At 40.0% G+C, this 125016-nt stretch overlaps 3 protein-coding genes, 1 long non-coding RNA gene and 1 pseudogene across 4 annotated transcripts; all 5 read left to right on the forward strand.

The window, feature by feature from the left end:
- The first annotated feature begins 5077 nt into the window (after positions 1-5077).
- On the forward strand, positions 5078-25763 carry LOC147573815 (uncharacterized). Its single transcript, XM_086690611.1, has 4 exons — positions 5078-5222; positions 9983-10109; positions 10609-10704; positions 22562-25763. Exons 1-4 carry the CDS (start codon positions 5208-5210, stop codon positions 24541-24543), a joined length of 2220 nt encoding a protein of 739 aa, XP_086546737.1. The 5' UTR covers positions 5078-5207; the 3' UTR covers positions 24544-25763.
- A 6872-nt stretch (positions 25764-32635) lies between these two features.
- On the forward strand, positions 32636-34834 carry LOC147573816 (uncharacterized; annotated as a pseudogene).
- A 1841-nt stretch (positions 34835-36675) lies between these two features.
- Positions 36676-74415, forward strand: LOC112850878 (uncharacterized). Its single transcript, XR_015245042.1, has 4 exons — positions 36676-36784; positions 42731-42857; positions 43316-43415; positions 73166-74415. It is a non-coding gene; the product is annotated as an uncharacterized LOC112850878 (long non-coding RNA).
- Positions 48782-50886, forward strand: LOC112850877 (uncharacterized). Its single transcript, XM_025914396.2, is given in 2 exon segments — positions 48782-49530; positions 49533-50886. Coding segments are annotated over 2 exon segments (1224 nt in total). The 5' UTR covers positions 48782-49004; the 3' UTR covers positions 50231-50886.
- Positions 74416-88476: 14061 nt separating the features above from the next.
- On the forward strand, positions 88477-118471 carry LOC112850879 (uncharacterized). Its single transcript, XM_086690612.1, has 4 exons — positions 88477-88620; positions 93691-93817; positions 94313-94408; positions 115774-118471. The coding sequence occupies exons 1-4, from the start codon at positions 88606-88608 to the stop codon at positions 117396-117398; spliced, it is 1863 nt and encodes a 620-aa protein (XP_086546738.1). The 5' UTR covers positions 88477-88605; the 3' UTR covers positions 117399-118471.
- Positions 118472-125016: the final 6545 nt, after the last annotated feature.

Here is a 125016-nt window from a genome sequence, read left to right on the forward strand (position 1 = left end):
TGAAGCCCTTTGAACCTGAAGGTATATAATGAGTTACCTGTCACAATGCCAGTGTAACTATTCTGCCCATGGGTGCTGTCCCCATGCTTTAATAAAATCACCTTTTTGCACCAAAGACATCTTCAAGAATTCTTTCTTGGTCATCGGCTCTGGACCACCCCACCATCACCCCAAAACTTCATCACTACTCACTACATCAGTGAGTAGAAATTGGTATTTAAGACATGGGAAATACCATTTTATGTCACTCAATGTTTAGAACTGCCATTAATCTACAGAAATGATGCTACCTTAAGGAAGGAGAAGCAAAAGCTGAAAAGGAAACGCTAGGAAGAATTTTCTCTCTACACACAAATAAGTAACTTTGCCCTTACTGCAAGGATATGAATTCCACTCTCATAAAAAGGAATCTTCCAAGAAACTGTCTTCAAAGAAAGGAACAAAACCCTTGAGTGGTGTTTGGGAAGTCTGGAAGGAGTTATGCTCGCCCAAGAGGAGGTGTCCATAGTTCTCTGACATCACATCCCTGTACAGTTCCTGCTGACTGTGGTTCAGGCATTCCCACTCCTCCTGAGAGAATTCTGTGGCCACATCCCTGAATATCAGTGGTCCCTGCAATAAATAACACAGTTACCAAGTGGACATAGGCAGAGGTCATAATGGTACCTAAGATGAAAGAGGTGTAATAGGTCAACTTACAAGATATCAGAAAGCTTATTGTATATAAGTTCGGCTTAAACTCACCTTTCATGAATAATTGAGATAAAAGCTTATGCAGTTCCCTTTTAGGGTTATCAAAAATTACTAACCGCCCTATCTTGCTTCTGTGACCTCGCCTGCTTGCTAAATAGATAACTTAGGTTGCAAAACGCTCCCCTACACCTTCTACCAAGATCTGGCCTAGGCAAGATCAACATGTAAAAAGTCACGAACTCACTGCCCCACGGTATCTTAGGTGTCTAACTATGACTGGTCATTTTAAACCCTCTTAGGACAAAGAACTTTAAATTGATAGGTTCCCGCCAAAACTAACGTCTGTGTGTCACAATATAATTGGCTACCATGAAATGCTGTAAATTGTAATTGGTTAACCAAATAATGATGTATTCTGACTTGCTAAAATCCATATAAGCACACTGCTACCTTTGTTCGGGGCCATTCTCTGCACTTTTCTCTTTAAGATCAGGAGATCAGGTTTGCCCGGCCATGAATAAAATCTTGCCTCACTTCTACTCAGTGTCTGGTGTTTTTTTTCGACAACCTCTGTTTCAGAGGGAGTTAATGTCACCAGCTGGAACCCAAGACCAGACCTTCATTGCTTACCTTCTTGTGCCCACAGACCTTAGTCCCTCATTTTACTTACCCTCTTCTTTCCACCTTATCTTTTACTTGAGGCAAAACACCCCATGGGCATAGCATCCTGTGGTAGAAACAGAAAGCATTCAACAAAAGGTAATGACTGCCCTGAGGAAGAGTTTGAGCCTGCTCAATTTGAGCTTAACCCCTGACTCCTACCTCTCCAGATGACCCAAGGAAAACCAGAGTGACCACCAGTTACTTTTACCTCATTATAATACTAAAACCGCCAGCTCAATTTACCAAACATACAAGTTATGTATAGAACTGTTCTCTTAAGGTGTACGTGTGACCTTAAGCCCAAATCTACCTAAGACAACAGACCTCAGAGCACCTGGGTGGCTCAGTCAGTGAGGATCTGACTCTTGATTTCTGCTTTGGCCATGATCTCAGGGTTCCCAGGATCCAGTTCCCTGTGGGGCTCTGAGCTGACAGAATGGAGCCTTGTTGGGTTTCTCCCTCTCCCTTTCTCTGCCTGTCCTCTGCTCATGTGTACACTTGCTCTATCAAAATAAATAAAACTCTGAAACAAAGATGACAATGCCTGTCTTTCTAAATTTCCACCCCAGCCCTAAATAAAAGGAAACCATTTCCCCTGCCTCTGTGGGTCTCTGCTTTGGAAGTTATTCCCTGTGATCTCCTTATTGGCTGCAAATCTAATTTTCTTTGAGTGACAATCTCACCTGGGGTAGTTTCTAGTTATGACTCTGTTTCAGGGTTTTAAGGCCCCCAAACACGTCATTATGTGATTCTTGTTTGCATTTTCTGAAAATATAAAGAAGTAAATAGAAGGGTATTTCTGTGACCTGATGTGGAGTGAATTAAAAACATCCTGGGTGGAGGTGTGATTTAGAATCTCTATTCCCACAAGTCAATATCCTTACAACAGAAAGGTGAGTCCTTCCTTGTCCAGTGGACACTGATGTGATGTGGGCTGGGAACCAAGAGTCAAGAAGTATTCTTGAGATGTTTTTGGTGCCAAAAACTGGTTTTACTAAAGCATGTGGACTTCTGGGTAGACTCATTTTGAGAGGGCATTGATTATATACTTTTAATTTGGGGAGTAAAGATAAAGTTAGTTTCCAAAGGGATTTTCATATGTTAACAAAGACCAAGTTAGATCTTGGCAGGTCTGACTATTGTGAAGGTAAAGCCACCCTTTGCCTCTAACAAAGCATTAAATTAAGGCACTTGGGAATTCCTAGAGGAATGTTATACTCTGCCAGTCTCAAGTATTTATCAAGGTGCTGCAAATTGAGGGAAAGTTAATGTTATCTACAGTTCTTTTGCCTTTGTTTTTCTCACCAAAAACTATGGCAAGAGAAACTCACAAGTTTCCAGTTTCTGCAGATCATTTAGTTAATTCCCCTAAAAGTCTTACAAATGAGGAGAGGCAAAATATGAACTTTATACTAGGGAAGAAATCTGGCAAAGATAGCAAGCCAAATACTAGAAGTTAACATCAGCTGTAAGGAAACAAATGGATATCAGTACCTAAATCACACCAAAACACCTGTATTACTGGTATGTTCTTGTGGTCCCAAAAGAAAAAATCAGATACAACTCTGATTATGAGGATAGAGTAGATTTATAGAAAGTTATATCACATATACTTTTCATGTCCTGTAGTATCTATGGTATTTATAAAAAAATTTTTTTAACACGTATTTACTTTTGAGAGAGTGAGAAAGAGAATGAGTGGGGTAGGGGCAGAGAGAGGGGGAGGACAAAGAATCCAAAGCAGGCTCCAGGCTCTGAGCTGTCAGCACAGAAATTGACACAGGGTTCAAACTCAACTAACTGCGAGATGATAACCTAAGCCAAAGTTAGACACTTAGCCGACTGAGCCACCCAAGAGCCCCCGTAGCTATCATTTTCAACTCTGCCTGTGTACCCATGAAAAAAGAAACATTTTGAATTCCTGGCATGTCTTCAAGGACAGTAAAGTTGTAAACAATATTCATAAAATCAACCATGGGAAACTCTAATAAAACTTGTATGAATGAAGCACCTTAAAAAAATAAATGTATTATGTTAATAAATCCCTATTACACAGAATTTAAGGGCTTAATCCATTCTTTAAGAAAACAAAAACCTTTCATTATTTTTTGTTTTGTTTTTAAGTTTATTTTGAGAGAGAGAGAGAGAGAGAGAGAGAGGAGGGGTAGAGAATTCCAAGCTGGCTCCACACTGTCAGTGTAGAGCGGGGCTGGAACTCATAAACCACGAGATGATGTCTTGAACTAAAATCAAGAGTCAGATGCTCAAACCTCTGACCCACCAAGGTGCTCCTAAACCTTTCATTTCTAATAAACAAACAGCATCAAAGTTGTAAAATATGCCAATAATCACTTTACCAAAAAGTCTTTTGGGTTAAATTCAGGTACATTTTCAGGAAAGTAGAAAAACTAATGATTCATTTTTCCAGAAGTTGAAGTTCTCTGATTTTAGTTTTGTGAATAAGAAATTTTAATTGCATTCATCTGATAGTAGAAAGTGGAATGATTTTACTTTTATTTGTTATCTTTCATCTTTATCTTCAAATGGCAGCCAGAGCCTCCTTCCAAAGATATGCATAGAAACTTCTTTCCAGAGTGTCAGTGGGTAGACATAACCATAGTGCCCTTGAGAATGTATACTTGATGATAGACTGGAATAGTGTTGGGGAGAGACAAGTGCATCAAAGATATCATGAAGGACATACCCAAAAGGTGACAACTGCCCATAATAGGAATCTCACTGCCCAAAATGCTGAAGGATATAAAACGTTTTGGAAAACTCCCCTTTCTACGTCCACTACTTCTGCAAAGTGGCATGTTTCTATAATCAAAGGCTCAAATCAAATGGTCAAACATACATATATGCAGAACAAAAGTTAGGAAATCTAGAAAGTGACCTGGTCCATGCTGAAAATACTTACTTATACCATTTTATCAGTAGAATTACATTGACCTTTCAAACATTTCTGAAAATCAGAAATTTTAAAATAAAAAAATAAGTAGTATCCCTTTGAGGGATCTTCACTGAGCAGTCAATCTTACAACATAACCACAGCATTTTTAATGAAAACAGAATTGCTCAGAACAGTGAATCTGAGAAAATATTTAACCAGGGTTCAAACATTAATAAACATCTGAGGACTCATTTGCCAGAGAACCATTATGACTGTAATAAATGTAGGGAAGTCTTTTATCAAAGTTCCAACCTTATCATATAGAAGAGTATTTGTCTTTAGTCAGATTCCTGAGGGGAACCTGAGAGGGAGTAGGTCGTGTCTGTTACATCCTTAAGAGCAACCTTACTCCTGAGGGGGTTTGCTGCAGTCAGACACTCCCTGCATTGTTCCAAAAAGTGTTTTTCCCCACCCAGGGACCTCAGGCCCTAATCTTTCCCTTTCTGCCTACTGAATCCTATCTTTTCCTATTATAATTCTAAGTGAGGCCCAGAGGTGAGCAGGAAGGTTTCCCATTAATTTATCAGAGTTGAGTGCAGGCTTTGGCTCAAGGGTCTTCTGTACAGGAGTTGGGGAGGGTCAAGTCCTGTAGCACACTGTTTCTATGCTCAAGCAGAATTTGTGGGCTTCTGTGGGAGGGGAGGCCCCCTGAAAGCAGAGAAGGGAAACTCAGTGATTGGTCTCCAAGTGGGAGCTGACAGTTTCTGAATAGCTCCTGACACAAAGGACTAGGAACTTGGGCCTTTTTTGCATTTCAAAGCCCTGCCTGCAGGCGATCAGGTTACAGGAGGTGAAGAGGCAGTGTGGTGTCTTTACCGACATTTTCTCCTACTTGTGCTGTGTTTTCTCCACAAAGATCTTCTGAGAAAGAAATCTTGAAGAGGAGGTGAAAGAAAAAATGGCCAGTTCTCAGGTAAGCCTTGCGCCCCAGGCCGGAGGGCCTGTGATCTTTTTCTCCTGAATTCTGGGCGTGTAGAAATTGCAGGGCACCTGGGTGTCTCAGCCATTTGAGCATCAGACTCTTGATTTGGGCTCAGGTCATGATCCCAGGGACCTGTGATCCAGCCCTGAGTTGGGGTTCCTGGCAAGCTTAGAGCCTACTTAAGATTTCCTCTCTCTCCCTGTGTCCCTGTTCCCCATTTGCATGCATGTTCTCTCTCTCTCTCCCTCTAAATAAAAATTTTTTTTAAATGCCAATGGTTTTTTTTTTATCAGTTCTGACGGTTTGCTTTGTGTTTTCACCGAATTACTAACCTTTCAGAAATGATACTCTAGGTTATGTCTTTAGAACACTCCTCCCCTATATCCCAGAGACCTCTCTCTCTTCTGTCCAACATGGCTATCAGTATGGCAACAGCAGTTGTCACTTTGAATTAAATTCCTGCAAGTATTGAAAATATTCCCTTTGTGACAGATCTAGAGGGGAAGATGTTGAGGCCAAATTTCCTGTTGCTGATGGGGTCTGGTCCTGGGATAGCAATCAAGGAAAACCATTCCCATGTAGGTCTTATCTGAATGCTTTCTCTGCCCCGGGTAGAGTAGGATTATGAAAATGCACAAATACACCAGACAGATATGAGGCACAGAATAACTGGAATGCTCCTGCTCTTTAGGATGTGGAAAAGTCACTTTAAGATATTCTAGATATTACAAGACCTGGAAACTATATGTAATTGAAGGCTGTATAAATCCACTGTATCCTCAAAGTTGTTTATATTGTGATTTACTGTTTGGGGTCACAAGAACACACTGGTGACCGTGTGTCCTGAGGTGTGCCTTAGGCACTGACATGAATGGTGTACTTGCAGCTGATGTTACCTTCTATTCCTTGGCTTTGGCTCTCTGCCAGATTTCCCCCCAATAACGTTCATATTTTCCTTCTTATCAGTTGTAATGATTTTAGGTAGAGTTCCCGAGCGATTTCCAGACACCGTCGCATTTAAACTGGAAACTTCTTTCTCCTAGTTTCTCTTTCCTTGCATATATATGTAGTTTTTTTCTTTTCTTTTTTAAGTTTATTTATTTTGAGAGCGATAGAGCGAGAGCAGGAGAGTTGTAGAGATTGCAAATCCCAAGGAGACACCACAGGGTCAGCACTGAGTGGGACATGGGGCTCGAGCTCAAAAACCAAGAGATCTTGACCTGAGCCAAATTCAAAAGTCAGAAGCTTAACTGATTGAGCCACCCAGGCACCCCTTCCTTCTAGTTTCTGATGAGCAGAACAAAGCCAAATGAAATGTAGATGAAATTAAATTTTCTTACAACTTAAAACCCACAGAGAAATACTTGAGACTGGCAGAGGGAGATATTCCTCCAGGAATTCACAACTGCTTTAATGTTAATGCTTTCCTAGAGGCAAAAAGCTAGCTTAACTTTACAATAGTCAGACTTCCAGTATCCTGTGAGTCTTCTTTAACATATGAAAATCGCTTTAGAAATGTCTTTTATTTCTACTCCCCCCCCCAACTTAAAGTCATGACACATACTCTATTTACTTCTATGTATTTTCAGAAAAAGAAGAATCACATAATTAACAGGTCGGCATATCTTAAAATCCCGAAATAAAACAGAGCACAAATGATGAATGAAACAAAAGCTTTCAATGAGGGCCACCTGTGTGGCTCAGTCGATTAAGCATCTGACTTGAGCTCAGGTCATAATCTCACCGATCCTGAGCTGGAGCCCTGCATGAGGTGAACAGGAGTCAGGTCTCTCCATATTTCTCTCTCTCTCTCTCTCTCTCTCTCTCTCTCTCTCTCTCTCTCCCTCCTCCCCCCCCCCCCCCGCCCCTCCTGGTATTCTCTCTCTTCTTCTCTCTCCACCCTCTCTCTCTCTCAATAAAAAATAAAAAAAAGCTTTGAAAGAAATACTATGTTAAGAGATCATGGAGTACTACGGTCAAGACAATTCTTGAGATACTCTGTGGTGCCAGATAGATTATTGAAGTAGCACAGGGCAGGACCCGGGGGCAGAAAGAACTGTAGTTTGGCTGCATGAAGCTTCTATGTTCAAGGGGAGGGTAGGTGCACAGAGTGTTCAATCACAAATGTTTCTTTAAATTTCTACTTGTAAAACTGCTTCTGCAAGATTTCTCTGGTGCTCATCATTCAGTTCCATATTAAGCAGTGGTGAGATGTACTGGCAGTCATGAGACCCTGTAAAAATGTAGCAACCAGTGGTACCTGGGTTGTTCAGTCACAGCCTGGAGTCACAGCTTGGGTTCTCTCCCTCTCTCTGCCTCTCCCCCTTTCACACTTTGCTTACCCACACTTTCTCTCACAATATAAATAAACATAAAAAAAAAAAAAAAGAATGTAGGCACCAGCATTTATTTGATGCATATCAAAATTATAGAATTATATGTTAGCTTTATGTGCAAAAGGTGGAAATTTTTCTGATTGTATCCCTCATCATACTAGAATCAGAAATAATAACATTATATATATCATAATGTGTGTTTGTGTTGATAGTGTGAGTAAAAGACCTAAGCATCATCATCTACAACTAGTTTTATGAGTTTTATGTCATTGAAAAAATTTTTTTCTTTTTTTTTTCTTTTTTTTTTTTTTGAGAGAGAGAATCCCAAGCAGGCTCCACACTGTCAACACAGAGCCTGAGGTGGAGGCTGGAACTCAGGAACCATGAAATCATGACCTGAGCCAGAATCAACTGAGCCACCCAGGCGTCCCTCATTGAAAATGTTTCTTAGTCACCATTACACTTTCTTACTTTATCATATTTAATGCCTATACAAGAATTTAATGCCTTAATATTTATGGATGTGAGCATGGAATGTATAAAGATAGATCAATTTTGTGTGCATACCTTATTTCCATCATTCTTCTCAGGTTTGACACCTGTTATGAACATTGCTTTAGGGTCCCTTCTCCATATTGACCAGTGTGTTATTTTGGGTCAACTCTAGGTCAGATGACCTGTGTTAAAATATGATCCCTACCAGGTACTGGATGACTGACAAAACATTTGCTAAAAATAGAAGAATAATGTGTTTCTTCTCTTAGATTGTTATTATTTATTTTCCATGAATTTATGAAACTGTTCGATGCTATCTACTAACCAGGAAATGCCTTGAAAGGCTTGCTGTCACGTTTCTTGCTATTCTAGAAGAACCTGTAATTGCTATAAATCCCATTCAGTTCCAAGTCCTCCAAGAGTTCTTGTCTTTGAGTTCTACTTCCTCGTTATTGAAATATGTATCTCCTGGCCCATAGACTAATGCTTTGTAGAAATGCAGACAACTACCTCATCCTAGAACGCCTGAACAGTATCTGCATTTTAACAAGATCCCCAAGGTCCTGTTGTGAAATTGTAATTCACATTACAATATGCTAAATACATTTGTCACTCCCCAAAACTTTCCATTTAAGAAATAGATAGCACATGTCCTGTATGATGTAAATACAATATTCAAAATGTATATGCCTGTGTTGATGCTTTCATTTTACAAATTCTCTTGAATAAACACAGTATTTATAAAGGTTCTTACCTCCAAGGTAAAGAATATACTAGAGCATAATATTGGGTGACAAATAATCTTACCTCATCAAGCAGGAACCTCACCTAAGCCAGAACCAGTTCTCCTGATATAACTGAACTAACAGAAGTTCAGTCATTGGTGGATCACAAAAAAACTGTACCAGGTGAGGATGTGAGCAAAGCAAAAATGATTTACAAGAAACAAGGAAATCACAGGGAGGAACTTGCAAATCAGATACTCATGGAGGAAGGGGGAATGGTGTCCTTTCATTTAGGGTTAGCGTGGATATTCAGAAAGGGGAGGCCATCATCTTATGTCAAGTGGAGTATAAGGTTGCACATAAGCCTTAAGAGAACAGTTGTGTACATACTCTGCATATTTCATAGTAAATGAAGTTTGTGCTCCTCCTTGGGTGAGATTTTAGTATTATAATGAGGTAAAAGGGAGCTCCTGGGTGGCTGAGTCTGTTGAACGTCCTACTCTTAATTTAGGGTCAGGTCATGATCTCAAAGTCCTGAGATCAGGCCCCAAGTCAGGCTCCACTCTGAGCATGGACCCTGGTTGGAATTGTGTCTCTCTCACTTTCTGTCCCACTCCCTCTTGTGTGTGCTCTCCCTCTCAAAGACATAACATTAAAAAAAAAAAAAGTTTATATATACACATATACGTATATATATGTATATATATATGTATATGTATATGTATATGTATATGTATATGTATATGTATATGTATAAATGAGGTGAAGGTAACTGTACATATATGTATATATATGTATACATATATGTATACGTATATATGTATATGTATAAATGAGGTGAAGGTAACTGTGTACTCACTGCCGTGGTTTACTCTATTATCCATGTACTTAGGTGTGAGTCAGGGGGTAATCTCAAACTGAGCCAATCCAAACTCTTCCTCAGGGCAGTCATTACCTTTTGTTGGATACTTTCTGTTTCCACCACAGGACAGTATGCACATGGGGTGTTTTGCCTGAAGTAAAAGGTAATGTGGAAAGAAGAGGTTAAAATGGGACTAAGGTGAGTGGGTACAAGCACATAAGCAGTAAAGGTCAGGTCTTATGGTCCAGTTGCTGACATTAACTCCCTCTTTCATTTGACTTAGCAGTATGAAATCTGCCTATGGCCACTTGGTAACTGTGTTATTTATTTCAGGGACTGCTGACATTCGAGGATGTGGCCATAGAATTCTCTCAGGAAGAGTTAATATACCTGAACTACAGTCAACGCGAACTATACAGGGATGTGATGTTAGAGAACTACGGACACCTCCTTTTCTTAGGTGAGGATAACTCCTTCCAGATTTCCCAAATCACACTCAGGGGTTTGTTCCTTCCTTTGAAGACTGAATCTTGAAATTTTCCTCTATTGCATGACTGGGATTCAGATCCCTGCAGTCAGGGAAGGAAGTAGCGGTTTGTAGATATAGAGAAAAATCTTCATGATGTTTCCTTTTCAGCTTTATCTTTCCCTTCCTTAGGATAACATTATCATTTCTGTAGATTAATGGCAATTCTAAGCACTGAGTGGCATAAAATGGTATTTCTGACATCTTAAATACCAATTTCTACTCATTACTGTCGTGGTAGTACTCAGAAGTAGAGGTCAAGATCTGAACATGGAAAGTTCATCCTGTGTGCTCTAAAGGGGGTGTTGGGCCACAGCATTTGGGAAATCATTTTCTAGCATTCTACTCTGTCCTCTCTGCTCTACTAAGCACAATAGTGGATCAGAACTTAGAATCTCCAACCACACTCATATTCTTTTTTTCTAATAAACAGGTCTTGTTGTGTCAAAGCCAGACCTGGTCATCTTTTTGGAACACAAGAAGGGTGTCTGGGCCGTGGAGAGAAAGGAGACAGTAGCTATACACCCAGGTAGGTGGGAATGAAGTGGATGACAGAGGTGAGGTCCAGTCGTGAAGGAGGAATTGGACCTCAGAATATGGTTGAGCAGCTCTCCTTGAATGGAAATTAGGTTGAAAAGGCCAGTTTCAGGGCTCTTCCTCTCACATGGGACATCTGCTTTCCAACATACCATGCTTTCCATTCTCTAAGGATTCTCCTTCAGTTTCACTGAAGGTTCTTCACATCCACAGTGAGGTCCTCCATAATCTGATTGGTTCTCCCTTTGCTTTGAGGTCTTGGGGAAATGTCTGCCTTTCTGAGGAACTGTACGCTAATCCATTTCTGAGTTCTGTTTTGCTTCTTGTGTGAAGTGTGTCAGGGTAGTGGTGGGCATCTTGGGATTTGGTGCAGAAATCCCAGGAAGGCTGGAGTGAGACATTACAAGTTTTCTGGTTTATCCTTTCAGTATTACAGAGGCTTTAAACTTAATCATACAAAATAGAGATCCAGTGATTTCATCAGGTAACAAAGCAACTCACTAAAGTGAGAAAATCTCGTCCTTTGTTTCACCTCAAAAGTTCATTTCTTGGGTTGCCTGGTTGGCTCAGTTGGTTAAGCGTCTGGGTTGAGCTCAAGCCATGATCTCAGTTTGTGAGTTTGAGCCCTGCATCAGGCTCTCTGCTGTCAGTGAAGAGCCCATTTGGGATCCTCTGACTCTTCCCCTCTCCCGCGTGCTTTCTTTTCCTCAAAGGCAAAATATTAAAAAAAAAAAAAAGTTCAGGATGCCTGCATGGCTCAGTTGGTTAAGAATTTGACTCTTGGGGCGCCTGGGTGGCGCAGTCGGTTAAGCGTCCGGCTTCAGCCAGGTCACGATCTCACGGTCCGTGAGTTCGAGCCCCGCGTCGGGCTCTGGGCTGATGGCTCAGAGCCTGGAGCCTGTTTCCGATTCTATGTCTCCCTCTCTCTGCCCCTCCCCTGTTCATGCTCTGTCTCTCTCTGTCCCAAAAATAAATAAACGTTGAAAAAAAAAAAAAAAAAAAAGAATTTGACTCTTGATTTTGGTTTAACTCATATCTCAGGGTTTCTTAGTTCAAGCCTCTCATAGGGCTCTGGGTTGACAGCATAGAAACCATTTGGTTTCTATCTCCCTCTTTCCCTCCCTCCATCCCTCTGTCTCTCTCTCTGTCTCTCTGCCGTCCCTTACTTGCTCTTTGCCCTTCCTTCAAATAAATAAATAAAAGTTTTAAGGTTCATTTTCTTTGTATTAACTAAACTAAGAAATTTCCACTCAATGTGTTGCATCCTCAATGTGAAATAATTTAAAGCATCTATTATTTTCCTAGAAGTCTACGTAAATTAATGCCATAGGGGAGCTAGAATATTTAAAAATTAAAACTCAGAGCCTAAAATAAAGTCTCAATTGTTACCGTATTTCTTAATAATTGAATATTCTTATGATTTTGTCTTGTACAGTATGAAGTTCCTGTGACCTTGGCATATGTTTTCACTTTCTGATTACTTACATATCAGATTCCTTTATGTTTTTTTTTAAAGTTCTGATATAACATGGGCATGTGCTTTATAAGAAGGTATATAACTAGTAAAATTCCTATATTTAGAAAAAATTTTTAATTATAAATATAATTTTACTCCAGGAAAAATGAATCATTGGTTTTTCTATTTTCCTCAGAATATCTGAATTTAATACCAAAGATTTTTATAATAAAGTGATTGTTGGCATATTTTACAATTTTTACGATGTTTATTCAGAAATGAAAGCTTTTGGGGCACTTGGGTCGCTCAGAAGGTTGAGCTTCTGACTCTTGGTTTCAGCTCAGGTTATGATCTCATTGTTTGTGAGTTCAAGCCCTAAGTCCAGTTCTGCACCCACACTGTGGATCCTCCTTGGGATTCTCTCCCTCTCTCTCTGCCCCTCTTCCTCCTCTCTTTTTCTCTTTCTCAAAATAAACTTTAAAAAAAACATAAAAAGAAATGAAAGTTTTTGTTTGCTTGATTCTAAAGAATGGATTATAGGGGCACCTGGGTGGCTCACTGTTTAAGCTTCAGACTTTAGCTTAGGTAATGATCTTGTGGTTCATGAGTTTGAGCATCCCCCATCGGGCTCTATGATGACAGCTCAGAGCCTGGAGCCTGCTTCGAATTCTGCATCTCCTTCTCTTTCTGCCTCTTCCCTGCTTGCGCTCTGTCTCTCTCAAAGGTAAATAAACATTAAAAAAAATTAAAAAATAAAGAATGGATTATGCCCTTAAATTATTAACTATTATTAATATGTTAGGGATCTATTAACAGAATACATTTTTTTTTAATTTTTTTTTTTAACATTTATTTTTGAGACAGAGAGAGACAGAGCATGAACGGGGGAAGGGCAGGGAAAGAGGGAGACACAGAATCGGAAGCAGGCTCCAGGCTTTGAGCCATCAGCCCAGAGCCCGTCGTGGGGCTCGAACTCACGGACCGCGAGATCATGACCCGGGTGAAGTCGGACACTTAACCAACTGAGCCACCCAGGCGCCCCAGAATACATTTTTTAATGTCTTAAGTGCTTAATGCATAAAAGTTTTCATTAGAGCTTTCCATGGTTGATTTTATTAAAAATTTTTTTCAACGTTTTTTATTTATTTTTGGGACAGAGAGAGACAGAGCATGAACGGGGGAGGGGCAGAGAGAGAGGGAGACACAGAATCGGAAACAGGCTCCAGGCTCCGAGCCATCAGCCCAGAGCCTGACGCGGGGCTCGAACTCACGGACCGCGAGATCGTGACCTGGCTGAAGTCGGACGCTTAACCGACTGCGCCACCCAGGCGCCCCTAATTTTAATGAATATTCTTTACAGTTTTACTCCCCATGAAGACATGCCAACAACTCAACATGTTTCTTTTTCATGGGTACACAGTCACAGTTGAAAATTATAGCTACATAGGGATGCCTAGATTCTGGTCATGATCTCGCGGTCTGGGAGTCTGAGGCCTGCATTGGGCTCTGTGCTGACACTGTGGAGCCTTCTTGGGATTCTTTCTTTCTCCCTCTTTCTCTGTTCCTCCTTTGCTTTAGCTTTCTCTCTCTCAAAGTAAAGGAGGTTGAAAAAATACATATATACATATATATGCCTCTATATCTCTATATATAGGCTTCCTTTAAATAATTCATCTTTTATTTATGTAGAATTTTTTGAGTTATATTTTGTCTTACTCTGGTTTGGCAATTCATAAACCATGAGATCATGACTTGAAGAGAAGTTGGACGCTTAACCAACCAAGCCACCTAGGTACCCCTAGAAGAACTTTAACATTTCCTATAGGACAGGTCTGCTGATAAACTTAGACAGGTTTTTCCTTGGCAAAGTGTGCATTTCTACATTCATGGAAAACAGTTGTGCCAAGTAGGGTATTCTTGGTGGATTTTTTTAAATATAATTTTTTGTTCTTAATTTACATCCAAATTAGTTACCATATAGTGCAACAATGATTTCAGGAGTAGATCCCTTAGTGCCCCTTACCCATTTAGCCCATCCCCCCTCCCAAAACCCCTCCGGTAACCTTCAGTTTGTTCTCCATATTTATGAGTCTCTTCTGTTTTGTCCCCCTCCCTGTTTTTATATTATTTTTGTTTCCCTTCTTCTATGTTCATCTGTTTTGTCTCTTAAAGTCCTCATAGGAGTGAAGTCATATGATTTTTGTCTTTCTCTAATTTCACTTAGCATAATACCCTCCAGTTCCATCCACGTAGTTGCAAATGGCAAGATATCTTTCTTTTTGATTGCCAAGGAATACTCTATTGTATATGTATACCACATCTTTATCCATCCATCCATCAGTGGACATTTGGGTTCTTTCCATACTTTGGTTATTGTTGATAGCACTGCTATAAACATGGGGGTGCATGTACCCCTTTGGAACAGCACAGCTGTATCCCATGGATAAATGCCTAGTAGTGCAAATGCTGGGTGGTAGGGTAGTTCTATTTTTAACTTTTTGAGGAACCTCCATACTGTTTTCCAGAGTAGCTGCACCAGCTTGCATTCCCACTTGGTGGATATTTTTTGATCTTTCAGTATTTGAATACATTGTTCCATGCTTTTCTTTCTATAAGGTCTACTGAAAATCCCAGTAACAGTCTTGTAGGAGCTCTTATACAAGATGAGTTGCTTTTGTCATGCTTTTCAAAATTCTTCCACTGGTCATTTTTGATAGGTTAATTACAACGTGTCACTGTGTTCATGTCTTGTCTTTTTTTTCTTGAATTTTTTATTTAAATAATAGTTAACATACAGTGCAATATTGATTTCAGTATAATTCAGCAGTTCATCAATTACATATAACACAGTGTTCATCATAACAAATGCTTTCCTTAATACCCATCTCCCACCATTGATATTTATCCTACTGTGAATTTGCCGAGCTTGTTAATTTGTCTCCTTTCCACATACATGGGACCTACAAGTCTTTAGTTCTTTATGGAAACTCTCTGCCCCCTTTCAGTCTCCTTTCCTTATGGGGTCCCCTTAATGTGTATGTGGTTCACTTGTAGGTGTCCCATGTGTCCCTAGACTTTGTCATTTTCCACATTTTTTTTTTTTTGGTCCTCTTAGATAATTTAAAACAAGGGGTCTTTAGATTGTCCGATTCTCTCTTCTGCTTCATAAAGTCTGTTGCTGTCCCCTTCGTGTATGTTTAAATTCAGTGGTTCTACACTTCAGGTCCTAATTTCTCAGTGATTTTTACAGTTTGTCTCTTTGGGCTTACATTTTGGTCATGGATAGTTTTTCTGCTATCATTTAATTACCTATCTGCTTTCTCTTTTTCCTACATGGACATTTAAAAAAAAAATTTTTTTAAACGTTTATTTATTTTTGAGACAGAGACAGAGGATGAACGGGGCAGGGTCAGAGAGAGAGAGGGAGACACAGAATCGGAAACAGGCTCCAGGCTCGGAGCTGTCAGCACAGAGCCTGACGCAGGGCTTGAACTCAGGAACCACGAAATCATGACCTGAGCCGAAGCCGGACGCTTAACCGACCAAGCCACCCAGGCGCCCCATCCTACGTGGACATTTTTATGACTTTTTTTTCTTTAATTCTTTGTCTCACCATTAACACTACCTTATTAATTTAGGGTCAGTTTCGGAGATACATTTCATTCCTGTGATTGGAACTAGTTCTATTTCTTTATGACCTTGTGATCTTTTGTTGAGATTGGTGAATTTAAGAAAACAGCCTCGGGGTTCAGGATTATGAACTTGTTTGTACAGGAGAACACAAATAACCAATTTGTAATGTCTGAATTTTTGTAATTTCCTAGTTTATGAAAGTATAGTTACTTCTTTAGAGCCCATGATGCCTTCCTCTGTTGTCCTCAGCTCTGGAGTCTCTCCAGTGTGTAAACAAAAGCTCACCTGTTGTCTGAGCAGCCATCATAGTGCATCCAGAGGGTGCCCTCATTCCCTCTGCTTCCATGTCTTTCATGACAGAAATAAGCCCCTCAGGCACCTGCAAAGAACCCAGATCACTGAACATAGAGGTCACTCCTGTGTTTGTCTCCTGATGAGAGGTAACTGTTTTCACACAGTGTTGGCAAGGAGTGTCAGGAACAGTGAGTAACTGTTGTGGGCCAGTGTCACAAACTTTGTCTCTTTGATGTTTCTCTTCTTTTCTACTTGCCTGCTTGGGCTGGTTTCTCCTAATTGCCTTCTGGAGCACTCACAAAGTAATTTAGTCCATTTTTGTCTCCGTGGGGGAGCCACCGTCCTGATGCTCCCTCTTTCTTCACTGCTGATATCCTGTGATGGGTATTAATTTTGCATATTAGCATTTAACATATATGCATGTGAGGATAGTAAGTGAGAGAACTGATCGTGTATCTTTTACTCGTGTCTTTCCATAACACCATAGGCCTATTGGCAAAGTCAGGTAAAGAATATTCTTTTTAAAGAGTGATGTAGGAACCAATGGAAGCTGTGGCTCTTAGTATTTACCCTCAGTGATGACTTGGATGAAGATGGAGGGTAGAGAAGGGCAGAAATGAGGTTACGATGGATATCGCCAAAGCGGGACAATTGCCCTTAATGGAACCCGTACTGCCAGAAGAGATCGAGGGTATAAAATACTTGGGGGGAAAACCCCACCTTAAGTCAGTTATATTTGAACCCAAAGACCAAAATCCATTTTTGTAAATTTTTAAAAATATTTTACTCATTTTTGAGAGATAGAGTGCAAGCAGGGGAGAAGTAGAGACAGAGAGATGGAGACACATAATCAGTAGCAGGCTCAAGGCTCTGAGCTGTCAGCACAGAGCCTGATATGGGGCTTGAACTCATGAAGCATGAGCTAGTGACGTGGGTTGAGGTCAGATATCCAACCTACTGAGCGATCCAGGTGCCCCTCCAAAATTCATTTTTAATCCTACATGATCTCTGGAAGGACTTTTGGAAATTCTGGAAAATAAACCAATGCATGCCAAAACTACTCATTGGAATTATTTTAGATATAAGATTGGACTAATCATTCAGTGATTCACTGAAATACTTCTAAATTTCGACATTGAAAAAGGAAGATAAAAACTCGAAATGTGATTGTGTTGAGATGTCTTTTCAGAGGGTTCATTATTCTTCCACCAGGTATAATCCCTCTTTTTCCAAAGTCTCTAAATTTGATAAAAACCAGACAGTCTGTATGCAAACATCACTGTTCAATGTTATCACATAGTACCTAATATGGAACTAGTTTTTATGTGTGGTGAACTTCAGAAGGCCTTTAATGAGAACTCTATCTTCCATAATTACCAAGGTGTTTAGTATGGAATTACAACTTACCAATGTAAAGAATCTGGGAAGAAACATGAAGCAAGGGTCAAATCATCAATTTCAGAGAACTCCGTTTCCAGATATCCAGTATAAAAGTAATAAATGTGGGAATGTGTCTTATGAAACCTCAAATCCTATTGTACATCACTGTATCCTTACTGGAGAGAAGACTTAAAATGCAGCAACTCTAGTAAAGCTTTTAATTAGTCTTCGAAACTTGCTCAACAGCAGAGATTTCATAATGGGAAGAAACCTTACAAATATAACAATATGGCAAAGGTTTTCAGTACCACTGAAAACTTGTCAACATGAGGTGTGATATATACTGGGGAGAAGGCTGAAAAATGTTTTGGCAAAGGCTTTAGGCAGAACTTCAAACTTTGTGACCATCAGAGAGTGCATACTGAAAGAAATATTACCAATGTAAAAAAATTTGACAAAGCATTTAATCGTCATCAAAACCTTCAACATGAGATCGTCCTGAGGAGATACTTTACAGATGTCAAGAATGTTGACAACGTCTATGTAGAACTGAATTTATAAAACATCAGAAAAACTACACTGGATATAAACCCGAGAAATGTAATGAGTGATGAAAAATGTTTGCTTTCCATATATATTAAAAAAATTTCTTTATAAAGATAAAAAAAAATTACAGTTGTGAACAATTGGCAAGCTATGTAATGGAATGTGAAATCTAAATAAACTGAGAGAATTCTCAGCAGAAAGAAGTCAATACCACTTTTGAGACATGATTCTAAATCAGAGTATTTATTATAGAGAAAAATCCAAAATTAAAACACTCAGGTCGCTTATTTAGCCTTGAACAATGGAGGTGCTATGGGGTGCCAACCCCTCCACAAGTGAACATCTGCTTGTAACTTGTGAGCCCCCAAATTTAAAAACATAGGTACTTTCCCATGGAAATAGCCTATTGTTGACCAGAAGCCTCATCTAGAACATAGTCAATACCCCATTATTAATATGTGGTCTGTATTATAGGCAGTATTTTTATAATAAAGCAAGCATGAGGAAAGAACATTAAGGAAATCATAATGAAGAGAAAACACATTTACAGTATATATATAAATTTGTGTATAAGTGGACCCACACTATTAAAACCCATGTTCTTCAATGGTCAACTGTGTTTGTTAATATGCGTGAAAGAATCAAGGGAAGATGGATGTCTGTCTGGAGAGGAATAATTTTACTGTCTCCTTTTTCTTTTGACCATGATTGTGATTTGGGGGGGGGGGGGGTGTGGAAAATATTATAAGCTTGTGTGCATGCAAAAGGATTTGATTGTTTCTGTCTCTCAGACATACACGGCTGTTGTATGATGGGGAATTCTCTAATACCAGCTTTTCCATGGAAGATAAAGAACACTGTCATGTACAATGCACGAAGAAAGTCTACATTCACATGCTGTTTGTGGTTGACGTATAACTGTGATGTAAGTAACCATGAAGTGATCATTCAAGGCATCATTATTTGTATTAAAGTAAGATAGAGGAACATTCTGAATTTTAAATAGATATGACAGCTTTTTTGCAAGGAGATTATGGTGGCTGTTGATTTAAAATTTGCATGCATCTTCATAATAGCAATCGATAGAAGTCAAGAATATTAGGCAGTTGAAATAGAGATTTTCACATCGTAGGCAAGGATAGCTAACTCTTCCATAAAAGGGTGTAAAATTGTTATAAATCCACATTTATTCAATAATGAGCCTCAGTTTGAACAGAATGGAAAGCACAACTCACAGATCAGAGGAACAGAATGGTCCTTGAATGATTGAAAGGGGTGTTTTGAACAAGGATCATATAGTGGTTTTGCACTGGTTTGGTTAGAATGCATTTGAATTTAATATATTTTGAATAAGAACACTGAATGGATTTTAATGCGCTAACTCTGTGTTAATGAATGAACTGTTCCCCTACACCAACATTAGCCTGCCCCACCTTCATTAAGGTTGCAGGTAAACAATAACACAAAGTATAATCGACCATTGAACAACATGGGTTTGGACTATGTGGGTACATTTATAGTCAGGTTTGTTTATTGTACAGAAATATATTTTCTCTTCTGAGTTTCTTAACATTTTCCTTTCTTGAAATTCCTTTATTGTAGGAATGGCATATATAACACATATAACATAAAATATACATTTATTGATTGTTCTTGATCAAATTCCTTGTCAATAGTAGGCTATTAAAATGTAGTGTTGGGGAGTAAAAGTAATACACGGATTTTTAACAGCATGAGGGGCGAGCACACTGAAATTTCCCTACTTTGGCTAAGGAAACAGTAAGATCCAGAAGGCACAGAGAACTCCTGTCAAAATCAACAAAAGCAGGCCCACACCAACATATATTAGATTAAATTTACAAAATACGGTGATAAAGAAAAACTCTTCAAAGCAGGAAGACATCTTTCACTTATCAGGGAGAACCATAAGGTTACCTCGTGATTTTTCAACAGAAACTTGGCAAGCCAGAAGGGAGTGGCATGATCTATTCCACGTGCTGACTGGGAGAAATAGGCAGCCAGGAATTCTCTCTCCAGCAAGGCTATCATTCAGAAGGGAAGGAGAGACAGAGTTTCCCAGACAAGCAAAATCTCAAGGAATTCCTCACCACTGGACTAGCCCTGCAGGAAATGTCAAAGGGGAATCTTGAAGTGCAAAGAAGACACCAAAAGTGACAAAGAAAAAGGATCCAGAAAGTATATAGAAACAAGAAAACAATTAATAAAATGGCAATAAATATGTATCAATAAATACTTTCAATGAAAATGTACTATACCTTCCAATCAAAACACATAGGGTCTCTGGATGGAATAAAGCACAAACAAAAACAACAAAAAATAAACCCCAGGCCCATCTATATGCTGCCTACAAGAGACTCCATGTAGACCTGAAGACACTTAAAGATAGAAAGTGAGGGTGGTAGAGAAACCTTTCTCACACAGATGAAGGTCCAAAGAAAGCCAGAGTAGCAATACTTAGGATGGACAAACCAGATATTTTATTCTTGTGTGGTAATTATCCTGCTTTGGTACCAGGGTAATGCTGGCCTCCTAGGGTTATTTTGAATGGGTTCCTTCTATTCTATTTTTAAGATTTTGATGAAGCATGCCCTAAATTTGGTTTTCTTTTTAATGTTTGTTAGAATTGACCAATGAAGGCAAGAGGCTGTGGGCTTTCCTATGCTGGGAGGTTTTTTATTCCAAATTCAACTTGTATATTTGTGATGGTCTAAGAAGATTCCTTATTTCTTGAGCCCAAGATTCATTTTTCAATCTTGGTAAATTGTGCGTTGTTTAAAATTACATTTTTTTCAATTTTGTCTAACTTGTTAGTATATAATTGTTGATAGTGATCTGTTATCACACTATATATTTCTGTGGTTATCTGTTGTGAGGTTTCCGTTCCATTTCTCCATTTGGTGTTTGAGTTCTCTCTCATTTTTTCTTAGTTAATGTAGTTGAAGAATTTCCATTTCTGTTTGTTTTGAAAAACCTGGGCATTATTTTCCATGTTATTCTTTATTCTGGTCTCTTTTATTTGTAATTTTAATTTTTTGGGTTTATTTATTTATTTATTTATTTATTTTGAGACAGCGAGCATGCAAGCTGGGGCAAGGGGCAGAGTAAGAGAGACAGAATCTTAGACTCCTCACTGAGAGTGGAGCCCTACCTGGGACTTGATCCCACAACCCTGGGATCATGACCTGAGCTGAAATCAGGAGTTAGACGCTTAACGGACTGAGATACCCAGGTGCCCCAACTATTTTATTTATTTCTGATTTTTCCTTGGTATTTCCTTCTGCTCCTGTAGAACTGAATGTGGGGCTTGAACTTGCTAACCACGAGATCATGAACTGAGCCAGAGTCAGATGCTCAAACGACTGAACGACTCAGGCACCCCTGTTGTTGTTTTTAATATTTATTTGTTTTTGGAAAGGAGAGAATTCCAGGCAGGCCCTGCATGGACAGCATAGAGCCTGAGAATGGACTGGAGTCACAAACCATGAGATCATGAAAGCCAAAATCAAGAGTCTGATGCTAACCTACTGAGTCACTCAGGCGCTCCTTAAAGGCAAAGACCATTTTGTGTGTTTTAATAGGTCTATGTATGTCTGGTTCTTCAAAATCAGAGGCACAGTTGTTTTAACAATCATTTCTTGGGATGTGGAAAAGAGGAGAATGATCTTTCCTCTAAAATGTTGGGCAGGAGTTGCTTTCTGACCACAAGAGTACTGGTACAATTCTCAAGGCTGTAAGGGAGGGTGTCAAAATGCCATTGTGGTACATGCCTATGCTCTTGCTCTACTTTCCAAATGAACTTGAACAGTGTGCCAAAATGCACCTTTCTTTTCCCAGTTACCCAAAATCTGTATGGTGTGTTAAAGACCCCAGATTGATTGATAGGGAGATTCATACATAGATACATAGATGGATGGATGGATAGGTACATAGATGATAGATTTCTTCATGATGGAGTCCAGGTAAGTTTTAACTTTTTGAAATTCATAACCATTCTTTGGTATCGACTTCTTGCCATATAATTATCTATTGTGGGCCTATTTATTTCTATGGGATCAGTTGTACTGTGTCTGCCTTCACTTCATTACTTCTGATTTTAGTCAGCTTTCTCTGTCATTTTGATGATTAGATATAGCTCTGTTGATTTTGGGGGGTTTCTGAACACCACCTTTTCCTATTGTTGATTTTTCCTATTTTTGGTACATATTTTTCATTTTTGTTTTAGTTATCCTTTCTTCTGCTAATTTTGAGCACATATGGTACATTTCCTGAGTTTCTGAGATGTAAGAGAATGATTTCTGCTACATCAAGATGTGCTACACAATTCTCTATTAAGCTATGTGGTCAGTTCCTTGTGTGCAAGTTTATGTGTCCATGGAAGAATGAAGTCCTGGTGATTTCTTTCAGCTATATTCCTGATGTTCTCTGATTGATTTTAAGGTTCTATATTAGAAGTTGTGAGTACATTTATCCGAGAGTAGTACCTGGAATGATTTTACTTTTGTTATTTGATCTCTTTCAGCTGTATTTTCACCTGGCACGCAGACATTCCTGCCAAAGTCATGCATTGAAGCTTTTTCCCAGAAAGTGTCAATGAGTAGATATAAACATAGTTCACCCGAGAATGTACACTTATTGACAGACTGGAACAAGGGTAGGGAGAGTGAAGGGCACCAAAGATATCTGGGGACTCTTTTTCCAGAGAACGATGATGAATGTAATAAATATGGGGAAGCCTTTTATCAAAGCGCCAACCTTATTCCACACAGGAGTATCCCTAAGGGAGAGAATCTTTATAAATACATTGAATGTGAGAAAATTCTTAACCAGTCTTCCAATGTTGTTGATCAGAGGGTTCATGTGGGAAGAAACCATTACAGATGTAATAATCCTGGGAACATGTTTAGTCATTCATCAAGACTAAGCACACATAAGACAACTGGTACTGGAGAGGAAAGTTATATAGGTAACGAATTTGGAAAAGCCTTTGACCACCAACAAATACATACAGGACAGAAACCTTACAAATGTGAAGAATGTGGCAAGACCTTTAAATTCTGCTCAACCCTTACGCAACATAAGTTAACTCATATTGGAGAGAAACCTTTCCAATGTAAGGAATGTGGCCATGTCTTTAAACGGCTCTCAACCTTTACAGAACATCACAGAATTCATAGTGGAGTGAAACCTTACCAATGTAATGAATGTGGCAAAGCCTTTAACCGGCACTCATCCCTTACAAGACATCAAAGAATTCATACTCGAGAGACACCTTACAAGCGTAAGGAATGTGGTAAGGCCTTTATTCATTCACAACCGTCTGAACATCAAAAAATTCGTACTGAGGAGAAACCTTACAAATGCCAACAATGTGGCAAGTCCTTTAACAGGTCCTCAGACTTTATTCCACATCACAGAATTCATACTGGAGAGAAACCTTACCAATGCAAAGAATGTGGCAAGACCTTTAACTGGCCTGCATCCCTTAGGGTACATCACAGAATTCATACTGGAGAGAAACATTACAAATGTAAAGAGTGTGGCAAGGCCTTTACCCACCTCTCAAGCCTTACCAACCATCACAGAATTCATACTGGAGAGAAACTTTACCAATGTAATGAATGTGGCAAGGCCTTTAGGTACTTCTCAACCTTTACACAACATCGCGGAATTCATACTGGAGTGAAACCTTACAAATGTAAAGAATGTGGTAAAGCCTTTAACTGGCACTCAGCCCTTAAGACACATCAAAGAATTCATAGTGGAGAGAAACCTTACCAATGTAAAGAATGTGGCAAGGCCTTTTCCCGCCAGGCACATCTTAATGTACATCACAGAATTCATAGTGGACAGAAACCTTATGAATGTAAAGAATGTGGCAAGGCTTTTAGCTACATCTCAAACTATACACAACATCACAGAATTCATATTGGAGTGAAACCTTACAAATGTCAAGAATGTGGCAAGGCCTTTTACCGCCAGGCATATCTTAATGTACATCACAGAATGCATAGCGGAGAGAAACCTCACAAATGTCAAGAATGTGGCAAGACCTTTAACCAGCATTCAACCCTTAGAGAACATCAAGGAATTCATACTGGACAGAAACCTTACCAATGTAAAGAATGCGGCAAAGCCTTTAACTGGCAATCAGCCCTTAAAAGACATCACAGAATTCATAGTGGAGAGAAACCTTACCAATGTAAAGAATGTGGCAAGACCTTTAGCCAGCACTCATCCCTTAGAGAACATCAAGGAATTCATACTGGACAGAAACCTTACCCATGTACAGAATGTGGCAAAGCCTTTAACTGGCCATCAGCCCTTAAGAGACATCACAGAATTCATAGAGGAGAGAAACCTTACCAATGTAAAGAATGTGGCAAGACCTTTAACCACCACTCATCCCGTAGCAGACATTACAAAACTCATACTGGAGAGAAACCTTACCAATATGAACAATGTGGGAAAACGTTTTATCACTGTTCAACCTTGACTTATTAACACAGAATTCATACTAGAGCAAAGCTTCTAAATGTTAAGATTGTGACAGAATTTTAAGGACTCCTCAACTCTTATTCCATATCAGTAATTCATACTGAAGAGTAATGATACCCACTGGGAATGTGGCAAGATATTAAAGCAATGCTTAAACCTGGATTCTTCATCAGAGAATATATACTGGAAATGATTTTACCAATACAAAGAATTTTGCAAGCCTTTTAATCAGTACTCAAACCTCATTCAACATCACAGAATTCATACTCCAGAGAAAAATGATAACAAATGTGGTAAAAAAAGTGTTTCAGACTGCTCAAGCCTTACTCATCATCACAGTTCCTATTGTGGAGAGACGTTACAAATGTAATGAATGTGGGAAACCTCTAGCTGGAACTCACAACTACCTCAACATCACAGTTATTATACAGGAGTGAAACTGGAAAATGTAAAGAGAGTGGCTGATCTTTAGCTGGAATTCAATCATGACCCACTATCCCCAAATGCACACTCAGGGATAATGTATGAATAAGGAAAGTCTTTTTTGAATATACACTTTAGAAAACGAACCATACCGAGAGGAAAGTAACCTGAAAGATATAAATATTTAGTCATCTAATTACCTGAACATCAACTGTCAATAAACGTCACAGAATTCACACTAGAAAGGAGTACATTGGTCACTCTATTCAGACCTTATTCTCCACAAAAATACTTAACCATGTGGGATAAAACAAAGTTGAACACTTAGATAACGAATAGGCGGGTATGCCTGAAAATAGAGAAGGGGCTGTTTTTTGCATAGGAATAAGTAATTTCAATGTGCTTTTGTTTTACCTTGGCCCTTTTTAAGATGTTGACTACAAGTATTAATGTATTTGTGCTCTGAAATCACTTCACAAAATTCATTGATTCCTAGTGGGTGTTGAAAGTATGTGGCTGATTCTTCCTGCATCAAAGATATCAGATGCCCTTCCCTCTTAGGTGGGACTCCTGCATACCTGATTTTCCATGTAAGATGAAGGACAATATGATGTACAATCTATGAACAAACCTAACTGGAGAGGTCATTATGTTTCTAACACTGATGTAAGTTATTACGAAATGAGTGTTCAGAACATCATTCTTCAACATTTATTAAAACTAAAAACGTTTCTGAGTGTTATAAAAAAAGTGTTATAGTTATTGGTTTTGTGCAGTCCAGGCACATACTGAGACAACTTCTTACCAGCAATAGTCGAATACCAGTTGATGTGGTTGAAAGGAAGAAACCTTCACAGATATCAGAAACAGAGTAACTAACTCTTCCCTAACATGGCATAGGATTGTACATTGACATCTTTTAATTAACTCAGGTCTCAAAGAGTTTTAGTATGCAAAATTAAGGTGTTAACAAAATAGATTTTTATAAGATGTCTCCTTAAAGCCTCCTGGTAACCAAAAACCAAAACCTGTAGTAGATACACAAAACATAAAGAGAAAGGAATCAAAGTACACCACTAGAAAATCAACAAATCACAAAGAAAAAGACCAAATGGATAAGAAAGGGGCAAGTAATTCTACAACAGCTAAAAACATGGAAAACAATGACAAGAATAACTCCATCCATACCTATGTCAATACTTATTTTAAATATAAAGGGACTAAATTCTCCAACCAAAAGATATATTGGCTGAAAAGAAAGAAGTACACAAACTAAGGATATGTGCTGCCTTCAAGAGACTCACTTCAGCTGTAGGAACACACTCAGGCTGAAAGCTCAGGTGTGGAAAAAGATCTTCCATGCCAATGGAAAACAAAAGAATGTGGAGTAGCCATGCTTACATCAGACAAAATGGACTTTAAGCCCAAGACTGTAAGAAGTCACAGTGCATGTCCTTACAAAATAGAGGGGTCACCTCATGCAGCGTTTTTAGTTATGTGGTGTTTGGCAGAATGGCAATAAGGTGTTCACCCATTTTTCTTGGGGGAGGGGGGGAGGGACACCAACAAGAGTGTGTTCATGTAACTCATAGTGTTTAACACTTTGAAAACCCACACATTTTCCCACTACTCTTGGTGGTGTTTGTGTAGGTACCTGAACTGTAGGTTGTGTAATGTTTATGAACATCTGTATCTTAGGAGTCTCCTAAATGGCTAGTTGATATTCAAAATCCTATTCCTGAGATTTGATGGTTTGGGGGGAAAAAAGAACCCTGAATGACACTTTGAGAAACACCTATTGCTTCCAGGTTTTGATGAGTGTGGGGAAAATAACTGTTGCAATGAAAATCTGGGAATTTTACTGTAGCAAGTGGCCAATGGTTTCTCAAAACCAACTTGTAGAGGCTAATAAATCTTTTCCACAGTATTCCATTTGCTAACTTCTTGCTGTAATACACTGTATTTTTTTCCTCTTACATGTCAATGAATTTACATTGTTATCTGATGTTTTAAGCCCTCAAATAAGTTATTGGTCCTTTCAGGCAGGTTACCACAATATCACTCTAAAATTCCTAACATTCATCTCTGAGGATTTTTTCTTTGTATGAAATTGCCAATCATCACTTTTTATGGATCACCTTTGCAATACTTGTGATAGTGGATTTATTTCATGTTGGGTTCTTTCTGAAATGATAGACGAAAACCTGAGATTCTACTTTGCTCACACTTTGTAGAACTGCAGTACTTGTTACTAAAGGTTTTATACATTATATATGTATTCACCAAATAGAAAACATGAATCCTTTCATCCTCGCATGTATTTAGAATTTGTCCGTGTTACATTAAACCAATAGATTTGTATATTCATGTAGTGTCTGCATTGACAAGACATTTAATTGTGTTTATTGCCTGAGCTACTTAATAATCTTTTTGTGCATCAGATAGTTGTGTTGATGTGGTCAAAGTTTGATACATTAGAGTTATTTATTTTTAAAAACTAGTTTTGTTTGTTAAATATATATGTATATATATAAGGTGATATATATATCTTTTATAGTTTTTTTAAGCAATATAACAAGCTTTCCCTAAAAAAAGAATAAATAAAGGGGCACTTGGGTGGCTTAGTCAGGTAAGCTGCCTACTTCCGCTCAGGTCATGATCTCGTGGTCTGTGAGTTCGAGCCCCACATCGGGTTCTGTGCTGACAGCTCAGAGCCTGAAGCCTGCTGCAGATTCTGTGTCTCCCTGTCTCTCAGACCCTACCCACTCAAGCTTTGTCTCTCTTGTTCTCAAAAATAAACATAAAAAAATTTTTTTAAGAAAAGACATAATAGAAAATAAAAGTCAATTCAACACAAGGATAGAACTTTGGTAAATATTTGTCCGCCCCACATAAAAGCACCTAAATATAAAGCAACTATTAACAGACAAGAATAGAGAAAAAGACAAGATATATTAGCAGGGGACTTCAATAGTGAACCTTTCCATAATGAGTACATTGTCCAGACAGAAAATCAATAATATCAGACTTCAATGCCATTAAGTAGGTGTCTTACAACATTCCATCCAACAAGTGAAAGAAACACGTTCTTCTCATGTACATATGGAACATTCTCTAGTATATGTTATATGCTGGGTCACAAAATCAATCTTAATAAATTTAAGATTGAAATCCAATGAAGCAGGGTGCCTGGGTGGCTCAAAAGTGTCCAACTCTTGACTTTGGCTCTGGTCACAATCTCACAGTTCTTGGGTTTAAGTCCCCCATCAGACTCCACAATCACAGTGTGGAGCTTGCTTGGGATTCTCTCTCCCTCCCTCCCTTTCTGTCCCTCCCCTGCTCGTATGCTCACTCTTGTGCTGTTTATCTCCAAAGGAACAAAATTTTAAAAAAAAATCACGAAGTATCTTTTTCAAACACAATGACATAAAACTAGAAGCCAATTAGAAGTACAAAACAAAAATCTCAAGTGTGTAAAAACTCAACAAAATGTAACATTCATAAAAGCCAAGACTTGAAAAACATTTGTGGCCCCATCAGAAAAGTAGATAATGTGGTGCATATATAAGGTATATGCTGGCTTTAATTCACAATACTGTATTGCCTATTTGAAAGATGCTAAAGGGAGTAGCTCCTAAAACTTATCACACCCAAGAAATTTCTGTGAGGTGATGGATGTTAACTAGATTTATGGTATATACTTTGCAATATATACATGTATCAAATCGTTAAGTGACACATTATATTAGACTAAGGTGTACAACTTCTTTCTGAATAAAAGTAGGAAAAAAAACTTAAGCAGACTAGTGGTTGTGCATACATAAGGATAAGGGAATGAGGGTGGTGACCCAGAATATATTTGCCTCATGAAACCTTGACTTTTAACCTCACAAGACCCTGAACAGAAAGTAAAGCCAAGTCCACTGAAATTCCACACTTATTAACAACACAATTGTGTGAACATTTGCCCATAAAATCATGATGACTGGTTATGGTAGTGATAGAAAACAACTACATTAGGCATATCATGAATTATAATATGAAAATTATAAAGTATATGCTTATAAAATATTTAAATAAAAAGTAGCAGTAATTCCTGTCAATCAAAAATAGCTAGACCTTCAGAGATAACTATTTTTCAAGTAGAGGTGGATCCTCCCTCTTATGCAAATTCAGAGTGCATGTGAAATTGCACTTGAAATTGAGTAACACACAAGTGCTAAAATACCTTGTGCTTGGTTCAATGTTTATATAAATATTGTCACATCAAACTTATTCTCAACTTGCTTTTCTTAATGCTACATGAGGGTGGTATTTTCACACCAGTAGAAATCGATTTCACAAAAACAAAAATGCATCATATACCATGGTAATTGTAAAGAAAACATCCTTTTTCCAACAGTTTCTTGTTTATGTGCTTACATAGTTGAATGACTATCAACATCTCTTCTAGTGAAAGGCTGGCCAATACAACCCTCCCAAATATGGCTGCGAATCCTCCTGCTTCACCCTGGCCTCACCTGAGAATCACCTGGAGCTCATAGTTAAAGCAGCACCGATGCTCTCACCCTGACCAATAGACAGACTCTGGCAGGGGGCACAGGTGATGCTGGTTCTTAAAACTAGCCAAGGGATGTTTATTGTAAACCCAGGCTGATAAGCACTTCTGTGCTTCCAAGTTTTCATGTGCATATAAATCGTTTGGTGTCCCAGGTCCTACAGAAGAAAAACCTGTCAACCTTGCCTGGTTCCACTACAGTAAAGGAAAATGACGACATTAGAAATCCTGCAGGTTTCTGGGGCGCCTGGGTGTCTCAGTCGATCAAGTGTCCAACTTTGGCTCAGGTCAAGATCTCACGGTCTGTGAGTTCGAGCCCCATGTTGGACTCTGTGCTGACAGCTCAGAGCCTGGAGCCTGTTTCAGATTTTGTGTCTCCCTCTGTCTCTCTGACCCTCCCCCATTCATGCTCTGTCTCTCTCTGTCTCAAAAATAAACATTAAAAAAAAAAAAAAAAAAAAAAGAAATCCTGCAGGTTTCCAGTGAAAATCTGGACCAGGAAGATCATTTCCACTCTCAATACACAGCTGTCATTTTCCATGGTTCAATATTTATATTCAAAAACAGTGAAAACAGCAGGGAAACATAAGTTGTGGGCTATGCACTCCATGAAAAATGAAATCCAAACTACACTATTCACCAAAGTCTAAAGTCATTCTATAGCCCTTAAAATGTATGGTTCACTGTTATTAATGCTTTATTGTAAAGATTTTAACCCTTATGATTTTATGCACTTGGACAAATCTGATTGCTTTTCACTGATGTTAACAGTGATGATCTTTTTTTAGATGTTAACAGTGATCTTTTTTTTTTTTTTGAATGTTTATTTTTGAGAGAGAAAGAGCAAGTAGAAGCTGGAGAGGGGTGGAAAGACTAGGAGATAGAGGATCTGAAGCAGGCTCCATGCTCAGTGCAGAGCCTGATGAGGAGCATATACTCACAAACCACGAGATCATGACCTGAGCCGAAGTCGAACGCTTAACCAACTGAACCATTCAGGCACCACCATGGGATAATATTTTTATTGAAGATGACAACCATAAATATGCCCCCAGATGTTTATTCTCCAAGTAGGTTCTAAAACATGGCCCTTAGGCATCACCTGAGAACGTTTGAGAAAGGAAACTTGGGGAGTTACAGCGCAGAAGTATTGAAATGGTAACATGGGAAGAGACCTAGAAATCTGATATTTTATAAGTGCTTCAGGTAAATCTGATTCAAAATAAATTTGACAGTCTCTGCAGTAACTAAATCAAAGGTCATCCCTGAGTTATACACATTAAAGGTCACTCTTAGGGGCACCTGGGTGGCTCAGTCGGTTGGGCATCCGACTTTGGTTCAGTCATGATCTGACAGTCCGTGCGTTTGAGCCACACATCGGGCTCTGTGCTGTCAGTTCAGAGCCAGGAGCCTCCTTTGGATTCTGTGTCTCCCTCTCTCTCTCTGCCCCTCCCCCACTCATGCTCTGTCTCTCTCTATCAAAAAATGAATAAACGTTAAAAAAAATTTAAAGTCACTCTTAGAAACCTTCTGTGTTTGTGGTGATGTTAGTGGTGTGATACACACACACACACACACACACACACACACAACATACACATTTGCTTTATTCATAAATAAGTCTGACTCTAACATAGTCTGGTTCAGTTTTCACATCTTCCAGGTCTCATGTTCCTCATTGAGCATGCTGGAATCACCCAAAAATACACTTGTCCTCAGATTCTTTCATCAAATAATACAAATTTACATGAATTGGAATTTATTCAAATATTTCATCAAGTAAGATATGAAACACATATGGCCACACATTAATAGATGTTATATTTTATAATGGAGTTGAATATGGCAACATTCTTACTCTGAATCTGCATTTCATGACTTGTCCTATAACACAATAAATAATTACACTCTTGATTAGCTGTTTGTACTCAGGTAGAGAGAATTAGCACCCCATTTGCATACATGATAAATTCTTGTGAATCTGGGTAGGCATACTCTAAATTTCAGGGGATTTTTCATGACATCTGATTCCAGTGCAAGGCATGATGTCCTTAGTGTCAGATGTCTTGAAGCACTTCAGGTTACACTGGCCATTCCCAACCATCTCACCTATCCACCTGTGTTACAGATACGTTCTTAGTTAGAGTTGTGGTTTGCCAATGTTCAGGTCCATGAGATGAAGAGAGAGGGGCCTTGAAAAGGATGGCCTTCCCTGAATGAAACAGGAGTGGTTGCGAAATAAATTCTCGAAGTCCCATCTGATTTATACTCCCTCCTTGCTGCATGGAACACAGTCTGATAGCTGATGGCAGGGCACGCATCTGTGGCCATGAGAGAGCAACTGTGAACACATGGCTGCAGGTGGACAATAACACAGGGAAGAAACGGAGAAGCCAGAGTGCACCATAGGGTATATGAGCCATTTCATCCGACACGGGCATCTATATACTCACTGTATACATACTAGAAAATATACATCTTCCTTTCTACAAAGTACACATTGGCCTTTTCATGGTATAGCAGAACACAAAACAACAGCTACCCCAAAATGCATCGTTATCATCACTTGTTCCAGTGTTAAATGTGAGCACAGCCTGGTTCTTAACTTCATGGTGTCAGTCTCTATAATGGACAGACATCCTCTTTCTGCTCCCCACCAGATGGGGGAAAAAATGCTACGTGAGCTGTGCATAAAGAGGGGCATCTAGCCTTAAAACTAGGTGGACTGTATGAGGCAGAAATACTCACTGCCTATGACTGGTGAACTGCTCCTCAACTAATCAGTACTTTGCACAATCCTCAGAGTAGAACACATCATGGAGCTCAGGCAGGACTGAGTTTTCTGCCAGCTGTGGATCAGCTTCAGTGGAATGTCATCCAACTACAATGGCTCAGACTGACATGGGGCTAGTGACACATATAATAGTTGTTATACCTTTAAGATGTTTTAAGTAATCTCTAAGGGAACCACAATGAAAATACCTACTGATAATACATTCACCAATAAATAGATGATGTAATGGATTCTATTATTCTAACAATTCCCGTAGACATAATACAACATTCACTGACCAGTAACCAAGGGAAGAAATACCCAAGGTGAGTCACAAAGGACGCATGGGTAATATTTCTACAGACAAACACATAGATACTTTTAATGGCAAAGGGAACAAAACCAATTCATATTTGAGTTACACTCACATTGTCCAAAAATGTAACGAGTTGAAAATTGTCACTCTATAACAAAACATACAGGTAAAAACAAAACCACACCTAAATAATGCTGTGGAAATTTCTATACAAAAGGAAGCATATTATTATGGAATTGCAAACCAGAATAAGAGAAAATATAACCCAAAAAATTCTACATAAGAAAGATGAATTATTTAAAGGACACCTACTATAATTTTATTTTAAAGTTTACTGATTTTGAAAGAGACAGAGCACAAGGAGGGGAGGATCAGGGAGAGAAGGAGAGAGAGAGAATCCCAACCATGAGATCATGACCTGAGTTGAAATCAGGAGTTGGATGGTGAAGCAATTGAGACACCCACGTGACCCTGTGTATGTATAATTTTAAAGTGTGACTGTGTACCCATGAAGAAAGGAACATTTTGAATTATTGGCATGTGTTCATGGACAATAAAGGTGTAAAGAATATTCATTAAAATCTCCCATGGAAAGCTCTCATGAAAACTTTTATGAATTAAGCACTTAAAAGACCTTAAATGAATTATGTTAATAGTTCCGTCCTATTCCACAGAATTTAAGGGTATCACCCATCCTTTAGAATCCAGCAAACAAAAAGTTTTCATTTCATTGTTTTTAAGTTTGTATTAAAAGTGTATTTTGAGAGAGAGAGAGAGAGAGAGAGAGAGAGATAGAAAGCGGCAGAGGGGCAGAGAGAAAGGGAGGGAATCCCAAGCAGCCTCCACTCTGTCACTGCAGAGCCAGGCATGGGGCTTCAACTCACAAATCATGAGATGGCGACCTGAGGTGAAATCAAGAGTCTGATGCTCAATCCCCTAAGCATTTCATTTCTTAATAAACAAATACCATCAAAGTTGTAAAATGTGCCAACAATGACTATATATCAAAAAAACTAAAACAAAAACTGAGAGATGAAATTCAGATACACTCTGAGTGAAGTATAAAAACTAATGATTCATTTGTCCTTAAGTTGAAGCTCTCTGATTTTAGTTTTGTGTATCAGAAATTTTAACTGTATTCATCTGACAGTCGTGGATTGATTTTACTTTTATTCATTACCTTTCAGCTGTATCTTCAAATGGCACCCAGAGCCTTCTCCCAAAGATGTGCATAGATACTTCTTTCCAAAGACTGTCAGTAGGTAGACATAAACATAATGACCTTGAGAAGGTATGCTTAATGAGAGACTGGAACAGTGTTGGGGACGGTGAAGGGCATTAAAGCTATCATGAAGGACATATCCAAAGGGAGACAATTACCCATAATAAGAGTCTCACTGCACAAAATGGTGAAGGGTATAAACATTTTAGAACCCCCCTTTCTAACTACACTACTGCAAAGCGGTGTGTTCCTATAAGTAAAGGCTCAAATCAAAGGGTCAAACGTACATATTTGCAGAAAAAAATTTGGAAAATCTGGAAGGTGACCTAGTCTATGCTGAAAATATTATTTGTACCATTTTGACAATAGGATTGCATTCACCTTTCAATCAAATATTTCTGAAAATCAGAGGATTTAAAAATGAAAAAAAGGGGTAGGTGGTATCCCGTTGAGGGGTCTTCACTGAGCAGTCAACCTTACAACAAAACCACAACACTTTCAATGAAAACAGGATTGCTCAATGCAGTCAGTCTGAGAAAATATTTAAGCAGCGTTCAAACGTTAATAAACATCTGAGGACTCATCTTCCAGAGAACCATTATGACTGTAATAAATGTAGGGAAGTGTTTTATCAAAGCTCCAACCTTAGTATACAGAAGAGTATATATTTAGGAGAGAATCCTTACAAATATGACGAATGTGGGAAAATTCCTAACCCATCCTCCAATGATGGTGATCATCAGAGGATTCATGTGGGAAAAAAAAAAACCATACACATGTCATGAACCTGGGAACATGCTTAGTCAATCATCAAGACTGAAAATAGATAAGACAACCTACACTGGACAGAAAGGTCACATTTGTAACAATTTTATGAGGAGCCACTCATTCGTGTACAGGCTGGTCTACCTTGAAGCCATTGTATTGATTGTACTAGGCTACCATAAAGCAATTAGATTGTTGCGTATTCATTATCAGTGCATGAATCATGATACCTCTCAATAAATATGAATTTCTGGGGCGCTTTGGTGGCCCAGTCAGTTAAGTGTCTGACTTCGGCTCAGGTCATGGTTTCATGGTTTGGAGGGTTGGATCCATGTGTTGGGCTGGGTGCTGACAGCTCAGAGCCTGGAACCTGCTTCAGATTCCATGTCTCCCTCTCTCTCTGTGCCTCCCCTGCTCATGCTCTGTGCCTCTCTCTCAGAAATAAATATACATTAAAATATATATATTGCATTTGGAAAACTACCTGGCAGTGACTTAGGGAAATAAACTTTCCTCCTGAAGGACAGCAGCTCGTCAAGTCTAATTATGTCTCTTTGCCAGAAGGATTATTTGAAACAGACCAAGGAAAAGCTCTGAAACCCAGGACAGGTTTCCTTTGTAACAGACGTTTGCATGTATCAGGGTAAGTTCCATTTGGAAGGGTGTCTCCCTCTGTGTAGCAGAAAGAGGGAGAATGTGTAAATCTCCACAAACTCTGGTCAGTGGAGAAGGCATGGATTTTAATCTGGACAACATCCCTAGCCTGGGTGACTGTGCTTTGCTGATCTTCTCCCCAAATGCTTCCCAGTAGGATCACCTGTGGAGTTTCAAGAAGGATCATTGCTGCTGCCCTCCCCCTCACATTCCCTCAACCGGGTGGGTGGAAACCACAGTGTGGTTTCAGGGAAGTGCTCCAGGGGATTCAGGTGCAGGATTTTTGACCTCAACACCAGGGATTCCTGGTCTCCCCGCTTCAAAGAAAGAAGAGGTGGACACAAAATGAGCCACAGGCAGAGGTGAGTAGTGTCTAAGAGAGGGAGAGTGGTGGGAAAGCTCGCTGTACACAGAGGGGTGTCGGAGGGTGAAAACCCGAGACAATAGGCAAGGATCTTTGTTTTGTGAGGATTGGGTCTCTCCCACCTTCACTTTCCCCTATTTCCTTTTCACCACCTACTCATATTGGCTTGCTAACTCTAGGTGTTGGGTTTTCCATTCCTGATTGTCTCATTCCCATTGTACTCAGGATGGTGAGGCCCCACGGTTCCTTGTGGGTCATACGTTTTATGGTCTACCACTAAGTTGGGTCTTCTGTCAAATTCCTGAGGGAACCTGAAGGGAAGTCGGTGATATGTGTTACATCTTTAAGAGGAACCTTACACCTGAGGGGGTTTGCTGTGGTCAGACACTCCCAGCATTGTTCCAGTGTTTTGGAAAAAAAGTGTTTTTCCCCACCCAGGGACCTCAGGTCCTAATCTTTCCCTTTCTGCCTTCTGAATTCTATCTTTTCCTATTATAATTCTTTTTTTTTTTTTAATGTTTATTTTTGAGAGAGACAGAGACAGAATGCAAGTGGGTTGGGGCAGAGAGAGAGGGAGGCACAGAATCTGATGCAGGCTTCAGGCGCTGAGCTGTCAGCACAGCGGCCGACATGGGGCTCTAACGCACAGACCGTGAGATCATGACCTGAGCTGAGGTCGGACCCTGGACCTACTGAGCCACACAGGTGCCCCTCCTATTATAATTCTAAGTGAGGCCCAGGGTTGAGAAGGAAGGCTTCCCAATAATTTATGAGAGTTGAGTGCAGGCTTTTCCTCAAGGGGAGGTAATAGGGTCTCCTGTACAGGAGTTGGGGAGTGTCAGGACTGCGTAGGAACATTTTTCTATGCTCAAGCAGAATTTGTGGGCTCCTGTGGGAGGGGAGGGCCCCTGAAAGCAGAGAAGGGAAACTCAGTGATTGGTCTCCAAGTGGGAGCTGACAGTTCTGAATAGCTCCTGACACAAAGGACTAGGAACTTGGGCCTTTTTTGCATTTCAAAGCCCTGCCTGCAGGCGATCAGGTTACAGGAAGTGACGAGGCAGTCTGGTGTCTTTACCGACATTTTCTCCTACTTGTGCTGTGTTTTCTCCACAAAGATCTTCTGAGAAAGAAATCTTGAAGAGGAGGTGAAAGAAAAAATGGCCAGTTCTCAGGTAAGCCTTGCGCCCCAGGCCGGAGGACCTGTGATCTTTTTCTCCTGAATTCCGGGCGTGTAGAAATTGCAGGGCACCTGGGTGTCTCAGCCATTTGAGCATCAGACTCTTGATTTGGGCTCAGGTCATGATCCCAGGGACCTGTGATCCAGCCCTGAGTCGGGGTTCCTTCTGAGTTTCGAGCCTACTTAAGATTTCCTCTCTGTCCCTGTGTCCCTGTCTTCCATTTACATTGATCCTCTCTCTCTAAGAGAAAAAAAAAAAAAAAAAAAAAAAAAAAAAAAAAAAAAGGCAATGATTTTTTTTTTTTTTTAGTTCTGATGGTTCTACTTTAAGTTTTCACCTACGTTTTAAGCTTCTCAGAAATGATATTCTAGGGGCGCCTGGGTGGCTCAGTTCGTTAAGCGTCCGACTTCAGCTCAGGGCATGATCTCGCCGTCCGTGAGTTTGAGCCCTGCGTCGGGCTCTGTGCTGACTGCTCAGAGCCTGGAGCCTGTTTCAGATTCTGTGTCTCCCTCTCTCTCTGACCCTCCCCCGTTCATGCTCTGTCTCTCTCTGTCTCAAAAATAAATAAGAGTTAAAAAAAATGAAAAAAAAAATGATATTCTAGGTTATGTCTTTAGAACACTCCTCCCCTACATCCCAGAGACTTTGCTCCCTTCTCTCCAACCTGGTTTCCAGTAGGACATCAACAGTTGTCACTTTGAATTAAATTCCTGCAAGTAATGAAAATATTCCCTTTGTGACATATCCAGAGAGGAGAGTGTTGAGTCCAGGTTTCCTGTTGCTGATGGGGTCTGGTCCTGGGACAGCACTCAAGGAAAACCATTCCCATTTAGGTCTGATCTGGATGGTTTCTCTGCTCCGGGTAGAGTACGATTATGAAAATGCAAAATACATCAGATAGATATGAGGCACAGAATAATCTGGAATGTTCCTGGTCATTAGGATGTGGAAAACATACTGTAAAATAGTCTAGATATTACAGGACATGGAGACTATATGTGACTGAAGGCTGTATAAATCCATTTTACCTTCAAAATTGTTTATATTCTGATTTACTGTTTGGGGTCACAAGAACACACGGTGATCCTGTGTCCTGAGGTGTGCCTTAGGCACTGATAACAATTTGTTTCCTTCCAGCCATTATTACCTTCTTTTACTTGACTTTGTGCTCTGTGACAGATTTCCTCCCTATAACATTCATATTATTCCTTCTTATCAGTTGTAATGATTTTAGGCAGATTCCCTGAGTGACTTCCAGACACCATCATATTTAATTTTTTTTTAATGTTTATATATTTTTGAGAGAGACAGAGACAGAATGTGAGTGGGCGAGGGGCAGAGAGAGAGGAAGACACAGAACCTGAAGCAGGCTCCAGGCCCCGAGCCATCAGCACAGAGCCCAATGTGGGGCTCGAACTCACAGAGTTGTGAGATCATGACCTGAGCTGAAGTCAGAGGCTCAACCGAGTGAGCCCCCAGGTGCCCCAAGACACCATCACATTTAAAATGGAAACTTTCTTTTAGTTTCTCTTTCCTTGTTTTTTTTTTTGTTTTTTTTTTTTTTTTAAGTTTATATATTTTGAGAGACCCAGAGAGAGCAGGAGGATTGGAGTTGCAGAGAAACCATGAATCCCAAGCAGGCTCCACAGGGTCTGTGCAGAGCATGACTCAGGGCTCAAACTCACAAAACTATGAGTCCTTGACCTGAGCTGAAGAGTCAAATGTTTAACTGACTTAGGACCCATGCACCCCTCCCTTGCAGTTTCTGTGAGGAAAACAAAGGCAAAAGAAATGTAGGTAAAATTAAATTGTCTTACAACTTACAACCCACTGAGAAATACTTAAGACTGGAAGAGGAAGATATTCCTCAAGGAATTTACAACTGTTTTAATGTTAGTGCTTTTCTAGAGGGGAAAAGCAAGCTTCCCTTGACAATAGCCAGACTTCCAGGATCCCGTGAGTCCTCTTTAACCTATGAAATCCCTTCAGAATCTTTATTCCAACCCCCCCAACTTAAAGTATATAATGAATGTCTCCTCACAATCACACTGCAGCTCATTCTTCCCACATGTCCCGTCCCTGTGCTTTAATAAGATCAGCCTCGTTCACCAAAAAGGTCTCAAGAATAGTTTCTTGAGCATTTATTTACTCCTGGCCCACCTCACATCAGTTTCCACTGGGCAATGAAGGCCCTCACCTTGTGTAGTAGATGTAATTAATGACTTATGGGAGTAGAGGTTCTAAATCAGTCAGACCTTCATCCCGTAGGTTTTTATTTCACTGCATAGTCATGACACAGACATACTCTTCTATTTACTTGTCTGTGTTTTCAGAAAGAAAAGTGACATAATTAATATGTTTGGGTGTCTTAAAATCCTGAAATACCATAGAGCACAAGTGATGATTGAAACAAAAGCTTTCAATGAGGGGCGCCTGGGTGGCTCAGTCGATGAAGTCTCCACTCTTGATTTCGGTGCAGATCATGATCTCAGTGTTCGTGAGATAGAGCCCCATGTTAGGCCACATGCTGACAGCAGGAGCCCTCTTGGGATTCTCTGTGTCTGTCACTCCCCTGAGCCTGCACTCTTTCTTTCTCAAAATAAATAGACATTAAATTGAAAAAAAGCCTTTCGAGGTGCCTGGGTGGCTCACTTGATTAAGTACCTGATTCAACTCACAGTTCATGAGTTTGAGTCCCACAACTCTCTTTCTCTCTCCCCCTCTCTCTTTTCACCCTCCCTTACTTGTGCCCTCTCTCTCTTTCAATAAAGCATAAATAAATTAAAAATCTAAAACAAAATAAAATATAAAAAAAAGGTTTCCAAGGACTATTATATTACGAGATCATTGAGTACTATGGTCAAGATACTATTTTTGAGGTACTGTATGGTACAAGATGGGATTTACTGAAATAGGACAGGGGCAGGACCCATGGGCAGAAAAAAATGTACTTTGGCTGCGTGAAGCTTGTATTTTCATGGGGGAGGGTAAGTGCACAGTGTTCAATCACAAAACTTTCTTTAAATTTCTACTTGTAAAACTACTTCTGCACGATTTCTCTGATGCTTATCATTCAGTTCAATATTAACAATTGATGAGACACACTAGCACTCATGTGACCCTTTAAAAAATCCAGCACCCAGAGGCACCTGCGTGGCTCAGTCACAGCCAGGAGCAGGCTTAGAGTCTCTCCCTCTCTCTGACTCTCCCCTTTTTACACCATGTTTGCCCATGCTCTCTCTCACAATATAAATAAACATGGAAAAAGAAAAATTGAATGCAGGAACCAGTCTGTATTTGATGCTCATCCAAACTATGCAGGCTCTAGGTCAGCCTTCTATGGTGAAGGGGAACATGTTTCTGTTTGTATCCGTCATAGTAGACTCAGAAAGAAAAACTGTTATATCATTCTATGTGTTTGTGTTGATAGTGTGAGTAAAAGACTTAAGCATTATCACCTACGACTAGATTGAGAAGTTTCAGGTCATCGAAGTGTTTTTTGTTTGGCCTTTTTTTTTTTTTTTTTTTTTTTTAAGTTTTGAGAGAGACAAGGAGGGGCAGAGAAAGAGAGGGAGAGACAGAATTCCAGGCAAGCCACACTGTCAGCACAGAGCCTGAGGTGAGGCTTGAACTCAGGAACCCTGAGATCATGACATGAACTGAAATTAAGAGTTGGAAACCTAAGGTACTAAGCCATCCAGGTACTTCTCTTGAAAACTTTTTCAGTCACTCTGATAATATTCTATTCTACCATGTTTAATGTTATAACTACTTTCAAAATGTATGGATGTGTGCATGGAATATATAAAAATAGATGAATTTTGTGTGCATATCTTATTTCCATCAGTTTTCTCAGGGTTTAACACCTGTTATGAACATTGATTTAGGGTCCTTGTGTATATTGACCTGTGTGTCATTTTAGATCAACTCTAGGTCAGTTAACCTAGATTAAAATCTGATCCATACCATGTACTGGGTGCTTAACAAATATTCACCAAAAATAGAAGAATAAGGTGTTTCTTATCTTAGATTATTATTATTTATTTTCCATGAATTTATGAGAAACTGTTTAATGCTCTCTACTAACCAGGAAATGCTTGGAAAGCCTTGTCACCTTTCTTGCTATTCTAGTAGAACTTATAATTGCTGTAAAACCCACTCAATTCCAAGTCCTCCAAGAGTTCTTGAATTTGAGTTCTATTTCATTATTGGAATATGTATCCCTTGGCCCATAGACTAATGCCTTGTTAGGAATGCAGACACCTACCCCATGCTATAACTCCTGAACAGTACCCTCATTTTAACAAGATCTCAAATGCACTGTTGTGAAACTATAATTCACATTAGAAGATGCTAAGTACATTTGTAACTCCCCAAAACTTCCCATTAGGAAATAGACACCACATGTACTGTATGATGGAAATACAGGATTCCAAAATGTGTATGCCTGTGTTGATGCCTTCGTTTTACAAATTCTCTTGAATAAACACAATATTTATAACGGTTCATACCTCAAAGTTAAAGAATATATTAGAGCATAATACTGTGTTCCAAATTCTGTTACTGCAGAAAGCAAGAAACTCATCTAAGCAGGAACCAGTTCTCCTAATATAACTGAACAAACAGGAATACAGTCCTTGGTGAATCACAAAAAAACTATACCAAGTGGGGATGTCAGACAAAGGAAAATTGATTTACAGGAAATAAGGAGATCACAGGGAATAATTTCCAAAGCAGAGACACAGAGGAAAGGGGAATAATTTCCTTTTTTAAAAAAAAATTTTGTTGGGGTGCCTGGGTGGCTTGGTCGGTTAAGTGTCTGACTTCGGCTCAGGTCATGATCTCATGGTCTGTGAGTTTGAGCCCCGCGTCGGACTCTGCTGACGGCTCAGAGCCTGGAGCCTGTTTCAGATTCTGTGTCTCCGTCTCTCTCTGCCCCTCCCCTGTTCATGCTCTGTCTCTCTCTGTCTCAAAAAAAATAAATAAACGTTAAAAAAAAATTAAAAAAAATTTTGTTTAAATTTATTTATTTTCAGAGACAGACTGAGTGGAGGAGGGGCAGAGAGAGAGGGAGAGAGAGAGAATTCCAAGCAGGCTCCGTGCTGTCAACGCAGAGTCTGATGCAGGGTTTGAACTCAGAAACTGTTGAGATCATGACCTGAGCTGAAACCAATAGTCGGATGCTTCAGCAACAGAGCCACCCATGCACCCTGGAATGCTTTCCTTTTATTTAGGGTTAGGGTGGATATTTATCAAAGGAGACTGGGGATAAGGTTGCACATGAGCCTTAAGAAAACAGTTCTACACATTCACTGTATGATACATAGTAAATGAGGTTTATACTCCTCCTTGGGTGGAGATTTTAGTATTATAATGAGGTAAAAGGGAGCTCCTGGGTGTCCCAGTCCCTTGAGCTTCCGACTTTTGATTTAGGCTCAAGTCATGATCTCATAGTCTTAAGATCAAGCCCCAAGTCAAGCTCCATGCTGAGCATGGAGTCTGGTGGGATTTCTTCTCTCTGCCCCACCCATACTTGTGCTCTCTCTCTCTCAGGGAATAAACTTAATAATATATATAATGAGATATAGGTAACTGTTCTCACTTCATGCTTACTCTAATGTTCATCTGCACAGATGTGAGCCAGGGGTTAAGGTCAAATTGAGACAATGGAAGCTCTTCCTCAGGGCAGTCATTACCTTTGTTGGATACTTTCTGTTTCCACCACAGGACAGTATGCCCATGGGGTGTTTTGCCTGAAGTAAAAGGTAAGGTGGAAAGAAGAGGTTAAGTAAACTGAGGGATAAGGTCAGTAAGCAAATGCAGGCAAGCAGTGGAATGTCAGATCGTGGGTTGTGGCTTGTGACATGAACTCCCTCTTGCATCTTAGGGACCATTTGAACTCCTCATGTGTCCACTTGGTAACTGTGGTATTTATTGCAGGGACTGCTGACCTTCAGGGATGTGGCTGTAGTATTCTCTCTGGAGGAGTAGGGATGCCTGAACCAGAGTCAGCGAGAACTGTACAGGGATGTGATGTTAGAGACCTATGGACACCTCCTCTTCTTGGGTGAGGATAACACCCTCCAGATTTCCCAAACCACACTCAGGTTTTGTTCCTTCCTTTGAAGACTGTCTCTTGGAATCTTCCTCTTTGCATGACTGGGATTCAAATCCCTACATAAGGGAAATAATTATGAGTTTGTAGATGTAAAGAAATATCTTCATGATGTTTCTTTCAAAGTTAGTTTTCCCTTCCTTAGACTAACATCATCATTTTTTAGATTAATGACAATTCTAAATATTGAGTGCCATAAAATGGTATTTCCATCTTCAATACCAATCTCTACTCGTTATGGTAGTGTAATACTGGGAAGTAGAGATCAAGATGTGAACCTTGGAAACCATCCTGGGTGTTCTAAAGGGGCTATTGGGCATTTTCCAGAATTGCACAATGTCCTCTCTACTGAGTCCAATACTGGATTGAAAGGTAGAATCTCCAGCAATACTCCTATTCCTTTTTTCTAGCATCCAGGTCTTGTGACAAAGCCAGACCTGGTCCTCTTTTTAGAACTTAAAAAGGAGTTCTGGGAACGGAAGAGAAAGGAGATAGTAGCTACACACCCAGGTAGGTGGGAATGAATGAAGCAGATGACAAAGGTGAGGTCCAAATGTGAAGGATGAAGACTGACCTTAAAACGTGGTTTGAGGAGCCCTCCTTGAATTGAAATTAGTTTTAAAAGGCCGGTTTCATGTCTCTTCCTCTCACAGTGGACTTTTGCTTTCCAACACATCATGCTCTTACATTCTCTAAGGATTGTCCTTCAGTTCCACTGTAGGTCCTTCACGTCCACAGTGAGGGCCTCCGTAATCTGATTGATTGGTTGTCCAATGCTTTGAGGGGGGGTGGTGGGAATCTCTGTATTTCTGAGGAAGTCTATGTTAATACATTTCTGAGTATTTGCCTTGTGTGAGAAGTGTGTCAGGGTACTGATGGACATATTGGGGGTTGGTGCCGAAATCCCGGAAACAATGGGGACAGATATCACATGCTATCTGTTTTCTGATATTATGGATGCTTTAATCTTAATCGTACTAAATTGACACCCACTCATTTCATCAGATAATAAAGCACCTCCCTAAAATGAGAAAATCTAACCCTTTATTTTACTTCAAAAGTTCAGTTTTGAGGGCGCATGGTTGGATCAATTGGTTAAGCATCTGACTTCAGCTGCAGTCATGATCTCACAGACAGTGAGTTTGGGGCCAGCATAGGCCTCTGTGATGACAGCACAGAGCAAGCTTGGAATTCGGTCTCCCTCTCTCTCTCTGCTCTTCCCCTACTTGGTCTTTATCTCTCTCTCAAAAAAAAAAAAAAAAAAACAACCTTAAAAAAAGTTCAGTTATTTGGTATTAACTAAAATAAGAGATTTCTATTCTACGTGTTCCATTCCTTAATGGTGAAATCATTTCAAGCACCTATTATTTTCCTAGAAATCCTACATGAATTAATGCCATAGGGGAGATAGGACATTTAGAATTTAAAACTCACAACCTATAATAAATCTCAGTTGTTACATTATTTCTTAATAATTGAATCATTTCATAATTTTGTCTTGTATAATATGAAGTTCCTGTGACTTTGTCATATATGTTTTCACTTTCTGAGTAGTTATATTTGAGATTACTTTATGATTTATTGGATCAAAAAATTGTTTAATTTTTTTTAATGTTTATTTTTTAAAAAATTTTTTTAACGTTTATTTATTTTTGAGACAGAGAGAGACAGAGCATGAATAGGGGAGGGTCAGAGAGAGAGAGGGAGACACAGAATCCGAAACAGGCTCCAGGCTCTGAGTGGTCAGCACAGAGCCCTACGCGGGGCTCGAACTCTGGGACTGCGAGATCATGACCTGAGCTGAAGTTGGCCGCTTAACTGACTGAGCCACCCAGGCGTCCCTTTATTGTTTATTTTTGAAAGAGAGAGTGAGTAGGGGAGGGCAGAGAGAGAGGGAGACACAGAATCTGAAGCAGGCTCCAGGCTCTGAGCTGTCCACAGAGCCTGACATGGGGCTTGAACCCACAAATTGTGAGATCATGACCTAAGCTGAAGTCTTATGCTTAACTGACTGAGCCACCTAGGTACTCCTAGATTAAAAGTTCTGGTATGACATGGATGTGTGCTCCATAAGAAATGAGGTAGATGATTAGTGAATTTCTTATATTTAGAAAAAAAGTTTTGATTATAAATGTAATTTTGCTTCAGGAAACATGAATCAGTCTTTTCTACTTTCCTCAGAATGTATCTGAATTCAATATAAAAAGGTTGTTTTTTGTTTGTTTGTTTTTATTTTTTATTTTATTTTATTTATTTATTTATTTATTTATTTATTTATTTATTTTTTTTAACTTTTTTTTTCAACGTTTATTTATTTTTGGGACAGAGAGAGACAGAGCATGAACAGGGGAGGGGCAGAGAGAGAGGGAGACACAGAATCGGAAACAGGCTCCAGGCTCTGAGCCATCAGCCCAGAGCCCGACGCAGAGCTTGAACTCACGGACCGCGAGATCGTGACCTGGCTGAAGTCGGACGCTTAACCGACTGCGCCACCTAGGCGCCCCTATTTTTTTTTTATTTAAAAAAAAAATTTTTTTTTTTTAACGTTTAATTATTTTTGAGACAGAACATGAACGGGGGAAGGGTCAGAGAGAGGGAGACACAGAATCTGAAACAGGCTCCAGGCTCTGAGCTGTCAGCACAGAGCCCGACGTGGGTCTCGAACTCACGGACGGTGAGATCATGACGTGAGCCGAAGTCGGCCGCTTAACCGACTGAGCCACCCAGGCGCCCCTGTTTGTTTGTTTTTATTTTTTTATTTTATTTTATTTTTTTTTCAACGTTTATTTATTTTTGGGACAGAGAGAGACAGAGCATGGACGGGCAAGGGGCAGAGAGAGAGGGAGACACAGAATCGGAAACAGGCTCCAGGCTCTGAGCCATCAGCCCAGAGCCCGACGCGGGGCTCGAACTCCCGGACCGCGAGATCGTGATCTGGCTGAAGTCGGACGCTTAACCGACTGCGCCACCCAGGCGCCCCTGTTTGTTTTTAAATAAAGTGCTTGTTGGCCTATTTACAATGCTGATGGTGTTTGCTTATTTAGAAATGAAAGTTTTTGGGACACCTGTGTGGCTCAGAGGGTTGAGCATCTGACTCTTGATTTCAGTTCAGTTCATGACCACTTCATAGTTTGTGAGTTCTAGCCCTGTATCCAGCTCTGCCCTGACAGCATGGAGCCTGCTTGGGATTTTCTCCCTCTCTCTCTGTCCCTCCTACACTCTCTCTCTCTCTCTCTCTCTCTCTCAATATACTTAATAAAACTTAAAAGAAAGGAAAGGTTTTTGTATGCTTGATTCTATGGATGGATTATACCCTTAAATTCTGTGTAAATGGAGATATCTATTAACATAATACACTTTTTCATGCCTTTTAACTGCTTCATTCATAAGAATTTTCATTAGAGCTTTTGATTTTAGTGAATATACATTAAAATTTTACTGTCCATGAAGACATGCCAATAATTCAAAATGTTCCTTTTCTTTTATGAGTACACAGTCACAGTTTAATATTATAGCTACATAGGTGCATCAGGGTGGCTCAGTTGGTTACGTGTCTGGCCCTTGATTTTGGCTTATGTCATGGTCTCATAGTTTGTGAGTTCAAGCCCTGTGTCAAGCTCTCTGCCAGCAGCACATATAATGGTTTGTTATACCTTTAAGATATTTTAAGTAATCCCTAAGGAAACCACAATGAAAATATGTACACAATAAATATGTACACCAATAAATAGATAATGAAATTAATTCTATTATTATGACAACTCATGTAGACATGAAACAACATTCACTGACCACTAACCCAGGAAAGAAATACACAGGATGATTCACAAAGTAAGCATGTGTAATATTTCTACATGCAAATACTTAGATAATTTTGTTGGCAGAGGGCATAAAGCTGATTCATATTTGAGTTACACTGATATTTTCTGAAAATGTAATGAGTTGAAAATTGTCACCCCATAACAAAATACACAGGTAAAAAACAAAACCACACCTAAAGTTGAGGTTGAAAAATAAAGCTGTGGAAAGTCCCATACAAAAGGAAGCACATTATTATGGAATTGCAAAACCAGAATAAGACAAAATATAAGCCAAAAACTTCTACATAAAAAAAGGTGAATTATTTAAAGGAAATCTATAATTTTATTTTTTATTTGAAGAGAGAGCACAAGGAGGGGAGGAACAGAGAAACAGAGAGAGAGAGAGAGAGAGAGAGAGAGAATCCCAAGCATGCTCTCCCCTGTCACTGCAGAGCCCAATGCAGGATTTGACTCCTAAAATGTGAGATCATGACCTGAGCCGAAATCAATAGTTGGACTCTTAACCAATTAAGCCACCACCCAGGATCCCCTTTGTCACTATGATTATAAATTGTTTCCTTTCTTTAAAATTTTAATGTTTATTTATTTATTTTTGAGAGAGAGAGAGACAGAGTGCAAACATGGGAGGGGCAGAAAGAGAGGGAGACACTGAATCTGAAGCAGGCTCCAGGCTGTGAGCTCTCAGCACAGAGCCCGACAGGGGACTCCCACTCATGGACCATGAAACCATGTCCTGAGCTGAAGTTGGACACTGGACCTACTGAGCCACCTAGATGCCCCTGTAGCTATAATACTAAACTCTGATTGTGTACCCATGAAAAAAGCAAACATTTGGAATTATTGGCATGTCTTCATGGACAGTAAAACTGTAAAGTATATTAATATCAACCATGGAAAGTTCTAATGAAAACCCTTATGAATTAAGCACTTAAAAGACATTATTACACAGAATTTAAGGGTGTAATCATTTCTTTAGAATCAAGCAAGCAGAAAACTTTCATTTTCTTAAGTTTTTTTTTCATGTATTTTGAGAAACAGAGAGAGAGAGTGGAGGAAGGGAAAAGATAGACAAGAGAATTCCAAGCAGGCTCCACACTGTCAGTGCAGAGCGGGATGTGGGGCTGGAACTCATAAACGGTGAGACAATGACCTCAGCTGAAACCAAGAGTCAGATGTGCAACACTCTGAGCCACCCAGGCATGCCAAAACTTTTCATTTCTAAATAAAGAAACACCGTCAATGTTGTAAAATATGCCAACAGTAAGTTTATAAAAACATATTTGGGATTAAATTCAAATACAATCTGAGTATGGTAGAAAGACTAATGATTCATTTTTCTTGAAGTGAAAATTCTCTGATTTCAGTTTTGTGTATAAGAAATATTAATTGTATTTATCTGACAGCAGAAAGTGAGATGATTTTACTTTTATCCATTACCTATCAGCTGTATCTTCAAATGATACCCAGAGCCCCCTTCCAAAAATGTGCAGACAAACTTCTTTCCAAAGAGTGTTAGTGGATAGATGTAAACATTGTGCCCGTGAGAATGGATGCTTAGTGATAGACTGGAACAGTGTTGGGGAGAGACAAAGGAAACAAAGATCTCATGGAGCACATATGCAAACAGAGACAACTGCCCATTATACAAGTCTCACCGCCCAAAACGGTGAAGGATTTAAAACATTTTGGAAAACCACCCTTTCTAAGATGGCTACTTCTGCAAGGCAGTTTGCTTCTATAGTCAAAGGCTCAAATCAAGTGGTCAAACAGACATATTTGCAGAACAAAAATTTGGAGAATCTGGAAAGTGACCTAGTCCATGCTGAAAATACTTCTTTGCACCATTTTGACAATAGGATTGCATTAACCTTTCAGTCAAATATTTCTGAAAGTCAGATATTGAAAAAGGAAGAAAAAAATGGTAAGTGTTATCCATTTGAGGGGTCCTTCCCTGAGCAGTCGACCTTACAACAAAACCACAGCATTTTCAATGAAAACAATTGCTCATTGCAGTGAATATGAGAAAATATTGAACCAGGATTCAAATGTTAATAAATATCTACGGACTCCTTTGCCAGGGAACCATTGTGACTGTACTAAATGTAGGGAAGTCTTTTATCAAAGCTCAAACCTTATTAGACAGAAGAGAATACATTTGGGAGAGAATCCTTCTGAATATACTGAGTGTGGGAAAATTCTTAACCAGTCCTCCAATGTTGGTGATCATCTGAGGAGTCCTGTGGGAAAAAACCCGTACACATGCAATGAACCTGGGAACATGTTTAGTCAGTCATCAAGACTTAATATCAATAAGACAATCCATGCTGGACAGAAAGGTTACATTTGTAAGGAATGTGGCAAAGCCTTCAACTGGCACTCAACACTAATTCAAAATCACCTAGTGCATACTGGAGAGAGACCTTACAAATGTGAAGAATGTGGTAAAACTTTTAAGTATGGGTCATTGCTAAATGGACACAGGAAAATCCATACTGGAGAGAAACATTACAAACTTAAAAAAGGTGGGATGGCCTTTACCCAAGACTCACCTCTTACTAAACACCACAGAATTCATGCTGGAGACAAATCTTTGGAATGTCAACAATGTGGCAAATCCTTTAACTGGCCCTCAAGCCTTATTCAACATCACAGAATTCATACTAGAGGGAGACCTTACCAATGTAAAGAATGTGGCAAGACCTTTTTTTGGCCCTCAGGCTTTAATCGACATTCCAGAATCCATACCGGAGAGAAACCTTACCAATGTAAAGAATGTGGCAAAGCCTTTAAGTGGCACTCATACCTTAACATCACAGAATTCATACTGGAGAAAAACCTTACCAATGTAAAGAGTGTGGCAAGGCCTTTACCTGCACCTCAGATCTTACTGGACATCACAGAATCCATACTGGAGAGAAACCTTACAAATGTCAAGAATGTGGCAAGGCCTTTAGCCAGCAATCATCCCTTATTCAACATCACAGAATGCATACTGGAGAGAAGCCTTACAAATGTCAAGAATGTGGCAAGGCCTTTATCCATCACTCAAAGCTTACTGAACATCACAGAATCCATACTGGAGAGAAACCTTACCAATGTAAAGAATGTGGCAAGGCCTTTAACCAGCCCTCAGTCCTTACTAGACATCACAGAATCCATACTGGAGAGCAACCTTACCAATGTAAAGAATATGGCAAGGCCTTGAAACAGCTCTCACACCTTAACCAACATCACAGAATCCATACTGGAGAGAAACTTCACCAATGTAAAGAATGTGGCAAGGCCTCTAAATGGTCCTCATACCTTACTCAACATATCAGAATTCATACTGGAGAGAAACCTTACCAATGTAAAGAATGTGGCAAGGCCTTTAAGAACTATCCACAGCTTACTCGACATCACAGAATCCATACTGAAGAGAAATCTCACCAACGTAAAGAATGTAGCAAGGCCTTTAGCCAACAGTCACACCTTATTAAACATCACAGAATTCATACTGATTGAAACTTTACAAATGTAAAGAATGTGACCAGGTCTTTACCCGACCCTTACAACTTACTCAACATCACAGAATTCATACTTGACAGAAATATTAACAATGTAAAGAATGTAATAAGGTCTTTAATCACTCTTCAAACTTGAGTCATTATCACAGAATTCATACTGGAGTACATCTTCCAAATTTAAGGAATTTGAAAAATGTTTTGTGGACTGCTCACCCCCTACTTTACATTGGAAATTTTACACTGGAATATAACCATTGAATACTAAAGCATGTGGCCAGGTGTTTAAGCAATGCTAAACCCTGACTCCTGACCAGAGAAGGTATACTGGGGAGGATTTTGCAAATATAAGAATTTGGTAAGCTTACAAATAAGAGGTGAAGCTTTATTCTGTATCACAGAATTCATACTGGAGAGAAACTTTAAATGTGAAGAATGTGGTAAAACTTTTGTGACTACTGAACCCTTCTCAATATCTCAGACTTTATACTGAGGAGAAACATTACAGAGGTAAAGAATGTGTCCAACCAAAGCTGGAACTCACAACTTGTTCAAGATCATAGCTATCTTTCAGGAGAGAAACTAACATGTAGAGAAAGTTGCCATGCTTTTAAGTGGAATTGAATCCTTAATCAATATCCCAAAAAACACATGAGATTAAATCCTACAGACCTAATGAATGAGGAAAGGCCTTCATAGTAAAGAACACTTTAGCCAACACCAGACAGTGCATAAAAGAAGGTAACTTGAAAGTTATAAATATTTAGAGAAATATTTAATTGAGCATCCAATGTCAATAAATGTCACAGAATTCACAGGAGAAACTACTACATGGGTCTCTCTATTTAGACATACATCAAAATACTGATGATAAGGAATAATACAAAGTTAAACATAATGTATAGGCTGTTATGCCTCAAAAGATTAAATGGATCAATTATTTTTTTCAATATATGAAATTTATTGTCAAATTGGTTTCCATACAACACCCAGTGTTCAACCTAAAAGATGCCCTCTTCAATACCCATCACCCACCCTCCCCTCCCTCCCACCCCCCATCAACCCTCAGTTTGTTCTCAGTTTTTTTTTTTTTTTCAACGTTTATTTATTTTTGGGACAGAGAGAGACAGAGCATGAACGGGGGAGGGGCAGAGAGAGAGGGAGACACAGAATCGGAAACAGGCTCCAGGCTCTGAGCCATCAGCCCAGAGCCCGACGCGGGGCTCGAACTCCCGGACCGCGAGATCGTGACCTGACTGAAGTCGGACGCTTAACCGACTGCGCCACCCAGGCGCCCCTGTTCTCAGTTTTTAAGAGTTTCTTATGCTTTGGCTCTCTCCCACTCTAATCTCTCTTTTTTTTTTTTCTTCCCCTCCCCCATGGGTTTCTGTTAAGTTTCTCAGGATCCACATAAGAGTGAAAACATATGGTATCTGTCTTTCTCTGTGTGGCTTATTTCACTTAGCATCACACTCTCCAGTTCCATCCATGTTGCTACAAAGGGCCATATTTTATTCTTTCTCATTGCCACGTAGTACTCCATTGTGTATATAAACCACAATTTCTTTATCCATTCATCAGTTGATGGACATTTAGGCTCTTTCCAGAATTTGGCTATTGTTGAGAGTACCGCTATAAACATTAGGGTACAAGTGCCCCTATGCATCAGTACTCCTGTATCCCTTGGGTAAATTCCTAGCAGTGCTATTACTGGGTCATAGGGTAGGTCTATTTTTAATTTTTTGAGGAACCTCCACACTGTTTTCCAGAGTGGCTGCACCACTTTGCATTCCCACCAACAGTGCAAGAGGGTTCCCGTTTCTCCACATCCTCGCCAGCATCTATAGTCTCCTGATTTGTTCATTTTGGCCACTCTGGCGTGAGGTGATATCTGAGTGTGGTTTTGATTTGTATTTCCCTGATAAGGAGCGACGTTGAGCATATTTTCATGTGCCTGTTGGCCATCCGGATGTCTTTAGAGAAGTGTCTATTCATGTTTTCTGCCCATTTCTTCACTGGGTTATTTGTTTTTTGGGTGTGGAGTTTGGTGAGCTCTTTATAGATTTTGGATACTAGCCCTTTGTCCGATATGTCATTTGCAAATATCTTTTCCCATTCCGTTGGTTGCCTTTTACTTTTGTTGATTGTTTCCTTTGCTTTTTTTCTTCATGAGGTCCCAATAGTTCATTTTTGCTTTTAATTCCTTTGCCTTTGGGGATGTGTCAAGTAAGAAATTGCTACGGCTGAGGTCAGAGAGGTCTTTTCCTGCTTTCTCCTCTAGGGTTTTGATGGTTTCCTGTCTCACATTCAGGTCCTTTATCCATTTTGAGTTTATTTTTGTGAATGGTGTGAGAAAGTGGTCTAGTTTCAATCTTCTGCATGTTGCTGTCCAGTTCTTCCAGCACCATTTGTTAAAGAGACTGTCTTTTTTCCATTGGATATTCTTTCCTGCTTTGTCAAAGATTAGTTGGCCCACTTTTGTGGGTCTAGTTCTGGGGTTTCTATTCTATTCCATTGATCTTTGTGTCTGTTTTTGTGCCAATACCATGCTGTCTTGATGAATACAGCTTTGTAGTAGAGGCTAAAGTCTGGGATTGGGATGCCTCCTGCTTTGGTCTTCTTCAAAATTACTTTGGGTATTCGGGGCCTTTTGTGGTTCCATATGAATTTTAGGATTGCTTGTTCTAGCTTTGAGAAGAATGTTGGTGCAATTTTGGTTGGGATTGCATTGAATGTGTAGATAGCTTTGGGTAGTATTGACATTTTAACAATATTTATTCTTCCAACTCATGAGCACGGAATGTTTTTCCATTTCTTTATATCTTCTTTAATTTCCTTCATAAGCTTTCTATAGTTTTCAGCATACAGATCTTTTACATCTTCGGTTAGATTTATTCCTAGGGATTTTATGCTTGGTGCAATAGTGAATGGGATCAGTTTCTTTATTTGTCTTTCTGTTGCTTCATTATTGGTGTATAAGAATGCAACTGATTTCTGTACAATGATTTTGGATCCTGCGACTTTGTTGAATTCATGTATCAGTTATAGCAGACTTCTGGTGGAGTCTATCGGATTTTCTATGTATAATATGTCATCTGCAAAAAGTGAAAGCTTAACTTCATCTTTGCCAATTTTGATGCCTTTGATTTCCTTTTGTTGTCTGATTGCTGATGCTAGCACTTCCAACCCTATGTTAAATAACAGCAGTGAGAGTGGACATTCCGCTCGTGTTCCTGATCTCAGGGAAAAAGCTCTCAGTTTTTCCCCATTGAGGATGATGTTAGCTGTGGGCTTTTCATAAATGGCTTTTATGATGTTTAAGTATGTTCCTTCTATCCCGACTTTCTCAAGGGTTTTTATTAAGAAACGTTGCTGAATTTTGTCAAATGCTTTTTCTGCATCGATTGACAAAATCATTTGGTTCTTATCTTTTCTTTTATTAATGTGATGTATCACATTGATTGATTTGCAAATGCTGAACCAGCCCTGCTGCCCAGGAATGAATCCCACTTGATCATGGTGAATAATTCTTTCTATATGCTGTTGAATTCGATTTGCTAGTATCTTATTGAGAGTTTTTGCACCCGTATTCATCAGGGATATTGGCCTATAGTTGTCTTTTTTTACTGGGTCTCTGGTTTAGGAATCAAAGTAATACTGGCTTCATAGAATGAGTCTGGAAGTTTTGCTTCCCTTTCTAATTTTGGAATAGCTTGAGAAGGATAGGTACTATCTCTGCTTTAAATGTCTGGTAGAACTCCCCTGGGAAGCCATCTGGTCCTGGACTCTTATTTGTTGGGAGATTTTTGATGACTGATTCAATTTCTTCGCTGGTTATGGGTCTGTTTAAGCTTTCTGTTTCCTCCTGATTGAGTTCTGGAAGTGTGTGGGTGTTTAGGAATTTGTCCATTTCTTCCAGGTTGTCCAGTTTGTTGCATATAATTTTTCATAGTATTCCCTGACAATTGCTTGTATTTCTGAGGGATTAGTTGTAATAATTCCATTTTCTTTGGTGATTTTATCCATTTGGGTCCTTTCTCTTTTCTTTTTGAGAAACCTGGTTAGAGATTTATCAATTTTATTTATTTTTCAAAACACCAACTCTTGGTTTCATTGATCTGCTCTACTGTTTTTTTTTAGATTCTATATTGTTTATATCTGCTCTGGTCTTTATTATTTCTCTTCTTCTGCTGGGTTTGGGGTGTCTTTGCTGTTCTGCTCCTAGTTCCTTTAGGTGTGCTGTTAGATTTTGTATTTGGGATTTTTCTTGTTGCTTGAGATAGGCCTGGATTGCAATGTATTTCCTCTCAGGACTGCCTTCACTGCATCCCAAAGCGTTTGGATTGTTGTATTTTCATTTTCGTTTGTTTCCATATATTTTTAAATTTCTTCTCTAATTGCCTGGTTGGCCCATTCATTCTTTAGTAGGGTGTTCTTTAACCTCCATGCTTTTGGAGGTTTTCCAGACTTTTTCCTGTGGTTGATTTCAAGCTTCATAGCATTGTGGTCTGAAAGTATTCACGGTATGATCTCAATTCTTGTATCCTTACGAAGGGCTGTTTTGTGACCCAGTATGTGATCTATCTTGGAGAATATTCCATGTGCATTCGAGAAGAAAGTATATTCTGTTGCATTGGGATGCAGAGTTCTAAATATATCTGTCAAGTCCATCTGATCCAATGTATCATTCAGGGCCCTTGTTTCTTTATTGATCCTGTGTCTAGATGATCTATCCATTGTTGTAAGTGGAGTATTAAAGTCCCCTGAAATTACCACATTCTTATCAATAAGGTTGCTTATGTTTGTGAGTAATTGTTTTATATATTTGGGGGCTCCCATATTTGGCGCATAGACATTTATGCCTGTTAGCTCTTCCTGATGGACAGACCCTATAATTATTATATAATGCCCTTCTTCATCTCTTGTTACAGCCTTTAATTTAAAGTCTAGTTTGTCTGATATAAGTATGGCTACTCCAGCTTTCTTTTGACTTCCAGTGGCATGATAAATAGTTCTCCATCCCCTCACTTTCAATCTGAAGGTGTCCTCAGGTCTAAAATGAGTCTCTTGTAGACAGGAAATAGATGGGTCTTTTTTTTTTTTTTTTTTTTATCCATTCTGATACCCTATGTCTTTTGGTTGGCACATTTAGTCCATTTACGTTCAGTGTTATTATAGAAAGATATGGGTTTAGAGTCACTGTGATGTTTGTAGGTTTCATGCTTGTAGCGATGTCTCTGGTACTTTGTCTCACAGGATTCCCCTTAGGATCTCTTGTAGGGCTGGTTTAGTGGTGATGAATTCATTCATTTTTGTTTATTTGGGAAGACCATTATCTCTCCTTCTATTCTAAATGACAGACTTGCTGGATAAAGGATTGCCGGCTGCATATTTTTTCTGTTCATCACATTGAAGATATCCTGCCATTCCTTTCTGGCCTGCCAAGTTTCAGTAGAGAGATCCGTCATGAGTCTTCTTGGTTTCCCTTTATATGTTAGAGCACGTTTATCCCTTGCTGCTTTCAGAATTTTCTCTTTATCCTTGTATTTTGCCAGTTTCACTATGATATGTCTTGCAGAAGATTGATTCAGTTATGTCTGAAGGGAGTTCTTTGTGCCTCTTGGATTTCAATGCCTTTTTCCTTCCCCAGATCAGGGAAGTTCTCAGCTATTATTTCTTCAAGTACACCTTCAGCACTTTCCCTCTCTCTTCCTCCTCTGGAATACGAATTATGCATAGATTATTTCTCTTTAGTGCATCACTTAGTTCTCTAATTTTCCCCTCATAGTCCTGGATTTTTTTATCTCTCTTTTTCTCAGCTTCTTCTTTTTCCATAATTTTATCTTCTACTTCACCTATTCTCTCCTCTGTGTCTCCAATCTGAGCTGTGGTCATCTCCATTTTATTTTGCAGCTCATTAATAGCATTTTTTAGCTCCTTCTGGCTGTTCCTTAGTTCCTTGATCTCTGTAGCAATAGATTTTCTGCTGTCCTCTATACTGTTTTCAAGCCCAGCAATTAATTTTATGACTATTATTCTAAATTCACTTTCTGTTATATTGTTGAAATCCTTTTTGATCAGTTCATTAGTTGTCGCTATTTCCTGGAGATTCTTTTGAAGGGAATTCTTCGTTTTATCATTTTGGATAGTCCCTGGAGTGGTGCAGAACTGCAGGGCACTTCCCCTGTGCTGTCTTGAATAACTTGTTTTGGTGCGTGGGGCCGCAGTCAGACCTGATGTCTGCTCCCAGCCCACCGCTGGGGCCATAGTCAGACTAGTGTGTACTTTCTCTTCCCCTCTCCTAAAGTGGGATTCACTGTGGGGTGGTGTGGCCCATCTTGGCTACTTGCACACTGCCAGGCTTGTGGTGCTGGGGATCTGGTGTATTAGCTGGGTGGATCAGCAAGGTGCACAGGGGCAGGAGGGGTAGGCTCAGCTCGCTTTTCCTTAGGTGACCCGCTTTGGGAGGGGCCCTACGGCACCGGGAGGGAGTCAGACCTGTTGCCAGAGGGATAGATCCGCAGAAGCACAGCGTTGGGTGTTTGCTCGGTGCAAGAAAGTTCCCTGACAGGAACTGGTTCCCTTTGGGATTTTGGCTGGGGGATGGGAGAGGGAGATGGCACTGGTGAGCACCTTTCTTCCCCGCCAAGCTGAGCTCTGTCTGTCATCTGGGGCTCAACAACTCTCCCTCCTGTTGTCCCCAGCCCTCCTGCTCTCCGAGCAGAGCTGTTAACTTATAACCTTCCAGATGTTAAGTCCCGCTTGCTGTCAATACACACTCCGTTTGGCCCCTCCGCTTTTGCCAGCCAGACTCGGGGGCTCTGCTTTGCCAGTGGGCTGCCCCTCTGGCCTGGCTCCCTCCTGCCAGTCCGTGTAGCACACACCGCCTCTCCGCCCTTCCTACCCTCTTCTGTGGGCCTCTCATCTACGCTTGGCTCCATAGAATCCGTTCTGCTAGTCTTCTGGCGGTTTTCTGGGTTATTTGGGCGGGTGTGGGTGGAATCTAAGTGATCAGCAGGACGCGGTGAGCCCAGCGTCCTCCTACGCTGCCATCTTCCTCCAGCTAACTCTAAATGGATCAATTTTTGCATGGCATCATTAATATCAGTGTGTGCTTTGTTTTTTCCCCCACCTCAACCCTATCTGACCCTTGTGACTAGCAAATACTAATATATTTCTACTCTCAAATTACTTCCAAAATTCATTTATTGTGAGTGGTTTCAGAAAATTATGTGGCTGATGTTGATGCATCAAAGATACAACATGCCCTTCTTCATTTGGTGTGACTCGTGTGTCATTTCCCATGGAAGATGAAGGACAACACAATACACAATATATAAAGAAAATCTCCATGGAGATGCTGTTTTTGGTGAAGACATTGATGTCAGTTCTCATGACACAGGTGTTGAGAACATCATTCTTTTCCCCATATTAAAACTAAAAATCTTTAAAGAAATTTTTTTTATTGTTTATTTATTTATTTTTTTTTGAAAGAGAGAGAGACAGAGAGCAAGCAAGGAAGGGGCAGAGAGATAGGGAGACACAGAATCGGAAGTAGGTTCCAGGCTCTGAGCTCTCAGGACAGAGCCTGACACGGGGCTCGAACTCACCACGAGATTATGACCTGAGCTGTAATCAGTCGCCCAACTGACCGAGGCACCCAGGCGCCCCAAACTAAAAATCTTCTTGAATATTATGGAGAAAATAATTTCCCAACTGGTCTTTAAGGAAACAAGAGGTGGCACTGCAGTGAAGCACTGGTATATCTTCATCACAGCAATAGTTAGAGAATGTCAGTTGGTGTGGTTGAAATGATGAAATCTTCTGGGATATTAGAGCATAACCAACTCTACCACAATGCATACAATTACACATACACATGTTTAAAGAATGACCTCAGGCTGGGAAATTATGGAAGTGTCTATTCCCAGTCATTTTATCAACAAATACTTTCTGAAGGCTTGTATTCTAGACTTTGAACAATGGTTATAGAGTGGATTTGAAATGCATAACTTAGTCTATGTGTGAACTTAATACATTTTCATTACTAAAACATAATTGTCTTTAATGATGTGTACCAAGTGTTATCCCAATACCAACGTTAACCTATCTTATATTATTTAATGTTGTAGGAAAGGGATAGAAAGTAAGAAAATGTAAAGATCTCTTTCCAGTGTAAGGTGGGAACTCGAAGTGGCTCCCTTTTGAAACTCCGAAGTCACAGGCAGCTCTTGGTGGCATCATCTGATGAATAAATGTCATGGAAATAAGGAATTGGCAAATGTGGTGAGTTTCTGAGGATTCACGAAATGCTATTTAATCTTTATGACTTAATTGAATTTCCGTGTGTTACTGAGAAGCATGATAATGATTACCGTGACTCCCCACCCCTTGATCAGTGACAGTTATGGAGGCAGGCATATTGGATGATGTAATCATTGTGGGCATAACTTTAAAATGTCACATGTTACAGTAGATATTGGAGATGATCCTCAAAGGGCCTAGACGCACCAGAATACGTTCAGAGATAGGGACCTGATGAGATTTATTAGAAAGCCATAATATTTGAACTGTTTTAGTTCTTGGAAGCAGGAGTTGTAGAAAATCTAAAGTCTCATAGCAAGCAGGGAGTTTTAAGGGGGGAGTCACAGAACTACTCAGCATTGATAGGTAGGGGAAACAGTGCTACAGTCCTGAATGATTCTCGATATGATCCTAAGACTTGCTGGCATCAGAAAAGGCCACTATCTACCACAGTCAAGCATGATCTTCTAGTAACATCAGGTTCCTTCTTTCCCCAGCATCAGTGGTCTGTTGAAATCTCAAGGAAGCCACTATTAGTCAAGCCATAAGCTAGAGAACAGAGATCAGTGAGTTAGATGTATGTACCCATTACAGTATTTGGAACAGTTCTAGTCTGAGAAAGCCTGTATTTGGAACATAACATAGATACATCATTAAGGCAGTGTTTGCTGAGCTTTTACTCTGTGCACACACACAGGTCACATGGTGTTGTGGTGGGTACCTCAGGAACATGTATGTGAGTTAATCATCATACTTTAGTACTTGAAAATAGGTGTCCCATATTTCCCCCAGAATATAGATGCTGTGTCCTGCCTTTCTGTTTACTTTTCTTTCAAAACATGGATTGCATAAAAGAGCTAAATATGGTTTGGAAGAATATACAAAAGCATGAATTGGAACCTCATGGGAAGTTCTCACTGTTGACCAAGAGTCAAATAGCATGAGGTAAACAGGAGAAAATCAAATTTAATAGTATATGTATGGAGACTCCACAAACACAAGAAAATTGCAAAGAAAGGAAAAGGAAGGTATATATGTCTTGGAAGAGGAGACAAGAAGGAGAAGACAGTGGAGGAGGAGAAGAAGGAATAGGAGGAGGGAAGAATCAGAAGTCTAGGGCCTCCAAGGGAAAGAATGTAATTCACAGGAAGATGAAAAAGTAAATATTTGGTAAGCAATTATTTTCTGGGCCACTCTGAGACAATAGGACAGAAACCTTTGTTCACAAAATCCTTAGTGGGTTCCTCCCTGTCGACCATACCTAGCTTCTATCCTAATGTGGTCATGTATGGTGATTGCTCTCATCCTGGGCAGCTTTTCTATGTATATTATTTTTAGAGAGTGGGGAAAAGTAAACATTTTTCATGAAATCGCTTAATTTTGATTGCTTATTAACTCTAATCTTCCTGCCAAAGTGGTCCATCATAGAGAAGCCTGGGTGTAGCTCATAGAAACTGGAGGATATTTTGTTGAATTAAATAAGAATTGCACAGAAAAAAAAAATACTGTATGGAATCACATGGAGTCTGAACTAAGTCAAAATCAGGGCACCTGGGTGTCTCAATTGGCTAATTGCCAACTTTGGTTCAGGTCATGACCTTGTGGTTCATGAGTTCCAGCCCCGTTGGGCTCCCGGGCTTACATTGTGGACCTTGCTTGGTATTTTTCCTCTCTCCTCTCTCTCTGCTATTCCCCACTCATGCTTTCTCTAGTTAACTTTCCTTCAACTTGAAGCACAACTGTTACATTCTTGAGACTTGCAGAGAATGACATTCCTCTAGGAATTCCCAAGTGCCTTAATTTAATGCTTTTTTAGAGGTAAAGAGACCCTTTGCCTTGACAATAGCCAGACTTGCAAGATCCTATTCATTTTCTTTAATGTATGAAAATTTCTTTAGAAACTTTGTCTTTACTCCCTAGATTAAAAGTATATAATCAATGTCCTCTCAAAATGACTGCGTAGGTCTTCCTGCCCAGGAGACTACATGCTTTATTAAAAACTGCTTTTTGCACCCAAACATCTCAAGAATACTCCTTGGCCCCTCCAAGCCCATATCACATCTGTTTCCACCGGTTAAGGAAGGGCTCACCTTTCTGTTGTTAGGATATTGACTGGTGGGAGTGGAGATTCTATATCATCCTTCCACCCAGCATGTTTTAAATTTATTTCACATCAGAATTTCTATAGATCATGTCTTCTGTGAACAGAGATCATTTTGTTTTATCTTTTCCACTTACGATGCCTTTAATCTATTTTTTTCTTGCCCAGTTGTTCTGAACAGACTGTGCATTGCTGTGTTGAATTGAAATGGTGACGTGACTTCATTACCTTGTTTCTGTTCATATGGGAGAAGCTTTTAGTCTTTTATTATGGAATATGTGAGATTTATTTTATTATGGAATATGTGAGATTTCAGCTTTCCGTACATAAATGGCTTTTATCAGGTCGTGGTTGTTTCCTTCCATTCCTGCTTTATTGAGTATTTCTAACCATAAAATTATGCCCAATAAGCTCACGTCCTGTTTTGCATCACTTAATATCATGTCATTTTGATCTTCATTGTTTAATGTGCAGTTTTAAACAGATGGTTATCCATGTGCTGAAACACCCTTGAATTTCAGGAAGAATTCCCACTTGCTTATGGTTTAAAATACTATTTTTTAAATTATTTTCTTCATCTCTACTTACAATGTCTTCCTATGTTTTGATAACTTATTAATGCTGGTGTCACAGAGAGTGTGTTCTTAATCTCCCTTCTCTTACTCCTTGGAAATGTTTGAGGAGATTTGAATAATTTTCTCATTCAATGTTTGTATGGATTATCCAGTTCATTCATCTGGATAAATACTTTTCCTTTTGGGGAAGTTTTTTGTTTTTGTTTTTGATTTTAATTAATTTTTTATCATCTACCTAGTATATGTAGATCAGTGGAGATTTTTAAAAATATTTCTTCACAAGGGGGTCCAGATAGGTTCTATATTTCTGAAATTTATTCTCATTTTTCAATATCTATCTTGGCATGTAATTCTCTACTGTCACCTCTTGCAATATATTTATCTCAATGGTATCAGTTATACTGTGCCTGCCTTCAATTCTTCACTTTGATTGTAGTTGTCTTCTTTCTCCCTTTCCTTCCTGATTTAGTTAAAGGTTTGTCAGTTTTCTTCATTTGTTCTGAAAACCAAGTGTTTCTATTCTTTATATTTTCCTAGTTTTGCTGTATCCTACTTTGTTCATTTCTGCTTTATGTTTGAATTTCCTTCTTGCTGATAATTTTGGGTTCATATGGTATTTGACCTGAGTATTTGAGGTAGAAGAAAGTGATTTGTGCTATGGCAAAATACTATAGCATTATCTATTATGCTATGTGGTCAGTGCATCATGTGCAAGTTTATGTGTCTATGGAGGAATGATGTTCTCATGATTCCTTCTCAGCCACATTGCTGACATTCTCTGAGTGATTTTATGGATGTAGATTAGATGTCAGCACATTCTGTGAGAGTAATAAGTGGAATTTTACCTCTCTGTTATTTGATATCTTTCAGCTGTAACTTCCCATGGCACCCTGAGCTTTTTGACAATATCGTGCATAGAAGCTTCTTGTCAACACATGTCAATGAGTAGATATAAACCTAGTGCCCTTGAGAATTTACACTGAATGATAAACCAGGACAATGATGGGAAGAGTGAAGTTTATCAACAGTATCAGGAAGGCCATACCCAAATTGAGACAACTGTGTGTAATGAGAATCTCGCTGCCCAAACTGGTGAAGGATATAAACCATTTTGGAAAACCTTCCTTTTAAGTCCGGTACTTTACTAAAGCAGTATGTTTCTGTCAACAAAAGCTCAAATCAAATGGTGGAACATGCATACCTGTAGAACAACTATTTGGAAATCTGAAAGTGACCTAGTGCAATGTAAAATGTTGTTCTGAAGGATGGTGATGGTGGTCTTTGCTGGGAACCAATAGTAAACTCACAAAAGAAGAAAGTAAGTGGTAACCTCTTCCCTGGAAACTAAGCAAGAGTTGTTTGTGTTGAGTCAGATGGTGGCTATGGGGGGCTCAAGTGTGCTGTGTCTGCATTCGCTCTTGAGGTGCTACTAATTATGGGTCTCGGGGAACATCATCTGCACTAACAAGGAACTGGTGAAAGATTCCAGCTCATTCATGGACCCCATTCCAAACTTACAAAATCACGGTTTCTTTTATGGGCCCTGGAGACCACATGATTTATATGTACATGAAAACTTCAAAGCACAGAACTGCTTATCAGCCTAGGTTTACAATAAACATCCCTTGGTGAGTTTTAGGAACCAGCATCACCTCTGCCCTCTGCCAGAGTCTGTCTGTTGATCAGGGTGAGAGCACCGGTGCTGCTTTAACTATGAGCTCCAGGTGATTCTCAGATGAGACCAGGGTAAGGCATGAGGATTCGCAAACTACTTGGGAGGGTTGCATTCGCCTTTCAGTAGAAGAGATGATGATAAACTGTTTGGCGTGGACTTGGAAGGGGCAGGTCAGTGCAGCCCATGTTCCCTGAGCTATGGCATGATGTGTGGCTGTGAGAGGGGAGGACATCTGAAACCCGTTAGGAGAAACTCACAGGTAAATGTCCACACAGGAGCTCAGTTTTCCTGAATCTTTCCTGTGACAAAGTCAAGAAGAAGGGGGCGTTTTCTGAATTTCAAGATTCTTATGCTTTTGAGGTGATAAGAACAGGTGAAGAGGCTGTCTGAGGCCTTTAAAGTCCTACAGATGTGATTTCTTCATATAACATCACACCAGAAAGCACTCAAGAGGAGAAAGGAGAGGAAGAAATGGCTGTTTCTGAGGTAAATTTGGTCAGGACTTAGCTTAGAAGCTGTGTCCTCATTACTTAATGAAATGCCATGTTTTTAGAGTTTGCAAACGTTTACTTCTCTACCTGGGTCTGCCTAATAAATATGTTTGGACTAGTGTTTATCCCTTTCATGATAGTAAAATTCAGCTCCTTAGGACATTCCTGTGTTAGATCCTAGAGTCTTCTCTCCATTCTCTACAACCAGGCTTTCTATATAATATGAGGAATTCCTGCCATGAATTCATGACCTGCAGATTATTGAAAATAACATTTAGGTGACAGATCATTATCGGAATGTGTTGCTACCCAAGTTTCTCATGGGAGATATGTCAGGTTTGAGGACCCCAGTAAAGGACGAGATTATATATTCATGTTCTGTCTGTGTGTGGCACGAGTTCTATGTAAACTGATTAAGAACCTGAACAACCAGGGCGTCCAGGTGGCTCAGTCAAGCAATGCAATCTTGTTATCAGCTCAGGTCATTATCCCACGGTTTGACTGAGCCCTGTGTCAGGCTGCTCACTGTCAGAAGAGCCTGTCTGGCATATTCTCTCCCTTTCTCCCCTGCCCCCATTCACTCTTGCTCAAAATAAATAAACTTAAAAAACACACACACACACAAAGCATGAAAGGCAAATCAACTAGCTTTGGGGCCCAAATAAGTCGATGTTCTGAAAAAGAGCTTTGCTGTCTAGATTGTTTCAAAGACTTACTATTTAGAAGGCATTAAAAACTAGAGGACATGGGAAGAATCTGTGACTTGAAATTTGCAAAAATCTTCTATATTTTCATGATTCATATCCTCGTATGATTTCGTTGCTGTTTTTTCTTCCTTTGCAAACTCTATCAAATCAATGATGAGTCCGTCTACATGCATGAAGCCCCTGATATCAATTTGTCTCACTACAGCTGATGTTAACATTGTTCACATGGATCAGGGTCTCTGACAGATTCCCCCAGAAAATGAAGTCTCTTTCTTTTGTTTACTAGAGATCCTGGTCTTTGCAAATAAAGGTTTTATATTGGTCCTTGTTCCAGAATTCATGATCCCAAAGACCACCAGGGAGCCGAGTCCAATGCAAAAGCAAATAGCCTTTATTCAAGCTAGCTCCAGCTCAATCTCCTACCTGCACTGACACAGTGGTGAGATACCAGAGAGAGAGAGCGCGCAAGTTTCAAAAAGCACAAAGGTTTTATAGGGACCATGGCCTTAGCTGATTGGCTGGGGAAGGGTCATGGACTCAGCCGATTGGCTGCCAAAGTGTGGTCCCAGATCAGCAATTCTCAGCGTCACCTGGAACTTGTTAAAAATGCAAATGTTGGGCCTGGTGGTCACAGACCTACTAAATCAGAAACTCTGGGGGTGGGGCTCAGCAATCTGTGTTTGAACAAGTCTTCCAGGAGATTCTGATGCACCTGAAGTTTAAGAACCACTGTGTCTGAGGATCTCTAACATGTTTAGCCTCAGTGTATACAGAACATTTCTCACTGGTCACCTATTAACCATTGGCTGTCAGCCTTGCTGTGCTATATAAATACCTACCATCAAACACCATCCCCAGAGACTGGCACTGGGGCCAGAGAGGTCAATTTTGTGGTGGAACAGGTCCTTTTCGAGAGAACCTGAAGGGACAATTGTCTATCAGGCTCCCCAAGCACCATGTAGACAAGGACTATTCCAGATGCAAATCCTGGGACAGCTGAGCTCTTTGCCCAGAATTTTAGCCCCAAGGTATGAAACAGGAATCTGCCCATCACTCATTTAACCCATCCCCCCACCTACCTCCCTTCCAGAAACCCTCACTCCGTTTTATGTGTTAAAGAGTCTCTTGTAGTTTGCCTCCCTTCTGTTTTTATCTCCTTTTACCTTCCCTTCCCCTATTTTGATCTGTTGGGTTTCTCAAATTCCAAATGAGGGAAATCATGTGATCTCTCTTACTCTGACTGACTTGTTTCACTTAGCATAATCCTCTCTAGCTCCATCCATATTGTTGCATATAGCAAGATTTCATTCTTTTTATCACTGAGTAGTATTGCAGTGTGTGTGTGTGTGTGTGTGTGTGTGTGTGTGTGTGTGTGTACCATGGCTTCTTGATTCATCAGTTGATGGACATTTGGGCTTTTTCCATAAGTTGGCTATTGTTAATAGCACTGCTAGAAACATTGGGGTACATGTGCCCCTATGAATTAGTACTCCTGTATCTCTTGGATACATTCCTAGTAGTGCTATTGCTGGGCTGCAGGTAATTCCATTTTTCAGTTTTTGAGTAACCTCCACAGTGTTTTCCAGAATGGCTGCACCAATTTGCATTCCCACCAACACTGGAAAAGTGTCCTCCTTTCTCTGTATGCTGTTGTTAATTTTAGCCATTCTGACAAGTGTGAGGTGGCATCTCATTGTGAATTTGATTTGTATTTCCCTGATGATGAGGGACGTTGAGCCTTTTTTCATGTGTCTGTTACCCATCTGGATGTCTTCCTTGGCAAAATGTCTATTCATGTCTTCTGCCCATTTCTTCAGTGGGTAATTTGTTTGGTGTTCAGTTTGGTAAATTCTTCACAGATTTTGGATACTAACCCTTATCCCATATGTCATTTGCAAATATCTTCTATTCCCTCGGTTGCCTTTTGGTTTTGTTGATTGTTTCCTTTACTGTGCAGAAGCTTTTTATCTTGATGAGGTCCCAATAAATCATTTTTGTTTTTATTTGTTTTGTTTTTCTCCCTTGCCTCTGGAGAAATCTTCACTAGAAGTGGCTGTAGCCTAAGTCCGAGAAGTTGTGCCTATTTTCTCCTGTAGGATTTCGAGTTTCCTATCTCACATTTAGGTCTTTCTATAGCGGTAAACTTCGATCCTTTCCTCTTTCACATATCTAGAACACGAGTTTGATATGTGGTTACCATGAGGCTTATGACCTCATGACCTACTTATGACCCTGCATTTTAAGTTGTTAGTTCTTTAATTCTCCATACTAACACACTTTCAGGCCTCCGGTAATTCTTAAAAAAACGTGAATGTACAATCCCATGCCATTTGAGGGAAGACTTAGCTAGTATTTTATATCTATGAAGATTTCTTCATTTCTACCACATTAATTCATATTATCCACTTCTCTTTCTTTAATTTTTAAAGGGTGTCATGACTTTTATTTTTAATTTTTTTAATGTTTTTATTTATTTTTGAGGGAGAGAAAGAAACAGAGTGTGAGTGGGGGAGGAGCAGAGAAAGAGAGGAAGACACAGAAACAGAGCAGGCTCTAGGCTCCAAGCTGTCAGCACAGAGCCCAACGCAGGACTCAAACTCCCTAACCATGAGATCATGACCTGAGTCAAAGTCAGACACTTAACCGACTGAGCCACCTAGGCACCCCAAGAATCCTTAGTTTTTTTATCTTTGTTGTTACTGGTTTGTTTTGGTCATCACTTGTATTGCTTACTTCTGCTAATCTGATCTAGTAGACACTCTATTTTTGAATTTTTATACTACCAATGCTTGAATCAATTTGTTTGTTCCACCATTTTTTCTTTTGTTTCAGTGTTTCTTTTTGAGAGAGCGAGAGGTGGAGAGAAAGAGCAGTGGAGGGGCAGAGGGAGAGAGGGAGACAGAGAATCCCAGGAAGGCTCTGTACTGACAGCACAGAGCCTGAGTCAGGGCTTGAACTCATGAAGGATGAGATCATAACCTGAGCTGAAATCAACAGTTGGACAGTAAACTGACTGAACCACCTGGGTGCCCTAACTTTATGTTCTTGACATTAAGCCACAAGGAACTGGGGGGAAATACAGGTGAACTGGAAAGGAATACAGGTGAAACTTAGTAGAGGTAGTAAATTACAAGGAATAATCAGAAATAAATAAAATACAGACCAAATAATAAAATAGCATTGAAAATGGTGCTTTGGTTTTTTTTTAAATAAGCATTATAGACGCTGAGTTAACTACATGAATAAAAACAGGAGAGAAGACTCAAAATCCAAATGAGTTGGTTTTTGGAAGAGAAAATGGTTGGAAGAGAAAATGATAAAACAATACCCCAAATAGTATATAGTGTGATAACAGATTATTATGAATAATTATAAGCTAAGAAATCCCATAACGTAGGGAAAAAGGTAATTCCTAAAAATGCATAAGTTACCTAATGGAAATAAGAATCTTGAACCCAAGAAATAGGAAATCTTCTTAGACCACAAGAATGAAAGTTGAATTTGGAACAAAAAACCTCCCACACATGAAAGCCCAAGACCACATGCCTTCATTGGTCAATGCTAAGAAACCTTTTATTTTTTATTATTTTTTATTTTTTTAATATTTTTTTAACGTTTATTTTTGAGAGAGACAGAGACAGAATGTGAGTGGGTTAGGGGCAGAGAGAGAGGAAGACACAGAATCCAAAGCATGCTCCAGGCTCTGAGCTGTCAGCACCTGAATCTGACGCGGGGCTCAGACTCACATGCTGTGAGATCATGATCTGAGCCGAAGTCGGACACTCAAACAAATGAGCCACCCAGGTGCTCCAATGCCAAGAAACCTTTTTAAAAAATGATAAATGACAGTGTTCATCACAATCTAACAAATGGTGGAATAGAGGGAAAACATTGAAAATCCTTCTATGAGGTCAGCATTACCCTGATAGCAAAGGATGATAAGCCTAATACAGGAACAAGATATCTAGTTTGTCCAGTGTAAGTGTGGGTACTCTTTCTTTTGGCCTTCATTTGCATGAAACATGTCTCTCCACCCATTCACTTTTAGTCTGCTGGTATCTTCAGGTCTAATTTGAGTCTCTTGTAGGCAACATGTAAATGCGTCTGGGCTTTTTAATCCATTCAGACAGCCTATGTGTTTTGACGGGAGTGTAGAGCACCTTTTCTTCAAAGTATTATTGATATATAGGCATTTATTGCCATTTTATTACTTGTTTTGTCTATGTCTGGAGATTTTTTATGATCCTCTCAAGTCTTTGTCACTTTTGGTGTGTTCTTTGCATTCAAAGATTCCCTTTGAACGTTTCTCGTGGGGCTGTGTCAGCGGTGAGGAATTCCTTTAGTTTTTGCTTCTCTGGGAACCTCTTTATCTCTCCTGTTCTGAAGAATAGCTTTGCTGGATAGAGTTCTTGGCTGCAGATTTTTTTCATTCAGTACATGGAATATATCATGCCACGCACTTCCTGCTTCCCAAGTTTCTGTTGAGAAATCTCTAGGTTTATGTGTGTTCCTTTGCAAGTGAGGACTGCTTTTCTTTTGCCGCATTTAAGGTTTTTTGTCTTTATCACCGTAGTTTGCAAATTTAATTCAAACATGTCTCATTGTGGGCCTGCTTTTGCTTATTTTGATGCAAATACTATGTGCCTTCTGAATGTGGATGTCTGTTTCCTTCCCCAGAGTAGGAATGTTTTCTAGTATTTCTTGAAATAACTTTTCTTTCCCTTTTCCTCCTAGAGTTCCTAAAATTAAAATGTCATTCTTTTTGATGAAGTCAGAGTTCCCTAAGTCTCTTTTCATGTTGGAACACTTTTCTCTCTTTAGTTCAGGTTCACTAGTTTCTATTATTTTGTCTTGTAGGTCACTAATGCATCGCTCTGCTTCCTCCAGACTGCTGTTCATGGCAGGAAGCTGATTTCTAATCTTGTTTATTGCATTTTTCATCTCTGTTGGGCTGTTTTTTCACTCTTTTACCCCCGCGGAAAGGGTCTCCTTATGTTTCCTATTATTTTCTCAACCCAGTGAGTAGTTCTTATGATTATTGTCTTCCATTCTCTATCTGGCATGTTACTGACAACTGTTTTTGCATAAATCTCTGGCCGAGGCCATATGTTGTTTTTTCGTTATGGAAGCATTCTTCTATCGTGGCATTTTTTCTAAGTCTCTGCTTTCTTCTGTATGTTCAGAAAGCCAGTTCTGTCTCCTCACTGCAGGCCAGTGCTCTGCAGATGCTCTCCTTGCCTGCTGTAGACAGTGTTTCATACCTGGACTGAATGTGGTGAGTGTTCACTGGGTGTGCTGAGGTCAGTTTGCAAAATCATACCTCACACCGAATCCACTAGAACTATGGCCCTGCAAGACTGTCTAGTCCAGAGACATGGTGTGGCCAGGGGCTTGTGCAGGTCTCTGGAGAGGGGCTGACCTTGCTGGGCTTAAGGGAAGCTTGATTAAGAAGGATACTCCCACCACAACATGGGGGTGGTGGTGGGGGAGTGGGGCTCTGTGTAACCAACTTAGACAACCAGGGACCATGTTGAGATGCTTTGCTCAGGGGCCCTGTGTTTATGCTGGGGGTGGGGGGGAGGAAATGGTGCCACCCAACTCCTTTCTTTTCAGACAGGTATGTCTGTGAATGTTGCCTCTGAGGTAAGTCTCCTAGAATAGTGGATAATCTCACCCCAATGTGCCCCCCAGTGATCTTCAGATCTCTGTTTCTAACCTGTCTGCCCCACCCCACAGTTGTATGCCTGCCTTTCCCCAGGAACACTGCAATGCCCTCCTGTCTACAGCTGACCTTTAAAACTCTAGGCATTAAGCCATGCTGGTTGAAAGAACTCACAAAGTTCAACTCTCTTGTTTTCCAAGCCACTAGCTATGGGGAAACATTCTCCTTGGGCATACCTGTGTGGTCCTCTTTCTCTGCCCTTCTCCACAACCACAGCTTGCTGCCTTCTAAGTAATTAACTTTGTATTCTTCCCTACAATGAATATTTTGATGTAATGTCTGAATAGAATGTCTGACATAGTGCTTTCTACTCTGAATTCTGTGACAGTTACTGATATATGATGTTAAATTAAATACTTTTCCAGGTATTTATGGCTTTCAAGTTACTTTTATGCATCTCTGGTGTTTGTTAAAGTGTACTTTTAATACAAAGGCCTTTTCTCATTCAATATGTTTGCACGGTTTAAATCTAGTGTGCATGCTGGGATATTAAGGATCGAGTTCCAGTGAAAGGCACTGAAATTTTCTCTACATGTTTTGGTTTCTATCCTCTAAGAAAGCTATGATGTTGAGCGAGTTACGAATTCCAGTTACAGGCTGGACACATTCATGACCTTTATAATGTTGCTCCTCAGTGTAAACTATCTGATGCTGAGTAAGGGTTCAGCAGTCCTAGAAATTGTACCACACCTTGACATTTTTTTTTTTAATTTTTTTTTTCAACGTTTATTTATTTTTGGGACAGAGAGAGACAGAGCATGAACGGGGGAGGGGCAGAGAGACAGGGAGACACAGAATCGGAAACAGGCTCCAGGCTCTGAGCCATCAGCCCAGAGCCCGACGCGGGGCTCGAACTCACGGACCGCGAGATCGTGACCTGGCTGAAGTCGGATGCTTAACCGACTGCGCCACCCAGGCGCCCCACACCTTGACATTTTTAAGTTTTTTCTCCAGTATGGATTCTGTGTTGTAGAGTGAATCTTGACCTTTGATTAACAGGATCACCAAATTCTTTATATTTGCAAAATCCTCTCTCACTATACATTCTATGATCAGTAGTCGGGGTTTAGCACTGCTTACAGTCCTTGCCACACTCTTTTGTATTCAATTGTTATTCTCCAGTATAAATTCTCCAGTGTGAAGTAAGGGGTGAGCAGTGCACAAAGATTTTCTCACATTCCTTAAATTTGTAAGGTTTGTTCAAGTATGAATTCTGTGGTCATTGTGGTAAATGTCAAACAGTGATCAAACACTTTAGAAATTGCATTGGTAAGCTTTTTGTCAAGGACGAATTCTGTGATGTTGAATAAGGTGTGAAGGGTAGTTAAAGACCTGGCCACATTCTTTACATTTGTAAGATGTCTCTCCAGTGTGAATTGTCTGATGTTCAGGAAGGGTCTGAGTTCTGGTTCAAGGCCTGACCACATTCTTTACATTGGTAAGTGTTCTCTCCAGTATGAGTTCTGTGATGTTAAATAACGTTTGAGTGGTGGGTAAAGGCCTTGTCAAATTCTTTTTTTTTTTTTTTTTTAAATTTACTTCCAAATTAGTTAGCATAGAGTGCAACAATAATTTCAGGAGTAGATTTCTTAGTGCCCCTTACCCATTTAGCCCATTGCCCCTCCCACGACTCCTCTAGTAACCCTCAGTTTGTTCTCCATATTTATGAGTCTCTTCTGTTTTGTCCCCCTCCCTGTTTTTATAGTATTTTTGTTTCCGTTCCCTTATGTTCATCTGTTTTGTCTCTTAAAGTCCTCATATGAGTGAAGTCATATGATATTTGTCTTTCTCTCTCACTAATTTCACTTAGCATAATACCCTCCAGTTCCATCCATGTAGTTGCAAATGGTATGATTTCATTCTTTTTGATTGCCAAGTAATACTCCATCGTATATGTAGGCCACATCTTCTTTATCCATTCATCTGTCAATGGACATTTGGGCTCTTTCCATACTTGGGCTATTGTTGATAGTGCTGCTATAAACATGGGGGTACATATGTCCTTTCGAAACAGCACAACAGTATCCTGTGGATAAGTGCCTAGTAGTGCAATTGCTGGGTTGTAGGGTAGTTCTATTTTTAGTTTTTTGAGGAAACTCCATACTGTTTTCTTTTTTTTTTCTTTTTTTATTAAAAAAAATTTTTTTTATTAACGTTTATTTATTTTTGAGACAGAGAGAGACAGAGCATGAACGGGGGAGGGTCAGAGAGAGAGGGAGACACAGAATCCGAAACAGGCTTCAGGCTCTGAGCTGTCAGCATGGAGCCCGATGCGGGGATCAAACTCACAGACTATGAGATCATGACCTGAGCCGAAGTTGGATGCTTAACTGACTGAGCTACCCAGGCGCCCCGTCCATACTGTTTTCCAGAGTGGCTGCACCAGCTTGCATTCCCAGCCACATTTTTTACATTGGTAAAGATTCTCTCCAGTATGAATTCAGTGGTGATGAAAAAGAGTTGAGTGATGGACAAAGAGACATATGTGGGGGTGATAAAATGCCCCCCTTCAGTAGGGAATTGTTTACTTCCTTTTTTTTTATTTCTATTTTTTTTATTTTTTATTTATTTATATTTTATTATTATTTACAAAAAAATTTTAACGTTTACTTATTTTTGAGACAGATACAGAGCGTGAACGGGGGAGAGGCAGAGAGAGAGGCAGACACAGAATCAGAAGCAGGCTCCAGGCTCTGAGCCATCAGCCCAGAGCCTGACGTGGGGCTCGAACCCATGGACCGCGAGATCGTGACCTGAGCTGAAGTCGGACGCTTCACCCGACTGAGCTACCTAGGCGCCCCTCCTTTTTTTTTTTTTTTTGTTTTTAACGTTTTTATTTTTGAGAGAGAGAGACAGCACACGCAAGGGAGGTCACAGAGACAGGGTGACACAGAATCTGAAGCAGGCTCCAGGCTTTGAACTACCAGCACAGTCCCCAATGTGGGTTTTTTAACCAACACAGTGTGAGATCATGACCTGAGCCCAAATCAGATGCTTAAGTGACTGAACTGCCCAGGCACCCCGGAAATTTGTATTTTCAAAAGTAATTGCCACACGACTTTGCAAAGTAAAGGTACTTTTTACATTCCTCTCAGCAACATAGACGATTTCTAATTCCTTAACATTTTTTGGATATTTGGTGTTACCTTTTTTTATTTTAGTCATTCCAGAAAATATTGAGTGGCTTCTCATTGTAAAATATGAAATGGTGTTACTACAGTTATCCTGGTGACTCAAAATGAAACTACTTAAATGTGTAAAGTTGAACAAAAGTCAAAATGGATGCATTCAAACATCAGTTGGCTTGATATTGAAATAACCTTTTTCCTCTCTTCTGCAAAATTTCCCTCCTCCTTCTTAGCCTTTTTTTCAGGAAGCCAGCACCACCTTGAAAACATGATGAACAAGACCAGCAGTGATGTGGGGAACAAAGGCAAAAGAAAAATTAAATTTTCCTACTAGTTCCAGCCCATTGACAAGTCCATGAAACAGGCAGAAGGACCTTCCTCTGGGAGCTCAGCTGCCTAGATGATGACTCTTTGGTAAGAAGAATGGGCCACCTTAGGTTAACAGTATCCCAATCTCAAGGATCCTGTAAGTCTACATTAACATACAAAAATTCCTTTGGAAACTTCCTTTCTCTACCTCCCAAGATATATTTTGGCAGTCATACTCCAAACATCTGGCCCATGGATATACATTTGAAGGGTCTCATGACTGAGTTTTTTCTAAAAAGTAATGAATGACCTTCTCCTAGCAGTAGCTAGCCCCCTTAAGTTCCTGGAAACCTTGCTTCCAAAAATTCCTTAGAGACCTATGATGGGAGAAACAAAGGCAGATGGAAATGGTAGATAACATTAAACCTCCTTATAACTGGCAGCTCATTAGCAAGTAGTTGAGGCAGGCAGAGTCTACCATTTCTCCAGGAACTCCCTACTGTCTTCATGCTTTGCTAGAAGGAAAAACCATTTTAGTTTACAATAGCTAGGCCTCTAGTATCCTATGAATCTTTAGCATAGGACAATCCATTTGGGAACTTGCCCTTGACTTTACTTCCCTCAACTCCTAAGCATATAATCTGTCTCTCCTCAGGATCTGGGGAAACCCTTCTGCCCAGGGGTCCTGTCCTAGGGCTTTAATAAAACTACCCTTTTGCACCAAAGATTTCTCAGGAATTCTGTCTTGGCCTTTGGCTCTGGACCCCCACCTCCACTCCAAAACCCCATCAACTTACACTATCCCCAACTTGAAGTCCTATAATGAGTCATCTGTCACAACCGCAGTGCAGCTCTTTCTGCCCAAAGGACCTGTCCCCATGTTTTAATAAAACCATCTTTTGGCACTGAAGTTGTGTCAAGAATTCTTTTTTTGGCCATTGGCTCTGAAGGCCAAAGCTTCAAACTACTTCAGTAGCACAAACACAATTCCTCTTGAAACCAGCTAGACCCTGTATTTCCCTACATAACCCCCCAGCCCTTCCTTCTGGGTGGCTTGCAGTCCTGAAGGCCCTAATGTGCTCCAGTCTCCTTTGTTTGACAAAGCAAGAAAGCTGTTGTTCCTCTTTACTCCCCACTATTTTTCTAATTATGTTTTGGCTCTGAAGCACAGAGGTCAGTTTCCACAACAGAATGTGTAGGAGAGGAAAACTTTTTTCTTGCTCCCTTCTCTGTTCTTTGGCTGGTCTAGTAATTAAACTGACTTAAGACAGGGGCGCCTGGGTGGCGCAGTCGGTTAAGCGTCCGACTTCAGCCAGGTCACGATCTCGCGGTCTGGGAGTTCGAGCCCGGCGTCAGGCTCTGGGCTGATGGCTCAGAGCCTGGAGCCTGTTTCCGATTCTGTGTCTCCCTCTCTCTCTGCCCCTCCCCCGTTCATGCTCTGTCTCTCTCTGTCCCCAAAATAAATAAACGTTGAAAAAAAAAGTTAAAAAAAAAAAATAAATAAACTGACTTAAGACAGATTCGCAAGACAAAAAAATTATTTGTTAATTATGGGAACCTTAAAGATAGGAGTCTCAAAGATGATTGATGCTTATAACATGGGGACATTGAAGAAGGCAGTAGGAATTTAGAATTTCAGAGCAGGAGAAATATATTCAATACAGAAGAAAGCAAAGATCAACTGATTGTCACATACTGGTTTGCCACACCAGGCACCAACGTCTTATGATATAAACAGTTAATCTCTGGAATTAGCTCTCTTTCCGGTACAGTTGTCCCTCCTAATTTATTCTTGGTAACCATATCAGCCTCACAAAAGAAGGAACTGCTGGAGCACCTGGGTGGCTTCATAGGTTAAGCATCAGACTCTTGATTTTGGCTCAAGTCATGATCTCCTGGTTGTCTGTGAGTATGAGCCCCACATCATGCTCTGCACAGGTAGTCTGGAGCCTGTTTGAGATTCTTTCTCTCTGCTTTTCTCTCTGCGTCTCCCTGATTGAGCAGTCTCTGTCTCTCTCAAAATAAATACATAAATTTAAAACAGAAAAGGAAGTCCTTCATTTGCAGCAACAATAAACTTAGAGGTCCTTTTGTTTTTGTTTGTTTGTTTGTTTTTATGTTACATTGAAGCCATAATGCAGCCCCTCTAGCCAAGTAAGCAGTCTTTACGGTTTTTTTGTTTGTTTGTTTGTTTGTTTTTAAATTTAATACTGTTTTCATCTTGAGAGAGAAAGAGATTGCAAGTTGGGGAGGGATAGAGGGAGAGAGACAGAATCCTGAGCAGGCTGTTTTCTGCCAGCGTAGAGTCCAAGGTGGGGCTTAAGCTCTGGGAACTGTGAGATCATGACCTAAACCAAAACCATGAATCAGATGTATAACGGACTGTGCCACCCAGGTGCCCCAGGGATCATTAAGTTTTAGCATGCACCTGTGGCCTGCGTAATTGATTAACCAAATCTTTCTTTGTAGATGTGTATATCATGCATTGTTTCTTAGACTTTGGTCCCAAACCCTCTTGCCCAGCCTCCCCCTGTGGCACCAATACACAACATTCCAGCACCCAGTAATGTTTGTAGCTGCCTGAATTGGGTCTACACACAGTCAAGAGGTGTTACACATTACTGTCCTTCCCTTTTACTGCCTAACTGCCTTAAAGTGCCTTTAAAAAAATTTTGATCAGGCAGAAACCTTGAAGTTGGATTTTGGACAAGAGTCTGCCTGCTTCCCAAGTGGCCAGCTTCGTAAAAGGAGCTCCGATTCCTTTTCAATGAAGCTCCTGTTGAGTATTGGCTTTTCAAGTGACTGGCTACCAAATGGGTGGTTAGGTCACAAAATTGTTGTGGAATCATTGGTCAGGAAAGAATTCTTGAGATGTTTTATGGTGCAACTTAGTAAGTTCACTCAAGTAGCACAGGGACAGGATCTGTGGGCAGAAAGAGCTGCGCTTTGGCTGTATGAAGATGATGGTTATATACTTAGTGCTCAAGGGGGTGGGTCATGCAGGGAGTATTAGATCATAAATGTTGTTTTCAAATTTCCACTCCTGAAACTACTATTACAGGATTTCTCTGGTGCTTATCATTCAGTCCAATATTGATAATCAATCAGGTATAGATGCAGTCATGAGACACTTTAAGAATACAGCACCCAGGGGCAACTGGATGCCTCAGTCAGTTAAGCATACAACTTTGGATCAGGTCATCATGTTGCATTTCCTGAGTTTGAGCCTTGCTTTGGCCTCTGTGCTGACACCTCAGAGCCTAGAGCCTGCTTTGTATTCTGTGTCTCCCTCTCTGTCTACCCCATCCCACTCATGCTCTCTCTCTCTCAAATTAAAAACAAAAAACATTAAAAGAATTTCTTAAACCTCGGGCTCCTGGGTAGCTCAGTCGGTTAAGCTTAAGACTTTGGCCCAGGACATGATCTCATGGCCCAATGGTTTGAGCCCTGCTTAATGTTCTGTGCTGATAGCTCACGGCTTGGAGCTGGCTTTGAATTCTGTGTCTCCCTCTGTCTCTATTCCTCCCCCACTTGTGCATGCGCTCTCTCTCTGTCTCTCTCTCAAAAATAAATGATAATCATTAAAAGATTTTTTTTTTTTTTTAATGTCACATGGCAGACTCTATGTTGAAGGTGAAGAAGCCTCTTGGACAATGTTACAGGCAGGATCAGCAAGGTGTGTGCTGTGATTCCACAAAGCACAAGTATCCCAGGTACATAACCCCACCATAGGTTGGGTCCATTATAGATGGATGGGTCACTCCAGGGATTCTGATTCTAGCTGACAGGTACCTCCTTCCTGCCACTTAGCCCATGATTAGGGTAGTCACGTGCTCTGGGCTCTGTACCTGTTAGAAATTAGTGGGGTCACAATTCAGTAGTCAGAAACAGCAAGTACAACTGCTTCAAACAGTCCACCCAATATTTAGCCAGAAAGCCCATGGTTTTCACAACCGTTGCTCTTCTGGAACTGATGCTGCCTGGGATCTGAGAATCATTCTCAATATGATGAGAATTATATTAATCATGTTGATTAAGCACTGTAGCACCGCTTCTCCTACATATCAGTGCTCACTGGTTCTGTGTGCCTCCCCCTTCAATACTCCCTGCTTGGTAGGTGACTTTGTAGATAGTCTTTGGGCATAAGTCTACCTTATTCCTGTAATGCCAGCCTCCTGAACAAAGCAAATTTTTCCTTTCCAACGGTAAAAATTGGTAATAGGATACCTCACTAAAATGGAGTCAGGGGATATGGCAGGAGATCTTTCTGCATACCACTGGTAGTCATCTGCAGACCCAAAAGCAGGGGTTGGACTTGATCTTGCTCATGGATCCTACTTACCTATTCCAGCTGAAGGAACAGATGCCTTCCTGATGTTTAAAAAATACTTTGCTTCTGGGACATCTGCATGGTTCAGTCCGTTGAGTGTCTGACTTATGCTCAGGTCATGATCTCTTGATTCGTCAGTTCAAGCCACCTGTCAGTCTCTGCCCTGACACTGTGGAGCCTGCTTGGGATTCTCTTTCTCCCTTGCTCTCTGTCCCTCCCCTACAGGTGGCTGGTGTCTGTCTGTCTGTCTCTCTTTCTCAAAATAAATAATTTAAAATATATATATTTAAAAAAATACTTTCCTTCTGCCTGGATGTTTGTTCATAAATGAACTGACTTAGCTAGAAGTAATTTAGATCTTCTGTGGCCATTACTGGTTTCTTTGATCTTTCCCAAGTTATTGTTGTCAAAGATGACTTGCACGACGACCAAGGTACAAAGTTGACAAAACTGAATGGGATTCCTATCTTAATTGATGTTTTCCGGCTTCAAGCACTATCAGAAATGGAACATTGCCTCCTTCCTACATACAGTTTTCAAACAAAAAAGATAAGCAAACTATAATGACCAAAAAGAGCTTCTGTGACCTGTTCTTCCCCTTCCCCATCTACTTTGTCAACAGACACTCCAAAGCCACCTTGTGCTCAGGCCCCACCTCCAGTGCCATCTTCCTCTGTTCTCCCCTCACCTCCACTTTTTTTTTTCTTTTCCTCCACTTTCATTCTACCTTTTGCTGCACCTTCCTGTTCCCTTAAGTTCCATCTGCTTTCTTCTCTCCTGAACCTATTAAAACCTGCTCCTTTAAAGGTAAGTCCTTTGAGGAATTAGGTGGACCCATAGTTTCCTTTTTTATTATTTAATGTTAAAAAATTTTTTTCCGGGTTTATTGTGGAGTTTATTATTTTTTTCTTACAGAAAGAATTTAATTTACATTTTTAATTTACATCCAAGTTCACCTATACTGCAATAATGATGTCAGGAGTAGATTCCTTAATGCCCCTTACCCATTTATCCCATCTAACCACACAAAACCCCTCCAGTAACCCTCTGTTTGTTCTCCATATTTATGAGTCTCTTCTGTTTTGTCCCCATCCCTGTTTTTATATTATTTTTGCATCCTTTCCCTTATGTTCATCTGTTTTGTATATTAAATTCCTCATATGAGTGAATTCATATGGTACTTGTCTTTCTGTGACTGGCTCATCTCACTTAGCATAATACCCTCTAGTTCCATCCACATAGTTGCAAATGGCAAGATTTAATTCTTTTGATTGCCAACTAATATTCAATTGTATAGATATGCCACATCTTCTTTATCCATTCATCCATCGATGGACATTTGGGCTCTTTCCATACTTTGGCTATTGTTGATAGTGCTGCTATAAACATTGAGGCGCATGTGTCCCTTCGAAACAGCATACCTCAAAACAGCATACCTTGGCTACATACCTACTAGTGCAATTGCTGGGTGGTAGGGTAATTCTATTTTTAATCTTTTGAGGAACCTCCATACTGTTTTCCAGAGTGGCTACACCAGCTTCCATTCCTACCAACAGTGCAAAAGAGATCCTTTTTCTTGGTATCCTTGCCAATATCTCTTATGTACTGAGTTGTTAATGTTAGCCATTCTGACAAGTGTAAGGTGGTATGTTATTGTGGCTTTGATTTGTATTTCCCTGATGATGAGTGATGTTGAGCATTTTTTCATGTGTCGGTTGGCCATCTGGATGTCTTCTTTGGAGAAGTGTCTATTTATGTCTTTTGCCCCTTTCTATACTGGGTTATATGTTTTTTGGGTGTTGAGTTTGATAAGTTCTTTATAGATGTTAGATATTAACCCTTTATCTGATATGTCATTTGCAAATATCTTCTCCAAGTCCATTGGTTGCCTTTTAGCTTTGTTCATTGTTTCCTGCACTGTGCAGAAGCTTTTTATTTTATTTTTTTTTTAATTTTTTTTTTCAACGTTTATTTATTTTTGGGACAGAGAGAGACAGAGCATGAACGGGGGAGGGGCAGAGAGAGAGGGAGACACAGAATCGGAAACAGGCTCCAGGCTCTGAGCCATCCGCCCAGACCCTGACGCGGGGCTCGAACTCACGGACCGTGAGATCGTGACCTGGCTGAAGTCGGACGCTTAACCGACTGCGCCACCCAGGCGCCCCAGAAGCTTTTTATTTTGATGAGGTCCCGGGGCTCCTGGGTGGCTCAGTTGGTTAAGCGTCCGACTTCAGCTCAGGTCACGATCTCACCATCCGTGAATTCGAGCCCTGCGTTGGGCTCTGTGCTGATGGCTCAGAGCCTGGAGCCTGCTTCCAATTCTGCGTCTCCCTCTGTCTCTCTGCCCCTCTCCCATTCATGCTTTGTCTCTCTGTGTCTCAAAAATAAATAAACGTTAAAAAAAAAAAAAAAAGTATTTTGATGAGGTCCCAATAGTTCATTTTTGCTTTTGTTTCCCTTGCCTCCAGAAACGTGTTGAATAAGAAGTTGCAGCCAAGGTCAAAGGGGTTTTTGCCTGCTTTCTCCTCAAGGATGTTGATGGCTTCCCATGTTACATTTAGGTCTTTCATCCATTTTGAGTTTGTGTGTGTGGTGTAAAAAGTGATCCAGGTTCATTTTTCTGCATGTCACTGTCCAGTTCCCCCAGCACCATTTGCTGAAGAGACTGTCTTTATTCCATTAGATATTCTATACTGGTTTGTCAAAGATTAGTTGGTAATACGTTTGTGGGTCCTTTTCTGGGTTCTCAGTATTGGCTACTTCTTAGATTTTAATTTCCACTCCTTGTTATTGTATCAATAATAGTTGGAAGTGGAGGTTTTTTTTCTTCTTTCTTTTTAGTGGATGCTTTTTAATTTTTTTTTTTCAACGTTTATTTTTATTTTTGGGACAGAGAGAGACAGAGCATGAACGGGGGAGGAGCAGAGAGAGAGGGAGACACAGAATCGGAAACAGGCTCCAGGCTCTGAGCCATCAGCCCAGAGCCTGATGCGGGGCTCGAACTCACGGACCGCGAGATCTTGACCTGGCTGAAGTCGGACGCCCAACCGACTGCGCCACCCAGGCGCCCCTAGTGGATGCTTTTTAAATAAATATCGATGATTTATTCAGGATTGTGTTGGTTAACATTTCTTTTATTCTTGTTAGACAATTCTGTAACCATTCTTCATTTTGATCGGTTCCACAACATTAATTAATTTTGTTTTTGTTTTTTATCTACGTTTTCGGCTTGTGGATAACAACTTTAAATTTTTTTTTTTTTTTCAACGTTTATTTATTTTTGGGACAGAGAGAGACAGAGCATGAACGGGGGAGGGGCAGAGAGAGAGGGAGACACAGAATCAGAAACAGGCCCCAGGCTCTGAGCCATCAGCCCAGAGCCTGACGCGGGGCTCGAACTCAGGGACCGCGAGATCGTGACCTGGCTGAAGTCGGACGCTTAACCGACTGCGCCACCCAGGCGCCCCTATGGATAACAACTTTAAACTCAGTACATTTTACAACAGTTTAAGGTTTTTTTTTTTTTTAATTTTTTTTTTTAACGTTTATTTATTTTTGGGACAGAGAGAGACACAGCATGAACGGGGGAGGGGCAGAGAGAGAGGGAGACACAGAATCGGAAGAAGGCTCCAGGCTCTGAGCCATCAGCCCAGAGCCCGACGCGGGGCTCGAACTCGTGGACCGTGAGATCGTGACCTGAGCTGAAGTCGGACGCTCAACCGACTGAGCCACCCAGGCGCCCCACAACAGTTTAAGGTTTAATTCAAATAGGAATCAGCCATATGTCAATTGCCAATAAATTACTTGTATATTTGTCTATATTAATATTACCCATACATTTTTTTGCTTATGATTTACCTTGTTTCTTTTCTTGGTTAGTGATCAGTGGTTGTTTTATCCTGTTTTGGTGAATAGTTATAGTAGAATTAAGGTCATAATCTATTTCTGTATGGAAGTATATTCCCATTATATGAGAAATGCCGTCTTAAATAGAAGGTAATATTTTAAAACTCATAACTGTGTATCAACTTTAAGTTTTATATTGTACTCTTAATTGTGGTTGAAACATATGCTATAAAATTTACCATTCTGACTATTTAAAAAAAATTTTTTTTTCAACGTTTATTTATTTTTGGGACAGAGAGAGACAGAGCATGAACGGGGGAGGGGCAGAGAGAGAGGGAGACACAGAATCGGAAACAGGCTCCAGGCTCTGAGCCATCCGCCCAGAGCCTGACGCGGGGCTCGAACTCACGGACCGCAAGATCGTGACCTGGCTGAAGTCGGACGCTTAACCGACTGCGCCACCCAGGCGCCCCCCATTCTGACTATTTTAAACTGTAGCGTTAAGTATACTTATGTTGCTGCAAAATCAATCTCTGGAATTTTCTCATCTTGCAAAACTGCAACTCAGTGCCTCTTAAACAACCACTTCCACGTTTGTATCTATTCTCAGCCCCAACTACATTTTCTGTCTCCCTCCTTCTGTGTCTTTTTTCCTTCCTTTATTCATAAGGTTCACTACATTGCATTAGCCGGGTAAGTGAAATCAGTGTATCTGTCTCTGTGACTCCTTGATTTCACTGAGCATAATGTCATCCCATTTTAGCCACGTTGTATAATGTGATGAGATAGGTTCTTTCAAAGCTGAATATTCTTCCATTGTGTGTATATGGTGGTTTTTCTTTACCCATTCATGCACCTGTGAACATTCCTATTGCTTTCCTTATTATTGGGTTTTCTGAATAATGCTGCTAGCAATCTACTTGTGCACATGTCTTTGCAGAACCTACTTTGAATTCTTCTGATTTTATACCCACAAGTGGGATGCTGGATTTTATAATATTATTTAATTTTTTTTGACAAACCTTTATCTTGTTTTCCAGTGTAGTTGCACCATTTGTGTTTACTCTAGCAGTGTATAAGTGTTCCAGTCTGTCCACATCCTTTGCAACATATGTTTGTTTAATAGTCCAAAGTAAACTGGTGGAATGTGATAACTCACTATGGTCAGATTTATATTTTCCTAAGGAATAATGGTTTTGAGCATCTTTCATATGGTTGGCCACTTGTATATCTTCACTGGATGATGCTCATTCTATCCTTTCTCCAAATTTAAATCGTGTTATTTGCTTTCTGGTTGTTGATGCACGAGTTCTTTCTCTATTGTGGATATTACTTCCTTCTGCTCTAAGTGCTCTGCAAAAAATTTCCTTTCATTTCACAGGTTGTCTATTCATTCCTCTGTTTCCTTAGAATTACTTTGTCTGAATTCCGTATGTTTGAGTATATTGTGTGTCATTTCACTTGGCTCAAGAAATTTCCTGGTCGTTTTGTTCAATATCTGACTTTTCAAGAGCATATTGTTAAGCTTCCAAATGTTTGTGGAATTTACAATTCTCCATCTGCTCTTAAAACTTAGTTTCATTCCATGGTGGACAAGAAACATACTTGTATGATGTCAATCTTCCCAAATGTCTTAAGACTTGGTTTGTAGACTAGCACAGTATCTATACAGGATGATGATCAGTGTGTAATTGACAAGATTGTGTATTCTGCTCTTCCTTGGTGGAACTGTCTCTTGATGTTTATTATGTGTAATTGGTATGTAACGTTGCTTAAGTGTGCTTTTTACTGGAATGGTATGCGGTCTTTCTATCCAGTTAAACTGGAGTGTTGACCTCTGCTACTCTTATGATGCTGTTTACTTCTTGCTTCAATTCCGTCATGTGTGCTTCACATGTATGGGATCCTTGACGCTAGGTGCACACATAAATATAATTGTTATAGTGCCCTGGTAATTTCATGACTTTATATAATGTCCTTTTTCTATGGTTGACACTTTTTGACACTTAATGTGTATTTGTTTGATAACGGTATGGCCACGTATGCCTTCTTTTGGCTCCCATTTGCATGGAATGTCTGTTGACACACTTTTACGTGCATCCTATGTGTGTTCTTAAGTCTACTGTGAGTCTCTTATATACAGGAGACTGTAGGATTTTGTTGTTAACTCACTGAACCAGTCTATGCTTTTTGATTGGAGGACTTGAATCCCTTTACAATCAATGTATTACTGAAAGGGAACCACTACTGCTACCAATTTTTTATAGTTTTCTGTATTTGTTGTGGCTATTTTATGCCACTTCCTCACTGTTCCTGTGTCCCATTATGTTTTTGTGGTGTTTGTAATGACATGCTTTGATACCATTCTCCTATCCTTTCTATGTCTTCTATAGGCATTTTCTTTGTGGTTACCATGAGAATGACTGAAAACCTGTCACAACATATCATGTCCACCACTGCACCCCTTTTGTCTTACCGATATCCCAAATTCTGTCTTTTATTTTGCATACACTATGATATGGATTCGTGATTTTTATACTTTTAAATTTTTTAATACTCTGTCACAGAAATAAAAGTGATTTGTGGTACCTTATTACAAACGACGGATTTCTCTCTTTGTTTAAGTATTTCCATCAAGCGGAGAGTTTTATATGTTCCTTTTGGGTCAGTTACTTCTACACTCTTTGTACTTTAACCAGAATCTTCCTTGAATTTTTCCTGTAGACTTTCCTGGTAAACTTGTAAGGGTTTGTCTTCATTTCTGGGAAATGAAAGGGAATGTGTTCATTTCTCCATTTTTGAAGGACGGTGTTACCAGTTACAATATTGTTGGTTGATATTTTTTGGTATTTTAGTACTTGAGTGTATCATCCTATGCCTACTTCCTATAGGATGTGTTGAGAAACCACTACTAACTTGCAGTGGATCTGCTGCACAAGATGAGTTGTTTTTCTCCTAGTGTTTCAAAGTTTTGTGTTCACCTGTGATTTATGATAGGTTAATTACAGTGTGTCACTGTGTTTATGTCTCGGCACTTATCCTGGGTAATAATTCACTGAGCTTCTTGCATGTTTGTTTCTTTCCACCAATGTGGGAATTATGAGCCATTAGTTTTTCATGTAAGCTTTCTGTCCCCTTTGACTCTCCTCTCATATGGGGTGCCCTTAATGTGTATGTTGGTTCACTTCTTGGTGTCCCCTAAGTCCCTTGGACTCTGTCCTATTCCAGTGTTAATTTGTTCCCTCAGTGGGTAATTGAAAACAAGGGGCCTTTAAGTTGTCCGATTCCTTTTTCTGCGTGATCAAGTCTTTTCTTAACCCATTACTACTTTTTTTCTTCTTTAAAAAATTAAATACATATATGTACGTAATCTCTACACCCAACATGGGGCTCAAACCAAGAACCCTGAGATGAAGAGTTGCATGCTTTACCAACCAAGCCAGCCAAGCACTGCCACCCCTTCTGCCGGTTTTCAAAATACATTTACTGGACTGTTTAACTCCTAAATTTTGTTGCAATTTTTTGATGCTTGCTGTCAGTTTGAATTTTTATTTTGGCCATACATAGTTTTCCTGATATCATTTACTTCCCCATATGTTCTCTCTTCTTCCTCCATGAGCCTGGTTATGATGATTCATATATGTGATTTTATATATGTGATTTCCTACAGTGTGTATTTTGCTGTGTGGGGCTCATTTAACTTAAAATGTCCTCTAGGATTATTCTGTTGCTGCAAAGAGAAAGACTTACCTCTTTCTGAGGCTTTTAGACAAACCACAAATTAGATGAGGGACCTCTACCTGGAAAAGAGCTAACACCAGATGGGAACTTTTTATAAAGCATTACCTGCCTGGCATAGCAAACATTGGTTTGGCAAACATTTACTCTTTACTTTTTCCTCTGAATGCACTTCCCCCTTTTTGAAATTCTAAAGCCTATCCCCTCTCCTTAAGACCCAATGGAATGTAAGCATCACCTGCCTGACCTTGATCATCATATCATTGATGTTCCTCTAATTAAATAGTTTTCTCTTGTGGAACTGTCTCCTGTCAGTTTAATTATTGGAACCACCAAAGAATTGAGAAAAGATGAAGAAAAATGTTTTCCTCTCCTACACATTCATTCTCTTGTTGAAAACTGACGTGTGTACTTCAGAGCCAAAATATACTGTGAAGACAGAGTTTGGGATAAAGAGGAACAATAGTTTTCTTGCTCTGACAGGTGAAGGAGGCTGTAGCAGGTTAGGGTCTTGAGAACTACAAGCCCACCCAGAGGAAGGGGCTGGGGGGTTGTAGGGAAATAAAGGATTCATCCGGGTTCAACAGTTATTGTGTTTGCCCTGCCATCCTTGTTCATGTTTCAGTGTGGTCCTTGGTGTGTCATTAAAAAAAAAAAAAAAAAAGGGTAAGAGGGGCGCCTGGGTGGCTCAGTCTTTTAGGCATCCCACTTTGGCTCAGGTCACGATCTCACAACTTGTGAGTTCAAGCCCCACTCTGGGCTCTCTGCTGTGAGTGTGGAGCCTGTGTCAGATCCTCAGTCTCCCTCTATTCTTCCCCCACTCCTGTGCCTCTCTGTCTGTCTGTGTCTCTCTCTCTCCGTCCCTCCCTCTCCCTCCCTCTCTCTGTCTCTCAAAAATTAGAAAAAAAATTAAGGCTAAGAAGAGATGAGTGGAGGTTTACCCAAGGGAAGAAAAAGGTTACTTGGTTAAAAATCAAGCCTCCCTGATGGTTTAATGCTGCCAGATTTATTTTTGTTCAACTTTATACTTTTTTTTTTTTTCAACGTTTATTTATTTTTGGGACAGAGAGAGACAGAGCATGAACGGGCGAGGGGCAGAGAGAGAGGGAGACACAGAATCGGAAACAGACTCCAGGCTCTGAGCCATCAGCCCAGAGCCCGACACGGGGCTCGAACTCACGGACCGCGAGATCGTGACCTGGCTGAAGTCGGACGCTTAACCGACTGCGCCACCCAGGCGCCCCTCAACTTTATACTTTTAAGCGATTTCTGTTTCAGCCACCAGGGCAACAGTTTTAAGACCACTTGATATTTACTGTGAGAAACCACTCAATATTTTCTAGAATAGCTTAAAAAGAAAATAGTGTAACACCAAATGTCAATGAAAATAATGAACAATTCGAATTACCGCATGTGGCCAATGGGAGTTTGAAAAGTATGTCCTAGGGGCGCCTGGGTGGCGCAGTCGGTTAAGCGTCCGACTTCAGCCAGGTCACGATCTCGCGGTCCGGGAGTTCGAGCCCCGCGTCGGGCTCTGGGCTGATGGCTCAGAGCCTGGAACCTGTTTCCGATTCTGTGTCTCCCTCTCTCTCTGCCCCTCCCCCGTTCATGCTCTGTCTCTCTCTGTCCCAAAAATGAATAAACGTTGAAAAAAAAAAAAAAAATTAAAAAAAAAAAAAAAAAAAAAAAAAGAAAAGTATGTCCTATTTGGATAATTATTTGGGGGTTGATGTGGCAAACAAAGGCTGAAGGAAATGGCAGATAAAATTAAATTTCCTTATAACCTGCAGCCCATTGACAACTACTTGAGGCAAGCTGAGTAAAAGTTTCGCCAGGAATTCCTTACTGTCTTAATGCTAATGCTTTGCTAGAGGGAAAACAACTTTAGCTTGACAATAGCTAGGTCTCCATATCCTGTGAGTTTTCTTTCACATATGGAAATCTTTTTGGAAACTTCACCTTGACTTTGCCTCCCCTGATTCCCAAGTATATACTCAGGGTCTCTTCAGGGTCCTGGGACAGCTCTTCTTAACCTTGGGTCTTGTCCCATATTAAACAAATCCTCTGGGTGCACCAAAGATGTCTTCAAGAATTCTTTCTTGGCCATCAGCTCTGGACCACCCCCCTATTACCCCAAACTTCCTCATTCACATATATCAGGGAAAGCTCCATTTGTAAAGGTGTCTCCTTCTGTGAAGCAGAAAGAAAGAGAATGTGTAAATTTACAGAAACTGATCAGTGGAGAAGGCATGGATTGAAATCTGGACACTAACCATACATATTGTTACTGTGTTTTGCTTGCTCACTTCCCAAATGCTTCCCAATAGGATCCTGTGTGGAGTTTGCATTAATAATCATTGCTGCTACCCTCCCCCTCAGATTCCCTCAACTGGTGTGGGTGGAAACAACAGTGTTGTTTTAGTGAAGTGCTCCAGGGGATTCTGTTAGGGGATTTTTTACATCAATACCCAGGATTCAGGGACTTGTTTTCTCAGCGATTCAAAGAATAAAGAGGTGGACACAAAATGAGCAACAGGCAAAAGTTTATTAGAGTATAAGAGAAGAAGACTGGTAGGAAAGCTCTGTTTACAGAGGGGGGGGGCATTGGAATGTGAATACCAGTGACAATAAGCAAGGGCCTTTGTGGTATAAGGTTCTAGTCTCTCCCCCCTTCCCTTCCCCCTTGTTCCTTCTCAAGTCCTACACTTAACTGGATTAACAACTCCAGGTGCTGGGCTGTCCCTTCCTGATTGGCTCATTTCCGTTGCAGGAGGGGTGGTCTATGGCCATATTGCTCCTTGTGGGTTTTAAGTTTTATCATCTACTACTAGTTTTTAATTAGGTCTTTAGTCAAATTCCTGAGGGGGAGTAGGTGGTGTCTGTCACGTTCTTAAGAGGAACTTTACAGCTGAGGGGGTTTGCTGTAGTCAGACATTCCCAGCATTGTTCCAAAATGTGTTTTCCCCACCCAGGGGCCTCAGGTCCTAATGGTTCCCTTTCTCCCTACTGAATCCTATCTTTTCCTATCAAAATGTGAAGAGAAGCCAGAGTTAAGCAGAAAGGGTTCCTATTAATTTATCAGAGTTGAGTGCAGGCTTTAGCTCAAGGGTCTCCCGTACAGGAGGTGGGGAGGGTCAGGTCCATGTAACACACTGTTCCTATGCTCAAGCAGAATTTGTGGGCTTCTGGGGGAGGGGAGGCCCCCTGAAAGCAGAGACCGGAAACTGAGAGGCTGGTCTCCACGTGGGACACCATAATTTCTGAATAACTCCTGACACAAAGGATGAGGAACTTGGGTCTTTTTTGCATTTCAAAGCCCTGCCTGCAGGTGACCAGGTTACTGGTGAAGAGGTTGCATTGGTGGCTTTAAAGGCATTTGCTCCCACTTCAGCTGGGATTTCTCCACAAAAATCTTCTGAGAAAAATCTTGAAGAGGAGAGGAAAGGAGAAATGGCCAATTCTCAGGTAAGCCTTGAGTCCATTGCAAGAGGACCTGTCACCTTGTTCTCAGGATAATCCATGCATGTAGAAATTGCAGGGCACTTGGGTGGTTCATTCAGTTGAGAATATGACTCTTGATTTAGGCTCAGGTCTTGATCCCAGGGACCTGCTATCCAGCCCTGCATCAGGGTTCCTTCTGAGCTTGGAGCCTACTTAAGATTTTCTCTCTCTACCTGAGTCCCTGTCCTCCATTTGCATGCATTCTCTCTCTCTCTGTCTCTAAATGAAAAAATTGTAAATACCAATGGTTTTATGTGTTTAGTTCTTATGGTTCTGCTTTAGGTTTTCACCTCATTTAAAAAATTTTTTTTCAACGTTTACTTTGTTGAGACAGAGACAGAGAGCATGAACGGGGTAGGATCAGAGAGAGAGGGAGACACAGAATCCGGAACAGGCTCCAGGCTCTGAGCACAGAGCCCGATGCAGGGCTCGAACTCATAGACCACGAGACCATGACCTGAGCCGCAGTCGGACGCTCAACCTACTGAGCCACCCAGATGCCCCAGGTTTTCACCTAATTTTGAACATTTCAGAAATGATATTCTAGGTTATGTCTTCAGAACACTCCTCCCCTATATCCCAGAGACCTCTCTCCCTTTTCTCCAACCTGGCTTCCAGTAGGGCAACAGCAGTTGTCACTTTAAATTAAATTCCTACAAGTATTGAAAATATTCCCTTTGTGACAGATCCAGAGAGGAAGGTGTTGAGGCCAAGTGTCCTGTTGCTGATGGGGTCTGGTCCTGGGATAGCAATCAAGGAAAACCATTCCCATTTAGGTCTTATCTGAATGCTTTCTCTGCCCCGGGTAGAGGAGGATTATGAAAATGCACAAATACACAAGATGGATATGAGTCACAGAATAATTTAGAATGTTGCTGCTCTTGAGGATGTGGAAAAGCTATTTTAAGATACAAGAGATATTCCAGGACATTGCAAGTATATGCGATAAAGTCTGTATAAATCCACGGTGGCCTTAACTTGTTTATATTGTGATTTACTGTTTGGGGTCACAAGAGCACACCTGCGATCCGGTGTCCTGAGGTGTGTCTTAGGCACTGATATCCATTTGTTTCCTTACAGCTGATGTTACCTTCTATTACTTGGGTTTGTGCTCTCTGCCAGATTCCTCCCCTGTAATGTTCATATTTTCCTTATCAGTTGTGATGATTTTAGGCTGATTCCCTGAGCAATTTCCAGACACCATCACATTTAAACTAGAAACATCTTTCTCAGAGTTTCTCTTTTCTTGTATTTTTTTTTCCTTGTAGCTTTTTTCTCTTTTAAGTTTTTAAGTTTATTGTGAGAGAGATTGAGAGAGTGAGAGCAGGGGAGTGGCCAAGAGAGAGCCAAGTCCCAAGTAGGCGACACAGGGCCAGCACTGAGTGGGACAGGGGGCTCAAACTGACAAATCAAGAGGTGTTGACCTCAGTCTAATTCAAAAGTCAGAAGCCTGACTGAGCCATCCAGGCACCCCTTCCTTGTCATTTCTGAGGAGGAGGACAAATGTAAAACAAATGTGGATAAAATTAAAATTTCTCACAACTTACAACCACCGGAGAAATACTCGAGACTGGCAGAGGAAGATACTCCTCAAGGAATTCACAACTGCCTTAATGTTGATGCTTTTCTAGAGGCAAAAAGCAAGCTTAGCTTTACCATAGTCAGACTTCTGGGATCCTGGAAGTCTTCTTTAACATATGAAATCCCTGTAGACACTTATATTTCTCCCCCCCCCCAACTTAAAGTATATAATCAACAGCTCCTCTCAATCACCCTGCAGCTCATTCTTCCCACAGATCCTGTCCCTGTGCTTTTACACAAACAGCCTCATTTACCAAAAAGGCTCAAGACTACTTCCTTGAACATTGACCCCTGGCCCACCTCACATCAGTTCCCACCAGCCAATGAAGTCCCTCAGCGTTGTGTAGTAGATGTAATGACCTCTGGGGGTCGAGGTTCTCAATGAGTCAGACCTTCATCCTTTGTGTTTTTATTTTGCTGCATAGTCATGACACAGGCATACTCTATTTACTTCTGTGTGTTTCAGATAAAGAAAGAAGAATCACATAATTACCATCTTTGAGTGTCTTAAAATCCTGAAATAAAACAGCACAAATGACGAATGAAACAAAATCTTTCAATGAGGGGCACGTGCACGGCTCAGTTCATTAAGCGTGGGACATCCACTCAGGTCATGATCTCACCATTCCTGAGCTGGAGCCCAGCATCAGGTGAACAGGAGCCATGCCTCTCCATTTCTCTCTCCCTCTCTCTCTGCCCCTCCTGGTATTCTCTCTCTCCCTGTCCCTGCCTTCTCTCCCTTCCACCCTGTCTCTCTCTGTCTCTCTCTCTCTTTGTCAATCATAAGTAATAATTAATTAAAAAATAAAATTTAAAAAAGGTTTCAAATAAACACTATATTAGCAGATCATGGAGTACTACGGTCAAGACAACTCTTGAGATACTCTGTGGTGTCAGATAGTTTATTGAAGTAGCACAGGGCAGGACCCGTGGGCAGAAAGAACTGTCCTTTGGCTGCATGAAGCTTCTATGTTCAAGGGGAGGGTAGGTGCACAGAGTGTTCAATCACAAATGTTTCTGTAAATTTCTACGTGTAAAACTGCTTCTGCAAGTTTTCCCTGGTGCTTACCATTCAGTTCCATATGAAGCAGTGGTGACATGTACCCGTGGTCATGAGACCCTGTAAAAATGTAATAACCAGGGATTTCTAGGTGGCTCAGTCACAGCCTGGAGCCTGGAGTCACAGCTTGGGGTTCTCTCCCTGTCTCTGCCTCTCCACCTTTCATACTGTGCTTACCCACGCTCTCTTTCACAATATAAATAAACTTAAAGAAAAATGTAGGAACCAGCCTTTATTTGATGAATGTCCAAATAATACAACTGTATGTTAGCTTTCTGTGCTAAAGGTGAAAATTTTTTATTGTATCCCTCATCATACTAGAATCAGAAATAACTGTTTTATTTGTATCTTAATGTGTGTTTGTGTTGATAGTGTGAGTAAAAGACCTAAGCACCATTATCTACAATTAGTTTTATGAGTTTCATGTCACTGAAAATATTTTGTTTGTTTTTGAGGAAGAGAGAGGCAGGGGCAGAGAGAGAGAATCCCTAGCCGGTTCCACACTGTCAGCACAGAGCCTGAGGTGGGGTTTGTAACTGGTGAACTGTGAAATCATGACCTGAGCCAAAGTCACGAAGTGGACACTTAACCACCTGAGCCACCCAGGTGTCCTTCATTGAAAATGTTTCCTAGTCACCAGCATACTTTTCTACGTTTAATATCTATACAACTTCTTTGAATATTTATGGATGTGAGCATGGAATGTATAAAGGTGATCAATTTTGTGTGCATACCTTCTTTCCATCATTCTTCAGGTTTGACACCTGCTATGATCATTTGGTTAGGGGCCCCTCCGTATATTTTAGGTGTCATTTTAGGTCAACTCCAGGTCAGATGACCTGAGTTAAAACTTGATCCCTACCACGTACTGGATGCTTGAAAAAATATTCACATGGAAATAGAAGAATAATGTGTCTGTTGTCTTAGATTATCATTTATTTTTCAATAAGTTATGAAAAACTGTGAATGCTCTCTCTTAACCAGGAAATGCTTGGAAAGGTTTATTGCCTTTCTTGCCATTCTAGTAGAACCTGTAATTGCTATGAATCCCATTCAGTTCCAAGTTCCCCAAAAGTTCTTGTCTTTGAGTTCTACTTCTTCGTTATTGAAATATGTATCTCATGGCCCACAGACTAATGCCTTGTTAGAAATGCAGACATCTACCCCATCCTAGAACTCCTGAACAGTATCTGCATTTTAACAAGATCCCCAAGGTCCTGCTGTGAAATTCTAATTCATATTAGAATATGCTAAATACATTTGTCACTCCCCAGAACTTTCCATTGAAGAAATAGATAGCACTTGTACTGTATGATGTAAATACAATATTCAAAATGTATATGCCTGTGGTGATGCCTTCATTTTACAAATTACTTGAATAAACACAGTATTTATAAAGGTTCCTACCTCCAAGGTAAAGAATATACTAGAGCATAATACTGGGTGACAAATAATCTTACCTCATCAAGCAGGAACCTCACCTAAGCCAGAACCAGTTCTCCTGATCTAACTGAACTAACAGAAGTTCAGTCATTGGTGGATCACAAAAAAACTATACCAGGTGAGGATGTGAGCAAAGCAAAAATGATTTACAAGAAACAAGGAAATCACAGGGAGGAACTTCCAAATCAGATACTCACGGAGGAAGGGGGAATGGTGTCCTTTCATTTAGGGTTAGCGTGGATATTCAGAAAGGGGAGGCCATCATCTTATGCCAAGTGGAGTATAAGGTTGCACATAAGCCTTAAGAGAACAGTTGTGTACATACTCTGCATATTTCATAGGAAATGAGGTTTGTGCTCCTCCTTGGGTGAGATTTTAGTATTATACTGAGGTAAAAGGGAGCTCCTGGGTGGCTGAGTCCATTGAGCGTCCTACTCTTAATTTAGGCTCAGGTCAGGATGAAAGTCCTGAGATCAGGCTCCACTCTGAGCATGGACCCTGGTTGGGATTCTGTCTCTCTCTGCCCCCCCTCCACTTGTGCACGCTCTATCTCCCTCAAAGATATAAGATTTAAAATAAAATGTTTGAATGAGATGAAGGGAACTGTACTCACTCCGTAGTTTAATCTATTATGCATTTGCTTAGGTGTGAGTCAGGGGTTAATCTCCAACTGTTCTCATCCAAGCTCTTCCTCAGGGCAGTCATTACCTTTTGTTAGATGGTTTCTGTTTCCACTACAGGAGACTATACCCCTGGGGAGTTTTTTGTGAAGTAAAAGATAAGATAGAAAAAGAGGTTAAGTACAGTGTGGAACTAAGATCGGTGGGTACAAGCACAAGCATTAAAGTCAGGTCTTGGAGTCCGGCTGGTGACATTAACTGCCTCTTTCATTTGACCTAGCATTATGAACTCTGCCTGTGGCCACGTGATAACTGTGTTTTTTATTGCAGGGATTGCTGACATTCAGGGATGTGGCCATAGAATTTTCTCAGGAAGAGTTGCGGTGCCTGAACCACAGTCAGTGGGAACTGTACAGGGATGTGATGTTAGAGAACTACGGACACCTCCTTTTCTTGGGTGAGGATAACTCCTTCCACATTGCCCAAACATACTCAGGGATTTGTTCCTTCCCTTGAAGACTGTCTCTTGGAATCTTCCTCTTTGCATGACTGGGATTCAGATCCCTGCAGTCAGGGAAAGAAGTATGGGTTTGTGGATGTACAGAAAAATCCTCATGGTGTTTCCTTTTCAGCTTTACCTTTCCTTCCTTAGGGTAACATCATCATTTCTATACATTAATGACATTTCTAAAGGCTAAGTGGCATAAAATGGTATCTCTTTTGTCTTAAATACCGATTTCTACTCATTATTGTCATGGTAGTACTCGGAAGTGGAGGTCAAGATCTGAACATGGAAAATTCATCCTGCGTGTTCTAAAGGGGATGTTGGCCCACAGCATTTGGGAAATCATTTTCAAGCTTCTACTCTGTCCTCTCTGCTCTACTAAGCACAATAGTGGATCAGAAGTTAGAATCTCCAACCACACTCATATTCTTTTTTTCTAATAAACAGGTCTTGTTGTGTCAAAGCCAGACCTGGTCATCTTTTTGGAACAAAAGAAGGATGTCTGGGATGTGAAGAGAAAGGAGACAGTAGCTACACACCCAGGTAGGTGGAACTGAAGTGGATGACAGAGGTGAGGTCCAGTCGTGAAGGAGGAACTGGACCTCAGAATGTGGTTGAGCAGCTCTCCTTGAATGGAAATTAGGTTGGAAAGTCCAGTATTAGGTCTCTCCTTTCACATCAGGCATCTGCTTTCCAACACATCATGCTGTTACATTCTCAAAGGATTGTTCTTCAGTTTCACTGAAGGTCCTTCACATCCATAGTGAGGTCTTCCAGAACCTTATTGGTTCTCCATTGCTTGGAGGTCTTGGGGAAATCTCTGCATTTCTTAGGAAGTCTAGGTTAATCCATTTCTGACTTCTGTTTTGCTTCTTGTGTGAAGTGTGTGAGGGTAGTGGTGTGCATCTTGGGGTTAGGTGCAGAGATCCCAGGAATGCTAGAGGGAGACATCACAAGTTTTCTTGTTGATCCTTTCCAGGATTAAGGAAGTTTTCATTTTAATCATACAAAATCGAGGCCCAGTAATTTCATCAGGTAATAAAGCAATTCCCTAAAATGAGAAAATCTCGTCCTTTTTTTCACCTCAAAAGTTTATTTCTTGGCTTGCCTGGTTGGCTCAGTTGGTTAAAGGTCTGGGTTGAGCGCAAGCCCTGATCTTAGTTTGTGATTTTGAGCCTTGCATCAGGCTCTCTGCTGTCAGTGAAGAGCCCATTTGGGATCCTTTGCTTCTGTGTCCATCTGGCACATGTTCTCTGTTTCTCAACAATAAAATATTAAAAAAAAAAAAAGAAAGTTCAGGATGCCTGGGTGACTCAGTTGGTTAAGAGTCCATTGCATTTGGCTCAGGTCATGATCTCAGGGTTTCTGAGTTGAAGCCCCACTTAGGACTCTTGGCTGACAGCCCAGATCATGCTCGGTTTCTCTCTCTCTCTCTCTCTCTCTCTCTCTCTCTCTCTCTCTCTGTCTCTGTGTCTCTCTGTCTCTGCCCTTCACACACTTGCTCTTTATCCCTCTCTCAAAATAAATAAACTTAAAGTGTACGTTCATTTGCTTTGTATTAAGTAAAATAAGAAATTTTCACTCAATGTGTTGCATTCCTCAATGGTGAAATAATTTAAAGCACCCATTATATTCATATAATTCTACATAAATTAATGCCATTATTAGTTAAAACTCATGGCCTATAATAAAATCTCAATTGTTACTTTATTTCTTAATAAGTGAATCCTGTTATGATTTTTGTGTTTTATAATATGAAGTTCCTGTGACTTTGTCATATGTTTTCATTTTGAGTAGTTGTATATGAGATTCCTTTATGATTTATTATATCAATAGTCCTGATATGACATGGGCATGTGCTTTATGAGAAGTGAGGGAGACAATTAGTAAACTTTCTATATTTAGAAAAAGAGTTTTAATTATAAATGTAATTTCACTTCAGGAAAAATTAAGTATTGTTTGTTTTTTTTTTTTTACTTTTCTCAGAATGTATATGTATTTAATACCAAATCACTTTGATAAAGTGATTGCTGGCCTATTTTACAATTTTTTTGAAACTTGTTTATTTAGAAATGAAAGGTTTTGGGGCACTTGGTTGACTCAGAGGGTTGAGCATCTAAGTCTTGATTTCAGCTCAGGTCATGACTTCATGGTTTGAGTTTAAGCCCTAAGTCCATTTCTGCATCCAGTGTGGAGCCTGCTTGGAATTCCCTTCTGTCTCTCTCTCTCCCTACCCCCACTCCCTTTCTCTCTCAAACTTACTAAAAAATTACAAAAAAGAAATGAAAGGTGTTTATTTGTTTGATTCTAAAGATTGGATTATAGGGGAGCCTGGGTAGCTCAGTTGGTTAAGCCTTCAACTTCAGCATAGGTAATGATCTTGTGGTTTGTGACTTTGAGCCCCGTGTCTGGCTCTGTGCTGAGAGCTCACAGCCTGGAGCCTGCTTTGGATTCTATGTCCCCCTCCATCTCTCTGAGAGTCTCCCTGGCTTGTCCTCTCTCTCTCTCTCTCTCTCTTTCTCTCTCTCTCTCTGATACATAAACATTAAAAAATAAACAATTGATTATACCCTTAAATCTGAGTGATAGGAGGGATCCATTAACATAACACATTGTTTAATGTCTTAAGTGCTTAGTTCACAGAAGTTTTCATTAAAGGTTTCCATGGTTGATTTTAAGGAACATTCTTTACAATTTTAATGCCCATGAAGATAAGTCAGTAATTCAAAATGTTCCTTTTTCATGGGTGCTTACCTTTTTCTCTCTCAAAGTAAATAAGGTTAAAAATATATATATATGTATATATAGTGGGCCTGTTTTAAATACTTCATCATTTTTATGTAGAATTTTTTGGTTTACATTTTGTCTGGTTTTGAAATTCCATAGTAATGTGCTTCCTTTTGTATGGAACTTTCCACAGCATTATTTAGGTGGGATTTTGCTTTTACCTGTGTATTTTGTTTTAGGGTGACAATTTTCAACTCATTATGTTTTTGGACAATGTGAGTGAGTCAGATAAGTCAGATAAGTCAGATAAGGTCAGCTTTATGCCCTTTGCTAATAAAAGTATCTATGTATTTGTAGCAGTATTACCTATGCATACTTGTGACTCATCTTGTGTATTTCTTTCCTTGATTAGTGGTAAATGAATGTTGTATCCTGTTTAGGTGAGTTATGCTAATAGAATTAATTTCATCATGTATTTATTGGTGAATGTATTGGCTGCATGTATTTTCATTCTGGTTACCTTAGAGAGTACTTAAAACATCTTAAAGGTATAGCAAACCTTTATGCATGCTGCTAGTGTAGAGCTCAACACAGGGCTTGCTTTTTTTTTTTTTTTAACGTTTATTTATTCCTGAGAGAGAGAAAGAGAGAAAGAGAGACAGAGAGAAAGAGAGACCGACCGACCAAGCCCACGCAGGGGAGGGGCAGAGAGGGAGGGAGACACAGAATCTGGATCTCCAGGCTTCTTGCTGTCAGCACAGAGCCCAATGCGGGGCTCAAACTCATGAACCCCGAGATCATGACCTGAGCTGAAGTTGAGCACGTAACCAAATGAGCCCCTGAAGCAACCCTCAACACAGGATTTGAATTCCCAAACTGGGAGAGCGTGTCCTAAGCTGAAATCAGGAGTTGGACACTTAACCGAATGAGCCACCCTCATGCCCCTAACACAGTTTTAAGCTGATAGTGTCAATTTTATACAAAACTCTTCTACTTATCATCTCTGCACCAGTACCCACTTTATATTGATGACATCATAAATTCTTTTTTTATATTGCATATATTATTACCTAGATTTGATTTTTATGCTTTTATTTAAGAAAAAGTCTGTAGCAGAAATAAATGTGACTTGTCCTACCTTGTTACAACACTACAGGTTTCTATAATTGTGTAAATATTTATACTTCTCAGAGAGCTTTATGTTATGTCTTTTCAGTTACTGTTTAGAATCTTTTTAGTTCAACAAGGACTTTTTAAAAAAAATTAATGTTTATTTATATTTTGAGAGAGAGACAGAGACAGAATCTGAAGTAGCCTCCAGGCACTAAGTCTTCAGCAAGATCACAACACAAGGCACGGACTCACCAACCGTGAGAACATAACTTGAACCAAAGTTGGATACGTGACCAACCGAGGCACCCAGGTGCCCCTAGAAGGACATTCTTTAACATTTTTGTAGGACAGATCTGCTGATAAACTTAGAGGGGTTTTGCCTTGGCAAAGTCTTCATTTCTACATGCATGGAAAACAGCTGTGCCAGGTAGGGTATTTTTGGTGAATAGCTTTTGATCCTTCAGTATTTGAATACATTGTTTCATGCTTTTCTTTCTATAAGGTCTACTGAGAACCCCACTCACAATCTGATAGGAGCTCTCTTGTACAAGATGAGTTGCCTTTGTCATGCTTTTCAAAATTCTCTTTTCACTGGTCATTTTTGGTAGGTTAATTATAACGTGTCACTGTGTTCATGTCTTGTCTTTTTTCTTCTATTTTTACTTAAATTCTAATTAGATAACATACCGTGCAAAATTGATTTCAGTATAATTCAGTGGCTCATCACTTACGTACAGTGCTCATCATAACAATTGCTTTCCTTAATAGCCATCACCAAGCAACCTGTCCCTCACCCATCTCCCACCATTGATACTTATCCTACTGTGAATTTACCGTGCTTGTGAATTTGTCTCTTCTTTCCACATACAAGAGAGCTACAAGCCTTTAGTTCTTCATGGAAACTCTCTGCCCCCTTTCACTCTGCTCTCCTTATGGGGTCCCATTAATGTACACATTGTTCCACTTGTCGGTGTCCCGTGTGTCCCTAGACTTTGTCCTTTTCCACATTTTTCTTTGGTCCTCTTAGGTAATTTAAAACAAGAGGTCTTTAGATTGTCCACTTCTTTTTTCTGCTTGATCAAGTCTGTTGCTGACTCCTTTGTATATTTTTAAATTCAGAGATTCTCCACTTAAGCTCCCAATTGTTTCTTATACTTTGCCTCTTTGGGCTTATGTTTTGGTCATGCATAGTTTTTCTGCTCTCATTTAGTTACCTGTTTTCTCTTCTTCCTCCATGAGCATCTTTATGATGATTTCTTCTTGACTTCTTTGTCATTGATACTTCCTAATTAATTTAAGGTCAGTTTTGGAGATTTATTTCATTCCTGTGAGTGAAACAAGTTCTTCTATTTCTTTATGGCCTTGTGGCCTTTTGTTGAGATTAGTGAATTTAAGAAAACAGCTTCTGGGCTTAGGCTTATGAACTTGTTTTTACAGGAGAACACAAGTAATTGGTAATGTCTGAATTTTTGTAGTTTCCCAGTTTACAAAAGTATAGGTACTTCTTTAGAGCCCATACCTTCCTCTGTTGTCCTCAGCTCTGTAGTCTCTTCAGTGTGTAAACAAAAGCTCACCTGTTGTCTCAGCATCCATCATAGTGCATCCAGCGGGTGCCCTCATTCCCTCTGCTTCCATGTTCTGCATGACAGAAACAAGTCCCTCAGGCACCTGCAAAAAAGCCAGATCACTGAACATAGAGGTCACTCCTGTGTTCATCTCCTGATGAGAGGTAACAGTTTTCATACAGTGTTGTCATGGAGCATCAGGAAGGGTGAGTAACTGTTGTGGGCCAGTGTCACAAACTTTGTCTCTTTGATGTTTCTCTTCATTTCTACTTGCCTGCTTGGGCTGGTTTCTCCTAATTGCCTTCTGGAGCACTCACAAAGTAATTTAGTCCATTTTTGTCTCCGTGGGGGAGCCACCGTCCTGATGCTCCCTCTTTCTTCACTGCTGATATCCTGTGATGGGTATTAATTTTGGATATTAGCATTTAACATATATGCATGTGAGGATAGTAAGTGAGAGAACTGATCGTGTATCTTTTACTTGTGTCTTTTCATAACACCATAGGCTTGTTGGCAAAGTCAGGTAAAGAATATTCTTTTTAAAGAGTGATGTAGGAACAAATGCAAGTTGTGGTTCTTAGTATTTACACTCAGTGATGACTTGGATGAAGATGGAGGGTAGAAATGAGGTTACGATGGATATTGCCAAACCGGGACAATTGCCCTTAATGGAACCCATACTGCCAGAAGAGATCAAGCGTATAAAATACTTGGGGGAAAACCCCCACCTGAAGTCAGTTCCATTTGAATCCCAGGACCAAAATCCATTTTCGTAAAGTTTTATTTTTTTTAATATTTATTTATTTATTTTTGGTTGCTTCTCATTTTTTTAAATATGAAATTTATTGTCAGATTGGTTTCCATACAACAACCAGTGCTCATTCCAACAGGTGCCCTGCTCAATGCTCATCACCCACCCTCCCCTCCCTCCCAGCCCCCACAAACCCTCAGTTTATTCTCAGTTTTTAACAGTCTCTTATGGTTTGTCTCCCTCCCTCCCTTTTTCTTTTTCCTTCCCCTCCCCCATGGTCTTGTATTAAGTTTCTCAGGATCCACATAAGAGTGAAAATATATGGTACCTCTCTTTCTCTGTATGACTTAGCATAACACTCTTCAGTTCCATCCACGTTACTACAAAAGGCCATATTTCATTCTTTCTCGTTTCCAAGTAGTATTCCATTGTGTATATAAACCACAATTTCTTTATCCATTTGTCAGTTGATGGACATTTAAGCTCTTTCCATAATTCAGCTATTGTTGAAAGTGCTGCTATAAACATTGGGGTACAAGTGCCCCTATGCATCAGTACCCCTGTATCCCTTGGGTAAATTCCTAGCAGTGCTATTGCTGGGTCACAGGGTAGATCTATTTTTAATTTTTTGAGGAACCTCCCCACTGTTTTCCAGAGGAACTGCACCAGTTTGTATTCCCACCAACAGTGCAAGAGGGTTCTCATTTCTCCACATCCTCTCCAGCCTCTATAGTCTCCTGATTTGTTCATTTTAGCCACTCTGACTGGCATGAGATGATATCTCGGTGTGGTTTTGATTTGTGTTTCCCTGATGAGGAGTGACATTGAGCATCTTTTCATGTGCCTGTTGGCCATTTGGATGTCTTCTTTAGAGAAGTGTCTATTCATGTTTTCTGCCCATTTCTTCACTGGATTACTTGTTTTTGAGGTGTGGAGTTTGGTGAGCTATTTGTAGATTTTGGATACTAGCCCTTTGTCTGATATGTCATTTGCAAATATCTTTTCCCATTCCGTTGGTTTCCTTTTAGTTTTGTTGACTTGTTTCCTTTGCAGTGCAGTAGTTTTTATCTTGATTAAGTCCCAAAAGTTCACTTTTGCTTTTAATTCCCTCCTCTTTGGGGATGTGTCAAGTAAGAAATTGCTGCGGCTGAGGTAAGAGAGGTTTTTTCCTGCTTTCTCCTCGCGTTTTGATCATTTCCTGTCTCACATTCATGTCCTTTATCCATTTTGAGTTTATTTTTGTGTATGGTGTAAGAAGGTGGTCTGGTTTCATTCTTCTGCATGTTGCTGTCCAGTTCTCCCAGAACCATTTGTTAGACTGTCTTTTTTCCATTGAATATTCTTTCCTGCTTTGTCAAAGATTAGTTGGCCATACTTTTGTGGGTCCAATTTTGGAGTCTCTATTCTATTCCATTGGCCTATGTGTCGGTTTTTGTGCCAATACCGTGCTATCTTGATTACAGCTTTGTAGTAGAGGCTAAAGTCTGGGATTGTGATGCCTCCCGCTTTGGTCATCTTATTCAATATTACTTTGGCTATTCGGGGTCTTTTGTGGTTCCGTACAAATTTTAGGATTGCTTGTTCTAGCTTTGAGAAGAATGCTGGTGCAATTTTGATTAGGATTGTATTGAATGTGTAGATTGCTTTGTGTAGTATTGACATTTTAACAGTATTTATTTTTCCAATCCATGAGCATGGAATGTTTTTCCATTTCTTTGTATCTTCTTCAATTTCCTTCATAAACTTTCTATAGTTTTCAGCATACAGATCTTTGTTTCGGTTTATTCCTAGGTATTTTATGCTTCTTGGTGCAATTGTCAATGGGATCATTTTCTTTATTTGTCTTTCTGTTGCTTCGTTATTAGTGTATAAGAATGCAACTGATTTCTGTACATTAATTTTGTACTCTGCGGCTTTGCTGAGTACTGAAAGCTTGGCTTCATCTTTGCCAATTTTGATGCTTTTGATTTCCTTTTGTTGTCTCATTGTTGATGCTAGAACTTCCAACACTATGTTAATATCGGTGAGAGTGGACATCCCTGTCGTGTTCCTGATCTCAGGGGGAAAGCTCTCAGTTTTTCCCCATTGAGGATGATATTACCTGTGGGCTTTTCACAAATGCCTTTTATGATATTTAAGTATGTTCCTACTATCACGACTTCCTCCAGGGTTTTTATTAAGAAAAGATGCTGAATTTTGTCAAATGCTTTTTCTGCATCAGTTGACAGGATCATTTTATTGACAGGATCTTTATTAATGTGATGTATCACATTGATTGGCGAACGTTGAACCAGCCCTGCAGCCCAGGAATGAATCCCACTTGATCATGGTGAAGAATTCTTTTTATATGCTGTTGAATTCTATTTGCTACTATCTTAATGAGAATTGTTGCATCCAAATTCATCAGGGATATTGGCCTGGAGTTCTCTTTTTTTTGCTGGGTCTTGGTCTGGCTTGAGAACCAAAGTAATGCTGGCTTCATAGAATGAGTCTGGAAGTTTTCCTTCCCTTTCTCTTTTTCGGAACAGCTTGAGAAGGATAGGTGTTAACTCTGCTTCAAATGTCTGGTAGAATTCCCCAGGGAAGCCATCTGGTCCTGGATTCTTATTTGTTGGGAGATTTTTGATAACTGATTCAGTTTGTTCACTGGTTATGGGTCTATTCAAGTTTTCTATCTCTTCCTGTTTGAGTTTTGGAAGTGTTTGGGTGCTCAGGAATTTTTCCGCTTCTTCCAGGTTGTCCAGTTTGTTGGCATATAACTTTTCATAGTGTTCCCTGATAATTGCTTGTATTTCTGAAGGATTGGTGTAATAATTCCATTTTCATTCATGATTTTATCCATTTGGGTCCTCTCCCTTTTCTTTTTGAGGAGCCTGGCTAAAGCTTTATCAATTTTGTTTATTTTTTCAAAACACCAACTCTTGGTTTCATTGATCTGCTCTACAGTTTTTTTAGATTCTATATTTTTTATTTTTGCTCTGATCTTTACTATTTGTCTTCTTCTGCTGGGTTTGGGGTGTCTTTGCGGTTCTGCTTCTATTTCCATTAGGTGTGCTCTTAGGTTTTGATTTGAGATTTTTCTTGTTTCCTGAGGTAGGCCTGGATTGCAATGTATTTTCCTCTCAGGACTGCCTTCGCTGCATCCCAAAGCATTTGGATTGTTGTATTTTCATTTTCATTTGTTTCCGTATATTTTTAAATTTCTCCTCTACTTGCCTGGGTAACCCATTCATTCTTTAGTAGGGTGTTCTTTAACCTCCATGCTTTTGGAGGTTTTCCAGACTTTTTCCTGTGGTTGATTTCAAGTTTCATGGCACTGTGGTCTGAAAGCGTGTATGGTATGATCCCAATTCTTTTATACTTATGAAGGGCTGTTTTGTGACCCAGTATGTGATCTATCTTGGAGAATGTTCCATGTGCACTCGAGAAGAAAGTGTATTCTGTTGCTTTGGGATGCAGAGTTTTAAATATATCTGTCAAGTCCATCTGATCCAGTGTATCACTCAGGGCCCTTGTTTCTTTATTGATCATGTGTCTAGATGATCTCTCCATTGCTGTAAGTGAGGTATCAGAGTCCCCTGCAATTATCATATTCTTATCCATAAGGCTGCTTATGTTTGTGATTAATTGTTTTATATATTTGGGGGCTCCTGTATTCAGCTCATAGACATTTATAATTGTTAGCTCTTCCTGATGGATAGACCCTATAATAATTATATAATGCCCTTCTTCATCTCTTGTTACAGCCTTTAATTTAAAGTCTAGTTTGTCTGATATAAGTATGGCTACTCCAGCTTTCTTTTGACTTCCAGTAACATGACAGTTCTCCATCCCCTCACTGTCAATCTGAAGGTGTCCTCAGGTCTAAAATGAGTCTCTTGTAGACAGCAAATAGACTTTTTTTTAATCCATTCTGATACCCTACGTCTTTTGGTTGGAGCATTTAGCCCATTTACATTCAGTGTTATTACAGAAAGATATGGGTTTAGAGTCATTGTGATGTCTTTAGGTTTCATGCTTGTAGTGATGTCTCTGGTCCTTTGTGGTCCTTGCAACATTTCACCCACAGAATCCCCCTTAGGGTCTCTTGTAGGGCTGGTTTAGTGGTGGTGAATTCCTTCAGTTTTTGTTTGGGGAAAACTAAAATATATTATTGTAAATCTTTAAAAATATTTTACTCATTTTTGAGAGAAAGAGTGCAAGCAGGGGAGAAGCAGAGAGAGAGATGCATATTCAGAAGCAGGCTAAAGGCTCTGAGTTATCAGCAGAGAGTCTGATGTAGGGCTTGGATTCTCTAACCATGAGATGGTATCTTGGGCTGAGGTCAGATATCCGACCAAGTGAGCTACCCAGCTGCCCCTCCAAAATTCATTTTTATTCTTAAATATTCTCTGAAAGGACTTTGGAAATTCTTGAAAATGAACCAATCCATGCCAAAACTAATCATTGAAATAATTTCAAATATAAAATTGGTTTAATCCTTCATTCACTTATTCACTGAAATGTTTCTAAAAGTTAGAATTTTTATCTTCCTTTTTCAGTGTCTAAATGTGGTTGTTTTGAGAGGTCTTTTCAGAGGATTAATTATTCTTCCACCTTGCCTTAGCCTTCCTTTTCCAAAGTCTCTAATAACCAGACAGTCTGTATGCAAACATCACTGTTCAATGTTATCACATAGTGCCTAATTTGGATTTAGTTTTTATGTGTGGGGAACTTCAGAAGGCCTTTAGTGAGAACTCTATCTTCCATAATTACCAAGGTGTTTAGTATGGAGATACAACTTTCCAATGCCAAGAATCTGGCAAGAAACGTGAAGCAAGGGTCAAATCCTCAATTTCAGAGAACTCCGTTTACAAACATCCAGTATAAAAGTAATAAATGTGGGAAAGTGTCTTATGAAAGCTCAAATCCAGTTGCACATCATTGCATCCTTACTGGAGAGAAGACTTAACAATGTAGCAACTCTGGTAAACTTTTAACCAGTCTTCAAAACTTGCTCAACAGCAGAGATTTCATAATGGGAAGAAAGCTTACAAATGTAACAATATGGCAAAGGCTTTCAGTACCACAAAACTTGTCAACGTGAGGTGTGATATATACTGGGGAGAAGGCTGAAAAGTGTCTTTAAAAATGTGGCAAACGCTTTAGGCAGAACTTCAAACTTTGTGACCATCACAGAGTGCATACTGAAAGAAAGATTACCAATGTAAAAAATTTGACAAAGCATTTAATCCTCATCAAAACCTTTCAACATGAGACAGTCCTGAGGAGATAGCTTACAGATGTGAAGACTGTTGGCAAACTCTACCCACAACTGAACTCTCATAAAACATCAGAAAACCACACTGGATATAAACCCCAGAAATGTAATGAATGATGAAAAACTTTGTGTTTAATGTATATTTAAAAAACAACAAGCTTATTTGAATATAAAAACACTACAGTTGTGAACAATTGGCCAGCTGTGTAATGGAATGTAAAATCTAAATAAACTGAGAGAATTCTCAGCAGAAAGAAGTCAATACCACTTTTGAGATATGATTCTAAATCAGAGTATTCATTATAGATGAAAATCCAAAGTGAAAACATTCAGATCACTTATTTAGCCTTGGACAATGGAGGTGCTATGGGGTGCCAACCCCTCCACAAGTGAACATCTGCTTGTAACTTGCGAGTCCCCAAATTTAAAAACATAGGTACTTTCCCATGGAAATAGCGTATTGTGGACCAGAAGTCTTATCTAGAACAGCCAATACCCCTTTTTTAATACATGGCCTATATTATATGCAGTATTTTTATAATAAAGCAAGCTTGAGGAAAGAAAATATTAAGGAAATAATAATGAAGAGAAAACACATTTACAGTATATATACAAATTTGTGTATAAGTGGACCCACACGGTTCAATCCCATGTTCTAACATGGTCAACTGTGTTTGTTAACGTGTGTGAAAGGATCAAGAGAAGATGGATGTGTGTCTGGAGAGGAATAATTTCACCGTCTCCTTTTTCTTTTGACCATAATTGCAATTTTGGGGATGAGGGGGTGGAAAATATTATTAGCTCGTGTGCCTGCAAAAGGATTTGATTGTTTCTGTCTCTCAGACTGCAGGGCTGTAGTATGATGGGGAATTCTAATACCAACTTTTCCATAGAACATAATGGACACTGTCATGTACAATGTATGAAGAAAGTCTACATTCACATGGTGTTTGTGGCTGATCTATAACAGTGATGTAAGTCACCATGAAGTGATCGTTCAGGGCATCATTATTTGTATTAAAGTAAGATAGAGGAACATTCTGAATTTTAAATAGATATGCCAGTTTTTTTCCAAGGAGATTATGTTGGCTGTTGATTAAAATTTGCATGCATCTGGGGCGCCTGGGTGGCGCAGTCGGTTGAGCGTCCGACTTCAGCCAGGTCACGATCTCGCGGTCCGTGAGTTCGAGCCCCGCGTCGGGCTCTGGGCTGATGGCTCAGAGCCTGGAGCCTGTTTCTGATTCTGTGTCTCCCTCTCTCTCTGCCCCTCCCTCGTTCATGCTCTGTCTCTCTCTGTCCCAAAAATAAATAAACGTTGAAAAAAAAAAAATTTGCATGCATCTTCATAATAGCAATCGATAGAAGTCAAGAATATTAGGCAGTTGAAATAGAGATTTTCACACATCTTAGGCAAGCATAGCTAACTCTTGCATAAAAGGGTGTAAAATTATTGTAAATCCACATTTATTCAATGATGAGCCTCAGCTTGCACAGCATGGAAAGCACAACTCACAGATTCTTATATCAGAGGAACAGAATAATTCTTGAATGCTTGAAATGGGTGTTTTGACCAAGGATCACACAGTGGTTTTGCAACGGTATGTTTAGCATGTGTTTGAACTTAATACATTTTGAAATTTTTTTTTCAACGTTTTTTATTTATTTTTGGGACAGAGAGAGACAGAGCATGAACGGGGGAGGGGCAGAGAGAGAGGGAGACACAGAATCGGAAACAGGCTCCAGGCTCTGAGCCATCAGCCCAGAGCCTGACGCGGGGCTCGAACTCACGGACCGCGAGATCGTGACCTGGCTGAAGTCGGACCCCCAGCCGACTGCGCCACCCAGGCGCCCCAGAACTTAATACATTTTGATTAAAAACACTGAATAGATTTTAATGTGTTAACACTGTGTTGATGAATGAACTGTTCCCCTACACCAACCTTAGCCTGCCCCACCTTCATTAAGGTTATAGGTAAACAGTAACACAAAGTGCACTTGACCATTGAGCAACATGGGTTTGGTCTATGTGGGTACATATATAGTCAGGTTTGTTCATTGTACAGAAATTTATTTTCTCTTCTGAGTTTCTTAACATTTTCCTTTTTTGAAATTCCTTTACTATAGGAATGTCATATATAACACATATAACATAAAATATACATTAATCGATCTCGATCAAGTTCCTTGTCATCAGTAGGCTATTAAAATATAGTGTTGGGGAGTCAAAGTAATACACAGATTTTCAATGGCATGAGGGTGGCCACACTGAACCCCTGCATTGTTCAAGGGTCACTCATGCTTGGGAAAGCAGTGGGATGATATCACTAGTAATCTATTCTCCGCAAGTTTATGTATTCTACCTTCCTTATTGTGACTGCTGGAACATTAGGGTGCTGTTAATATGGAGGACACGGAAGTATTCTTGAGAGCATAGCTAGTCAATTTCTTCTATTTATTTTTTTTTAACATTTTTTCATTCTTGAGAGACCGAGCATGAGTGGGGGATGGGACAGAGAGAGAGGGGGATACAGAATCTGAAGCAGGCTCCAGGCCCTGAGGTGTCAGCACAGAGCCCGATGCGGAGCTCAAACCCATGAACTGTGAGATCATGACCTGAGCTGAAGTTGGACACTCAACCGATTGAGCCACCCAGCTGCCCCTAGAGCATAGCTACTCAATTTCTTGATACTGTGGCCATGGGATCCATTTTGTATAACCACACTGGCTACAGGGGGATTGAAGGTACTCTAGCTAGACCCAGCAGCCAATAGAGTAGATAATGCCCTCAAAGTCTCAAAGTAGTTCCTGCTTGGGCTTCCCCAATAACCTTTGTGAAAGAGCACCCACTCCCAGTGTGTCTACCTTCAGCTTCCCTTAGAGAAGAGCCCCGCAGAGTTCACCATGCCCTTCTCATGTGGGTTTGAATTGTACATTCTAGACTTAGCTTAGGAAGTGCAAAGCACTCCAACTGTAGACCCTACAAAATGCATCTGCCCCAGTTCCTGCCACTGTCTCTGTCTTCACTCAGCCTTGACCTCAAGGCATATTGGGTACATCCTCTAGGATCAGTGAGTAGCAAACTTTATTGTTTCACGTTCTTTGTTTTCTTTTATTCAACCATGGCTCACAATCCAACGTCCCCAGGTTCTAGTTAACTCCTAAGGGAACAAAGTTATTACAACTATAATTATAAGCCATATGTACAGAATTATCAATTATTGTTTTTAACATTTTACACTTTTTTTCTCTGCTTATGTTGTTTTTAGGAGTATACAGAACACAAATTTTTATGGTTTGGGTACGCACAGAATACAGTATGTTATATTAAGCTAAAGATACATTTTAGTTTTTTGTTCTTTTGTTTTTAATCTTTTTTGATGTTCATTTAGTTTTGAGAGAGAGAGAGAGAGAGCATGAGCAGGGAAGAGCCGGCAAGAGACAGAGACATAGAATCCAAAGCAGGGTCCAGGTTCAGAGCTGTCAGCAAACAGACCAACATAAGGCTTGAACTTATAAATCACAAGGTCATAACCTGAGCTGAAGTTGGATACTTAGCCAATTAAGCCACCCAGGTGTCCTGCTAAAGATGTAATTTGGAATAAAAGAACTAACTAGAAAGAAGTGCAAGTATAGGGGTGTGTATATTTAAGTGTGTGTACCTATATCTTCAGAAGGAAAGGGAATATTAGATCCAATGAGGTAATTTCCAAATTGATGCTGATGTAGTAAACAAAAATGTTACAGATTGAAAATGGGAATAATTTTCTATAGATCGTATTCCATTCATTTCTCCTAAATCTCCTGCATCATGGCTTGAAAATCTCCCCCATGCAAATCCTGTCTTGTCTACCTGCCTATTAGTTATGTAGCATATACTCTTTTCCTCATTCAAATGTTTAGGAACTGCTGCTTATCAGGTATACTCAGGGATTTTAAGAATGGTTTGCATGAAATGACATGGTGTTCCAAAATTAATTTGATTATGGGAGTAGTTCAACAGTGAACATACTAAATTCCGTATAGTTTTATTAATACATTTCACTTCTCTCAATTGGAGAAGAACACGAAGTAAGATTTCTTTAGTTACTGTTCTTTTTCCTTCTTGGAGGTGATGTCATCCAAGTTCTCCAATTGGAGAGTGAAAACTTCAGAGTGAAAACTTGCAGGTTTATGTGTCATGGGTTGTTTTAACATTGACTTGATGAGACCAAGCATGCGATGTTGCTTGGTGCTTACTAGATATTCTACATATAGGGAGAAAACAATCTTGTATTAGGAATAATTCTGCAGCCCAACGAATACTGAAAAACATCTAGGCTGAAGCATTGCCATGAATTCTTCACGTGGGGAGAGGACACCGTCCAAGATGTGTTGCTGACTCTGGATGGAGAAGGATACATTTTGCTTGTTTTCTTTCCAAATCATCTCCAGTTTTTTTAATGTTCTCATCTCCATTACAGTCAGGCAGGCATCACAGCTGTCCTTCTACGCTGTGTTGTGGATATCCCATTTTTACTGCTCTCCTACTCCCACATAAGCCGCACAGACTCTGGTAGTTTCTTCAGTCTGGTAGTTTCTTCGGTGTGATTTGGAACTTTTAATTCAATGGGAAATGGTTGTTAACGGGTATGGAGGCCATACCTGGGATTTAAATACAATGTGGTCATCACTTCCCTGGAGGAAAAGGAAAACATCAATGGGCCACAGGATTTTCTCATTCACTTGGCATAGAGAGAGTTGTGAGGACCGATAGAATATGAGGATGCTATACTTGACCAGGACGATAGGTCCTACTAAAAGCACATATGGAGAACTCTTGAAATGCAGGGAAAGATCTGGTAGGAAGCCTCCTTTATTCACTGTAAAGTCTTAGGAAGATACTTGTGATGAAGAAATGTGACAGACATGGGGACATGGGAAATGTGGTAGGTTCTCAGATTGAGGGAAGTCAGATCCTTTCCTCATATGTTCATGAATTCCCTGGCAGTCCTGAGGACCAGTTGCTTTGGATGCCATAGGTAACCATCCTTTCCCAGGCCCAGATATGTGGCAGTAGCTGGAAAAGGGAAATATGAGGATTTAAGCATTGTGGCCACTGCTTTAAGATGTCATGTGACAGAATGGAAGTTGAAGATGAAGCAGGCTTCTGAACACTAATAGTCAGAACCAGCAAGGTGGGTGTGGTGTGTCCACAAAGCACTGGCATCCCAGGTATACAACCCCAACACCTCTCTGATCCCTAAGGTTGATGACCTCCCAGGTATCTTGACTCCCTGCCAGCAGGGACCTCCCTGACTTCCATGCAGCCCCACGGTCAGGGTAGTCCTGTGCTCTGGACTGTGTGCAAGATACAGATTAGTTGGGTACCAGATCACCAGTCACCAGCAGGGAGGATGTCTGCTTCACAGAGCCCACCTGGTTTTTGGGTTAGATGTCCCTGTGTTGTTTTACAGCCCATGGTCTTTGTCACCCATCCTGACTTGAGTGGAAAGAGGATTTTTATCAGTTGTAGAAACTGATAAGATAAAGTTGGGTAGCATGTGATAGTCACATTTCACATTGGTTCAATTGAAAGATAATAATTCATTTTTCAGTACCTGTTATTCTGTGGTAAGCCACACCATGAAATGTTGATATGTACCTACAGAAAAGACAATGTAAATGGAGGGATGCCTGGCTGGCTTAGGCAGTAGAGTACCTAACACTTGAATGCTCGGCTGGAAGTCAAAACCCTATGTTGGGCTTAAAGGTTACTTCACACACAAAAAATTAAAAATAGAGCTGTGTCGCTTAGTCAGTTAAGCCTCTGAATTTGACTAGGTCATGATCTCACAGTCCATGAGTTTGAGCCCCACATCGGGCTGTGTGCTGCTTCAGATTCTGTGTCTCCCTCTCTCTCTCCCCCTCTCCTGCTCATTTTCTGTCTCTCTCTGTCTCAAAAATAAACAAAAACTTAAAAAAAATTTTTTTTTAAATAAAGAATAAAATGCACAGAGAACTCCCATCAAAATCAACACAAACAGGCCCAAGCCAAGATATATTAGAATTAAGTTTACAAAATACGGTGATAAAGAAAAACTCTTCAAAGCAGGAAGACATCTTTCACTTATCAGGGAGAACCATAAGGTTACCTGGTGGTTCTTCAACAGAAACTTGGCAAGCCAGAAGGGAGTGGCACCATCTATTCCACGTGCTGACTGGGAGAAATAGGCAGCCAGGAATTCTCTCTCCAGCAAGGCTTTCATTCAGAAGGGAAGGAGAGACAGAGTTTCCCAGACAAGCAAAATCTCAAGGAATTCCTCACCACTGGACTAGCCCTGCAGGAAATGTCAAAGGGGAATCTTGAAGTGCAAAGAAGACACCAACAGTGACACAGAAAAAGGATCAAGAAAGTTTCTAGAAACAATGACAAAACAAGTAATAAAATGGCAATAAATGTATATCAATAAACACCTGCAATGAAAATGTACTATATATTCCAATCAAAACACATAGAGTCTCTGAATGGAATAAACCAACCAAACAAAAACAACACAAAAATAAACCCCAGGCCCATCTATATGCTGCCTACAAGAGACTCCATATAGACCTGAAGACACTTATAGATAGAAAGTGAGGGTGGTAGAGAAACCTTTCTCACGCAGATGAAGGTCAAAAGAAAGCCAGAGTAGCAATACTTAGGATGGACAAACCAGATATTTTGTTCTTGTGTGGCAATTATCCTGCTTTGGTGCCAGGGTAATGCTGGCCTCCTAGGGTTACTTTCAATGGGTTCCCTCTATTCTACTTTTAAGATTTTCATGAAGATTGTCCTAAATTTTGTTTTGTTGTTAATGTTTGTCAGAATTGGCCAATGAAGACAAGAGGTTGTGGGCTTTCCTATACTGGGAGGTTTTTTATTCCAAATTCAACTTATTTTTTTGTGAGGGTCTAAGAAGATTTCCTATTTCTTGAGCTCAAGATTCATTTTTCAATCTTGGTAACTTGTGCGTTGTTTAAATTTACATTTTTTTCTATTTTGTCTAACTTGTTAGTATATAATTGTTGATGTGATCTGTTATCACACTATATATTTCTGTGGTTATCTGTTGTGAGGTTTCTGTTCCATTTCTCCACTTGGTGCTTGAATTCTCTCCTTTTTTCTTAGTTAATGGAGTTGAAGAATTTCCAATTTTGTTTGTTTTGAAAAACCTTGGCATTATTTTTCATATTATTGTTCTGGTATCTTATTTCTAATTTTTAAGTTTTTAGTTTTATTTATTCATTTATTTTGAGTGAGAGAGAGAGAGCACATGCAAGTTGAGGCAAGGGGCAGAGTGAGAGAGACAGAATCTTAAGCTACTCACTGAGACTGAAGCCCTACCTGGGACTTGATCCCACAACTCTGGGGTCATGACCTGAGCTGAAATCAGGAGTTAGACACTTAGCAGAATGAGCTACCCAGGTGCTCCAACTATTTTATGAATTTCTGATTTTTCCTTGGTATTTCCTTCTCCTGCAGAGCTGAATGTGGGGCTTGAACTCACCAACCACGAGTTTGTGAACTGAGCTAAAGTCAAATGCTCAAACGACTGAGCCCCTCAGGCAACCCTGTTGTTTTTAATATTCATTTGTTTTTGGAAAGAGAGAATCCCAGGCAGGCCCTGTATGGACAGCACAGAGCCCGAGAAGGGACTGGATGTCACAAACCATGAGATCATGAAAGGAGCCAAAATCAAGAGTCTGATGCTAACCTACTGAGTCACCCAGGCGCTCCTTAAAGGCAAAGACCGTTTTGTGTGTTTCATTCACATTGCAGAATTTGGGTTCCCAATTCTCCAGTTTACATTTGTGCACACATTCATTGCCAAGTGATTGTGGGAAGGGTGCGCTAGCTGAGGGAAATTTGAGAGAGCCACAACTGCTGGCCTATGAAGCAGACTTAAGCCAGAAATACTGAAATCAGACTATGTGCCTTAAAAGATCAGCAAGAGTCCAGTCATCTATGGGTGATCTTGTGAAGAAACAGGTATTCTTGCTATTGGGGGTGAAATTCTTTTAGTACCTATGGAAGATAATTTGGCAATATCTAGCAAAATTATGTATACTTTTTTGTCTCTTCACTAACAGCTTTCCCTCAAATTTACCTACATAGTACTTGCAAACTTGCACAACAGTGACCTTCAAGTATTCACCACCCCTATGTAAAAGCCAAAGATTGGGAACAACCCAAAATACTTTGGTAGAAAACCAATGAAGTAGAATAATGCCCAACTTTAAGCGTGCAGGAAAATAATCTACATTTATAATTGCATTAAAAAGAAACACTCTTGGAGAGTACCTAAGGAAAGGAAGCTTTGTATTTTGGTAGAGTATTAATAGGTGGGTATGTAGATAATTATACAGATAATAATTTTATAATCCTTTAAATAATAGGAGGGAGACTTTTCTATCATTTTAAGATTCTCATCCTTAGGATCTATTAAAAACTTGAAAGTCAGTGTAAATATTAGTGTCACCTAAGAAAATAGCTTATTCCAATAAAGCAACAACCAGTATTCTCCCCTTAGACCACAGTTCTCATTATATTGCAATTGTTGGCAGGTGTTCAAAAAATCCTGCCCAATGCCGTTACATTCAAAATGTGCCCCCAAGCCATAGAAAACCACCATGAGGTGACCAGGATCTACTGGCTAGCTCTTACATGGAAATGAGATGCTGCTTGCCCACAGTCTACCTCATCTCAAATGAGCCCCTCCTCAGACTATGGAGGCTTCAGCCCCAGTATTGCCTCTGGTCCTGGCAACCAATGATTGTGCCATGACAGGCCTGCAAGGACCAAATGTGCAAGGCAGACCACCCGTTGTAAATAATCAAGCCCTGTTACCCTGTGGAGCTGTGCCAACTTCCCCTCCTGACACTCCAAATACGAGGAAATCTATCTATGTCTAGTTCTTCAAAATCAGAGGCACAGTTGTTGTAACCATCATTTCTTGGGGATGTGGAAAAGAGGAGAATGATCTTTCCCCCAAAATCTTGGGCAGGGGCTGCTTTCTGACCACAAGAGAATCTGTACATTTTCAAGGGTGTAAGGGAGGGCATCAAAATTCCATTGTGGTACCTGCCTGGGCTCTTGCTCTACTCTCCAAATGAACTTGAACAGTGTGCCAAATTGCACCTTTCTTTCCCCAGGTACCCAATATCTCTACAGTGTGTTAAAGACCCTAGATTGATAGGTAGGTAGGTAGCTAGATAGCTAAGTCGGTAGGTAGACAGACAGATTTCTTCATGATGGAGTCCTGGTAGGTTTTATCTTTTTGGAAATTCATAACCATTCTTTGGTATCTACTTGCCATATGATTATCGTGGGCTGGATTTATTTTTATTTCTATGGGATCAGTTATACTGTGTCTGCCTTCACTTCGTCACTTGATTTTAGTTAGTCTTTATCATTCTGGCTTCATTAGACATACACCTGTTGATTTTAGGGGGTTTTCTGAACACCAACTGTTTCTATTGTTGATTTTTCCTATTTTTGCTTTATTCTATAGTTTTCATTTCTGTTTTACGTTTCAATTGCCTTTCTTCTGCTAATTTTGAGCACATAGCACATAGGGTGCTTTTCTTCATTTTCTGAGATACAAAAACATGATTTGTACTACACCAAGAGATGCTACAGAATTCTCTACTAAGCTATGCTGTCAGTTCCTTGTGTGCAAGTTTATGTGTCCATGGAAGAAGCAAGTCCTGATGATTTCTTCTTAGCTGTCTTCCTGATATTCTGATTGATTTTAAGGTTCTATATTAGAAGTTGTCAGTCCTTCATCTGAGAGTAGTACCCTGGAATGATTTTACTTTTCTGTTATTTGATCTCAGTCAGCTATATTTTCACATGGTACCAAGACATTCCTGCTAAAGTCATGCATTGACGCTTCATTCCAAAAAGGGTCATGAGTAGATATAAACACAGTTCCCTTGAGAATGTACACTTAATCACAGACTGGAACAAGGTTGGGGAGAGTGAAGGCCAAAGGTATCTGGGGACTCCTTCCCAGAGAATGATGATGAATGTAATAAATATGGGGAAGTCTTTTATCAAAATGTCAACCTTATTACACACAGGAGTATCCCTAAGGGAGAGAATCATTATAAATATATTGAATGTGGGAAAATTCTTAACCAGTCTTCCAATGTTGGTGATCATCAGAGGATTCATGTGGGAAGAAACCATTGCAGAGGTAATCAACCTGGGAGCATGTTTAGTCATTCATCAAGATTCAGTACAGGTCAGACAACTGGTACAGGAGAGGAAAGTTACATAGGTAACGTATGTGGCAAAGCCTTTGACCACCAGCAACTGCATACTGGACAGAAACCTTACGAATGTGAAGAATGTGTCAAGGTCTTTAAATTGTCTCAACCCTTATTCAACATAAATTAACTCGTACTGGAGAGAAACCTTACCAATGTAAGGAATGTGGCCATGTCTTTAACCAGTTCTCCACCCTTACAGGACATCAAAGAATTCATACTGGAGAGAAAACTTACCAAGAAAAAGAAGGTGGCAAGTCCTTCATCTGGCCCTCCTCCCTTTCAGGACATCAAAGAATTCATACTGTAGAGACACCGTACAAACTTCAACGATATGGTAAGACCTTTCGGCATCATTCACAACTTTCTGAACATCACACGGTTCATGCTGAGGAGAAACCTTACCAATGCAAAGAATGTGGCAAGGCCTTTGTGAACTTCTCAAACTTGACACAACATCGCAGAATTCATACTGGAGTGAAACCTTACCAATGTAAAGAATGTGGCAAGGCTTTTGGGTCCTTCTCAAACTTGACACAACATCGCAGAATTCATACTGGAGTCAAACCTTACAAACGTAAAGAATGTGCTAAATCTCTTATCTGGCACTCAGGCCTCAGGACACATGACCGAGTTCATAGTGGAGAGAAACCTTACCAATGTAAAGAATGTGGCAAGGCCTTTAGCTGGCTCTCAGCCCTTACAGTACATCACAGAAGTCACCCCGGAAAGAAACATTACCAATGTAAAGAATGTGGCAAGGCCTTTAGCTGGCACTCAGCCATTAAGTTACATCAGAGAATTCACAGTGGAGAGAAACCTTACCAATGTAAAGAATGCGGCAAGGCCTTTAGCCAGAAATCACACTTTAAAGGACATAGAATAATTCATACTGGACAGAAACCTTACCAATGTAAAGAATGTGGCAAGGCCTTTACCTGGTCATCAGTCCTTAAGATACATCTCAGAATTCATAGTGGAGAGAAACCTTACCAATGTAAAGAATGTGGCAAGACCTTTTACTGCCCATCACATCTTGATGTACATCACAGAGTCCATAGTGGAGAGAAACCTTACCAATGTAATGAATGTGGCAAGACCTTTAACAAGAAATCATACCTTAAACAACATAGAGTAATTCATACTGGACAGAAACCTTACCAATGTAAAGAATGTGGCAAAACCTTTAACTGGCAATCAGCCCTTAAGGCACATCACAGAATTCATAGTGGAGAGAAACCTTACCAATGTAAAGAATGTGGCATTGCCTTTAGCTGGCTCTCAGCCCTTACAGAACATCACAGAATTCATACTGGGGTGAACACTTACCAATGCAAAGAATGTGGAAAGGTCTATACACGATATTCAAACCTTAGCAGACATCATAGAATTCATACTGGAGTTAAACCTTACCAATGTAAAGATTGTGGCAAAGCCTTTAACTGGCAATCGGCCCTGAAGGCACATCACAGAATTCACAGTGGAGAGAAACCTTACCAATGCAAAGAATGTGGCAAGGCTTTCATCCGGCCCTCAGCCCTTACAGTACATCACAGAATTCATACTGGAGTGAAACCTTACCAATGTAAAGAATGTGGCAAAGCCTTTAACTGGCAATCGGCCCTGAAGGCACACCACAGAATTCACAGTGGAGAGAAACCTTACCAGTGCAAAGAATGTGGCAAGGCCTTCATCCGGCCCTCAGCCCTTACAGAACATCACAGAATTCATACTGGAGTGAAACCTTACCAATGCAAAGAATGTGGCAAGGCGTATCCGCGACAGTCAAGCCTTACCAAACATCACAGAATTCATACTGAAGACTGACTTTACCAATGTAATGAATGTGGAAAGACCTTTTCCCCCGAGGCACATCTTAATGTACATCACAGAATCCATCTTGGAGAGAAAGGTTACCAATGTCAAGACTGTGGGAAGGCCTTCTCCCACCAGGCACATCTTAATGAACATCACAGAATCCATACCAGAGAGAAACCTTACCAATGTAAAGGATGTGGGAAAACCTTTCTTCACTGTTCATCCTTGACTTATTAACATAGAATTCATACTAGAGCAAATCTTCTAAATGTTAAGACTGTGACAGAATTTCTAAGGATTCCTCAACTCTTATTCCACATCAGATAATTCATACTGAAGAGTAATGATACCCAATGATACCCATTGGAAATTGTTAAGATAGTAAAGCAATGCTTTACAAGTAAACCCTGATTCTTCATCAGAGAACATATACTGGAGATGATCTTACCAATACAAAGAATTAAGCAAGCCCTTTAATCAGTACTCAAGCCTCATCCAATATCACAGACCTCATACTGCAGAGAAAACGTACAAAGGATGTGGTAAAAAACGTTTCAGACTGCTCAAGCCTTACTCATTGCCACAGTTCCTGTTGCACAGAGACATTACCAATGTAATGAATGTGGCAAACCTCTAGCTGGATCTCACAACTGCCTCAGTATCATAGTTATGATACAAGAACAAAAGTATAACATGTAAAGGGAGTGGCCATGCCTTTAACTGGAATTCAGTCATGACTCAGTATCCCCAAATGCCTACTTGGGGATAATGTATGAATAAGGAAAGACCTTTTTAAATATACACTTCAGAAAACAAAACCATACAGAGAGGAAAGTAACCTGAAAGATATAGTTAGTCATCTAATTACCTGAACATCAACTGTCAATAAACGTCACAGAATTCACAGTAGAAAGAAGTACATTGGCCACTCTATTCAGACATTATCTCCATAAAAATACTTAACCATATGGGATAAAACAAAGTTGAACACTTAGATATCGAATATGCAGGTATGCCTGAAAATAGACACGGGGCTGTTTTTTGCATAGGAATAAGTAATTTCAACGTGCTTTTGTTTTACCTTGGCCCTCTTTAAGATGTTGACTAGCAAGTAATACTGTATTTGTGTGCCCTCAAATCACTTCAGACAATTCATTGATTCCCAGTGGGTGTTGAAAGTATGTGGCTGATTTCCTGCATCAAAGATATCAGATGCCCTTCCCTCGTAGGTGGGACTCCTGCATACCTGATCTTCCATGGAAGATGAAGGACAATATGATGTAGAATCTATGAACAAACTTAAATAGAGGTGTCGTTTATGTTTCTAACACTGATGTAAGTTATTATGAAATGGGTTTTCAGAACATCATTCTTGAACATTTATTAAAACTAAAAACGTTTCTGAATGTTACAAATAAAATGTTTTGTTTATTGGTTTTGTGCAGTCCAGGCACATACTGAGACAAGTTCTTAACAGATGTAGTTAGAAGCAGAGAATACCAGTTGATGTGGTTGAAAGGAAGAAACCTTCACAGATATCAGAAAGAGAGTAAGTAACTCTTTCCTAACATGGCATAGGATTGTACACTGACATCTTTTAAGAATTACCTCAGGTCTCAAAGTGTTCTGGTATGCAAAATTAAGGTGTTAACAAAATAGATTTTAAAAAGATGTCTCCTTAATGACTCTTGGTAACCACAAAGCAAAACCTGTAGTAGATACACAAAACCCAAATCGAAAGGAATCAAAGTACACCACTTTAGAAAATCAACAAATCACAAAGAAAAAGACCAAAGGGATAAGAAAGGGGCAAGTAATTGTACAATAGCTAAAAACATGGAAAACAATGACAAGAATAACTCCATCCATACCTATGTCAATACTTACTTTAAATATAAAGGGACTAAATTCTCCAACCAAAAGATACATTGGCTGAAAGGGAAGAAGTACACAAACTAAGGATACGTGCTGCCTTCAAGAGACTCACTTCAGCTGTAGGAACACACTCAGGCTGAAAGCACAGTTGTGGAAAAAGATCTTCCATGTCAATGGAAAACAAAAGAATGTGGAGTAGCCATGCTTACATCAGACAAAATGGACTTTAAGCCCAAGACTGTAAGAAGTCACAGTGCATGTCCTTACAAAATAGAGGGGTCACCTCATGCAGCGTTTTTAGTTATGTGGTGTTTGGCAGAATGGCAATAAGGTGTTCACCCATTTTTGTTTGGGAAGGACACCAAGAGTGTGTTCGTGTAACTCATGTACTGTTTAACACTTTGAAAACCAACACATTTTTCCATTAATGTTGGTGGTGTTTGTGCAGGTATCTGAATTGTAGCTTGTGTAATGTTTATGAACATCTGTATCTTAGGAGTCTCCTAAATGGCTAGTTGATATTCAAAGATCTATTCCTGTGATTTGAGGTTTGGGGGTAAAAAAAAGAACCCTGAATGACACTTTGAGAAACACCTATTGCTTCCAGGTTTTGATGAGTGTGGAAAAACAACTGTTGCAATGAAAATGTGGGTACTGTACTGTAACAAGTGACCAATGGTTTCTCAAAACCAACTTGTAGAGGCTAATAAATCTTTCCCACAGTATTCCATTTGCTAACCTCTTGCTGTAATACATTGCATTTTTTTCATCTCACACGTCATTTACTTTACATTGTTATCTCATGTTTTAAGCCCCCAAATAAGCTATTGGTCCTTTCAGGCAGGTTACCAGAATAACCTCTCTGTAAAATTCCTAATATTCAATTCTGAGGACTTTTCTTTGTATGAAATTGCCAATCGTCACTTTTTATGGATCACCTTTGCAATACTTGTGCTGGTGGATTTATTTTATGTTGGGTTCTTTCTGAAATGATAGATGAAAACCTTACATTCTACTTGGTTCACACTTTGTAGACCTCCGTACCTGTTACTAAAGGTTTTATACATTATATATGTATTCACCAAATAGAAAACATGAATCCTTTCATGTTGGAGAAAGGTAGCTAATGCATGTATTTAGATTTTGTCCGTGTTACCTTAAAGCAATAGATTTGTATATCCATGTAGTGTCTGCATTGACAAAACATTTAATTGTGTTTATTGCTTTTTACTCCTTGAGCTACTTAATAATCTTTTTGTGCATCCGATTATTGTGTTGATGTGGTCAACGTTTGGTACATTAGAGTTATTTATTTTTAAAATCTTGTTTTGTTATATATATATATATATATATATATATATATATATATATATATATATCTTTTATAGTTTTTTAAAGAAATACAACCAGCTTTCCCTAAAAAAAGAATAAATAGAGGGGTGCCTGGTGGCTTAGTGAAGTAAGCTGCTGACTTCGGCTCAGGTCATGATCTCGCGGTCTGAGTTCGAGCCCTACATCGGGTTCTATGCTGACAGATCACAGCCTGAAGCCTGCTGCAGATTCTGTGTCTCCCTCTCAACCCCTCCCCCGGTCAAGCTCTGTCTCTCTTGCTCTCAAAAGTAAATAAACATAATTTTTTTTTAAAAGAACTAATAGAAAATAAAAGAATCAATTCAACACAAAGATAGAACTTCGGTAGATATTTGTCTACCCCACACACAAGCACCTAAATATAAAGCAACTATTAACAGACAAGAATAGAGAAAAAGACAAGATATATTAGCAGGAGACTTCAATTGTGCACCTTCCCATAATGAGTAGAGTATCCAGACAGAAAATCAATAATATCAGACTTCAATGCCATTAAGTAGGTGTATTACAACATTCCATCCAACAGTTGCAGGAAACACATTCTTCTCATGTACATATGGAACATTGTCTAATATATGTTACATGTTGGGTCACAAAATCATAATAAATTTAAGATTGAAATCCTATGAAGCAGGGTGCCTGGGTGGCTCAAACGTGTCCAACTCTTGACTTTGGTCAGGTCACAATCTCAGAGTTCTTGGGTTTAAGCCCCCATCAGACTCCACAATCACAGGGTGGAGCCTGCTTGGGATTCTCTCTCCCTCCCTCTCCTTCCGTCCCTTCCCTCCTCATATGCTTACTCTGGTGCTCTTTATCTCCAAAGGAACAAACTTAAAAGAAAAAAAAATCATGAAGTATCTTTTTCAAACACAATGACATAAAACCAGAAGCCAATTAGAAGTACAAAACAAAATAAAAATCTCAAGTGTGTGAAAACTCAAAAAAAACCCACAACATTCCTAAAAGCCAAGACTTGAAAAACATTTGTGGCCCCTGTCAGAAAAGTAGATAATGTGGTATGTATATAAGGTGTATGCTGGCTTTAATTCACAATAATGTATTGCCTATTTGAAAGATGCTAAACGGAGTAGCTTTCTTGGGTTTCTTATCACACCCAAGAAATTTCTAACTGTGAGGTGATGGATGTTAACTAGGTTTATTGTAAATACTTTGCAATATATACATGTATCAAATCCTTAAGTGACACATTATATTAGACTAATGTGTACAACTTCTCTCTGAATAAAAGTAGAAAAAAGAAAACGTAAATAAGCAGACTTGTGGTTGTGCATACATAAAGATAAGGGAATGAGTGTGGTGACCCAGAAGATATTTGCCTCACGAAACCTTGATTTTTAACCTCACAAGACCCTGAACAGAAAGCAAAGCCATGTCCACTGAAATTCACACTTAACAACAACACAATTGTATTAACATTTGCTTATAAAATCATGATGACTGGTTATGGTAGTGATAGAAAACAACTACCTTAGGCATATCATGAATTATAATATGAAAATTATAAAGTATATGCTTATAAAATATTTAAATAAAAAGTAACATTAATTCCTGTCAAAAATAGCTAGACCTTCGGAGATAACTATTTTTCAAGTAGAGGTGGATATTCCGTCTTATGCAAATTCAGAGTGTATGTGAAATTGCCCTTGAAATTGAGTAACACAGGCACTAAAGTATCTTGTGCTTGGTTCAATGTTTCTATAAATATTGTCACATCAAACTTATTCTCAAATTGCTTTTATTTTTTTTTTTCAACGTTTATTTTTGGGACAGAGAGAGACAGAGCATGAACGGGGGAGGGGCAGAGAGAGAGAGGGAGACACAGAATCGGAAACAGGCTCCAGGCTCCGAGCCATCAGCCCAGAGCCTGACGCGGGGCTCGAACTCACGGACCGCGAGATCGTGACCTGGCTGAAGTCGGTCGCTTAACCGACTGCGCCACCCAGGCGCCCCTCAAATTGCTTTTATTAATGCTACACGAGGGTGGTATTTTCACACCAGTAAAAATCGATTTCACAAAAACCAAAACGCATCATATACCACGGTAATTGTAAAGAAAACGTCCTTGTTCCAACAGTTTCTTGTTTATATGCCTACATAGTTGAATGTGTCTGACTCTTCCTATCACACACATCATGAAATGTGATCTTTGAGGTGAATACATGTGACTTAACTGGGTGGTTCTGGAGATTGTTGCATCATCATGACTGCATTCTTATACTGAATGGACTATTTCTAAATGTCCCCTGCTAATGGATTTAAAATAAACACCACATAATATCCTACCAACCATGTTTCCACAGTTAAATGAAATAGGGAAGCCATAGCCTGCGGTGGTTCTAATGCCCCAAAGCCTCTGTAGGGAAACCTTGATGTAATTCGCAGTCAGTGTACTGGAGAGGACAAAAATTAACTTAAGAACAAGCAATTACAGTCAACTAGGCCTTCCAAAAATCAAGGAAATGCTTAAGGTGTATGCAATAAAACACTCTCCTTCCTTTGCTTCCACCTACTCTGTAAAACCCTTATTGCTACCTTCTACAAGTGGACATGCTCAATCATCTGAATAGATCAATTAAACGGTCAAATTAACCCTTGAAAATGTGAATGTACATCAGTTCATTTACCACCACACAGTATCACCTTCCATTTTGCCCACTTGCATTGTGGGTCTAAGAGTCAGTGTGACCTCTTTCCCTGCCCCTCGCTGCTCAGTCTTGCATGTGCGCTTAAGACCTCAATAAAAGTGCCCTCACTTGCCCAGACTTCACTCTTGGTAATGGCTCCCCACCGCGCCTGCGCAGACAGGTTGCCACCAAGTGCGGCACATGCGCACAGAGGACTTGTAGCACAGACCTCTCCTCTTGGGACTAAACCTACAGTCACGGGCTTCTTTCACCTGCCCAGGTCTATCCAGCACGAGCCTTGCTTTCATCTTGGCTCAACCAGACCCATCAATCCCACCTCCAGTGGCCCTTCTCACACACCACCCCCAGCCCCATTCCTGATCCATGCTTCGGGCCTAACACTGGGCACAGAGCTCAGCTACCCCTGAATTTGCATTGGGAAGAGATCCTCTGCCTAAATGCAGCTTGCAAAGCCCAACAGAGAATTTTCCCTTCAGATTCTGTGAAAGATGACCTGTTGGGCCCTGATATTGCCCTCCATGCCTCTACAGCCAGTCCCTGATCCTCCTTTCAAAGAACAGCTCAGAGGACAGAGTTTCCGGCAGCCCCACTTACTGGGTGGCCCAAGTTGATGCTCAAAATTTCTTGAGGCTCAGACTCAGATAGAGGAGAGTCAAGCACTTACAACTTGGTGAATCCTTTTCACCTATCTGGTTATAACAGTGCTTCCAAGGTAACCCAAAGCATCCCATCTTCCATTCCCGGGACATCCTTTGAGAGTCCACATTTAGAATTAACCAAACACTGGGCGCCTAGGGGCACCTGGGAGGCTCAGCTCACATGATTAAGCCGCTGACTTCTGCTTAGGTCTTGATTTCACATTTGGTGGGTTGGAGACCCACTTTGGGCTCTGTGCTGACAGAACCTGGAGCCTGCTGCAGATTTTGTGTCTCCTCTCACTGCCCCTGCCCCTCCTCCCCCACTCTCTGTCTCTCTCTCTCTCTCTCTCTCTCTCTCTGTCTCTTTCTCAAAAATAAATAAACATTAAAAGAATTCTTTAATAAACCTAACCAAATAGGTAAGGAAAATTACTGGCCTATTAAATATCCCTCTAATCCACCCTTCTTTTCTGTTTCCAAATCTTTTCTCTATATTTGTGCCATTAAGTCCAACATTGTTTCAAGATTACTGATGATACAAAAGAAGATAAGCCATCTCTAAACCCAGGAAGGCTCACCGAGCATCCAAAACCCACCTGAAACAAAGGAATGTGCAGTACCCAATTCCCAAGGTTTTAGAAAGATTAACCCACGTAATATGTGTCTGATTCCCTGCACAGTATCTTGGACAGACTGCATCCTCCTATACCTAGACCATGGAAAAGATGCTCAGTAGACATTCGAGAATGAGTACCTATTATTTACCCCAAACAGCCTTGCTCAGACACCCCTGCCTTATCGAGTCCCTTTCCAACTTGCAGGGGATGAGCAGAAAAGGTCATCTTTCCAGAAGCTGTTAATCTTCACACTGGCAACAGCAGTGTTTATGTTGAGATAAGATGGTTGGGTGTAAGGGGCTCGGGTGTGCTCTTCTGCTTTCTCTAGCTTAGTGCTACTGGAAATGTAGTCTTGGGTTACCAGCCTCAATGGCTGTTAAAAGTACAAACTAATGACCTTCGTCTAGTCCTAGGGAGTCATGATATCTGAGTGTGGGGCCCTAGAATCTTTTTTGATGGT

This window comes from Puma concolor, chromosome E2 (genome assembly GCF_028749965.1).
Source record: "Puma concolor isolate L17-30 chromosome E2, mPumCon1.1.hap2, whole genome shotgun sequence".
Classification (NCBI taxonomy): domain Eukaryota; kingdom Metazoa; phylum Chordata; class Mammalia; order Carnivora; family Felidae; genus Puma; species Puma concolor.

What these genes read in the sequence shown, in the direction of transcription:
- LOC112850879 (XM_086690612.1), top strand. An exon ending in CGGACACCTCCTTTTCTTGG is followed by an intron (nt 93,818 to 94,312) that starts GTGAGGATAACT and finishes TCTAATAAACAG; the next exon opens with GTCTTGTTGTGTCAAAGCCA. An exon ending in GACAGTAGCTACACACCCAG is followed by an intron (nt 94,409 to 115,773) that starts GTAGGTGGAACT and finishes CCACCCTTACAG; the next exon opens with GACATCAAAGAATTCATACT.
- LOC147573815 (XM_086690611.1), top strand. An exon ending in CGGACACCTCCTTTTCTTAG is followed by an intron (nt 10,110 to 10,608) that starts GTGAGGATAACT and finishes TCTAATAAACAG; the next exon opens with GTCTTGTTGTGTCAAAGCCA. An exon ending in GACAGTAGCTATACACCCAG is followed by an intron (nt 10,705 to 22,561) that starts GTAGGTGGGAAT and finishes GATCTCTTTCAG; the next exon opens with CTGTATTTTCACCTGGCACG.